Below are 127,899 nucleotides of genomic sequence, written 5' to 3' on the forward strand. Positions count from 1 at the left end.
TTTCATCGATCCAATTGTATGGTTGTTAATAGATATATATATATATATATTAAAGATATAACCAAAATTTCAGATCAAAATAATTTTATTTGGTTTGTCATTTTAAAAGTCAAACATCAATTTAACAAGTACAACTAGTCCTGAATTGGTGTTTCGAGTTTTTTAAAAATATATTTTATTGATCCAATTGTATGAATGTCAATATATATATATATATATTAGTAATATAACCAAAGTTTTAGTTCAAAATAAATTTATTTGAATTGCCGTTTTACCGGTCAAACATTAGTTTGACTCGTACAGATTACTAATGTTCAGTCCTAAACTGGTGTTTTGAATTTTTTAAAAATATTTTTCATCGATCCAAACATATGGATGTCAATCGATATATATATTAGTGATAAGACCAAATTTTCATATCAAAATAATTTTATTTGGTTGCCATTTTAACAGCTAGGCATCAGTTTGAGTAGTACAACTAACTAGTGTTTATTCCTGAAGTGGTGTTTCGATTTATTTAAAAATATTTTTTCATTGATCCAACCGTATGGATATTAATAGATTTATTGATTAGTGATATAACTAAAGTTTTAGATCAAAATAAGTTTATTTGGATTGCCATTTTACCAGTCAAACATCATTTTGACTAGTACATATAACTAGTGTTCGGTCCTAAATCGGTGTTTCGAATTTTTGGAAAATATTTTTCATCGATCCAACCGTATGGATGTCAATAAATATATATATTAGTGATATAATCAAAGTTTCAGATCAAAATAAATTTATTTTGATTGCCATTTTACCAGTCAAACATCATTTTAACTAGTACATATAACTAGTGTTCGGTCCTAAATTGGTATTTTGAATTTTTAAAAAATATTTTTTATCGATCCAATCATATGGATGTCAACAGATATATATATATATATATATATATATATATATATATTGGTGATATAACCAAATTTTCAGATCAAAATAATTTTATTTGGTTGCCATTTTAACAGTTAGGCATCAGTTTAACTCGTACAACTAACTAGTGTTTAGTCCCGAATTGGCGTTTTGATTTATTTAAAAATATTTTTCAATGATCCAACCGTATGGATCTTAATAAATTTATAAATTAGTGATATAACCAAAGTTTTAGATCAAAATAAATTTATTTGGATTGCCATTTTACTAGTCAAACATCATTTTGACTAGTACATATAACTAGTGTTGTGTCCTAAATCAAGCATCAATTTTATTTTTTATCAAATAAAGAAATTAGAAAATTCTTTTAACGCACAATTTATTTTTTCAAGAATTACATTTTTTTATTTGGATAACGTTTATTCTCTCCCATATTCATAATTTCAAAATATTCACTAACATTTAAATAAGTTTTTTTAATAAAAAAAATAAATTTTAAAAAATCCTAAATACAACCGAATTCCATTGAAATATATTTTCAAAACGGGCGGGAAATTTTCCTCACTTTTTTCGAAAATTTAAAAAGTCTGTGTAAATTTCCCGCCATTTTTAAATATAAAATTTGACTGAAATCGGTTGAATTTAGGAGGGCCAAATAAATTACTTTGTTGGAAAATTCCCTCCACTTTTTTATTAGGGCTAAATTCGACCGAAAAAAAATTCGGTCGAATTTAGGGGTTAAATTCGACCGATATAGTTTCGACCGTTTTAATTTCAACCGTTTTCGGTTAAAATTGGTTGTAAATACGACCGTTTAAATACGACCGTTCGAATTCGACCGAGGCCGGTCGAATTTAGCCGTGTCTAAGGGATTTGACCGCCAGCAGTCGAATTTAACCCCGGTCGAATTTAAATCAGTTGTATTTAACCTTGTTTTCTTGTAGTGGACCGCCCCTAAAACTCGGTCGAAACTAACCATCAAATTACGATCGATGGTCAACCGCGGCCTGTATATGTATTATATATTTTACCAACCGATTATTTCAACAGCGGTCAACATTGTAAGATCACGTGTATCTGGGTCTCATGGCCACATGACACTTATTATCATTAGGCGGGCGACGATATGTCAATAGGGTCCTAATACGTGTCATGCATACGTAAAAATAGTCTGAATTAATTAACGTAAAATTCAATCAAAAATGTAAAATAATGACCAACAATAATCTAATTGATCACGGTCCGATCAATATTTGTGAATATCGATCAATTTTAATCTTATAACGATCGAAACGACAATCATTAAAGACCTTATCTCTTATAGTGTACTCCCTCCGTCGAAGACCATCTGTTTTTAGGAAATTAATTAAATCTTGATTCTTATGGTGGGAACTAGTCAACGTGAAATTTGACCAAATATATAAAACAATGACCCGGAACAATCCAACTAATATCAGTCTGATCGATTTTTATAAATACCGATCAATTTTGATCTTATAACAATCGAATGACGATCATTGAAGTCCATATTTCTTGTAGTGCACTCCCTTGATCATAGACCATCAATTTTTAGGAAACTAATTATATCGCACATGTTAACATATATAGTTTGTTTGTTCTCTACCTAGGCGTGCATTTCTGTTGCACCCATGTGATCACACTCACAAGGGCTTGCTTTTGTAGTGCCAATAAAGTTTTCTATTGTGCAGGTCACTGGTTCAAATTTTGAATGAATATAGCAGTGTCAGGTTTTCTTAATTTACATTTCTGTAAATATATTAATATATAAATTATTTTTGTTTAAAATTACTTGTCAGCTATATATAATAAATAATTACAAATATATATATCTCACTCTTAATTAAATTAATAATTACTCCCTCCGTCCCTTTTTCGATTGTTTACATTTTTTAGAGAGTGTCCGACACGCATTTTAAGGTGCATAAAAAATATAGTTTTGTAAATTTTTTTTTACAAATTTATTTTTCTGAATAAAAATTAAAGCATTCAACTTTTATTCAGATAAAAAAAATTGTAAAAATAAGTTACATAACTTGTTCAGAAATGTAAACAATTGAAAGGGACCGGGGACTATCAAATTAGTATAATTTTCCTGAAATACTGGAGAATATATAAGATGTATGCATATTGAACAATTTGATAAGAAGAATTAGGAAAGTCTATTATTTCTTCTCTAAATGCTTAGAGTTTTGATAACAACAAAACAGAAATAAGAACACATGTGAAATATGAAACAAATAAATTAAAACCTAACTATAAGATAAGATATCACCATCTGATGATCGTTGATATCAGCCACTGAATGGCAGAAAGCATTTAACAAGAATGCATTGCAATAATAACAATTTAATGCGTTTTTAAAAGCAAGTAATTAGTACAAAAAAGTATAGTACTGAATTAACTTGAAATAATAAATCTTTTCCTACTAGCTAGCTAGCACGCAATTTAGACCATAATGTAGCGGGAGAAGCGCTAGAGTCCCAAGTCAAAACAGTTCCCAAACCAGTTCTTAAATACTGATATGAAAGGTGCATATTTGATGATTTTTTCCATGAGATGAGACCACACGTGTGTGTATATATATGTGTGTATAAATTAAAACACTATATATTATTTGGGAAATATAAGCGTAGAATAAGCAAACGCTAATCCTGGCAAGAACTTTTACACCAGAAATCTTTTAAGGATTTGTCTAGTGTGTGTCCATGGGCACATGCTAAGCATTAAAACTTATAAATTTTGGAGTGTTTTGATTGGTGTATTTGTTGTAAATGCAGGGGACCATCATTATTAAGAACTAAAAGGTATTGGTCAATTAAAACAAGTTAAAATTATAGAAGTTTGTGCTTAGTGTGCGCCCATGAGACACACAAGAGAAAAACCAATCCTTTGATACCTTGAATCCACCTGCATCACAGTCTCAATTATATTCAAAAAATCCTCCTACATCAGTCTACTACTATTATTATACGTATCTATCAGGCAATATTATCATAAACTTATCATGGCTCCCCAGGCAAGCAAGCCGCAAGCGTGACGAGAAGTTGATAGAATTTTGACTATTACAATCATCGAATTTAACCAATTATATTATGCTTAATCTTGCAACGTGGCACTGTATATGCCACTGCTTTACTTTCCTTTACAATGGTCGGTTGTATTCCGGCATCTATGCATATCTCTCATACCAATCCCACCATTTCCTCATTAAGTAAATATTTCTCTCTCTTTTGCTCTCTCTGCAGCTAGCTGCTTCTGCAACGAAAGAGAATAAGTCATTTCTATCTCATCTACAGAACTTGTCAGATTTCAATATTTCATTATTCAATTCAGTTAACAAAATTCAGTAACTATAATCTGTACTGTACGTCTACTTGAAGCGTAAACTCCAGAGATTCGTTTACCTGCAGTAAGTTTTTGCTGCTTCTTTATATATGTACTAATTAGGTAGGGTTTGTGTGTGTTTGTACAACCATACCTTCCTATTTCCTTTTTTCTCGTTAACGGTTCATCAGTGCGTGAGTATTTAAATTTCTATAATTGATCGGTATTTGTAGAAGTTGTGGTTATAATCATTTATATGTTTAGATTTCTAGTTTCATGACCTTTTTTCTCGTCGATTTGAAAATAATTATTGTTTGATGGCAGAAATTAGGTAGCAGTTTCGGAATAAAAACTCTATCAAGTAGCTAGCTAGCTAGGTTAATTCTGCTTCATATAACTCTGGATCTTGAAAGTGTTGTATATGTAATTATTATATGCATTTCAGAGAAATTGAAGCGCTTAATTAACTGATGAATTCTTGTACTTTCTTTATCTTCGAGTATCATATAATTTGCTGTAGTAAATAACGGATTGTTCAAATATTTGTTGTAGGTTAAAAGTTATCATTATTGTGAAGAAGATAAGGGATGAATGGAAGAAATTGAGCTACATTTGCTGTTAGTACGTCGCGGTGTTTTGAGATAATTACAATAATGATTTCGAGTTCAAAAGAAGCAGACAATACACTAAAGCAAGAAGACAAGTCAAGTGAAGGTAAGATCTCTAAAGCATCATCCACCTCAACTTCATGGTCAAGATTAAAGGATCCGCGGATTGTACGAGTTTCGCGAGCTTTTGGAGGAAAAGACAGACATAGCAAAGTGTGCACAGTTAGAGGACTGAGAGACAGACGTGTACGATTATCAGTACCCACTGCCATTCAACTCTACGATCTTCAAGACAGGTTAGGCCTGAATCAGCCTAGTAAAGTTGTCGATTGGTTGCTTAATGTAGCTAAGAATGACATCGACGAACTTCCTCCACTTCAAGTGCCTCCTGGAACCTTCTCACAATTTCATCAAGCAATGTTACATGGAGTTAATGCTTCTCAGACAGCTGAAAAATCGCAAAGCCAGGTCAACTGGAATGATCACTTAGAATTAACAACATCGAATTATTGGAGTAATTCGGATGGTACTACTAATTTGAGGGATCGTCTGAAATCTAAGGAAATTGTTGAAGAAACAGATGGAAACAATGAAGAAAACTGGACAAAAGGAACACAAAAGAGTGACCTTGATCAAGGGCATAATGATGCATTCACTTCATCCAATTTCTTCGAAAGAGCTAATCAATCAAATTCCCACTCAGGTACGCTAAATAATATGAATATTCCTCTACAAGATCCTTCATTTCTGAGATGGGATTCTTCCAACTTATCACGGTCACATACAGAAAATCTGATATCACAATCAACTTCCTTGTCTACACCATCTGGACCTCAATTTGTTGTTTATCCTCATGCGCGAGAGTATGATCCAAAAGAGATGTTCAACTTCCAAATGTTAAGCTCGAGTATTAATACTACTTCACAAACTTCTTCCTTTCCAAATCCACCTTTTCATACTATAAACCAAGCCATGAGACCGTTCAATTTGAGCAGGGATCCTTATAGCGGAACTGCACCAAACAAAGATGAATGATGACTTAATTGACGAGATAACATCTTTTTTATGCTAAATAAAAAGATTGCTTTTTAGGTCCAAAAACCTGCAACCATATTGATGCTACTGCATGAACTAATTGCAGCAAGTTTAAGGGCAACACGAAGATTGACGGGTTCAATTTTTCAAGTTCATCGGATTTTTTTAGCAACTATATGTAGTAGTTGTTGCATGGGGATGATCTTGTTTCTAATTAAGCTGTTGGGTATGAATTGGACAGCTACGTACTTGTGACTGAGATCAGTTTAATTTTAAGTATAGGAGCAGCTTAACTGATATGCTGGTAATTAGTTGATGTGTGATTTGCTTGCTGTAGCATTTTATGTTCATACCTCACTGGACGTACACTCGTATATAATCCAGGATTTTTACGTTTCATGTGTGTATATTGGTTGAAGTGTTTTGTATGTTACGACTCTTAAAAAGTATAAGATTTTGCACAGCCTTTCTCTGTACTTTAAGGTTTTAAATGACATGTTACAGAACTCGGTTCAGGAGGGTTTGAGTTCTTTTCTTTAGATTCTATGGACATGTTACAGAGCTAGGTTTAGGAAAGAGAGTTCAAATTCTCCCCAACGAATATTTAAATATATTAATGTTGTTTTCTTATTCGATAATTTATGTTATTGGTTTATTCAATCATGAGATCGAGTGAGCGTTAAAAAATACAAAATTGTTGATCAGTTATTACTAAAACTTAGGGTGTGTTTGGTATTGCTGTTGCAGACACTAACAACAGTTTTTCGCTGAAAAGCAGGAGTTTGTTAAATTTAAAAGCTGCTTTCGGAAAAGTGCTTTTGACCTAAAAACTGTTGTTACAGAAAGTAAGGGGTTGTTGCGGGAAGCAGATGCTGATTTAACCATCAAACCTTATCATAAGCATTATTATTTTTAATTTTTTTCATCAAAACATATACTTATCCAAAAATTTACCAAACAGTCATCTGATTTTTACAACAGCACTTTTTTCAGCAACACTTTTTTAACAGCATAGTAATTTTTAACAACAATACCAAATAGAACCTTAAAGTTTTAGATCGAGGGTGTTAGTTAACAACTAAAATGATCATCAATTAAGGACAATTGAATTTCCTATTTGTTGTGGAAAACATGTTTATGGTTAAATGAATTTATGTGTATTAATGTAAGATGAACGTTTACTTCTTAATACACGTAAACGAATATAAATCGCAGGAATTTATAAAATCTATACTATAATAATCGGAATCGGAATGTGGTATATTTTCACTCTTTTTTTGGTTGGTTTGAGTATTCCTATTTATGATCGTCAAATCTTTTTACTCAAATAATCAGGACCATTAGATCTAAATACTAAAATAATATACACTATTCAAGTTTTTTTTAATCAGGTGATAGGACCGTTAAATCTAAATACTAAAATAATATACACTACTCAAGTTTTTAGGTTCGAATTCCGCCAACAAAAAATATTTATATTATTATTTTACAGTACTCAAACTCACATGTTCGAACTCCGCCAACAACAAATTTCTATATTATTATTTATATTCTATCCAAATTTCAGTTCGAATCTCGCTAAAAACAAATATTAATATTATTATTTATAAATATAATAATAAGGTTGATGGTCCAAATCTCATCAATTATATATACTACTTTTTTTATCGTAGTTAAATCCGCAGCTACTATTTAATATTAATTAAAAGAAACTTATTATAATTTTCAAATAATATTTGAAAATTATAGCTAGGGTTTATCAAGGACCGGTCATTTTCTTCCATTTTGCATAGCGAGATTTTGACTATACAAACTTTTATAATTAAATCATAATGATATGATGGTCACATCGGTAGATCAAAATGATTATTGGCGGTACACTCTTTAGTAAGATAACTTGCTTTTAAAAAATGTTGCGGCTCTTTTTCGCAAGTATATACTTATAATAATAAATAATAATTGTGTAGTTATTCTGGGGTTTCTCGCAATTATTTCATCCGATTTTCACAATAATTGAAGATGCATAAATATGTGAATTTACATGTTTGTAATTTAAGGTTATAACGACCGATTTGACGGGTAATAATTATGTTTATGGTCGTTTAATCATTATTTTATATTATTTTAATCAACTATTTTAACTAATTGTATTGGAGATATTTTTAGTATTGTCATTATACTTTTTATTTGAAGAATAATATATATAATTTAATAACAAAAATTTATATAATATCTGCACAAATGATCGAGTCAAATAAATATAAAATTGGATCAAATTTTCATGCAAGTTTTCGCGTATTAACATTCCATTAATCATATATTAGTCAGATGCTATAAATTTAGATATAATAATAGTTTAAAGGATATTAACGTACAAAGTTAATTGTAAAACGGAATCATTAGAAATATCCCTTAAATAAGTTACAAGTTTATATTTTTTAAATATATATAAACGTAAAATTGTTCAGTTTTTTTTACGCTTTTACATGTTTAATTATCGGTTAATGTTTTGAGACAGTAATAAAAGTTCGTTATGATTGAAAAATTGACTATCACAAGAGAAAGTTCAGGTAAATTAAAAAAAATCCGAGAAAATTAAAAAAAAAATAGGGATAAATGGCACCTTGTAAAATTCAAGAATATTGAATAATATTTAATAAAAAGAGTCAATTATACAATAATGTCATTAAAACTAGAGTAGTGCTAGGTTCCCAAAAATTTAAATTTATAAATGTCTTAACACTTTCTCATCTAATTACAAAAATTATAAAAAATCCCAAAATGAAACACATTTCCTTGTTCATAATTATAAAGTTTTCAGCTAGTGGTACTGGTAATATGGTAATGGGCCAGATCCATGTCTTGCGTAAATGCATTGGGCTCAGGAGTATGTTAGCACTTTAATTTATTGGGCCTCAACGTCAAATATCGTTTCCTTCGCAACTTCAACTATTGGATCAAAATTGGATCAACTTTACAACTTCAACTATGGGATTAAAATTGTATACAAAATCATGCACGTCATTTTCTTTCCCTTTTTTTTTTTGAAAAAAATCAATAATGAAAAGTTATATTACATCTACAAATATAATTAAAATTAAAAAAATGCTTGAATATATCTTTGTTGAATTATTCTTTCTTAAAGAGATAATTAAGCGATATTTTAAAAGATGATAAGAATACATATACTTGTTGTGACTTTCCTGTTTTTTTATCAACCGATAATAGATGCAGAGCTATAATCCGGGACACGAAGAACATCAAAACACATTAAAATAAGTCAAATTCTCAAAATTAAGAAAATACTAAATAAAACCCAACAAAATTGAGAAATTATGAAAAAAATATAAAAACTCAATTTAAAAAATCAAACAAACAAGAAAAGGAAATAGTACTCTTCTTTGATGCTCGAAATTTTTTGAGACGGCTATTTAATTGAGAGAGCATGTCGGATTCACCTCTAATTTATTATACATATAATATAGCAAATAGGGGGTTACATGAGATATTTTATTTCACTATAAATTATTAAACTACTCTTCATCAATAAATACAAATAATTGACAAATTTAATAACATATATTAATTACACCCAACTCATTAGTACTCCTCATCAATAAATACAAATAATTTTCATATTTAATAACATATATAAATTACATCTAACTCATTATTATTATTATTATTATTATTATTAATTTTACATTTGTTACCATTTTATTATTGAATATTAACAACCTATAATTAGATATCTAAATTTAATCATATTTGTCTATATAGATTAAATTCAAATTTTTTTAAAGACTTCGTATATAATAAACTTATTTTAAAAATATAAATTTAATATGTTTGTTAATCTGAATTCAACATTGTTAGTTTATCAAGTATTAAACCCAAAAAGATACAAGAGATATTCTATTTGTATGCCTCTAAAAGAGCGGGTTACAAGTAATTTTTATAATAAAGTTGAGATTCTTATTATACGGCTAAATCGAATATAAACTAATATTGCGTTAAAGATTTTGAATACATATGATAAAATGTTAAAATGTTAAAATATTAAGTTTATTGCGGTCACAACAAAGTTTTACAACAGAAAGGTAAATCATATTTCTTACATTAACTAGTTTAAAGATTTTTTCAGAGGTAGTATAAGTAAAAGATTTATAAGATTACTGCAGTGTTACAGAAATCGGCGATTTCGCCGACAAATCGCCAAAGGCAACCAAACGATATAATACATCAAAATCGGAGTATAAAACGTTTTTTGTCATTTTTGGTCGAAATCGGCAATTTTCCGATCAAATTGACAACTTTCTGGTCAAAATTTGACGAATCAAACACGTGATTTAAGGCTCGGCAGAGAAAATCTGATTATAAGAAGAAGAAATATACTCAGACTTGAGTTAATGAAGAGCCGCATTTTTAAAGGAAGAAACAAGATGGTCGTCGAACGGAAACTGAAAAGATAGAGGAAGAATACATGAAAAATGAAGAAAGAGGCATAAAGAGTATTATGACTCTTTATTTTAGTGAATAATGCACACAAAACACTGTTACAACTTGGTATGACTGTATAAATGACAACATGACAATTTTCTCAAGTATCATTATTTTACATATATATTTTTAAAATAATATAAAATATGTTTGATTTTGTTCCGATTTAATATTCCGGTAATCGAATTTTCAATTTTTATAACCATGGATTACTTACCTAATTATTAATACATTTATTATGAAAAACGAAATATACTGGAAAATGTATTCATATTATCAACTATACAAATATTATATTCAATATGTCAACAGTCATATTTAATTATTACATTTTTTGCTAAGAAAAGTATTCATTGTATCAATAATTGTACCGTGTAAATAACTGTAGTAACCCTTTGAATAACTCCCTAATATTTTATTTGGTTGTCGTTATCGTTCATATGAGTTGTAATTATTTTCACGAGAAATGTGTATTTTCATTTGCATTATATTTTGGCCGTACATTTCAATTGTATTGTCGCACATACAATTCATTTGGAAACAAAACTGTTGTGCAAGACATGCCTGTATCATAACAAGACTAAGTCATATTGACAACCCTAAGATTAGTTGTATTGTAACCTTAATCTGTAATTTATACTTGTAACACTTAATGTCTGTAAAATGTAAATGGAGCAGACTGGAGCATTTTTCCCTAAACAGTGTCAAACCTAAGAATTCTATCTCGAAGAAGATCAAGAAGGTCATGCCTCAGAAGAATTATGAAGAAGTTTGGAGTTGAATAACTATGTTTGGTGAAAAACATTCTAAGTCAAGATCTCTACCAGTCACAGAATTAGTGTTATAGAGAAGTCATTCGAGAACTCGAGAAGTCATTCGAGAACTCAGAAAGACCTATCGAGAACTCAGAAAGACCTATCGAGAACTCAGGAATTGTCTATCGAGAACTCAGGAAATGCTATTGGAGATATCGATAAGTCAGATACCCATTCGAGAACTCAGAGATATCGACAAGTGTACATTCATTAGAGAACTCTGAGTTATCGATAAGCCAAAGTCCATTAGAGAACTCTGAGTTATCGATAAACCAAAATTCACTAGAGAACTCAGAGTTGTCGATAAGTCAAGTCAACAATGAAGTTTCAGAGATATCGACTAGCCAACATGCCTATCGAGATGTCGAGTTCTCTACAGCTTAATTGGAGATCTCAAAGTAAAGAAATTTATCTAAGTACAGAATTGCAGAACAGTTCAATATCCAAGGTTGCAAATCAACAAACAATTCACACAGCTGGATTGACAAGTCTACAAAAAGCAGCTTGAGAGATGTGCAAGATCAATGGTAAAGATTAACTGACAAAGGAAGATTAAAGTGAACACGGGATGCTAAAGATATGCTATGCCAAAAATGGAAGATTTGCTTTTCTATAAATAGAAATGACAAGTGACAGTTTAGAAAAGCTAATAGCATGTTTATTACACATTGTATAAACCAGCAGTTAACTGAGTTATAAAGTTAACATTGGTCCTTAGTCAGAAGTAACAATCAAGATAGAAAATCTAGTATTCTCTCTCAAGAAAGAAGCTAAGTTCTAAAACAAGAACTTAGAGATTTTGTAGCAAAACACTGCTTGATTTTTTACTTAAAATTTAGTGAGTTTTGAAGATCTTTATCTACATATTTGCATTGTTATTTATGTTTAACATCTACTCCACAAAATCATTGATAACAATCAACTGCTAAACTCAGAGCAAAACCAAAAAGTAAACATTTAAGCTAAAACACATTCACCCCCCCCCCCCTCTGTGTTGTATTCATATCTAACAAGTGGTATCAGAGCAAAATCTGAAAGTAAACAGATTAGATCCTGGAAAAATGAATACACAGAAAATCAGTAGTATCAAGATTCCTCCCTTTGATAAGGTCAATTATACTTTATGGAAAAAGAAAATGTTGTTATTTATAAGAATGGTCAATCATCTTTACATTGGTATCCTCAAGAATGGGCCCTTCATCCTGTAGTTAGAGTTGAGGAAACCACAGATGGAGATATGGTTATTCCAGCTCATTATGCTCCCAAGGATCCTTCTGAGTATACTGAACCTGAAAGAGAGAAAGTTTCCCTAGACAGTGCTTTGCAACTGATACTAATTGAGTCACTTGACAATGTAATGTATAATAACATTGTCAATTGTGACACTGCTAAACAGATCTGGGAAAAGATTGAAATACTTTGTGAAGGAACTGAGGAGGTTAGGTCAAATCAAAGAAGGATATTGATTTCTCAGTATGATGGTTTTATGGCTACACCAAAGGAGGGTATTACTGATGTGTTTGAAAGGTTTAATAAGCTAATAAATGACTTGCAGCTTCATGATAAAATTTATGATGTCGAAGAAGTGAATTTGAAGTTCTTGCTTACTCTCCCTGATCACTTGGAACAGAAAATCTCTGCAATCAGATAAGGAAGGGATCTGAGTAGAATCACACTGGAAGTGCTCTATGGGGTTCTGAAAACTTATGAACTTGAAATGATTCAAAAGAAGTCATTAAGGGTTGGTCAAGGATATGTAATGGATGCTCAAGTGCACTGATTGTGAATGATGGCCAGACTTCTAATGATGAGCAAAGATCCCCAACTCCAGCAATTTCTACAAGTGAGAAAAGAGTCAATGGCACTGAAGAGCAAGTCATACTGGAATTGGATGAAGAAGATGAGTTCTACACTCTTGATGAGCTTGATGAGCTAGACAAATCAATGGCTTACTTGGCTAGAAAATTCTCTAATATTAGAGTAAAGAAACCAAGATTTTTCAAGAGCAAAGGACAGTCCTTCAACAAAGACAGCAGCTGGAAAGGAAAAGGGAAGTACACTCCTGATAGCAAAACTGGCTACAAAAATGGATCTGTTGATAGATCAAAAATAAGGTGCTTTAACTGTGATGAGTTGAGCCATTTTGCTACAGAATGTAGGAAACCCAAGAAGGCAAAGAAAGATAAAGCCTATCTTGAATTGGAAGTAAAGTATGATGCTCTTCTAAAGAAGCAACAAGGGAAAGTTTATATTGCTGAGGGCAAGAGCTGGGATGATTCAGATAATGATGAAGATGAAGAAGTTGGAAACTATGCATTCATGGCCTTGGAGCAAGGAGATTCTTCATCATCTAAATCACAGGTACCAACTCTTACCACAATTGATTTAAATGTGAGTCAATATAAGGAAACTGTTGAAAAGATGAGCACAGAAATGTTCCACATTCATACAAGCATGGTTGCTGCAAATGAGGAAGTTAGCAGATTGAAGAAGATCAATGAAAAACTTGAGAGTGAAAAACAAGAGGCTGAATTGTTGTTGGTTGAGCTTGATGTTGTTAAACAAGAAATTGCATACTTAAAGAATAAATTAAAGTGTGCAAGTGAAATTGAAGCAGTGTTGAGAGAAAGGCTGGTGAAGAATGAAGTGAAGCTGAAATCCTTTAAAAATACTTCTGAGTTGATTGGCCAATATCATGAAAAGAACAAGCCTTGTGCAAACATTGCCATTAGTCTTGACTATGAGGGTTTGAACAGCAAAAAGAAGTCTGTCAGTGACAAAGGAAAATCAACTAAAGCTGAGAATGTTCCAATAATGTTGAAGAAAGTTGAATCACCTTTGTTCAAGGCATGTGAGGTGAACTTCAGTGAAGAAGAGTTGATCATCAAACAGGAGATAGCTGATGAGGACAAGCAAAAGAAAAATGATGAGACAACTCAGTCTTCCATCCCTGTTGAAACACCAAAATCCAATCAAGAAACTAAGGAGCTTGTGAAGGAGATTAAAGCTGAAGAGGTCAAAAAGAAAAAGAAGAATAGAAATGGAAAGATTGGGATAAATAAAAGCAATAACTTTGCTTATGTTGCAGATGCTCCTAGAAAGAGGTGTGAGAAATGTGGATCAATGAATCACCTAACTCTTCTTTGTAAAAAGGTTGTTAGCAATTCACCCGAAGGAGTCTGCAAGTACAATGAAGCCAAGGCTAATGATCCATATTCATTATGTGACAAGTTTGACTGCATTCCCTGCAACATGAAAGTGATGAAGAGTTGTCACAAATTGAGAACTGATCTCATGGAATCAAAAATTGGTTCTATATCTGAAAGGGAAAAGGCTCAACAGTCTATGAATTCCATTTTATCTGAAAATTTTCATTCTACTTCTGCAAAATCAGTTAACAAGAAGAAAGTACTCAACACAACTTGGGTAGCTAAACACACTTAATCCTCATTGTGTGCAGGGCAAAGGAAAGAAGGTCATATGGATCATTAATAGCGGATGTTCCAGGCATATGACAGGTGATAAGGCCCTGCTATCACAATTTGAGGAGATGGCTGGTCCTTTGATGACCTTTGGAGACAACAATAAAGGATTCACAATGGGATGTGGCAAGATTGTTTCTGGAAATGTTGTCATTGAAGATGTAGCACTAGTTGCTGGATTAGAAGTAGATCTTCTAAGTGTTAGTCAATTTGCAGACAGAGGTTTTCAAGTTGTTTTCAACAAAGAAGATTGTGCTTTTATTAGCAAAAAGACTGGTGAAATTGCTCTTAAAGGAGTAAGAAAGGGAAGCTTGTTTATTGCAGACTTAGACTCAACAAATAAGGAAGGAGTGTGTTGTTTCTACACCAAGGCATCAGAAGAGCAAAGCAAACTGTGGCATAAAAAGCTATCTCACTTGAATTTCAAAGCAATCAACACCCTAGTCAAGAAGGAGCTTGTGAGAGACATGCCCAATCTGGAATTTGCTCAACTGGAAGTTTGTGAAGCTTGTCAGAAAGGAAAAATGAAAAGATCAAGTCACAAGTCAAAATCTGTGAATTCCATAAGTGCACCTCTACAACTTATTCACATGGACTAGTTTGGGCAAGTAAATGTCTTGTCCATTTCAAGGAACAAATATGCCCTTGTCATGGTTGATGATTTTTTAAGATACACTTGGGTTGAGTTCATGTACTCTAAAGATGAAACTCCAAACATTATAATTGAGCACATCAAGAAAATTGAGAAGCAGGCTGAAGGAAAAGTTAGTGTGAAAAGATTGAGGAGTGATAATGGAACAGAATTCAGAAACTCAACATTAAGTGAATTCTGCAAAAGCAAAGGTATTGTTCAAAAATTTTCAGCAGCTAGAACACCTCAACAGAATAGAGTAGTTGAGAGGAAAAATAGAACATTAATTGAAGCTGCTAGAACTTTGCTACAAGATGCTCAGTTACCAACTAGTTTTTGGGAAGAGGCTGTTAATACTGCATGCTACACTCAAAACAGATATCTCATCAACAAAGCTCATGGAAAATCACCTTACTCAATCATGTCTAACAGAAAGCCTACAGTGAAACATCTACATGTGTTTGGAAGCAAGTGTTATATTCTAAAAGACAACTCTGAATATGTGGGAAAATTTGACTCTAAAGCTTTTGAAGCAATTTTTCTGGGATATTCATTGGAAAGAACAACCTACAAAGTTTATGTGATTGATCAAAAGAAAATTATGGAAAGCACAGATGTGACTTTTGATGATGACAAGTGTCCAGGCTTAAAATGCCTTGATGTAAATGATGCTGAAGCCCTTGCATTTGAGAATCTAACCATTGATAGTGATTCTGATGAGGAAGATGAAGCTGTAGCACAGCAAATGACAAATGAAGAGACCTCTGAACAAAATTCTAAGAATGAAAGCTCTCTTCAGACACCTGAATTTAATGACACAAACTCAGGGGGAGAAGGAGAGAATGGCAATGACAGTCATGGTAATACTGAAGAAAATGATGAAGGCACTAGTCAACAGATACACACCAGAAAGTGGGATAGGAGTCATACAGTAGAAGCTATTATTGGTGATCCCTCAGCTGGTGTGAGAACTAGAAGTGCAACTGCTAATGAATGCCTACATGCATGTTTTCTATCTCAAGTAGAGCCCAAGAAAACTGAAGAAGCCCTATTGGATCCTGACTGGATATGTGTCATGCAGGAGGAGCTGGATCAGTTTGAAAGAAATAAAGTTTGGAAATTAGTCCCTGCACCAAAGAACAGAAGTATAATTGGAACTAAGTGGGTGTACAGGAACAAAATGGATAAAAATGGAATTGTTACTAGAAACAAAGCAAGGCTGGTTGCTAAAGGCTACTCACAAGAAGAGGGAATTGACTATGATGAGACTTTTGCTCCTGTTGTAAGACTAGAAGCAATAAGAATTTTTTTGGCATTTGTTGCACACTCAAATTTCAAGATGTATCAAATGGATATCAAGAGTGTTTTTCTCAATGGTGAACTAGAAGAAGAAGTTTATGTGCAACAGCCACCTGGATTTGAAGATCCAGAATTTCCTAACTTTGTTTACAAATTACTTAAGGCTCTATATGGATTGAAACAGGCACCTAGAGCCTGGTATGACACACTGTCAGAATTTCTACTCAAACATGGTTTTACCAGAGGTACTATTGATAAGACTCTCTTCTACAAGAAGCATGGTAAAGATATGATCCTAGTTCAAATCTATGTGGATGACATCATCTTTGGATCTACAAATGAAAAGCTTTGTCAAAGATTCTCTAGGCTAATGCAGAGTGAGTATGAAATGAGCATGATGGGAGAATTGAGTTACTTCCTTGGCCTTCAAGTTAGTCAAAGAAGTGATGGTATTTTCATCAGCCAAACCAAATATGTGAATGACTTCTTGAAGAAATTTGGTATGGTGGATAGCTCACCAGCATCTACACCAATGTCTACTGCAACCAAGTTGGGTGAAGACAAGAAAGGCAAGAGTGTGGATATTTCAAGCTATAGAGGGATGATTGGATCATTGTTGTATTTGACTGCTAGTAGTCCAGACATCATGTTTGCTACTTGTCTATGTGCCAGATTTCAAGCCAATCCAAAGGAATCATATTTGATGGCTGTCAAAAGGATTTTCAGATACTTAAAGGGAACTCCAAACTTAGGATTATGGTATCCTAAGGGAACTAGTTTTGAAGCTGTTGGATACACAGATGCAGATTTTGCTGGATGCAGGGTTGATAGGAAAAGTACTAGTGGAAGCGGTCAATTTCTTGGTCAAAGACTTGTATCCTGGTATAGTAAGAAACAATAATTTGTGTCAACTTCCACAGCCGAGGCTGAATATATAGTTGCTGGAAGTTGTTGTGCTCAGGTGCTTTGGATTAGAAATCAGCTAATGGACTATGGTCTAGTGTTACACAAAATTCCTATTATGTGTGATAATACTAGTGCCATATCTATAGTAGCTAATTCAGTTAATCATTCTAGAACAAAGCACATTGATGTTAGGTACCATTTTATCAGGGAACATGCTGCAAATGGTACCATTGAGCTCATTTTTGTTCCAACAGAGAAATAATTAGCTGATATTTTTACTAAACCTTTGGATGAAGCAACCTTCACTATACTTGTGAGTGAAATTGGGATGCTCAATTCCTCATCCTAAGGCAAGAACTCAGCTAATGTATTGCAGCAGATTAATTTCTAATAAATCAACCTAGTTTGATTTAATTGAAAATTAACTGAAATATGAATAATAAATATTTCAGAATCTCTGTATATTTATTTTTCTTAAAAATTCAAAAATTTATTTAGAATATTTCAAAATTATAAGTAAACTGCTTAGTTGTTAATTTACATCTTAAATGTGTAAATTTAACACAAGGCAGAATAACAGTACTCAAAGGTATAGAGACCTGAGTTCTCGATAAGTCAAAATGACTTATCGACAAGTCATTTTAGAGTTCTCGAGTGAGTCCTCGATAAGTCTATTTACAGACTTCTCGAATGACTTCTCGATAAGCTTTATTATGACTTATCGATAAGACCATGTAGAGTTCTCTAATAGTGTTAATTCACAGAGTTCTCGACAATGATATTTTGAGACTTATCAATGACTCAGAACTAAAATAATTTAATTCAATGAATTATTTTAGATAAATACTTTTGGAAAATTTATTCTGATTTCGATTTGATTCAATTCAAATAAATTAGAATTATTTCGGTCCTTTTTGGACAAACTGGGCATTTATGAGAGTTCTTGATAAATCATTTCTTAGTTCTCGAAAAGAATTAATAAAATAACTTATCGAATGTACCTCTTTCAAATTCAAAATTACTTCTCGATAATTTTAAAATCAAACGTTTATTTGACTTCTCGATAAGTATTTTACTTTTTCTATAAATACCCAGACTTCTCGATACATACACTGTACTTACACTTTTTCGAGATCTCAAGTGACCTAGCTTTCAGACAAAAGGCGATTTCTCTCTCATTTTTGCTCCTTTCTCAAAACCTTTTCTTACCCACTACTTCTAAACACTAAAATGGCACAAAACATTGTTAGAGCTATCATTCCAGAGAAGGGAACCAATTTTATTATTTTTCTTGATGCTAACCAAGCCCCTGATAGTTTCAAGGGGTTTGTGAAGTTTCTTTCTGAATCTTATATTGCAGGCGCTTTAACTGCAAGTCCTGTGCTGTATTTGGATGTTCTTCATGAATTTTGGACATCGGCTATAACTAGGATAGTTGTTTTAGAGAGTGTCACTTCTATTGCGGTCACATGCACAATTGGAGGCCAAGAAATTGAGTTTCCAGCTGCTGATGTGAATACAGCCCTAGGATTACCAACTGAGAACTATGGAGAGATGCCAACTGCAGATGAGCTGAGTGAATTCATGGATTTCATCAACTACAGTGGTTCAATCAACTTAGCAAGCCTGAACAGGACAAACCTTAGGAAGGAATCGTCATTTGTGTTTGATTCTATAATGAGGGCATTTACCTGCACAAAAACTGGCTTTGACAATATCTCAAGTGTGGTGCAAAAGCTGGTGTTCTCAATAACTCACAACAGGCAGCTGAATGTTGGGGCTCTAATTCTGGAGGAGCTGGCTACCAGGCTTACTATGCCTTTGAAGAATAAAGGTAAAGAAATCTTTTTACCAAGGTTTATTATGTCTACTTTAGCTCATAAGGTAAATGACATACATTTGTTAGCTGGTATTGATAGTAGTAGAATTGGCAATTGTAAGCAAGTGTCCAAAATAATATTTGGCTCACTTACTACAAAGAATAAGGTAAGTGTAAGTCTTAGAATCACTCCATTCATGTTGGAGAGATTCAGCACTTATCCTTACCCTATGCCAGACATGAGGGCTCCTCAAATTGCTAATTCAGCTATGGTTCCCGAGCCTGTGGAAGTACAAACATAGGCGCACCAACAGGGACTTTCCAAAGCTGCAGCCCCTTCTTCTAAACCAATAGATGTTAGCAAACCAACTACTTTAGTCTCTCAAAAGGCTGAAGTGAGTAAAAAGAAGAGAAAGGAACCAACCCTTGTTGTTGTAAATGAGAGTGAAATAATTATTATTGAACTAGAGTCACCCTTGGTCAAGAGACCAAAGAAGAGTAAAATACCTGAGCTGACCACTCAAAACACTTCTGTGTCCTCCCAAAAGAGCATAGTTGAACAAATGGGGAGTAAACAGTTACTAGATGCATCCTCTCAACAGAGTGTATCTATTGAAAAGAGCATTCACTCCAATGCATCCTGTACTGAGTCAGCACAACCTGCACCTAGAGTATATGGTAGAAGAAATAAGGATGTCACACACATTGAGAGCACATCATTTGAAGCTCCCTCATCCATTCAGGGGGAGCTGCCAACACTCACAACTGAGCAAATTTCTCTAATTTTTCAAATTTCTTCATCATATAGAGCACTTGAATCTGATTCTCAAGTGCACTAACACTCAAGTGACATGGTTCATGAAGCTGTGCTCACCACCCAGAACCAACATTCAGATGGTGAGAGGCTACTAGCTGGGGTAGACCTTGATGACACCATCAAAAACATGGGGGTTTCATCAGTTTTTATTGAAGACCCCATGGTCACTCTTGCACCTTCATGTGCACAATCATCTTCATAGATGAATAGGTTTGAGGGTAGTACTCTTGAGGGAGAGCTATCTAAATCCTCTCCAAATCAATTAGAGGTTCCTCTAGAAGGGACAACTCCCCTCACAACCCTAGCTGAAATTGCCTTGGCAGTTGATGCTAGGAGTACAACTGCCAATGACCCTGATATGGGAGAGGCAAGTCCATCACATTTATGTGACAGTGCTCTGCAAGGTGCACAAAGGTTTGAGGCTGATGTACATGACAGTAACCCAGCCAAATCCTCTCCAATTCCAATGGAGGTTCCTACTACATATGGTGAACAACAAACTGTCAAAACCACAGATCTATCCATGAGTCAAACTGTGACAGGTGGCAATGTGAACATTTCTCAACAGCCTTCCACATCTCAGTCCAACCAACCACATGTCATGGCTCAGTGGCTACAAGATATGGAAGCTCAGCCTTCTACAATTGATGACATGTTGGTAGATCAAATCTCAGGCTTGGCCAATCTTTCTTAGCTACTGCTTACTTCAGACATGGGGAACCAGGACTATCAAGCTATACTGCTATGCTTCAATGAAGAGGTTGAACAACAGAAGGAGAAGATAGTAGATGAAGCTGAAGAGGATGGAAATGTAGATGTCTGGTTGTCTGATGACCATGTGGCAGAAATGGATGAAGTTTTGGCTAGATTCAGGAGGGAGTACATAACTATCATGGGAAGCAATGCTAAATCTCTCACTCCTCCTGAAGTGAGAAGTCTATGATGTCATCATGGATGTGCACAAAGCTCAACTCAAGGCCTTCCATCTCTTTGGAAAGGCCCTTGAAGTAAAATTGACTGGACATGAAGATAAAATCAGGAAACTGGTCAAGGTAAAGATGGATGACATTGTGCCTTCTCAAAAGGACATCAAGAATCAATTCCAGTCTTTCACTGAGCAAATATCAAGGATGAATCTGGCCTCCATAGAGAAGGAAGTGTCAAATATGAAGAGTTCTTTCAAGGCCCTGTTTGATCAAGTTTAAGCTCATATCACAAATTCAAATGATACCAGGGTCAAGCTAAATCAAATGCATACTGCTAGGTATGAGCCTTCATTTCTTCTCATGGAGGGTGCCAGAAAAGCTGTTGATGAACACTTTGGGTCCTTCTCCGCTAGAACAGTCTCCACTACCTCTACTCCTCAAATAAAAGAACTTCAAGATCAAATTTCTTCACTTCAAGCTTCCAACTCAGATTTATCTTCACAAGTCAGAGCTCTAACCACATTGGTTGAGAGTCAACAACATGATATTCAGGCCCTAGTGGAGTCCCATAAGCATTTACAAATGCAGAATACAGTTGCTTTGGGAGCCATTATGGGAAAACTCAACATACCACTGCCAGCATTGCCTGAAGCTGTAAGACCTGAGATTCCTACTCCCCTACTCATGCCTGTCACCAAGACTAAGGGGGAGATAGATGCAAGGCTAGCACAATCAAAACTCAAAAGTCAAGTACAAGGTCTAGAACAAGGTCTAGAACAAGAGAGGCTCCTTATGGCTGCCCAAGGTCCAGGAATGACACAAGAGTTTGACAATTTGCTCACTGGACTAAGGAACTCTCTCAACAACAACTGCTTCACTTACAGAAAGAACTTGGAAAAGACTATCAATTATACCAGGGTGCTGCAGATCTCAGAAAAGGACCAGTTTTTGGAGAAAAGAATATTGATCAATCTTAATGATTCTGGTGTAGATAGATGTATGCAAATCAACTTCAATTATCTAGTTTCTAGAAGAGCATCTGAGATAGACATTTTGATTAACAAGGTCAGAATGATCAACAATGAAGAGAAAATACTACTAGCAGAGTTGAAGAAGGCTCAAGAAACTGCATTCCCAGAAGCCTACCTACATTCAAGCAAAGGGGTGCACTATATATTCTCTACAACCAAGCAACTGAAATATTTCCAAGTACCTAAAAACTGTGCCATGGCCAAAAGAAGACTGATAATGGTGCTTGAGTCTGGGCTGAAAAGTAAGAAATTGAAGACTAGTGAAGATGAAGCTATGATCAAGATTCTGAGGAGATACATTAATAACTCTGAAGCCAATTTGTCTAAAACTAAAATCAACACAGATGACTTGGGTGATGATGAGCAGAAGAAAGATGGTCAAAATCCTTCTGGCCCAAACTCAAGTCAATCTAGTAAGGCAATTGGTGGAAAAAGTGATAGTGAGAAAGAGAAGGAGAAGAAAAGTGGATCTGCGACTCAAAGGAGGGATGGAAGGAGGCAAAGACAAAAGAATGATACCTCACAATCTCTCCAAACCCTAAATATCCAAATACCAACTGCTAAAACTTCACAATCAACCTCAACAGAAACTGCTCAACCTCAAATCTCTAAACCCAAATACTTCTACAAGCTCACTGCAAACTCTCTTCTCAAAACTCAAATCACTCACAACCATACTTCTCTGAAAAAACTCAAAACCTTACCTTCATTTCAGCCACCCCTTAAAACACACTTCAAAACAGTTGAAATAGGTCCAAAAGAAGCCAAGGTCAAAAGGAGATTAAGAAGACAAAGAAGAGAACAACTGATAGCTGAATCTCCCAATGATCATGGATTTGGTGAAAAGGCCATCTGGAACAGATATAATCAAGATGATTTCCAACCTCTAAATGTTGTTGATTCAGATGAAGACTACTTCCAACAGGTAGCTGAAAGAATGGTCAGAGTTTGGGTTGTTAACATCAAAGAAGTTAGAATCTACTACAGTGATGGGTCCTTTGAACAGCTTGGAAATAGACTAATGGATTCTCTCTCAATTGTTGAACTGAAAAGGGTGCTAAGCTTGATGAATGGTAAGGATACAACCACTAAGGCATGGAGAACAGTATTGGCAGTGTTTGTGGTTAACAGAGAGGAGATGAGAGATGAGCATAGAGCTTTGCTAGCTGAAAAGAGGAGAAAGTATGAGCATGCCATTGATGAGTATATTAGAAGATCAGAAGAGTTGAAGGCAGCAGGCAAGAGCAGAATATCAAAGGATGGAAGATTTCTGAATGTAAAAGCTGGCTCTTTGTCAAGATACAGGATAGGGATGTTAGCTAGTTATCCTAAGCCAGATTTGCTGAAACTAATGGAGGCTCTAACTGACACCCCCATCTTAGAAGAATTGGAAATACTTGTACAGATTAAGAACACAATTGAGAAAGGATCAGAAAGCTCAGTCTTTACTTAATTATTGTAAACTGTCAAATGTTCAATGTACAAGTGTTGTATCAGCTTTTGTATAGTTTTATTTTCATTCTTTAACTTGGGGTTAGTCTTGTTAACATGCATGAATTTGTGATAAGCAATCTTCTCACAAATTGGGGGAGATTGTTGTGCAAGACATGCCTGTATCATAACAAGACTAAGTCATATTGACAACCCTAAGATTAGTTGTATTGTAACCTTAATCTGTAATTTATACTTGTAACACTTAATGTCTGTAAAATGTAAATGGAGCAGACTGGAGAATTTTTCCCTAAATAGTGTCAAGCCTAAGAATTCTATCTGGAAGAAGATCAAGAAGGCCATGCCTCAGAAGAATTATGAAGAAGCTTGGAGTTGAATAATTCTGTTTGGTGAAAAACATTCTAAGTCAAGATCTCTATAAGTCACAGAATTAGTGTTATAGAGAAGTCATTCGAGAACTCAGAAAGACCTATCGAGAACTCAGAAAGACCTATCGAGAACTCAGGAATTGTCTATCGAGAACTCAGGAAATGCTATTGGAGATATCGATAAGTCAGATACCCATTCGAGAACTCAGAGATATCGAAAAGTATACATTCATTAGAGAACTCTGAATTATCGATAAGCCAAAGTCCATTAGAGAACTCTGAGTTATCGATAAACCAAAATTCACTAGAGAACTCAGAGTTGTGGATAAGTCAAGTCAACAATGAAGTTTCGGAGATATCGACAAGCCAACATGCCTATCGAGATGTCGAGTTCTCTACAGCTTAAGTGGAGATCTCAAAGTAAAGAAATTTATCTAAGTACAGAATTGCAGAACAGTTCAATATCCAAGGTTGAAAATCAACAAACAATTCACACAGCTGGATTGACAAGTCTACAAAAAGCAGCTTGAGAGATGTGCAAGATCAATGGTAAAGATTAACTGACAAAAGAAGATTAAAGTGAACACGGGATGCTAAAGATATGCTAAGTCAGAAATGGAAGATTTGCTTTTCTATAAATAGAAACGACAAGTGACAGTTTAGAAAATCTAATAGCATGTTTATTACACACTGTGTAAACCAGCAGTTAACTGAGTTATAAAGTTAACAATGGTCCTTAGTCAGAAGTAACAATCAAGATAGAAAATCTAGTATTCTCTCTCAAGAAAGAAACTAAGTTCTAAAACAAGAACTTAGAGATTTTGTAGCAAAACACTGCTTGATTTTTAATATAAAATTAAGTGAGTTTTGAAGATCTTTTTTCTACGTATTTGCATTGTTATTTATGTTTAACATCTACTCCACAAAATTATTGATAACAATCAACTGCTAAACTCAGAGCAAAACCAAAAAGTAAATATTTAAGCTAAAACACATTCACCCCCCTCTGTGTTGTATTCATATCTAACAAAAACACGTTAATTTTGTCACCGATTTATAAAGGGAGATATTTGATCAATCGATCCATCAGAGAGTAACATGAATATATTGTCAATAACTATAATTAAAATAATACTAATTCACGTAATATAGAGTATGACCGTGTATTGTACAGTGCCACAGAGATAGTTAAAATAAACTAATAAATCATGTTAGTCTTTTTTCAATACAAATATATCCCCCATCATTCTTAGACATAATTTTATAATTTCTGAAAAAAAAAAATATTTAGACATTATTTAGTAATTTACAGCATAAGTTATTTGTTCTAAAATTTTCAATTTTAAAAATTTTGTACACGTTATCTTCAATCTAATTGGTAAGTAGCATTTATTTAGAGATTTTAAATTATATGGACAAAAAGTATACTCCCTCTATCCCATTTTAATTGTCATATTTGACTTTGACCCGGTTAAATTGACTAAAATTTGACCGAATTTTATTAATATTCTATAATTGAACAAAATAAAAAAAATCACATCATCAGAAAGTATAATCAACTTTAATATATAATTTTTAGTTTTTTGAAATAATATAAGAGTAATGTTTAATCTTTGTACAAAAATTGGTCAATTTGACTTATATAAAAGAAAATGTGACAAATAAAATGGGATGCCGATATATTGAAACCTAAATGAAAAAGTGTAATTGAAATTAACAAAATCTAAGGGGGATGTATTGAACTAGGATTTTAATATATTATATATAATTCCATGGATTTTAATGGATTATATTAGATTTTGATTTTACGCGAATTCTAGATAAAATGTAGAGTCTTTAGAATTTAAACACAATCCTTCAAAATCTCATGAATTATGGTGGGATTTCAAAAATTATAAAATATATTGAACAATGCCAAAAAATCCATCATTTTATGAAGTTCAAAAAAATCTGTCAGCATGTGAATACCATCAGATTTTAATGGATTTTAAATAATTATGGTTGAATACCTTTTGATTTTTAAGCATAATTTAAAATCCCGATTGAATATCACAAAATTTTGTAGCATAATTTAAAATCCTAGTTAAATACCATAAAATTCTGATACATTTTTTAAAATTTCAGTTGAATACGCTTGGATTTTATGATTTTATGAATGAAAAAAAATCCTTTAGAATCCTAATTCAATACACCTCCTAAATATTTACAAGTATCAATGTTAGATACTTTTGGTAAGGTAAAACAATATCACATAATCACACAAAATAAAACACTTATGTAATACTAAAAAATTATATTATTTCATTCATAGTTTATCATATAATTATAAAAAATTAGATTAAATACTAGTGTTATTAATGGATAATATTGCACCCATTAGAAAAAGAACAAGTGGAGAGCTCAGAGCAGCAGGTATTTACACTAAAACGACACCGTAGAGCTTGGGTCAAAGTCTTTAAATAGCCATTTACCCCCTCTCTTCATCACATCTCGATCTCTCTCGCACTTTCTCGCCGAGATTTTGTCTTCTATCTTTCCCAATAGTACAGTCTCTCTCTCTCTCTCTCTCTCGCTCTCTCTCTCTCCCTCTCTCTCTTAACATATACACACCAAACTTGTGGTTTTTTCTAGGGTTTAATTGAATTGTTCCCCAAATTAAACCTCTTCTTTTTAATTAGGGCTTTACTCTGTTCCTAATTTATCAAAGGTAAGAGCTTTTTGAATCTTTAACCTTCTTTTCATTCACAATTGGATTTATTACATCATATTTGTTTGTATTAAATCAAGAATACATTATATTATGCTAGTATTTAGATCAAGATTTGATTTTTAAGCAAAAATTGCGCTTAAAAATGCTGTTTTAAGTTGAATATGATGAGTTTTTGATTATTAAGTGTTGAATATGAGCAATGGTGGTGGCTGAGAATGGAAAAGAGGTAGTAGAAAGGAGTAATCGATTAAATAGGTTTTCGAGAAATGAGGAATTTGTAGAGGCTATTGCTAAGATGGCTGTAGCTCAAGTGTGTGAGAGTTCGGGGTTTCAGGGGTTTCAACAGTCTGCGTTGGATACGCTTTCGGATATTGCTATTAGGTATATGAATCAGATAGGAAAGATTGCAGTTTCTAATGCAAATTTGTCGGGTAGGAATGAGTGTAATGTGTTTGATGTATTGCAAGGGTTGGAGGATTTGGGTATGTCCCAGGGTTTTTCTGGTGCTTCGGAGATCGATCGTGGTGTTGAGGGGTCGGGGATTGTTAGGGAGATTTCTGAGTATGTTGAATTTTCTGAGAGGGTCCCATTTGCATATTCAATTCCTAGTTTTCCGGTTGTTAAAGAGATGAAGGTGACAGAGAGTTTTTTTAAAAGTGGAGGATCGCCTCCAGATGAACATATACCCACATGGTTGCCTGTGTTTCCTGATTCTGAAACATATAGGTCTTTGCCTGTGGAGAGTAAGGGAGTAGGGGACGGAGAGATGGATAAATCTGGGCATATTGAAAATTCGAAAAAGGTTGAAGCTTCTGTGTCATATACGCATCGGCTATTGAATTGTAATGGAACTGATATGCCTGCAGACAAGGGTAATGATTCTTCTTCGAAACGAGCAACGGATAGTAATCCTTTCCTTGCAGCGCCTCGACGTTCTAGTGAGAAGCAAGTCTCTTCAGTCGTTCTTCCTGCAAAATTTGCTGAGGAAGACACGGCGCTAAATAACCCAGCTGCAACAAATCAGGTAGCTGTGCTTGAGGCATTTGCCTCAGCTACTGATTTAGTTAAAGATTGTGCATTTGACTCAGAAGAGACGAGGAAAAAGGCTTTACCTGATAATAGACCTGCTGTTCAATTTAAGCTGCGTACTAGCAAGAACCTTGTTGGGACATCGATAAGCATACACAAGGAACAAGTTCCAAATAGCCCCTCGTCCATTAAAAATGAGAACATGAAGGATGACAGGAAAAGAAGAGCAGAACAAATCCTGAAAGAGTCTTTGGAAAATCAGCATGAGCTGGCTCAGTTGTAAACTAGATTTGTTTAATTAGAATTTGTACCATACTTGGATGAGAAATGACAGCAGATGCTGTTTTCAGGATATTGAGAGTTATTGTATATGGAAGTTAGATATTGTAGACGGGTATGTTCCTGCTGTTAACAATTTTTGAGGTATGCCACTATTAGGAATGGACTCACGACGATCTTTTCAATTGAAATTCCATTTGTTTCCCTTCTGCTTTTATTATTGGGCAATTTCTTAAAATAGGCATTAATGGGTGTCAGAAGACAACTCTTAACTTTTACATTTTTGCTTAGTAATGCCATGTCCAGTGGATTTTACTAGATGATTTGGTAACTTCTCTTCCAGCCGGCAAGGCTGAATCTGGTTTGGCTGAATATTGTTTGGCTGACTATGTGGCTTTCTCATACGCAATACATGTTTAATAGACTAATATGACCTTGGGTATGTTTGTCTCTCTTGTTTATGAAGAAGTGCAATAAGTAGACCAAGAAATAATTTCAATTTAGCACGTTACGTTTACACTAAATAATTTACCAGATTGTTGTGCATAATTTTTTTTTAAACCACGGCCCTTTTGCATAACCTATTCACATTATTGAACTTTCAATCGAGTGAGTAGCAGGCTTGTAGTTGAATAGTAAAACTTTGAAAGCTTAAAGTAATTTGTTAATTTACTTGCAAACCATGAGATATACCAACGGTCAGCAAACATGCCGACCCTGACTTCATATATTGCAAGGAGAATCCATAATACAGTGGAGAAGTACTGTGCTAATTTTAATTATGGAGGATGTCATGTCTGTGCATTTATATTCAGTCATATATAATCAGGCCTTGTTTTTGTTGTATTTCTCTTTAAAACTTTGTTACAGAATAGTGAAGTATTTTGACCTTGTAAGAAAATTATTTTAGATGATCAAAGTTCAGGTTTTAGCCTAGTTAAAGCGATAGCAAACTTGAAAAGTGTTTTAGCATTGGAGATGGGAGAAACAGAGATTGGGTCCTTGGGAGATTGGCAGAATGGAATACTACATGCACGGCTCTTATTGGGTTCATTATCTGAGCAGTGTCTTGTCTGACTCCTCAAGTCTCCAAAGCCTCTGAGTCTCTGAAGCAGTACAACAGGGTAAATGGGGTTTTTCTTGAGTCAGTTCTGATGAAACCAAGATAGTTTGAAGTTAAATACCTAATCAGGTTTGTCCCATTTCACTTATGTTACATGGTTAAATACTTGAACTATGTTTATCCTTGGTATTGTTGTGAACATTTGTGTTATTTTTTTCATAATTGGAATATTCTAGGAGCTTATACTTATTTTTGCAAACATGTGTTCTATGAAGACCTGTTTGAGAAAAAAGCGAATGATATATCGATCTGGTTATAAAGGGACATAACTTTATTAATCTTATAAATTGTAATATATGAAGTGTAACTGGCCTTAATTTCGGTAACTCAGCTAAACTGTGCACCGAGTTGTTGGAATATAGGATATTTTTTTTTTCCTTTTTAACAAGCAGTCAATGCCATTGACTTTAAAAAAAGAAAGCCACTTACAGTCTAAAATGGGCCAAACTAAATGAAAAAAGGAGAGCACAATGCTGTTGTTTGAAAAGTAAAAAGAACTCATTAACGTGATTGGACCTCCAGATAGTAATGACTTTAATGAGTTCCAATTGAACTTCACAATATAAGAGATGGGTCAGCATACCAGAAAAGTATGAGTGCGTGGTACAACAGGGTAAATACAAAATTTTCTTGGGTTAGTTCTGATGAAATCAAGATAGTTTGAAGTTTAATACCTAATCAGGTTTGTCCCATTTCACTTATATTACATGGTTAAATACCTAAAATGTGTTTATCCTTGGTTTTTTGTGAACATTTGTGTTATTTTTTTCCATAATTGGAACACTGTAGGAGCTTATATTTATTTTTGCAAACATGTGTTCTGTGAAAACCTGTTTGAGAAAAAATGAACGATATATTAAAACGGCTATGAAGGGACATACATTTATTAATTTTATATGTAATGAAAAAAATATGAAGTGCAAGTGGCCTCAATTTCCATAACTGAGCTAAACTCTGCACCGTGGAGTTGTTGGAATATAGGAGATTCTTTTCTTTCTTTTTTTTCTCTTAACACGTAGTCAATGCATTGCCTTTTATATAAAGAAGTCTAAAATGAGCTGAATTAAATAAAAATGGAGAGCAGAATGCTGTTGTTTGAAAATAATAAAGAACTCGCCAACTTCGTAGGACCTCTAGATAGTAAAGACTTTAATGAGTTTTAATTGAACTTCACAAAATAAGAGTTAGGTCAGCATAAAGAAAATTTGAGTGCTAATATAGGATGGCTGGAGTTATTGTGCCACTGTTTACGAAGTTCAGGCAAGAGTAACTGAATGAGGTTTCACTCCACTTCTTTTTCTAGTAAACTACTTCTTTAATTTCTTAATTAAGTGAGCGATGCCAGCTTGATCTGGAATCCTCATACTTATTCACAGATATTTAAATATGTTTTCGTTATTCTTATATCTATATAAATTTCTATGTTTTTATATTTTTACTTTAAAATCTGTTCATATATATGTATTAGTAAATTATGTTTTGTTTGTATATTAATAAATATATTATTATGTTATTTTTTGCAGGTGTTGAGTATCAATTATTAAATATTAGGTCTATTGTAGACCTTTCTTTGTATTACTTTAATTTTTTTTGTAGTTTCCGAGCCCTGAAAATAAGATTTTAAGTAGCACGGTACAAATAAATAAATATTACTCCGTATACCTTAATTTGTTGTTGTCAAGTATCGGACCCCAGACCTACTCTAGACCTTTCTAGTATTGAATAACAAATATTGCATTATTTGTTTGCAGTAGTCATTGAACCCTAAACCTTTCTTACCACTATACTAAGAAATAAATTTTATGACCCCCCCCCCCCCCACTGATAACCAATAAAGATCGCTTTTAAGCTTATAATATATACTATATAGGACAAAAGTATATGTAGCTTTAACTGCAAGTAAAGTAGATCGCTGTAAGTAGTTTCTAAAAACTTCAACAGTTGTAACACTTCCACTATAAGGTGGCTCAAATTGCAACAGCTGCGGTGCTGGTAGTATTGACAAGGCGTGGAGAGGGATGAATTTCATTTTCAGAAGTCATGCAGGTGAATCATACCTTCTTTCATTTTTTATATGCTTCTCTTTTACTTTATTTCTGTTGGTATGTTCTTGACACTTCTCCTTTATATTTCCCTTTGTTTTTTCACTGTTGGTCATGTAATTGGGAGTTGGGACACATATAAGGGTGAAAGTGGCACGGTAAGTGTAAGATATTGTGATCATCAGCCCTATGATTGCTTTGTTTGTGGCATAAAAGAAAAGGAACTATTGTTGCTTTAGTCTCTTAAAAAATTGCTTTAGCTATAATTCTTCCTCACATTTTTTGTCCGGTATAATAAGATTAATTTGGCTTTATGTTCTCTGAGAGTTGGGCTACTTTTTTTTTGGTTTGAAGTTTGTTTTCGAAGAGTTCTGATGAAACAAAGCATGATGAAGTGACATTCCTGGAGTTTGTTTTCCTTCTTCACGCATTTTAAGTCTGATCTGTTGAAATTTGCCTCATTTTCTCTACAATTTGGGATGTCTTAGTTTAAAGTATGTTTTTAGGGAGTTTTGATGAAACGATAAAATGACATTCCTGGGGATTTCTTCTTCTTCCTGTTCTTCTAGGAGAATTGTTCACACAGTTTTTGTTTAATCTGATGAAATTTGCCTCATTTTCTCCACCATTTGGGCTAGTAGCTTAGTTTGCTTTCAGGGAATTCTGATATAACAAAGTGTGATGAAGTGACATTCCTGGAGATTTTTGCCTACAGTTTTTAAGAATATCTATTACTACTTCATGTAGTCTACTTGTATTAGCCTCTTTAATAATGCTGAAGTTTAGTCTTAATAACTTCATTAAATGTTTAATATTAGCCCATTTGATAAAGCTTGGTTCTAATTTTAAATACTTTGTTGCTTAAATTTTTTATCATCTGTAAGTACAGATGAGACAAAAATGGTTGCATGTTTATGAAAATTCATACTTGCACGCCATTCGACGTGATCATATGGAATGTTTAAATTCCAGAATCTGTGTTATGAATTTTGGAACATCATGTTTTATATTAGTTTTGGTATGTTCTCAGGGAATTCTGATATAACAAAGCATGATGACATTCCTGAAGATTTATGCCTACAGTTTTCAAGAAAATCTATCACTACTTGTATTTGCCTCTTTAATATTGCTGAAGTGTAGTTTTAATAAGTTTATTAAATGTTTAATATTAGCCCATTTGATAAAGCTTGGTTTTACTTTTAAATACTTCATTAATAGCTTATAATGTTCTATCATCTTTAAGTACAGATAGAACAGAAAATGGTTGCATGTTTATGAAATTCACACCAAGATATAAGTTCATACTTGGATGCCATTCTACGTGATCCTACTGAATGTATCTGTGTTTTTAATTTGGAACATCATTCTTTATATCATCCCCCCCCCACCTTAAGTATATATAGTCTTATAGTGATAGAAGAAGGTATTCTGTAAATAGAGGTTCCTAGTTTCATTTCTTTCTACTTTACTTTTTACCAATGTCACTGACAAAAAAAAATAATATTCAGAGGCCAGAAATGTTTTTTTTTACGTTTGTTTTTTGTCTTAAAATAAAATGATCAACTCGTTTTCCTAATCATGATTAACCATGCGCAGGCTGCAGGCATTTTATGATGAAACCAAATCTCAAGAAAATATTTTAATGTAAATACGTTGATGGCAGCAATAAAAACAAAATATATTAGGTAAATTTTATTCTCACCGTGTTCTTTTTTTATTTTTTATGATAAAATATACCATTATGACAGAGTGTATCTGTAGTTATACAGTCAGGATTCTTTAACATTAAATATTTCAGTTATTTCACCCTATAGTTGAATGTATTCGGATTTATGAATAGGGCTATATTTCTAGTTACAATGTGCATACTTTTTCGAATGATTGCAACTAGTTTCAACTACCAAAATATTTGTGCAAGTCATATCTTGTTTCTGAAATATAGCTCTAAAGTTTGAAATGAACATGCTCCTAATGGAAATTTAATCACATGTTAAATTTAATTTATTAGTAAGTTACTGTGTTATAAAATGGATTTACCATCTCTGTGATATGTTTTATACCAATTTGACTTTAAATTTCCAATGAAAGAAAACTACATGGTATGCATATATTATTGTCTTTATCGCTGTGGCTTTTTACTTCCTTTCCCAATAATTTTTTGCCCTATGATATTGTGCTAAAAGGGAACTCAGTTAAATACATATTTAATTGACCAAGAAATTTTATAATGGACAATTGAGTAATCCCTCAAGTTTTTTCTACAGCAATATATTGTGACTTGAAGAAGTTCTTGGTGTGTTTCTGTCTTTCTAGCTTGATTTGTTATATATAAGTTTCCTAGATGTTTAGTGTTACTCTTTTAAAATCTTTTGCATGTTTTGCCCTCGCATCTTCAGCAGAAGCCAGCAGATTATATTATATTGTTTATCATGACTAATAAATATTTTATGTATTAATTAATTTCCCAACAGTTGATTTGCTTGTTGGTCATCTTTCGTTTAGTTGAGTTTCAATATAAACGATATTCGTTTGTTGATTATAGGCATTAGTGATGCCACTATATTGGCTGCCGACATGATATTACTAATGTAAGAAGTGACTTTATTGTCCTTTATAGTGAAGATATGTTAATTTTGGGTTCTACTTTTCATCCTTATTGATTAAGAGTTTGTTTAGAATGGACAGTTGGACATAATAAGTAGAAAATTTAATCTTAGTTACCTAAACTCTTCATTTTGCTTCGAGTACCCATGTCGGACACTCGACACTCGGACATGGGTCTGGACACTTGGACACTTATTTTAGGCCAAAGACATGTAAATTTTTCAGAATATTGCTGAGTCCGAAACTTGGATATGAACCCATGTCCGACACCCATACCCGAGTCCGGGTAACATAGAATTTAATTAAGATAAATCGTTCCGTATAGAACCACATTATCTTGTAATATGTGATTTTGGATGTGGTGTCACTGGCTGGGTGCAATACAACCAATTACCCAAATCAAATATTAAAGGTGAACATAATTAAATTAAGAAGATTATATATAATATAAAAATTATAGAAGATTACATTTTTCTCATTTAGGAGTATATATGTATCCTTCTAATGATGTTAAGCCTATTAAACAATTTATTACAAATCCACCATACAGCAACTTATCTCTAACTAGTTAATATGCTGTTGTTTCTTAGATAAATCTTATTTAGTTTTGCCTATTTCTTTTAAAACCATCAGAATGGTCTAGGATTGATGATTTCTCACATTCCGTAAACACATAACAAGTAAGAAACAAAATCTATTATATATATGCATGTATATTAGGTTGGAAAACTGTCTTGTTGACACTACACAAGGTTCTATCGGTAGCTAGCGAAGCTGGGACATAACATATAGGTCTCTGTGCTACTGGACTGAGCAGGCTGAGGTGGAAATATAGAAAAGGTAGAAACGTTAGTTGAAAATGAAAAACACTGAGCAGATTTTATAATGCTACTTGGAAAATAGTTTCCTGCAATGTGTTCCTGACTGCAGTCGCAGACCAGTTGTCCCACCAGATACAACCTCGCCAATTAAGTCTTTGAATATCATCCGCTCTATATCTAACACAATTCCTGGTAGCTCAGGACTGTAAGCTGCCCAATCTGAATCATTTTTCATGTCCACACTTAAGACTGTTGTCATGCTGTCATAGTCACCAACCACTCTGGAGTATGTACCAGGTTGTTCGTCAGTAATTTTAGAGCACAGTTCTTTGAAAAGCTCATCTCCTCTCATGCTATTTTCTTCCAGATTATTCTGGTGAATCCATGGTTTAAGTGAACCTGCCAAAGCTGATTTGTGAGCAAGAATCTCATTGACAACATCAAACAGTAGTTTCCTCTGAATTGCTTTACTGAATTTTGATTGTGCATCCTTTTCATGGTTTCCTTTTATGAGCTTGGTGCTCCCCGCCACTTTCTCTAGCACGTGAAACAATTTGGGATTCAGGGGTAGTTCTGATGGATGGAGCTGAATGGCTGTCAAGTTGGAGCCATGATCCTTAAGTACTCCCGCTGCTACTAAAATCTCAGCAATGTATCTGTGTTCGGAATTGTTATCATCACAAACAGATATAATGCAATTTTTGGTAGCTTCGTCTTGAGTTTTCAGTAGTCGAAGTTTATGAACTAAGTGATTGATGTTTTCAAGTTTTCCCTGATCAAACCTGTTGGTGCAACTAGATCTGTCGTTCTTTATGTGATCTATATACACTGCTCCTGCCTCGTTACTATTCCAAGTATTATAACCTGAGCAGATAGAATCAGTGTCAGGCATTGTATTTTATGATTAACCAAATGGTATATACAACCCGCTTTTGAGTAAGTGCTCATATTTAAAAGTGCATTTGAACATCTGACAAAAAAGAAGTGCATTTGAACAATTATTAGGTTTATGATCTTTTGTATTACTCATCGTTTAACAGGGCCGAACAGGCATGCCATGTAAACAAGTTGGTCCGGTGGTGTGTTATTGGTTGACCTACAGTCAGGTAAGAAGTCTTGGCTGTATATTTGTTTGTTGAGTGGATGAACTAATAAGAGAAATAACATCAACAATTAGGCTACAAATTGTTGCAGTCTAATTGAAGCTGTTTTTACCGTAGATCTATTTCTTTCATGCATCATGAGGTCTGTTTTATAGCTGATTCATGCTCATGATTACTCTTTTTTCTGTTACTACAACTCTAATAGCAAATAAATCATTGTGTAGTAGTTATTTTCACTATGTACTATGAATATTGCAAGTCAAATGTGGAGATGCGCATGTGTTTCGTTCTAAATAGGAAACTAACCCTGAAAAGCACTTAGTCTCTTCTTGATAGGAGAGGGGAAGTCTTCTTCATAGAAACTAATATCGAGAACTGAGACAGGACTCGGTTGTTCCACTGTAACTGTCGCAAGTTCAGCAATTAACACGTCTTCAGGCAACCTAGTTGCAAAATCCTGGACAGGAAATATGAAATCAATTAGTATGTTATATTGTATATATAATATTAATATATGACACGGAAGATAGAATCGCGTACTTCTCTATTGGGGTCCTTAGGTCGGAAAGGACCAGTAATCTGCTCGTTATGATTTTTGCCTGTTGTTTCTGTCCTCATTTGTGAATCTAGGCTAATGCCACTTTCTGATTGCATAGAATCTGCATGACCTTGATGACTCAAGTTTCCTGCTTCATTACTTGACCAGTTCATTTGGTCAATAAATTTTTTTGTTGGCAAGCCTGATTTTATTGGGTGCATAATTGATTGCTTCCTGGATGTTCGCGGATCTGTTGATTGGGTGTTCAAACAGGCAAGGTTATCAATCTCTTTCTTCTGCAATCTTTGGTCCAGATTCCTTGAGCTCCTGACATTACTGGCATGATTATCTCCCCCAATGTGCTGAAGCACTTTTGGATGTTGCGATGATCTAAGGATTCCAACCTTTGTCTTTATCTCGTTGGGAGGTTGGGGCCAACTAGAAGCATCTCTAGGATGATTTCTTTTCATAGTAATATCTGTAGCTTTACGCTTATCAACTAATTCCAGTATGTTGTGTGCATTATCGCTGGACCATTTATTATGAACTGGCTTGCAGTCAATTTTAGTTGCAGGTTTCTCAGTCTGTTTATTTGGTTTCATGATCACAATCTGAGATCCATGTCGTTTTGGAGAACTAGACCCCTTGACGACGGGTGAGGTAGGATTGTTACTTTTCTTCTGCTGTGTGGACGCCTGATCAAGGCTGCTGGATGGGCTGCTCTCGCTTCTGTGAGACTCAAAGTATGGAACTTGCTCTTCTTTCTTGTTCTCCAACTTCTCTCTTTTGTTTTCCATTGCCTCGAGTATCTGTTTAAGTGCTCTGAGATCCTTTCCAGACTTTTTAAATTCAAGTTCAGTCAACCTTTTCTGAATCTCACCATAAACAGAAGGTGATGTTTGAGGAGACTGTTTGAGGGCTTCTTGAATTTTAGAGGTTTGTTTCTGGGAGAAGCATTTGCTCTCTGTCTGTTTCCATGGAGCTTGCTCTAGCGAGGATTTTGAACTTGAGGTTGACTTCTTGAGTGAGTTATCATGTTTCAATCCAGAAATCCGTGACAATGTTGGAGATCCAGTAACTTGATTCTGCTTGCTTTTGTCGTATATTCTTGATGTTCTTGAAATTGCATCAGAATCTTCCTTTGGTAAATTTTGACTCTCATCTGTTGGAATGAAATCTGGGGTTGGTTCCAAACCCATCAGCCTGGCCACAATGGCAGATGGCCGCTTATTACTTCCAGGCTCCTGGTTTGGGCAGATAGTTTGCCTAGAAATCCCAGTTTCGGCATCTGTTTCACTAGGCAGATAATTTGATCTTGATTGAGAGGCAGAACTTCTAATGGTACGCTCTCTACTGTCCAGTGATAGCCTTGGAAGTTCTTTGAACTTTGCGGATGATTTCAGTTTATTTTGTGAAATCCTTTCATCATAAGAGTACCGAGGAGCATCCCTTGGTGTCAGGGTTGGAGAACCATACTTTTGTTCCTTGGCAGTGCGGGGTGCACCTCGAGACTTCCCAACAGTGCGCAATGATCCATCATTTCTGGTTATTTTTTGATTAACGGATTTATGCTGCTGAATAGGCCTTGGGGAATCTATGTGCTTCATGACTTGCATCCCGACTTTCTCTTTTGTGGTTTTAACAGATAAACGGTTTGTTTCTCTGTACATGGAGTCCTTCACTATATCCCGAATATCAAGGGATTGTGGCAACAAGTGAGGGGAAGAACTTGGTTGTCTAGTGAGCAATGGTGGAGACGTAATTTTACTAAAACTACTTTGGCAGGATGTTGAAGGTTCTGATTGAACTTTTTTATTCCAATCAGCTGATGAAAAGGTTGATGAAGAACAAGAGGATGAAAAGGATGTACGTGATGGTTCAACAGGGGCCATTAGCTTCTCTTTTCCTACCTGTTTTAAATATGTTTTCTGCATCGGTAAGTTAAATATCCCAGAAACATTGCTTCTACTAAGAAATTTATGTTGAATTTTAGTATTTACCAGTGTTCCCTGCCTTGTCCCACTCTTCTCTGTTCCATGGCTGACATATTGACCTGTGCATATAAAATACAAACATCAGATTTCTTGCGATGAAGACATTTTGGTGCTCAGGCGTGGGATATCCAGTCTCCACACATTTACAAGGAGCTGTAAGAGATGCACGTATAAGAGTAAGTATACATGCATATTAATGTAATAACTCTCTTTTAATCTAGGCATTTGATCAGAAACTATCAACATGTCTATGCATGTTAAGTCTTTATGTATTGCAGTATTCGTCATATCTCGTATTGATCGTAGAATAACTTGCAAACATTTTACTGAGGATACATATAAATTGTGTAATTCCTAACTAAATTTAACTGCAGAAACAGAATAAGCAAAAGTATGAGCAAAATAGATGTACTCAAAATTCTAATGCATCTTTTACAAATAGGTAACTCGCATATTTATGAACTCGCGTTTTTTAGGATATAGGAGGACAGAACAACAAAAATACATTAAGTTGAAGCATCTTTGGTTTAATTTTTTTCATTCACAGTTCTATATTCAAAAGCACCTACAATTGATACTAGGCATTGTAGAAAAATATAACCTGATGGGGGTCTTTTGTGGTTGTGTCCATTGACTCTTCGGCCAGTAAGAAAATATTGGCGGCCGAAGAGCTGAAATATTCCACTCATGCATCCAAGATGATTCTGCATATCTGTTTCTTTATCTGTTAATGAATGTAAAACCTTTGTAGACATTGTTAACGTCAACTTCTCCTATAGAATGCTTAGTATCATCTACCAGCTTAACCGGCTTTTTCTGTTTACAATCTTCTTTTACCAAACACACGTAGAATGAGCTTTCCGCTACCTGATCACAAGAATTTATGGCATATGCAGTCACTGTATCATCTGATTTGATTAACAAGACCCTTATGCGCAAGTGAAATGATATATTATGTGACTTTAGAAAAGATAGAATGGACTTGAAGAGGTATAGGATATTGAATGAAATAATGTATTAGGCGCGATACGACTTGTGACTAGGAGCACCAGCAAAAAATAAAAAAGTTTCCGGAACTGGTAGCCAACTGTCGTCTGAAAACCAAAAGAGATTGTTATAAAGAAATGGAATGGAGCCAGCTCTTTACAGTTTCTAGTATCTCCCCCACCTTATACGCTTCTAAATGATCATAACTGCTAACTGTGTAGAGACTCTGCAGATTGCTCTCTAGATTTCTTCTCACAGGAGTAATAGAAATAAGTTTGTTATAGCTTTCACAAGAAAGGGTTAATAGAAGGGAGATTTATGTGACATTTAGAGTACTGTGCAATCTGTTTTGGAAGGGTGGGGAAGGGTTGAACTGAGGGTTTTTATTCTAACTTTAGAGGAAGATTGGAGTATTATTTTATAAAGTAAATTTGTTATATAAAAAAAGGATGTGTGGGTCTGATCTGGTGTGAATTTGTGGGTCAGATCTACACTGTCATTTTCTTCTCACTTCCATGTGGACAAAATAATGGGGGTGGGACTGAATTCTGAGACTCTCTACATGGGCATGTGGAGATTGTCAGAGGGTGCAAGAAATGGGTTAAGTGGATTATGTACTGGCAAGGCACCAGAGTCTAAACTCTAAAGCCCTTTTTCAACCATTCCCCTCCTCCATTTCACCAAACTACCCTTGATGCAGAGCTTCATGTTTTCACCTGTTTGCATAAAACACAAGGGGAGGTCGGGAGGGACTGAATGCCGCAATGTTTCGTGTTATTTTTTTCGCTATACATGTGTTTCATAGAATGCATAACTAACAGAATTTACGTAATCTTCCAACAGAGTGGTGTGCTGTTAATTTGGTTCAAATTTAGTTTTTACGCGTGATACATCAGCTAAATGTTATTTATGTATGTTATACTAGGCATCTGCTTGTTCCTCTTTATGCATTATACTTTGTATTAATGCCTCTGTATTCTGGGAGCAGGAGGTAGGTGACTGAAGCTACCCAAATACATCTCTCTCCTACTACGAGGACTGTAAATCTTGAGAATTCTAACAGTAGTTCAAATTTTAGCAACATATAGAAGAAAACGGTCATAGAATATCTTACTACCAATGTTAAAGGTTCACATTGATGTTACACTGCTGAAATGCGACAACATTATGTAACACTGATGAGCTTATGAGTTATGAACATTTGCAGCAGACGCCTGGAATTTGTATGAGCAAGTTTTGTGCCTGGTAATTTTGCCAAGAAGTAAAAAGTAATTATGAATAACCTCGAGTTTTTTACGTTACCATTTTAACATCATTCCTGAACTTGGTAGACCAGTGATTTTGCTAATACTTGTTTTTATGTCTAAATATCATATTGCTAGCGTTTAGCCATGCCCTTACTTCCCGCAACCATCAGTGTCTTCAGAAAATCTTTTTTATTGCGACATGTCATTCTCAATGACAATGTGATTAGTTATTTGCCTGAAATATATGTATTAAATTAGGATGTACATCACAGGAAAGACTCAATAATTTTGTATAAAAATATAAAGTAGTCTATTTCTGGAGATTAAAACTGTAGCATTCCCCTTTTAACTTGGCATCTTTTCTAACAAGATCTTTGTGCTGAAATAGCATCATATGATCTGAAATAACTGTGGTCCAGAATCTAGTCTATTGGTCCTGGAATTAAATGCAAGAGGGTATATCATCTTCTATAGCATAGAATATCTAGCTTGTACTGCTAGGGTTTAACACAGTTGTAATATGTAAAATTGTCTATTATACTTATAAGAGCGGTTAAAAAAAGAACAACGATAGAAAGCCAGTAAGGTCATGGAGCTTGTCTGAATAATAGTCGGGAAATTTAGTTTCCGGTAGGTAGCTGTAGTATAGCTATAGTAAATTGCATGAGATGTTAATAATTCGGTTCTTGGTAGAGCGCTAATCAGAGGATATCTATCTCACATATGGAATAATTCTATTGAAACTGTGACATGACATTTTCTTGCACATTTTCATTACAGGTATTTACAGGAATGCAGAATTAAACACCTCCTTTTTTTTGAATCTGTACCTCTATTGAATGTCAATTGATGCTCACAGCTGTTGCAATGTTGTAGTTCCTAGAAGTGAAACATGAAGGAACAACTTTTGGCTTACAGCTAGCATCGGCTACAGTAATCTGTAAGAGCTTTCAAGTTTCGACATCTTTTCTTTTTGCCTGTTTTAAGTTTCTGTACATTTTGTAGCATTATGAAATAAACATTTATTTGCTACTTTCTTTCTGTTCTTTTGTGAATATACTAAAAAAAATGTGTACAAATTAAAATGAATAGCTGTTAGAGCTTGTGACTCTGCGATATCTCCAGCGAATGGTTCCCACCACCTAACGCAATGTCAAGAACTGTCTGCTTCTAACCCATCAGCAGTCCATTCTTTGTGGGTACTTGCTCTTATCCTCCTCTCGTACGCGATAGTTCTAAGTCTATCATGCGAGCTTGGGTTAGTCTCGTCGATTGATAATGACACTGTTAATACACATATTCAGTACTGTTCTTGATTCTGGAATGTCTTCTTAACTATATATTCCAGAGTAACATGCTAAAGCCATGTGATCAGTTTGTTAGCTTGAGAAATGGAACTTCTGTAGTCAGTACTTCTTGTCATATAATTTTATACATGCACTGCTAATTGTATATTATAAGCTTGCGTACATATGAAGAATTGAAGAAGCTCATATTAAGTAGGGGTCATGGCGGTGGGATGTTGTGCTGGCCCTTTTCAGGATTAGTCGAGGTGCGTGTAAGCTGTCCCGAACACTTGGTTATTGAAAAAAAAAAGAATCAAAGTCATGTAGATAGTATTTTAGCTAACAAATGCAGAGCCTAGCTACAGGAGGGTAAATAGCTTAATTGGCTAATTATAAATAGGGTTGATAAGCTGACACTTGAATGTGATGGTTTAGGTTTGAGGTTAAGAATATGCAGAGAAGAAAGGATACATGAGCACGTGGAGAAGTTAAGAGATCACGTGAGGGGGATGGCTGTAGGCTGTAGCTGCAGCTGGCTAAACCAGAAACTGTTGATATCTATCAACCACATCCTTATACTATGTTCAAGCACACCAGCAGGCAGCAGCCCACAATTATAGCTATACAATTGTAGGCACATGATCCCCAACCCCAACCTTAGGGCATCTATTATATCTCTTTCAGCTTTTTAGTTAATTATCATAGAAAGGTCCGTTGCAACCGATTGTTATAGCATACCGTATATAGCAGAAACTTATGGGGTATGTAAAAAATATGGACTCTCATGCATTCACACCAAAATTATAATGTGGTACGGTATGCTGCAACAACCACCGATTGTTACCTGACCGGATCCCATTATATATTAGATAGCTTGTCATTGCAAGTTAGTTATATAAAGGCTTCTAATAATTAAAGGGTTCCAAAAAGGTGCTCAGAGATTGTGTAACTACTAATTAAACTAGTTTATAGGAGTAGTTATCCTATTATACCAAGCCATGAGATGTCATCTCTTGTATCACATGGTACAAGTATAAAATTAAGCATATATTAATTGGAAGTTTCATATCTAAATGGTTTGTTCCTGCAGAATTCAGCAACAAACATGCATGGTGGGAAAGACTTGGCAACCAAGACACAGCCCTCTTTTATGGTCTGTTAATTGCTTCACTTTAACTAACTAATACTTCATTTACTTAATTAAGTTACATATAAATTATAGCAAATGGGGAATTGAATTTTAGCAAAAAGTTAGTTATAGTAATACTTGTTGGCAAATTATCCACGGTCAACTTAGCTAGACCGCAATAAAACATTACGGAAGGTGAGAGTTACCGTAATGAAACATTACGACTGATGTATTGCATCCAACAATGGTTGTGGATAAGTTCCCATGTTTATTTATCTATGACAAGTTTAACACTAAAAATTTGATAAATTCAAGAGCCTACATCGTCTATATGCACTGTTTTTGACAAATATGACTTATAATACAAATGTGTATCTGTTCTAAGAAATTCAGAAGCCTAAATCGTCTATCAGGACTTAATTCATAGGATTATAAGCGCCACCCCCCTAAGGCTTTTGCCTATCCTCGTAATGGACGGATAATTAGCAAAAATCGCTTGACGGGGACCAGATTCCCATTTTAATTTGTTAAATTGAGTGTTTATATAATGTTTGAGAATGACAATACAGAGTTTCTACTTTATAGCATGCATTGCATAAATTGTTCTATACAATGAATTGTTTTTAAAGGAAATAATGAATTTGTAACGTGGTGCTCTTAAAAATATTCCTTGAATCAGAAGAATGAATTAGGATGAATGTAAAAAGTCAGAGACTGACAATTCATAAATCATAATAATTTTGTATATTTAACCCAATTACATGGACAGATCACTAATTTTAAATCATCCACTTCACATGCAAATTCTCATTCAATTCCACCGCATGATCAACAAATCTATAGGATTATGATCTGGGATCATTAGGCTAAACACGTTCTGGTTTTAGGATCTTACCAATAATTAATTAAGCGTGTGATTAACAGATGTATTATGTATGGATTTGGATTTTAGAAAACAACTCAACGAACTTTCGACGTACACTCGTCGTTAATCTGTTGTTTGAATTTTAAGTTCATTTTTCGCCGCCGCATTGTTTGAAAAACGAATAAATTTAACCACTTTGTCATAAAAAAACAAACCAAACCAAAACAAAACAAATATACTCAATTTATACTATGCGGTTTACCTTGGTTCGGTGATTTGCTGGCTATTGCGTGAGTTCGTATGGTTTACCCGTACGCACCCGAAGGTAGCGGTTGCGGGTTATCTACGATTAAAAAAAAAAGTAAGATACTAAGATGTATGCAACCCTGGTCACCCTACCTATACTCTAAAAGCAAACCAAACCAAATATACCAGTGTGAGCAGTTAAGATGTACGTAGATCATGTCCAACGAATAAGGAGACTGTTTTCGTGAAGATATCGACTTAGTTCACGATAAAATATTGTGTTTAGGATTATATATATATATATATATATTCGAGAAATAAGATTTATCAAACACCTTGCAAATATATAATTTAACTATTTCATAGGTCGGAATGGGTTCCAAATAACGAGAGATATGTAAAAAGGAGGTCCGATTCCTACGCATGACCAAAAATATATAGTATAAGATAAATATGTCGCCGTGCATCTCAACAGAAATCGAAACTTTTACATTCTTATATACAGTCAAACCTCGATCAATTAATATGTTCGGGACCAGAAAATTATATTCATTTACTGAAATAAAAAACACATTATCTCTCTGAACCAGAAAATATTATTCATTTTACGAGATCTTTCGTTTATCGAATATCGAGGTGCTCATGTATAACACATGATGAGATGGTGCAGTGCATGGGTTGTAGACACACACACAAAGATGATTGGAGAAACCAAAGAGATATAACAAGCAAAGATGGAGAGGCAAAAGGAGTGATGATCAGAAGGAAGATGTAATCCCCGGCAAGCAGTAGGGTAAAGCAATAAATTGGTAGCAATGATTCGAAATTTAATCAAGTACATTGTACTATTCATGAAAAATGGCCTGCATCTTTGCATTATTCAACAGTTGGGTATCTATATTTATCATGATAATGATATCCTCATGTCATGTTTCCATTATAGTTAACTTGTCTCTACTTTTGCCCTGCCCCTCTTGGATAAAATTTTGATTCATTTCTAACTTTAGTTTTTTGGTTTTTTGCACTTCTTGCAAGTTGTAATGTAACTACTTTGTATCGTAAATGTAATTAGCTTATTGTTTCTATCTCTTCATTGAAATTACCTTACTATACACACAGTACGGTATATTACAATAATCGTTTGTTGCTGACCAACTCATATCTTAAAAGTCGATAATTGTATATTATAATTTATCAAAACACGAACGACATATTTATCAGACACTAGCTTACGAGTCTACTAAATACAAGGCCAAACAATTTTAACCCTATTTTACCCGGGTACACACACTTACACACCCTTCTTATCTTTGATAAAGTTCAAACACGTGATACGTTATACTGTAACAATCATTCGACCCTGACCAGCCTATCTTAGAAGTCGACAATCGTATGTTATAAATTATCGAAACACGAACAACATATCGATTAGACACTAGCTTACGAGTCTACTAAATACAAGGCCAAACAATTTTAACACTATTTTTCCCGGGTATACACTTACACACATTTCTTATCTTATTTTTGACAAAGTTCAAACACGTGATATGTTAGACTGCAACAATCATTCGACCCTGACCAAGTCGACAATCGTATATTATAATTTATCGAAACACAAACGGCATATCTATTAAACACTAGCTTACGAGTCTACTAAATACAAGGTCAAACAATTTCAATACTATTTCCCGCGAACAATATTACACACCCTTCTTATCTTTGAAAAAGTTCAAACACCCTTCTTATTTTTTACAAGATCCGAACTTTCAACATCCTGTAAAGTAGGCGAGGGTGATACAACTACAACAAGACGAATGAACATTACTCCTACAACTACTACTTACCACGATCGAGTTTAACGGGCTTAACATGTGCCAATGCTACTAGTATGTGGATCAGTTTGACTAAGAGCCAGAGCATTCATCATTCAATCAATGTACAAGCTTAAAAACGTTACTTGTATGAAATAAACGTACCACTGGCATAATGATTCAAATTTCCATGCATTTACTCAATAAATATTGCATCGTTCTTCGTGCAACACGACTCCCTAGGAATGATTGGACTCCATTTAACTACAGAACAGATTTAAGGTATCCGTTGAGTTTGAGTTGCAGTACAATTTGAGCTTCATATGCATATTGTACGGCAAAATTTTTTATCAAACCAAGACAAATTCTATTTGAGTCAATAATAATTTTATATTATTTCAAAATTATAATAAATTTCTTTTAATTAATATTAAATAGTACTCCCTCCGTCCCTTTCAATTGTTTACATTTTTTAGAGAGTGTCCGACACACATTTTAAGGTGCATATAAAGTATAGTTCTGTAATTTTTTTTACAATTTTGTTTTTCTGAATAAAAATTAAAACATTCAACTTTTATTCAGAAAAAAAAATTGTAAAAATAAGTTACATAACTATACTTTTTAGGCACCTTAAAATGTGTGCCAGACACTTACTCAAAAATGTAAACAATTGGAAGGGACTGAGGGAGTGTATAATTGATGAGATCGAGACCATTAATCTTATTAGTATATTTAAAAATAATAATATTAATATTTGTTGTTTGCGGGATTCGAACCTGAAATTTGGATAGCATATAAATAATAATATAAATATTTGTTGTTGGCGAGGTTCGAACGTGGGAGTTTGAGTAGTGTAAAATAATGGTATAAATATTTATTTTCGGCGGGATTCGAACCTAGAAACTTGACTAGTGTATATTACTTTAGTATTTAGATCAATAGTTTTGATCACTTGATTAAAAAATCCGACGGTCATAAATGGGGATAACCAAACAAAACCAACAAAAAAATAGCATACATTGATTTCAAATTATGGAAAATCGTTAGGGTTTGACTGTTTTAAGATTACATTCCGCCGCAAGACCGTTACTTAAGTAAATTTGGCTTATTTCTTATCGTCCAGATTCGGGTTCGATATTCGTTCATCCCGAAATTTTTTTTAATACCGGATAGTCAGATAAAGGTATATGAGCCTAATTATCATTAAAAAAGAGAGTAAATTTGTCCTCCATGTGCTATTTTGTTTCTAGGGATTTTACTGAGTAAAATTTGAAGTCGGTACATGTCTCTTTCTTTACTTTCAACTTTTGCTTCTTGTATTATTCTAATTTCTGAGTATAGTCTCTTCCTGGTACATGTACTTTTGAAACCATGCTATACTGATCTTCAATAATATCTTTTTCTTTCAACATCTGCACTTTCAAATTAAACATTTTTTCAATTTTTGTTTGATAAACATGCATAAAAACAATAATTAATATTGTGTGTGTCCTAGTTTATCACATACTTAAAATATACTCCCTTCAGACCATTGAATTCTTAATATTTGAAATATAGTGTTCGACACACATTTTAAGATTTTTATCTACTATAATTACATAAATAATTTTAAAAACTTTTTTCGTTGGAATAAAAATTAAATGTTCAAATTATTATTTAGAAAAAAAGAAATTTTAAAATAAGTTATGAAACTACACCGTATAAGAGTCCTTAAAATATGTGTCGAACTCTTCATTTCAGATGTTAAGAACTTACCGAGTCGGAGGAAAGTATCAAATACTGAAAAATTCAGTACATGGGATGGGGCAGAGTAATATGAAATCATTATCAAATAAGTATGGCCATTAGGCCCAAACTATGGAAAAAGTGGTCAAAAACAATCAACTCGGCCTCTTTTTCAACAGTCCATGATTCAGTGATGGACCAATCTGACACTTTGTGAAGGACCACTCTTTAGCAAAGCTTTGTTCACAAAGTTCAGTTGTAGAATCCAATAATGCAGTTTTCAAGGTTGCTACCAAAGAATATCATCTGGAAAACGTTTAAACACTCTTCTTCTGAAGGTCCAGAAACAACTTTCATGTTCAAGAAATGACCAACTAAAAGAGACAAATTAAAAGCAGGAAGATAACGAGATAGAGGAGGTAAACACGTTCATAACATTTATGTATCGCGTATTCATAGCAAACCAAGAGATGAGCTTAGGAATACAGTTATGGCAGTTGTCCAATAAAACCGACTGCACTAGGATTAATAAACACCAGGATATTAGTAAGACTAGGGAAATGTAACCTATGGCATTAACTAAATCTATAAACTCAGTAAAACTGCATTCATCTGAGACTAAGCGTAAACTAGGACTATAACTCCAAGAATTCACCAAGTTCAATTCATTCTGCAGATTCAATAGCACATCAAGCAGCAGAGATTGTATACATACTACATGTGACAATAGTTATAGTTATAAATTTGATAACGATAAGTTTTCATTTCAAGAGCCAGTGACACAGTAACCCACGGAAAAAATAGTTTACATCCTAGATGTGAGGTTATTAGCTGTAAACTTAATAGCGATTAATTTGTTATATTTCGCTAGATTTTTCAGCTTGAGAGTCAATGCTATTAAAACCAGAAACTTGTCATCTTGAAATAATAATTGTTGCCAGCAGGCCGCTTCTATAAGCATCACCAAAAGCATATAACACATGAAGTAACAGTAAACTTTTTCTCTTTTCATTTCTCTCTGGGGAATAGGGGTAACCAAGACAAAAAACATAAGTACATAGGCTTGCTATGGTTTGAAGAGGCTATCTTTTGCTTATGACAGAGATTTATTGCCTGGGTAGGTGTCAAAATAATGAATTGGTAGTGGACCTTATAGTGCGTAAGCAGAGATTGGAAAGACCTTGTACCATCTATCAGGTGTCCTCCACTAATATATGAGAGGAACACTATTGGACATGTTATTTCCGAGGCACGAAGTGGTTGATACAGTAGACTGCATGCAAAGAACTTTAGAATAGAAATCCCAGCACGAGCTTGTCTCATCTATGTGACTTTGTCCAAATGGATGTTTCTTTACATATTTCCTCGTGTTACTGGTGGTAGCCAACTTTTCCATGTAAAGACGAAGATCACCTCCCGGGCCTGTAGTGAGTATACATTTTCCTTACATTAAATTATCGGCCTATGCAATAATAATAGAGCATATTCAACAGAGGTAGCATTAAAGTGATTTAATAAGTCTCTGGTGCACGTCACATATTAGATGAGTAGAGCTAATCAATCTCAAATTTCATCTAACTAATCAATCTCAAGTTTCAGCTCAGGCATGGAGCTGATCATTTTGATTGTCAATTTAAATAACTAAAAATTTAAGTATCAACTCAAACAAGAAAATGTTGTTCAAAAAGGTATTGAGTTCTGCCACAAGAACGCTCACCTAACGAAGTATCATGCTTGTCCTTGTAAGTGAAGGAGTAAGGGAATACGGCAGTGTGCATCTAGAATGTCAAGGTAAAACAAATCATGAAATAAGTAAATTTCTAAATTATAAAGATAAATATATATATATAGACAAGAGAGCTCAAGGCTAAAAAACAGAACACTACTTACAGGATTAAGCAACGCCTTATGTGGAGAGTCATCTAACAACAATGTATTTGATTCATCATAAACACCCTTTTTCCAAGGTAGATTATCGTCATATACTTCCCATATCTTCCTCAGATCCTTGCAAACTAAGGGTTTGTGCCTGTTTTCTAGAGTATAGAGCCCTGTTTTTGTACACTGGGACAAATCCTGAAAAAAGTACAAAAAAAGAATTATCTTACACCATATCAAGATTGTGAGAAAATTTAGAAAATTAATTATATTAAAAATTGTAACCTATTAAATTTAAACATTGATGTGGAACCAGTACAAGATTGGGAGTATTTATTAGTAATTAATGAAGATAGATAGCTTTTTATTAATGTGGAACCAGTACAATTAAAGTCTGCATCAAAAATGTTTCCTCAAATACACTGCACAGCCCAAGAAAGAGAACGTGAGCAATCTAGTGCTGCTTTGTAAATAACTAAGACCCAATCAAAGGTGTGACCCAAATGTTAAGCCAAAATTATTGGTTGTTTCCTTAATAAAATGCGCCTCACCATTCCACATGATGACAGGAAAATTACATTCCACAGTTAAATCTTAAATCCGTATCAGTTATCACTGAACTCACAAGAATCAAAATTTGCCACAAGTACATATCAAGAGAAGAGGCTTGCGAGGCTCAAGGTTGTGCACAGTTTCCCACGAACATTATGTTCTCCAAACTTTTGTTCTATAGTTATGGCAGGTTTCATTACGAATTAGAACTTGAAAGTGTTTATGATGATGGTTAAGGGGGGTGAATGATTTTTACATAAGTTAATAATTAGTTTAAGTAAATTCCTAATAATACCATTGTGGTTTTGACTTTTTCGATTGGTACCAGTTTCCCATTGTATTGGCTTCAAATGATACCAGTGGTATCATTGTCAATCATATAAATGCAAATTAAGATTAGTAAAAAATGGTGAAAGGTTAGGGATTAGGTATTGAAACTTGGACGATTGAAGATGAATATACTAAATTGCTTGTTGCTTAAGAGGAAGAAAATTGAATTGCATTTATCTATATCCTCATTTAAAATATGCAATGACATTTAGGTAGTTTCTTATTTTGACAAACAAGTCAAAAGTTTGGTGCACCAGAGTAAGTAAAAAATACAAGATAGTACCACCGAGAAAAGTCAATACCACGATGGTACCATTGAGAATATCCAATTAGTTTATCTATATATTTGGTGTACGAGAAAATAATGTATTTATTTATATGTTTATATGTGGCACTAGGAGTTAACTAAATAAGTAGTTTGTTTAAGATTTTTTATGGGTCATACTCCATCAGGTTATGTTTTAGGATTTGTATTCACTACGTGATCATATAACCCTGTATATATTTATAGACTTGATGATGTAGGACATGAGTGAAAAGAGATTAAAAAACAAATCTCTGCAGAGAATCGGTGGGGTCATAAATAAATCTTCGAATTTATCCAATAAAAATCAATTTAAATTCATTTATATTCAGTAAAAAAATATTATAGAGAAGGAAAGAAGAAGAAGCCTGAATATAGATGAGAGGATGAGCAAGATTCTAACGATTCAGTTATGTTGAGGAGGAGATGGTGTTTGAGAAGAGAAGAAGAAGACAGATTGTTGAAAAGCTTGAGGTGTGAGTGGCGACTTTTACGTGTTTAATTTAGAGTTTGTATTATTGTCCAGCAAGTATTAAGATTGTTACTGGGCCGTTTGGCTTTACTAATTGGGCTTACTTCACACGCTCTTTTATTAATTTGTTATTAATTTGTTAAACACATTACATATTTGCAAAGTTCAATATGTTTAAAATAATTCATTTAATGAAGTCATGATTGTTAAAAATAGTACCTTTTCATTAAAAAATATATTTTTATTTATTAATTTCTTTTCATTAAAAAATATATTTTTATTTATTAATTTCTTTAAAAAATAATTATTTTTAGTATATTTCAATGGAAAATATACATGCATTAATTAAAATAATTGAAAAAATATCCACCGTACCCAACCGTTCCAACATACCCAACCGTACCACCGAACCGGATTCACTCTAAGTAACGTTCCACGTATCCGTTTTCTTACCCGTTTCGAATCGAATCCCTTTCCTTGTAACATTGTATCCAACTATCATAGATTAATTTATTAGAAATTCCTAACTAGACATTATAATTACTAATTTAAAACATGACTATGTCTAAATAATAATATAACTTAATCAACAACTAATTTGATTGATTATTGGAATATAATGAAATATTGAATTGGGTCTCTTTCATGGGCTCGATCTATAACTTTTCTCCCTTCGTAGTTAGGAAACCCCTGGGGTAGTGGATTTTCTGCAATTAATCCACCAAAGGTTATTTTTTTATTGCTTTGTTGTCATAAATCGTATTCACAATGCTGTCATGCATCAGTTTTACAATATAAGATAATTCACATTGTCCAACATCTCTAGACCTTAGATAAAATCAGTGGTTTTAAAACCAACTGTTAAACAGTCACCCCAAAATCTTTTAAGTGCTAGGCCATTTACCTAACTATAGCCCGGAAAGTGATTGAAGTTGGCTTTGCTAAAGTGTTTTAGACTCTTTAATTATATATAGACAGGTATGAAAAAGAAAAGTAGAGGCAACTATAGCTAGAAAAGGGACTGAAGTTGGGCTTGCTAAAGCGCCTCCGACTTTTCAATTATATTAAAAAAAGATGAAAAAAACTAGCGGCACATACCCAAGAGAACACCAAGTTGTGCTTCATATCTCCCAACAAATAATCAATCACCCGATCAGCTATCTTCCTGGACATATGAAAGCAAAATAGTAAGCAGTAGAAGCCCCAAGCCAGGTAAAAATATAGCAGGACAACAAAACAAAAGATAGCCAATATAAGCTTAGCAAGTACTTAGATCTTGAAGACCAAATCCCCACATCGAAATTGTCAAAGCAAAACCTTAAAAATTCTTGATAGAAGGGTCGCTTGAAAACTGTGACATGAAGCAACAAAATGATTTAAAAATTGACTGTTTTATGCTTATAGTCAACATATTTTGAGTAGCAAAGTTTATAAAACATGGAGCATTTAGTTCTCACTGGCTCGTCTTAAGATATTTATGTCTCCTTTGCGGTCCTTTGGTGGAGGAGAAACTACATCTGCAAGAACCCCATTTACATCAAGAATTAGCAGCTTTCTTGTTGAAAATGCTCTTGGGACAATTTCAGGAGGAGGACGTGAAACAAGTAATCTGTCCGCTTTGTCAACGGTTGTTGAAGATATATGTTTTGTCATCACTCTACTCAACGATGGATATGTTTTGTGAACCATGTTTTTAGCCGGGCTTCTTTTGGAACAAGTAGAAGAGCAACGAAATGCATTGTCACATATAAGAGTAACACAGTTTCCTATACCCTCTGATTTTAAGTGAGGGTCACAAAGGAGTGCACCGTGATCATATTGAGATTCATGAGAAAATGACTTCATTATGCCATCGGAGTCCCTCTCCACAAGTATGCTCTCGTCTGAGAAGTAAAAACACATTTCATAGTAAGTACGATCTGGTGTGAGAAGTAAAAACATATTTAATAGTAAGAATGCATGGTGCCAAGTCTGATGTAAATGTATGACATAGCAATGGAACGGTGCACACTTTTGCCCATACTGTATTTGTTTAATTCTAACATGGAGGCGTACATAGGTGTGAAGTGTGAACACTTGATTTAAAGAAATAATTTTATTCAGTTACCATGAAAAAGCTTGGAACATTTTCTTGAAGATTTAGATTCTTGAACTTGAGGCTGATTTGTCCTTAGTTCATCATTATTTTCCTTTCTATAGTAGTCATCTGCTAGCTTCAGACTACACTCGGTTCCTAATTCATAATTGCTTCGAATGTAATATCTTTCACTAAACTTCTGCTTCATCAGTGCTCTTGGAAGTTCCTTACCTGTTTGCTCTGCACTCCCTTTGACAATATTTTTTGCTGTATTTACTTCCATTTTGAGATTTCCGTAAACGGAAGATTGCACGATTAACTCTATTTTGTTTTGTGGGAGACTCCTGACTAATTTTTTGTGTCCAGTTGTCGAAGAACTCCGAATATTTATACAATGGTGGACCAACATATCCTACAGCATCCTTGATCATTCATTGATTGTACCAAATTTATCAAGTGGAAGTAACAGCCACTGGAAAAAAATATATTCACAACAATAAGTTAAATTTAAACATGTGACTGATAATAAACCACATACAACAAGCCAGTGAAGGCATAATATATCAAGGAAAATACTCAAGTGCCAATTAACAAAAAAAATGATTATATAGATTAACTTAACCCTGAAAATTCCTTTGACACTTTTTTTAAAGGTTTAATTTGGTTCACTTGTAAAAATTAACAAGGGTGCCTCGTATTCCTGTATAAAAAGTTAAAAATAAGTAAAATGCAATGGAACATGTGGAAGCTCAGTTCAAAAAAGCAAGAGGCTGCCCCAAGGCATTGAGGTCTTAGAAAGCAAAGGCGTGGAGAGATAAAATAAAAGTGAGCGCTTGAAATCAATGAAATCGTTAGACCCTTAGATATTTATAACGTACTCATAGATATATATTGTAATAAATGAAACATACGAGTAATAATGTGTTTCAAGTCATAGATAAACATGAAACAAAATAAAAACATAAGCACTGTACTTTAGGCATATAATCATCCAAGTATGTTTTGGTCTTAACATATCATCAAAAATTTCCTTAAATTAAATAATTAAATATATTCCACTAGCATTTGTCATGTGTTTTTTTGTATTTTATACATGATTTTTTCATTAATCTGATAGAATCAAATTTGTTGGAATTAATTATAAAAATAATTTTGTTAGCTCGGTAGCTCCTAATTACTATACATTGAATTTTATCCAAAATATAGCAAATTTATATCTCTATGATACTAAATATATAACTTTATTTATTCAAATTAGCAATATGTCATAGTTGTCGATAATTACAACTTTGGTTTAAAAAGGGACAAACTCAAAATGTATTAGTCACGTGTAAAATATATTTTACTAAAAAATGAATCAAGTAAAAATCCACAAAAAACAGTAAGTTTTATAACTAAACAGCTCATAAGACCAAGGTGCACGTTTCTAGCCTCAAACCTTCACCAATTCGCCTAGGCTGAAGCACGCTATCTGTCACCTCTGGCCTTTTCAGACAAGTATCTAAAACATATCCGTAATTATAATCCAACAAAAAAAAACCACAAAACCACTTCTCTTCTCGAATACAACCACCTCTTACTACAATTTTATTGTATTTTCTTCTTATAAACATTTATCCAATTCAAGTACATTACAACAATCCACCAGTAACTTGTTCAATTTCACAACCAAGCTCATATACATTAGAAAACACTAAAAAACCTAATGATAAGCCTCCTAAACTGTTTCCCGAGAAAGTGGAGTAGACTAATCAAAAGCCCGAACCGGTCACAATTTTCACATTTAATAATAAAAAAATTCATCTATGGTCTATATCGATGAAATATATGAAAGCAATAGCTGCCAGTAAATCATTATCCATAATCTAAAAATAAACATGCAATTGAAATAAAATTAAGGATTAAAATTAAAAAAAAAACTAATAAAACAGGTTGAATTGTTGTACATCTAAATAATACAAAATTCAAATAAACAGATAGAAAGAGTTTGAGATTGAATTAAGGTTGTAACAACTAACAACTACATACGAACAGACATATAAACCTTGTTATCTATGTTTACATTAGATAGAAATAGATGTAAGAATAGACAGAAGGTGAAAGAGAAGTACCTGGATTAAGGATGTAAGGAAAATATAGGCGTCAAGACGTGGATTGTGTTTTTGAGGAAGAGCGAGCGTGCGAGCGACATAAACTATATAGGAGGATTCCCAAGTACACAATTTTACACTACCTACCTGTTCAATCCATGCGACATCAGGTTCACTTAATATTTAAAATTTTTATTTACCCTTCATATTATAATTTTAACATATTTATAAATTTATAAAAAAATAATATGACAACATGTGATCATAATTTAGTAGTATAAGTAGAATATTTCTAGTATTTTATGAATCTAGTAATTTAGCAGTCATATAATACTATTTATTTATTTTTTAATAATGGGATAAATTGTGGTCGTAGTTTATTAGAATAAGTAGACTATATCTAGCAGTTTAACAATTTTGTACTTTAGGGGATACTAGCTTACGGCCAGTGCGATTCACGGGTCTTGGTTAATATTTATATATTTTTAAATTTATTTCATATAATTTTATTAAAATTCTATATAAATAATTAAATACTAAATAATGATTATATAATTATAATTTCAAGTTAGGTTCAAATAGTATAAATAGTATATGACTGATAAGATCTTATTCATAAATAATAATGTAAATGTTTGTTGTTGGTGAGTGAGATTCGAATCATAAAACTTATATGTATCTTTATAAATAATATACATGTTTGTTGTTAACGGGATTCGAACCTGAGAACTTATATGTATTTTTATAAACAATAATATAAATGTTTGTTGTTGACGGGATTCGAACCTGAGAACTTGTGGATTGTATTTTTTTAGTATATGGATCTAACGGCTCGGATTATTTGATGAAAAATATCCGGCGGTCGTGATATAAAGGGATAATCAAAATGAGGGGTCAACCAAACTACAAATTATACCACATTCTGGTTATTATAGTATAGTATAGTATAAATATAACACTATTTATTTATTTATCTAATAATCAAATTAGGGGATAAGCGTCGAACCAGATTATACATCATTCCGGTTATTATAATATATAATAATAATATAGATATGAGGAGTAATAATATCTATACTTGAAATAATACTAGTTTAAAATCAGTGCGATTCACGGATTATTTTTAATATTATATAATTTTTTGAATTTAATTTGAATTGAAAATTTTAAGTTATGAAATTTATTTATTTTAACTTTTAATGATATGATATGATAATAATTATAAATATACACATAGCCGCATGGATGTATAAGTTGGTGATATTTCAGTTTAAAATAATAATGTAATGACTCAAATGTGTAGCTTTATTGATATTAATAGATGTGTTTACAATGATAATTATGTTAGCTATATCAATATTTTTTTGCACAAAAAGCCTAGGCTTTATCTGGGCCTTAGAAATTCATTTTTTTTAAATGATCGGATCGAACTTTTTTAAAAATTGGATCGGGTTAGTCTTACTCTAAAATACGAGATTGTTAGGAGTTGTCTCATATCGTTTGTGAAGGGGGGGAATTTGCTAGTATATAAGCACTCCGATAACTCAATTAATATGAGGCCTTTTGGATATGTCCAAAAATAAATCAGTGCAGACTCGGCCCAAAACAAACAATATAATACTAATGTGGAGTTAGGTCTGCTTGGTAAGCCCAACAAGTGGTATCAGGACTTCAGGTTGTATCGATTAATAACAAACTCGATGCGCTTCCAAATTGGAAATTGGAGGAGGCAGTTGGATTACCCTACTATGGGCTGAAGGGGTTGGTAAATGGGTCCTTTCAATATGGGTGTAGGGGAGCCACTTAGCAAGATGGACTTTCAGTATGGGTCGAGGGGGCTGCTCACACTGAAAGAGACAGAATCGACAAGTGTTGAGCCCAATAAGTGAAGGGGAAGATTGTTAACAGTTGTCCCACGGGAGGGGGCAGTTTGCCGGTATATAAACACCAGATAACTCAACTAGTATGAGACATTTTGGATATGTTCAAAAACAAATTTGTGCGGGCTCGATCTAGAGCGAACATCTATATCCACCACACGTGGCACCTCTCAAACATGTTAAAACTATTTTTTCAAAATTCTACGTACTCATCTGTTTGTCACTTTCTCTCATCCCCTCTTTGTAACTGCGAGACAATTAGTGTAAAGAAAATCAAAAGGGCCGATTTTTCAACCTTCCAAATCCAATCAGTTTTAGCATGTCCGCCTACCTCATTTGTTCATGTGTGAACCTATATGCACTTGTGTGTATAGCGAAGCAACTGCAAAAGTTATGGGTCGGAAGAGAAAAAATTTAGGATAATTCGCTTCTTATGAGGAACCTTTTCGTTCAATCAGGTTTATCACTACTCATTTCGATCAATTAGAAATGTTTATACTTAGAAATGTTTTTCACTGCTCATAAGTATAAGGTCACATTAAGTTTATTCGTTTCACTTTTGTTAGCAAACTCCTCAAATTTTGGTGCTGGTGTATTGTACAAATGACTTAACGAGATGATTTGGGGAGGACTGAATTACAATACCCTTTGCACCTACAAAGGTAAAAAATATTTTGGATTATTTGTATGTCTTTTTTGCTACAGCTTTATGAAGTAAATTGGTTGTAAACTGTGTTGGTAACATGTTTGATATAAGTTCAGTTTGAATTATAATTTCTTATGTTTCGATTTTCAAACATTGATGAATTTGTTCCATCTTCCCTTTTTGAATATGACCTATTGTTATGTTTGCACCTATTAGTTTTAAATATATGTTAATTGTCGATGTTTGATTTTTTAATCTATGCTAAATTCTTAATTTTATAATTGTTGCACGACAGAGTTTTGCTTAACAAAAGATGTGGGTTCTTAGGGGTTAGTTGCTTAATCCTTTATTTTTGTTGAAGGTACTGCCATGTATGTTAAAAGGGGAAACAATTTTGCCTCTTCAGAACACCCTATCTTGAAAAGGTGCTCACAAATGAGTTTCCCTTCATTTTAATCTACTACTTGTAATTCAAATGAGTTTTGTTTTCTTTGTGTTCTCTGAGTTTAGTGTTCGTTATTATCACATTTTTTCTTTTTTGGAAATGTGTTCTTCCCACCAATGTGATGCGTTTTACAATATTTGCCCTATGTTGTATTGATAAGGACCGTTTCTTATTCTGTCGCATTTTGCTTCATAATTATACCTCTTTTTAGTCAACAAATTTCTTTTTAAACTTGTAATGCAAGTCTTTCACAATCTTCATGCGCCAAAAAATAGAAAATATATTATTGTGCTTAAACTACATATTGTAAGATCATAAATACAGCCTCAATATTGGCCATACAAGTAAGACTTTATAATTTAAGACCAAAGATATATTTATATTATTGATATATAGTTATAGTGTATAAATTTATTATTGTTTCTAACATGCAAAATATGTCTATTTTTAACGCAAAATTTAGTGCAGGGGTTGTTGAATCTTATTTACACGGTGGCCTCTCTTATTGATATCTTTGTGGTGCCGAGTTCAGTTAAAAAAATATTTTGTGGACTACTACACAGTTCCTCTCTTATTGCTATCTTTGTGGTGTCGAGTTCACTTAAAAAATATTTTGTGGACTATCACATCTTAATTATGCGTGTTTATGTGTTTCTAGGAGTTAAAAATCTGCTTAGCAAAAAAAATCGTGATGGGACATATATGTGCTTCTAAGAGTTGAAAACACGAAGAGGTTCACCTGCTGTCATATAAGTCAGAGATGCTCCACAAGACTGGAATAGTAGCACTCGATGCAATTCCATGTCTAACGTATCTCCATGGACATTTAAGTTTTCGCCTCATACACGGCTTCAAGTCTTGCAACATATTATTGGAACATGATTTTTACACCAAATGTTTTTGTCATGGAAATTTTTGTGTATTATATTTCCTCTTTAACAATCAGTTTACCTCTTTCGAACTGTGTAGAGTAAATTCGCCAAAAGTCAAGGTAATGATTTTCCCTGTTTATCCAAGCCAATATAATCATGCTTATTTTTATGTAAGCTTATTAAAATAAATAGGGGGTGCTAGCTTCTTTTTAAACTAATCATTTTAAAAGTATTTGCAGAATTTTGTTTATCTAAATCTATTGAATAAAATTATGATGTGTTTTATTTAGAAAGCGTTGTTTTTCTCTGGAAAGTTTTTATTAACGTAAAATTGAAATTGAAGAGATGATGATAGAAAAATTACACAAACGTAGAATGAACTAATTAATTTGTCAAATGAAAAAAGAATAACTAATTATAGCAAATCACTAAATTTGAAGATATAAACGGTTAACCAACCATTTCCAAAATTTTAAATAAACACTTTTCATGTAATATTCTCTGCATATTAATTATATTATTATATTATTTTTATTTGAACCGTACGAATCACGGTTTTTTCACCTAGTTATCATAATATGTGGAGTTAGGCATGCTTGTTAAGCTCAACAAAGGTTTTTTTTTGAGTCCGCGAGTTCAGATCGAGTAGGGCAGGGCTTTATTGAACTTTTTTAAAATATATATTTAATTTTATTTAAAAAAATTGCCTATAAGTAGTTTCGGTATAGAATCAAAATATATCTTAAATTATGAGAGAGGGTAGTTTTGATATTGAAACAAAAAAGGATTATTTCTCAAGAGTAAAGAAAAAATTTATTCACGATTTGTCATTCCCAAGTATTGTCCAGGAGATATTACAGGACCAAGCATTTTACCGATCCTATTCATGATATGTTATTCTCCGGGATTCTCTAAAGAGTAATATTGTGTATCCCGAAAAAATTCTCAAATGACATGTGGCATATTTTTATTTGTAAATTAATATTTATATACCAGTTGCCTATATCATTAATGAGAAAATAACCAATAATAAATCGATAACTAAGCATCTGGGAACGATTTTGAAAATTTTAATATTTTTCAAAAATATAATATAGAATCACACATTCTGGTAATCTCGTTAAATTACATATTACAATATTATACAGCCATATAACAATTATTAACCTAAAACTCCAACCGCTAGTTATTTTATAATATTAAATTGACAAAACTACCAAACCGAAATGTACCTTGTTCTACATTTAATAGTGTCATATAAATTTTCATTAAAATTTAAAATATAAAATTAAAACAACTCGTAAAAAAAATCATTTCTTGCGATCATTCGATTTTTTTGTCAAAAAGGTACATTCTGGTCGAGAAAAGAAATATAATATAAAATAAAAGAATTTTTTTTTATAAAATAAAACTTATCATCTAACCGAAAGTTATGCACTACAGCACGACTAATCGTATCCTAATTATTTCTATTTTTTGAAAGTGAAAAAGTAAGTAACCGTTAAAACATTTGAAAATTGGTAATCCCCAAATCCTAAACATCCCTAAAACAGGCAGGCACATCATTCAATTCACACCCTGCCAGCGTGTCATACAAATAAATACACACACAAAACGCACCTCCTCACATTCTGTTTCATCTCCCGATCTGAATCATCTCTCACTTGGATCGGGTTAACAAAAGGTCCGATAATCATTTGTAATTCTATTGTTTATATGCAATTCGTTTGAAATTATATTAGATCCTTTTGTTTTGTTTGATTATTCGTTTGTAGATTGTTTCAATTGGGGCTAATTAGATTATAGTCTGTTTTGTTTCGAAAAATTTAGTACATTGTGGATACAATTTTATTACTATTGGATTGTGTAGTGTTTTTTACTCTATGAAGAAACTAAAATGATGATTGTTGTGGGGGTGAATGAATGAAATTTAAGGAATGATGCATTTTCGAGGAATTGGATTAGAGGAAGGGGATAGTATTACGGAATGTTTTGTTTTTTTATCGTATTTTTATCGTTGAGGATTGGTACGATGAATTTAAGTTATGGATTGTATTTTTGTCATCCTTTTTTCGGAATTGTGGTGGCCTAATGTGAATTGCGCGTGTGTGATACCTATTACGTATATCGCTTATTGTTAATTAAATTTGTATAATGTGTGATAGGACAAATACTAAATGGTATTGTTAATTAAATTTGTATAATGTGTGATAGGACAAATACTAAAGGAATGTGGGAATGATGCACGGAGTGAATACTGTAGTTAGCTTCTTGATCTACGTGGTGAATGTGCAATTAGCGAATTACATTTGTTACTTTTTAGATAATTAGGACAGACATTTGAGGTTTTGGAACAAAAATGTGGGAATGATGCATGAAGTGAATTAGTTAGTTTCTTGCTCTATTTGGTGAATGTGCGATTAGCCAATTACATTGGCTGAAAATCGTTCGTGCTCTTGATTGTGTTTGGCGGGTTTTGATTATTATGGTTTGTTGCTTACTGTTGACGACTTTCGTTTTACTAGATATAATTGGCAAAATGGGACGTGGGGTTAGTGCTGGTGGAGGCAAGAGTTCGTTGAACTATCTGTTTGGAAGTGGAGAAAATTCAGACAGCTCTCCACCAACTCAGAGCCAGGGATCAGATTCAAAGAATGTTGCACCGCCAAAGCCTGAAGAACCTTCCAAGCCTGTTGAAACTGAGCTCAAGCCTGTTGAAACCAAGCAGGGAGACGCAGCCTCTGTTCATGATAGTAAGACGAACAATTACCTCAGGTCCGAAGGACAGAACTGTGGCAACTTTATCACGGTATGTCATCATCATGAACGTTAACATGTTTCATACTTTGGCATCTGTATAGACGTACACGCAGTTGCATGAGACTTGAGCATTATTATGACCTGAAGTTTGTACCTGATTACTTGCAGAGTGTCCTTTCTTTGGTAAAATAGCATTTGCGAGTGAAGTTTCTTTGTCTTCTAACATATACTTAATCTTTCCTACTTCATTATGTCCTCAATATATGATGACACTAGAAGTTCTGTTGTAGGTTAAAATATACAGTACTACATACACCTTTAAAGCAACAATGTTTTCATTAACACGATTAATGAAGTTGGTTATGTCTTATGAGAAGTTTGTGATTGGTATGTAGGATACAAGAATATACATGTCTTTCTTGGTATAATAGTTTGTGCTTTGTTTGAATATTGTTGCTCCATATTACAGCCATTAATCTTTCCGTTATCTTTGGGGAAGTACAAACTCAGAGCTTCAGTAAAGTTGCCTCTGTTTCAGCTGATTCACGTAGTAATTACAATTCATTATAAAAAGGCATTTGTCTTTTGGTAGTAAGTACTAGTAAGTAGTTACTAGTTGCATTTGATAAATTGCTGGATTGTTAATTTTAAATTACACAGCTACTATATTTCATGTAACCTGAGTTTCCTCCAGTTTTTTGTTTTGCATTTTGATTTTTTCTGGATTGTTAATTTTGGATTACACATCTGCTATCTCATGTAACCTAAGTTTCCACCAGTTTTTTGTATGGCATTTTATAGAGTAAACTGACTAGTTACTAATTTTCCAAATTCTGCGTATATATGGAATTAAACTTTTAACACAACTAACTTGAGTTTTACTTGATTGTAGGATCGCCCTTCAACTAAGGTACATGCTGCCCCTGGTGGTGGTTCGTCCCTTGGGTATCTCTTCGGTGGTGATGGGAAGTGATGAAAAGTAGTTGTGGCTGCTCTAGTACTTTCTTCTAGCGTGGACAAACTACACAATTTCTAGACATATTTTATCACCAAGTTAATTCTGCAGTGATTGCAATTGACTTTATTAATTGCTTCTTGGTTTTGAATTTAAATTGACACCCTGTCATATAAGTCCATCAGCGCAGTTTCTTGATGACTATACAAGACTATATTTGCTACAAGCAAGCTACCCTTTTGAATTTTTTGCTGCTTGCATTTACTAGTAAATATATGATTAGAAAAAGAAGCAAGTTTTGTGTAGGTCTTGGTTATCGATGATATTGATTATTACAGGCATAGATACTGACTGTAACTTCGACAAAATAGCAAAAGCACCATTTCATATTACATGATTCCTATCCCAAAGGGCCCAAATCACCACTTTTACTGCCCTGAGAGCTTTCCACAGTTGATCGTATTGGCCCTTCTACTTGGTGCCTCTGAGAAAGGTGTCCCTGTACTCGTCTGTCTGTTGAAGAGCATTATATATTAAGACCAAGGTTCTGTTTGTAGAGTACTCAAAGTATTGTACAGATCATAGATAATGTTAAACGTCATTGATAAACTAGAAAAATAGATTGATTCATTAGATTAACACAGAGAGTCTTTAAGCAAGTAAAAATGTAAAATGAATCATGCCACTTCAAAATTGTTTATTTGTGAATGCACCCCACCCCGAATGGCCGAATGTTTCAACTTATGACCCTAAAATTCTTGTCACAAACATAAGCATTGTCTTACTCAGAATCAAAACCGTATAGTGATACTTATATCTAAATATAAGACTCCAGAGGTCAAGCGATATGCATCTCACAACACAATTGCATATGAAAATCCGCACAAGGAACAGAGTAACCAGTTAACTGGTGTTCGGTTCAAAGTAATTTGGACTCTCAAACAGCTTCTAAATTTGAGTAGTGCAGTGTCAACTAGTACATTCAACGCACCGTAAAACAATACTCCCCGTTCCATTAAATTCTATACATTACTTTTTGACTTTTCAATGCTCATTTAAAATATAAATTTACATCATTTTTTTATAAAAAAAAATCCTGAATAAAAATTTTATGTTTAAATTTTCATTCAAATTTTTTTTTAAAAAAATATTATGAAATATACTTTATAGAAGTCTCGAAATACGTGCAAATAGTGAACGAATGTTATTCAACGTGATGTAAAAATACTGGTACGGAGAAATTATACTATCTTAAACATTTGATAGCTGGCATCTTGCACACTGCAGAAACAAACACAATACTGGTACGGAGAAATTATGAATTTTTTCAACCTGAACCAAATTGTAGGCCAAACTGAATCATATTGGCTATTTTTTCCAATCTCGTGGTAATAAAATGAGACATTGAATCTCAACAGGGACAGAATATACAATTTTTTGTAAAAATGGCCGAGGAAGACAATGAAGGCAGTCTGTTTGGTGTCACCAATACAAATGGGTTAATAGTCATTTTCCCAGGCTTGATTATGAACACCAACCCATACTAGCTTATAAAATGTAGAAAAAAGTGGCATGCTTTTGACAAATTACCTGAGTTTAGGACATTTTATACTGTAATATTTTAAGGGCAAATTTATAAATATAAACACAATCCCCATATTTACAAAAATATCCATATCCTATACTTGTTTTCCATTTCATGAGACCATTTAATCATTTGACAGATAAATATCATAAATTTTATTTTTTTAATACATATTCACATAATATTGCTGTTTAAATTACGAAATTTCAATCCAATTAATAAAAATGATATCTAAATTACATTGAAATCTTGTTATATGAAAAATGATAGAGGTTCTAAAAACTTGTATCGAATTAAATCCCAACTAACACATATGATAATAGTTAATTGGCAACAATTTTAATAAAAATAACGGACACATCCTATATACTTATACGTCCACAAATTCGTCACGTGTCATTTGAGAAAACTTTTGGGACAATTTTTTTTTGATATCTCTACAATCACACCTTCGTTATATATTCATTCTAAAAAAATATTAAAAACCCAAAATTTGTCCGAAATTTGAGAAAATACTTATGTGTTTATTACATATATCATTGCTAATTTTTCTCATAAAATATGAGATTCTCGTGTACATATACGTACGTACTCACAAATCAAAATATGTAAACTCAAATTATTTTTTTTAAAAAAAATAGGTAGTAAAATTTCGAGTACCCCAACACTATTCCTTTTATAAATGCTAATTTTTAAAACCTAATTGGCCGCCACCTCAGAAAAGTTTTTTTTTTTTTAAATTTAACTGAAAATAAAGTCATTTTACCTTATTTTTGTCCACTAGATCTTCGTCCATACCATAAGATTTCCACATGCAAGTAGGGTAATGACAAAACTACGAGCACTGAGTAAAGGTAAAGCAGCAGCAGCTTATCTTCTAGTAGGGTAATGGAATCACTAATACAAACATTGAGCCATTCGTTTCTTATCAAATACTATCCCTCTAAAAGAGTCTCTAGAGACTAGGTTACTAGATAATAAGCCTAATAAATAGTGGTGCAGCATATACAATCTTCAAAATACATACTGAGAGTTATTAAATCCAGACCAAGAAGGAAAAAAGATGAACTTCAAAAATATCTCTAGTGAGGTGTGTTTACTCCTAGTAGTAACAATAATATTTGTGATGAGCAGCACAAAAGTTGCAGGAGATAGCAGCAGCAGCAGCAGCAGCAGTATAGTAGTAACAGAAAGGAGTTCTTATTCAGTGTGCAATGGCAGCGTGGGTGAGTGTGGCACCGGCGATGAAGTTGAAATGTTGCTTATGGATAGCCCAAGAAGACAGCTTGGCAGAAACTCCAAAGCTGGCGTGTCCTATGATACTTTTAAACCTGACCAGCATACTTGTTCCAATAGATGCTTTCTAGATTTAGCCCCTAAGAAGATCACTTCCAGACCTTGCCCCCCTGAGATGGTATGTTTTTAATCTCATTACAATGTAGCAGTATATTATTGTGAATAAATTTCATGAGATAATGTGGGGAAATTTATACACAACACAATTGTTTTATTTTTGATAATTGTCTTTACATTTTTAGTTAAAACATTATTCATTTTTTTAAAAAATATACATCTAATTATCCTACTTTTATAGTATACTAGCTTTACAACCCGTGCAATGCACGGGTCTTCATTATATTTTTATATTATTTAAATTTATAATAAATTTCTTTTTGTATCGTTACATTATTAGTATATTTATAAATAATAATATAAATATTTGTTGTTGGTAGGATTCGAACTTGAATCTTGGATAGTGTATAAATAATAATATAAATATTTGATGTTGGTGAGGTTCGAACCCAAGAGTTTTAGTAATGTATAAATAATAATATAAATATTTGCTGTTAACGGGGTTCGAACCTAGTAGTGCATACTCTTTTAGTATTTGAATCTAACGATCCTGATCATTTAATTTAAAAGATCTGACGCTTATAAATGAGGATAACCAAACCAACCAAAAAAAAGACATACCAACCAAAAAAAAGGTATACCAAATTATAGCTCATTCCGGTTATTATAATATAGTATAGATGTCATGTTTATATTGTTTTTTTAAAAAAATTATCCTGGGTAGATTTTTCTGAAAACCTAGCTGAAGTAATCTCATAAACTTTATTTTCCGTATTAATAATCAAAATTTTGATACAGGCTGTCATTGTTTTGAGTCTTTGTATAACTCATTAGTCATTAATTATGATTTGCAGCTCAGATGCAAGAGTGATATTGGTGGAGGCAGAAGGAACTAGGAAAAGTAAAATTGGGGGCGGAAGGCAGACGAAAGGGTTTAGAGACAGAACGACTTTCATGTGATTATTTAAGTGTAAACGGTTATATTATTATTTTTGTCTCGTTTGTTGCAATGTAATTCAGTTGTGTAATTTGAATTTTTTTTAAATTTAAAATTAGATATAGTGTTTGGTTTGTTATATTTTAAATTAAATAAGAAACTCTAAGTTTTCAAGATTTTTTTCAAGATTAGTTTTCCTCTCTTTAACCAACTGAGCCAACCCTTGCGGACAGATTTTTTTAATTAGCACGAAATATGTCTTCCATGATAGCCACAAGTTAACTTTTAACTTTCGCTATATTAACTACTTATTAAAAGTAGCAAAGTAACCTCCAGTTGGCGTTGCAATAAACCAAATAATACTTTTTTTTCGAAATGAAGACAAAATTATTGATGAACCGAGTTGTTAATCAATACTTCAATGAACTCCAATTAGGTCTGTCAATTGATCGGATTTGGATCGGATCGGTCTAATTCCATATTTATATTCATTTATTTTTTCGGATTCGGATCGGATCGGCTCCATTTATGAATATTTATTTATTTTTTAACTTCAATTATTACAAAATCTTTTTAAAATTGACAATTTCAAAAAATATTAAAATACAAGTAGAATATAACGAAGTCCAAAGATAAATTACGAACTAAAATTCGCTTTTTGAAACAAACATACTATTGGGTTGTACATTATTTTAATTCTAACAATGAAAAAAATTGATGTTGCAAAATGAAAGTGTTATATAAATTAAGTATTGGGTCATGCGGCTCTAAAAGATAAAAGAACTAGGGTTATTGAAATGGACTATATTATAGAGATCGAACCGAACGAAACTTGACTCGAGGATAATGGGACTTGACTCGAGGATAACGGGACTTGACTTGGAAATAAAAGTGTTATATGAATTAAGACTTGGGTTATGCGGTTTTAAAAGGTAAAAGAACCAGGGTTATAGAAATTGACTAGACTATAGAGACTAAACCGAACAAAATATAGATAATGGGACTTCACTCGAGGATAATACGTTTAAAATTAGAATTATTAAAATATATTTTTATTTTATTATATATATATATATAAACCAGATCGGGTTATTAACGGATCAAATCGACCTAAATCCATATCCGCTCCATTTATAATCGGATTTTTCTTATCGGATCGGATTTTTAATAGGTCGATCCATATCCACTAAAATGGCATCGGATCGGATCGGGTCGGATCGGATTTTCGCTACATTGACATGCCTAACCCCAATCACCCGTTAAACATATAACAGGCAGAACTAGTTAGGGCTATCTTATTCGCACACCGTTTAACAAAATTAACAAATATAATTTTATCTTTTAATTTATATATTGTGCAAAATTTGACTCTATATAATAAGATTAAGTCATTTTGACAATCCTAAAATTTAGTTGTATGATAATTATTTTATTTTGTGTAATTTTTTTTTGAAGTCTTTTATATTGTGTAATTTGTATTTTTTGAGTCTATAAAAATATTAAGGAGATTAGACTGAGAGATTTTTTTTTAAACAACCATCAAGCTAGTTAATAAGTTAAAAATACATGCAAAGAAGTGTAAATATCGACAAGTCAAAACTGCATATAAAGAAGTGGAGATATCGACAAGTCAAAACTGTATGTAAAGAAGTGGAGATATCGACAAGCCAAACTGCATATAGAGAACTGGATATATCGATAAGTCAACAGTAATGTAGATATCGATAACAGCTCAAATTACAGAATGCAACCAACATGAAGATTCCAGATTATCAGTCAACAAACTGTCTTATCACTGAAATGAAAAGTCTAAAAATGCAGTTTAATGAGTGCAAGATCAATGGTCAAGATGAACTGGACAAAGGAGGGTCACAGACCTAGAAGATTATATGTAGATTTTCTGCACTTAAAATGGATATAGACAAAAGAACATTAAAAAATGTGTTTGCAAGTTCTGTAAACTGTCCATGTTGATCTATAAACCATGTCACGACACTACGCCATAGATGGTCTAACTGAACATTTGAGTAGGGTTGTTACCTTAGATTATTTTACTATAGATTTGAAATTTTCACCCAATCACAATACCTACACTATACGGGTTACTAAATATATAGGATTGTGTTGCTATAGGCCACCGATGTGTTAAGTAGAGCTAACATGATATAATGTGTTGTTATAGACTAAGAACAAAAGAAAATTTAAATTTAAACCAAAAATAAAATTTATTTTTATAGATATTTGATTTGGACAAATAATTCATGGATTCGTCTTGGAAGGTAATATTATATCAAATAAATGAGTTATGAATATTTTGTACCAACTAAAAGAGTTTCTTTAAATATAAAATTATTTATTAATTATTATGATAAATTTAAATAATTTTGATTATAAAATTACTTCTTTAATTATTTATTCTCCACTAATTAAAGCCTCTAATAGTTTTATATTTTTACTAACTAATTAGCAGTTTTATTGTAATAATTATAATGTGCAGAATTAAATAGATTAAAAATATTTGAATAAAGAAAAAGAAAATAATGACAAGTTAAATGGGGTAGGCTGGGTGGCAAATATATAATTTTGATAAAATAATTTAATGATTTGACTTTGAATGTAAAAGTATATGAAATAATTGATTTCTTTACATTTTATAACCATTAAAATAATTTAATTTAAATATAAAATTAAAAAAAATAATTAGCTTAACTAATTTTATAAATTTCGATTAAAATGTCTAAATCTGTAAATTAAAGCATGTAGTAGCTTTATATTTTCTGCAAATTATTGATTTATAATTATTATAACAATTATAATGTTCATAATTGAAAATGATTAGAATATTTGGAAACAAATAATAATGAAAAATTAAGTGGGTCGGGCTAGTTACATTTAGATTGGGTTTGGGCGGCCAAATTTTCAACAAAGTGGGAAATAATTTTTTCGGATAAAAACGAAAGGGGGAATTGTTTAGGCTCAATTATGTTTTCTCTCTCTTCCTCTGCCTGTCTCTCCCCTCTCTCTCAGTCACACATTCGAGTTTTTTGCACCCCATATCAGGTTTTTGTTGAAGCGCCGCATAAACTAATATAATCATCGTCATTGGGGCCTCGACGGAGCCGCTTCAAAGTGGGGCGAGTATCCGGGTTAGGACCCGGATACTCTATTATTTTTCTCCCCTTAAGGCTTCTACTAGCTTGAGTCATTCATCCAATGTGTAACCATTGAGGTAACCAACTCTAAATCTTGAAAATCTGTCAACTTGAATGTTCAGGAAATGTCCATATTTTGATATTCTACTCAACCCCCTAATCTGGAGTTCATCTGATCTCTGCTCAAATATTTCTATCTCCCTTGCATATTTCCTATTCCTTTCTTTCTTTTCAGCTTTAATTCTTACATGTCTTTCATTTCTTTCTCTCAATCTCTCAGACATCATAGCCTTCCACATCCTTGTACTTTATCATTTATCAAGCTAATCACTCTCTTCAGTTCTGTAGTTGAAAAAGTTTCCATTACCTCCCTGCTAAGCAAAATAAAGGAGCCATCTAAATAGTAGATTCTGACTTCTGCTAAAGAGACAACATGACAATTTCTTCAGATAATTGTTGGAAATAGTCATCATCTGTTATACTCATGTTTAGAGGAAGAAAGTCATCTTGATTGAAGAAATTCCAAATGATACCAGCATCAGCTTGCATTTTCTTGGGTTTTCTTCCAACAGACTTGAAGTGAGTTTTGGTTGGAGGCTTGAATGAAGGTATGTTTGTGATTATTTTTTTAGTGTGACATGGCTGGATCTGATTGGTATATTGAGTAAGGTGTTTGCAGTTTGTTTATACAAGAAATTTGGCTTTTTAGGGACACTTGTTTCCCATAAAATTAAATTTTATATTTTTTATCATTATTTTTTTGGGATTTGTCTAGTGTGTGCCCATGGACACATGCTACACTAAAATTTATAATTTTTGTGCATTTCGATTGTTGTGGTTGTTGTGAATGCAGACAGATTCACCATTATAAAGAAGTGTAAGCCAATCAAAACAAACTAAATTTATAGAATTTTGTGTTTAACATATGCCCATGAATACACCACAGGAAAACCGTTTTTTTTAAATATTAAATGAAAGTAGCCCTTCAAAATTTATATGTTATCTCCCTAAATTTCTGAATCCGCCCTGAACCAGTCAAGAAATTAGGGACATCTACGATGACATTGACACCCCATAACTGAAGCCAACAATCCCGAGAAAAAAGAAAATGTTGATTGTTTCTCACATGTTTAGACTGTAATTGAAATTTAGCGGATAAATCGTTAACAAGAAGAGGAATTTTTAATGCCCATATCCTTTTCCAGCATCGATCGCTAGCAATATTGCACTAACATTAGCTTAGATTCTTCTGCCAAACATAGACATCTTTTTTTTCGGAGAGATATAAAATCTTTAACAAAGATTGTACCGAGATACAAAAAATAATGAAAAGGAGTTTTTTTAATACAATAAAGTTTATCATCTAACCAAATGTAATTCATGATGGCCCCAGAAACTTAGATAATAACGCCTTAAGGTCTGAAGAGAGAACACTTAAATAAATAAAGAAAATATGATCACTTAACTGAAGTATATGCTCGAGCGGACTACTTGTACATTAATCCAAATCTTCGACTTTCGAATCTAGTTCAACAAGCATCCTATTCAAAGACCACACCTAAATAAAATAACAAAGAATCTAATCACTTCAATATTTTCAGTCAGAGATTTAGATTCAATTAATACAGAAATTCAATTTAATAACATATTTATATGATAGGTAGAAATATTAACATTTATGTAAAAATCTAACTAAAGAGAATTCCTTTAGCTAGACACAAATAAGCCAAAATAATTGGCACTCAATATACTCTAAAAGAGCCAAATATTTTGCCACTAAAATATCACCCAAAAATAAATGAGACAAAGAGAAATATTAAAAAATAATAAAAGAGAATATTATATAAGATTATAAAATTTATTATAAAGTAAATATACGTATAATACATAAAAATAAAATCTAACCAAAGACAACTTTAGCTAGACACAAACAAACCCAATAAATTGGCACACAATTTACTCTAAAAGGCCAAGACAACCCAAATAAATTAACACATTATTTTCTCTAAAAGGCCAAGACAACCCAAATAAATTAACACATTATTTTCTCTAAAAGGCCAAGACAACCCAAATAAATTGGCACATTATTTCCTCTAAAAGGCCAAAATATATCCTCAAATAGGCCACCCATAAAAGGTACACATAAAAATCCTTCAATCAAGGCACTCAATAAAATTATCTATCAAATCAAATAATTAATCGGTTAACTATCAAATCAATTAACAATTGACTATCTTGCCCCCCATCCTACTCCACCTCCTTCCTCGTCCCCACCCAACCACTCACCAACTTTTGCCCCCCATCCTACTCCACCTCCTTCCTCATCCCCACCCAACCACTCACCAACTTTCATGGCAGCAACCAACCGTCACTGCCGGCCGGTGAAACTCCGGCTCGGTTGCTACGTCACACAAAACAACACCACCAACGCCACCACCGCAGCGGAGGTAGCTTCGATGCCGGAAAACACACACAGACCACGCCGTACACCCATGATCGCATTGTCGCCGCTGAACATATTATTAGATATTTCCGATTCGATTTCTTTGAGTAGAGGATGTTTTTGTTTGACAAACCCGACTGCCTCCTTGGATTTCAGTTTGTGACAAAGTTTTGATTATGCTATTTGTGGACATTCTTGGACAAAGTTTTATAAGTACAAGAATTTCAAATTTGCCAAACATAAATATCTTAATTAGCTTGAAACATATAACTATAACGATCGAATATAATCAATTAATAGAATATTAATGAAATCATTATTTTAAAACTGATAATCAATTATCAGTGAAAACACGCTCAAATATAACCAATTCTATAGTTGAAACTGATAAATTTTTTTTTGGAAAGTTGAAATTTTAAATTTGATAAATTGGTGATTTTGTGCATAACAAAAATATTAAATTTAATATAATCACCAATTTTAACTACAAAAATCACCGATTTTCACCATCCTCGGTTTATAAAATTTTAATTTTAGGAAAAGCCTAACATTAATAACACCAGTAAATTGACATACTAGTCAATGGATACTAGTTGAAGTGGATTGAAGGACTCGGAGGAGACTTCAACTCTTTCCATGATCTTTCTTCTGATTTTCCCGCCCTTGGATTGGTTTAGACATTTAATTTTCTTTTGAATAAAGCAATCTATATATATGCTCTAAAGCTTTTTAACTAGCCAGCCAAGATTTGATAAAAGGCACAACAAGAAAGATGCTTAGTTTTTCTTTGTATCTCTTCCTTTTGCTCCCAATGTTCAAAATTACCTCAGCTGAGTTGCTGCCCTATACTCCTACCGATAATATCCTCCTCAACTGTGGCGCAATTTCCCAGCCTTCTGCTTTCCATGGACGAGAATGGGACACAGATACACCATACATCTCAAACATTTCAGCGACAAACTCCACACAATCTGAACCAACTCCTTCCGTCGACCAAATCCCTTACTCAACTGCCCGCATATTTCCTTCTAAATTCACTTACACATTCAATGTTTCGGAAGCTGGTCAGAAATTTCTACGCCTCTACTTTTATCCTACAAACTACTCAAATGGCTTTGACAGTGCTACATCATTCTTCTCCGTCCATGCAGCAGACCATATTCTTCTATCCAACTTCAGTGCCTTTCTCAACCTCCAGCCTGGTTCATTAACCCTCGTCAAAGAATATGTCATCACAGTCGATCAGAGTCGTTTACTTGAGTTAACCTTTACACCGTCTCCAAAGTCCTATGCCTTTGTCAATGCCATTGAAGTTGTTTCCATTCCCAAAATGTTCTACATCAAAGGAAATGGTGACATCAAAAATGCAATTAAAATGGTGGGTCGAGATTCCAACAGCTTTTATATTGATGATTCTATGGCACTCGAAAATCTTTACCGGTTAAACGTAGGTGGCAATGACATTTCTTCGGCATCTGATAGTGGAATGTTTCGCTCATGGAATAAAGACGAGCCAAATCTGTTGGGGGCTGATACTGGGCTTATACCAACGCTCAAAATTCCAATCAGGTACACAAATACCACTCCACCCTACACAGCCCCTGAAGATGTCTACTCCACTGCACGAACTATGGAAAACTATAAATACATCTCCAACATGACTTGGTTCTTTCAAGTCGATTCTGGGTTTTATTACCTGCTTAGACTTTATTTTTGCGAGATTAGGACGCAAGTCAACAACTCCGGTCAGGTGGCATTCGATATACTCATCAACAATCAGACAGCCCAGCAAGAAGCAAATATTTTTGGATGGACTGGAGGAATAGGAGTTCCAATCTATAAAGACTATGCTACTTTTGTTAGTCCCAATCCAGATGGTAGCAAGTCTAAGCCATATTTGTGGCTCGCCTTGCAATCCAAAAGTACATATCAATATAGAAACACAATTTTGAATGGCTTGGAGATTTTCAGGGTGAGCAGTGCTAGCCTTGCTGCACCCAATCCTGAATTTGTGCCATCACCACCCCTGGAAACAAATAAATCCAGCGGCAACCAAAAGAATGGCGTCTCTCACTCTCTGCTTGTGGGAGCTTGTATTGGAGGTTCACTCGGTGGGATGATTTTGTTCTTGTTGATTATAGGTTTTCTATTATTCCGCAGGAGAAAAGCGAAATCTCAGGATGTTGGCGCCAAGTCGATGTGGAATTCACTACGGTACGACAAGTCAAAATCGACTAACACGAACATTTCATCATTGCCGTCTGTTAGAAGCCGGAAATTTTCTTTGGAGGAGATTAAATTGGCTACTAGCAACTTTGATGATAATTTTGTTATTGGAGCAGGAGGTTTTGGTAACGTGTATAAAGGGTATTTGGAGAATGGTACATGCACTGTAGCAATCAAGCGGTTGAATCAGTCATCAGGCCAGGGGGAACTTGAGTTTCAAACGGAGATCAAGATGCTATCAAATTTGCGCCACCTCCATCTTGTACCACTGATCGGATACTGTGATGATGGCGATGAGATGATACTGGTTTATGAGTATATGGTCAATGGGACCCTCCGTAGTCATCTGTACAGGGGGGATAATCCCTCGTTGTCCTGGAAGCAAAGGCTACAAATTTGCATCGGTGCAGCAAGAGGGCTGCATTATCTCCATGAAGGTGCAGAGCGCATGATAATCCATCGTGACGTCAAGTCAACTAATATTTTGTTGGATGAAAAAATGGTTGCCAAGGTGTCAGATTTCGGTTTGTCTAAATTGGGTCCCAGTGACACATCAGTCACACACGTCAGCACAATAGTGAAGGGAACTTTTGGATACTTGGATCCTGAATACTATCGACGTCACCAGTTAACAATCAAATCAGACGTTTTTTCATTTGGAGTGGTGTTGTTCGAAGTGTTGTGTGCCAGGCCAGTGATCATGCAGCAGGTACCAAAGGAGCAAGTGAATTTAGCAGAATGGGCGCGAAATTGTTACAAGAAAGGTAGCCTCGCTGAAATAGTGGATAAAAATTTAATGGGCGAGATTGCAGTAGAGAGTCTGAACAAGTTTGGAGAGATAGGATGCAGTTGTCTAAGTAACCACGGGATTGATAGGCCTAGCATGAGTGATGTTGTCTGGAGCCTTGAATTTGCATTGCAGCTTCAGGAAACCTACGAAAAGTTGGACCAACAGATGCACCTAAGTTCGGATGATCCAACTGTCAGTCCTCTCACTGGAGCCAAAGACGACTCAGCCAAGAACTACGACGACTTAGCCAAGAACTACGACGACTTATTCACAGCCACAACTGTCGCCAAAGCTAGTGAAACCTCAGCTACGACAAGTGATAGTGATGGAATGAAGTCGGGAAGTGTCTTTTCTGAAATCCTGAACCCGAATGCACGATAAGGTTGGTACATATGGACAAAGGACAACTGGTGAAAGAAATAAGAGGTGACTAATTGGTGGGCACTAAGATATGACTAGAGAGAATTATCTTTCCCTGGGAAGAAGGTTGAGCAGAAGACTACAAATGTGACAATGAAAAAGATGCAAGAAACAAAAAGACTTGGAAATATAAGGCATTGGTTTTAAATCAGTCTTGTTTCTTGCAGCTGATAATTAGAGACAGTTGCTTAGACAAGCTAAAACCTTGCATCTTTTCATGGGTCCTAGATCAATAGCACTACTTAATAATTGAATAAATTACTAGACTTTTCTATTCAAGCCATCAAGTATTACTTTTCCGTTCTTATTAAATATCTCTACACTGGTTTTCTATTTTTTTCTCTTTTATGAATTGTAAATTGCCCACGATGTTTCAATATTTTGTCTCTATGTCATTGTTCAAATCAATATCTCCTTTCTATTTACGTTTAGCAAAAAGAAAAGACTTTATACTATTTATTTAATTTTGTGTTTCCGGTTATGTTATATAGATTTTGGAACAATATTCAACTATTAATCAACCAATAGAAGGGAACATATATTTCCAGTTATATATTGTCAAGATTATTTTAAATGTTTACCTCTTATAATAATAACTTTTATGATTAAATGGTTCTAGTATAACCGTGGATTATAATTGCTAATATATATTATTTTTATTTTAATATTTTATTAATAGAATCTTTTAAAAAGGGTAAACTATGTTACTCGGACTCTTCATTTTACCTTCGAGTACCCGTGTCGGACACTCGGTACTTAGGACATGGAAAATCGGATATGAACAATTATTTTAGGCAAAAAAACATGTATATTTTTCAAAATCTTCCTGAGTCTGATACTTGGACTAATGTCCATGTCAGACAGTTCTAGCCAAATCCGAGTAACATAGAGGGTAAGCATGACTCAATATAAGTATAATCAAATATATCTTTCATTAAAATAGTTGTTTACATTAATTAGGTACGTGCAAATAGGTAAATAATCTTTTAAACAATTAGAACCATTAAATTATGTTTTAAAAAAAGAAAGCTCATAAATTGGCCCCAGGTTCTAAAAAATATATAGACCCGGTTCAACTAAATGGGTCATGTGTTTCAATTAAAATATTTTAATTTAAAATGACTTTGTTGTTAGTGGAATTTGAACCTTGGACCACTATATATACTAACTTTTCGTATTATATTTAACGGTTATCATCATTTTGATTCAAAAAAAATCAACGGTTAGGAATTGAGTTACCAAACTACAGGCGAGGCGACTACTAGACGAAATTTTTGATATTTCGTCTTTTATACAAGTTTCGTCTTTAATAATAGTATAGATAAATGTACACACAAGTAGTAACAATATTACATTAAACTACGGTTAGGAAATTGAGTTACCAAACTCCAGGCGACTACTAGACGAAATTTTTGATATTTCGTCTTTCATACAAGTTTCGTCTTTAATAATAGTATAGATAAATGTACACACAAGTAGTAACAATATTACATTAAAGCAAGTTTAATACTACCAACAAAGCATTGATACAGTGATTAAACTCTAGTCCTCCTAGGGGTGTGCGTGATAGATGTTATATAAAAAAAATGGTATTGAAATGCATTGAGACTCCAATATAAATTGCATCTCCAACGCTAATGGTAAAATAATTAGCTATAACGATGATTGGATATCATAATTATATGAAAATTTAGCTAAAGGTTTTGATATACACTCTAATTAAATTATGTATAATTATGATTTTGTAAAATTATAACCAAGAGGTTTCTTGGTCGGACAAATATAGCTGACAGAAAATAGTTGTCTTGTCTATATTTTGTCAAGAGGATAAAATGTTAGAGTGATTTTTACATGTTCTCTAAAAGTGTTATCTCCATTACAACTAGTGTCATCTACATTACACTTAATGCGACCTATATTATTTAGCTAAGGGTATTCTACTCTTCGAGATTCTGTTAGACAACACTAGATTTAATAAATATTTAAACACGAACTAATTGTAATGGTCAGTGTGTTTTACCATTATGGGTAAGAACAGTCGGGGTCGGGCCGGGGAAGGGGGGCATTTAATATATTTCAACGACAATTAGTTGTACAAATCAAGGCAAGTACTCTTTGAATCAAAAGGTGACGAACTGTATATAATTTAGAAGGCAATTAGTTCCTCAATGGCTAATACTGTTTAAATCAAAAGACGAGACAGTAAATTCAGCTACAAAAGAATGATTCGAGGATACCTGCAAAAACTAATAACCGACCTAGTATATCTCACCGATGAAATTGGTCCTTCGTGAATAAACTGGAACGCATCGTTGCTTGTGCAGATTTTCTAGAGAAATAACATACTCCAATATAGGGGAAAAAATGTTCAACCATCTCAATTATTCTATTCATTTTACTTCGCAAATGTTGGATTATGTAGGTCATTTGCATGAGCACTAAGAAACTGTATAGCTGTTCAATAATGATGAGTTGATGTGCATGAGCGTTCTGCAAAAAGAGAATGCAAAGTTCAGAGATAAAAGCATTTAGTGATGAAAAAAATGAATATAACCAATAAGCAATCAACTTTTTGATGAAATTCACATACAAGGACTAAACAGTCAAAAAGTGGAAAATGATAACCAGAATGAGCAGTATATATGATTTTCAGGCACTGCATGAGTAAACAGTTTGATAGTTGCAAGGGGTAGCTTGAAGGATGAGAGATTCAAATTCTGGTTAGCTCAACCAGTGCTTTGGAGTAAGAGAGCTATGGATATGATTGAATGGAGAGGCATGATAAGTATGTATATATTCATGTCAGCAGTCAGCACTAAGAATAAGTAATATCTACCATGACATATACAACATTGGTAAATGCAAACCCTCAAGGCAGAAGAGAAAAAAGTGGTCATACTTAAAAATTCATAGGCTAGTATCATCGACGTTCCCCATAATGACATGCTGAAAAACCTTGGACCTAGTCCTCTGTAAAGTCCTCGCCAACCATCATCTGCAATCAACTGTTTTACTACTTGTTTTGTAGTTGGTCTCTTTTTGTTACCCATTACCTAAAATATGTGCATAAAAAAAATTCAAACAAGGATCTACATAAGGACTTACAAATGTCAGTAAAAACGAAATCAGAAAAAACGATATACTGGGTTTGGTGGGAAAATGAGGTTCTGCCACACTTGGTGACATGTTTTGAAATTTTAAAAGGATGCAAATATACTGCCAAGGGTTAGCAAGATATTGCTCACTGTAAAAATATATGGCATCAGGACAAACCTGAACCAATATTTATTATACAATCAACAACATTTCCCTAAAGTTTGTTGTAGCTACCACTGATATACTTGAGACTCCGGTACATGACACAAAGACAAAAGGAAAACATGACACCGAACTACTGAAGTACACACATCCAGTTCGTGTTGTGAGTTTCACATTTAAGTACACGAAACACTAATGTACATGACGCGATTTCCAAGTCTAGATATACTTCATACAAACATCTGCTGCTATGAAAGTTAAAACATCATAACCATCCCCGTTAAATCACCGACTATTACATATTATTGCCCATTACACTCAAAGAGACAAACTAGAAACAAATCAGCACCTCAGTAAAAATAGAATATAGACTTGTTAGCACCCAAGTTTTTTACTACAACAGCTCATGAATTTTCAGACGGAGAAGTCAAATCTACCTGCAAGCGAGTCTTGATAGTATCAAGTGGAGTTGTAATGCATGATGCTGTAGCCCCGGCAATAATCCCTCCGCCAGTTTGGACTAACATTATTTCCCACTGGCTAGGTGGTGTCCCATCACTCTCACTGCCATGGCCTAAAAACCTGCTAGGAATATTTCAGATAATTTTGCTGTCCAAAAACAAATAGCAGAGAAAAGAGATTGAGGTTTTAATTACATCAAGAGAAGATGAAGCCTGCACTACCGTTAAACTACTTACAAAAATGACGAAAAGTAAACAACAGCAAATTCTGTCTAAGAATACTTACTTATGCTTTTGACTCTTTAAGGAAACATTTGCAGAAGCTGAAGTCAATAAACTATGCAATCCTGACTGAATTAATGCCACCATTACATCAAATCTGAAAATTGTACTGAGCCAGAAAATACTACCTTCCTCCCAGTTTTACAAGCTTGCGGTTTGGGGTTATTCTCACAGATTTTGATTTTTTAGAACATGCAAGTTATTGACATTGTAATCTTTAAGCTTTAGATACACTAAGCGATCAGCGGATAATATCTTCGAAGACCACAGTATGACCTACACAAGTACATATATGGTTTTGGTATTTTTTACACACCGCCCTTTTCATACTTTTGTATAATGAGCAAAGGGTAGTGCAAAGATCTAGCCCTGCTTCAGGCAACCTGATAATCTTGCTTTCGAGCTGGTTTAGCAGCCAGCGGCATAAATGAATTTATTACAGAGCCAGAGCATCAACACCAAATGACCAAATTTTACATTTTGGTTCTTTCTTTTGGGCCTTATGGCTCCCCACAGTAGGGGAAAATAAAAGGAGGGAGAGTTCTCTTCTACCATACTTGAATATGTGATAATAACTAATAAGTACAAAGAAGCTCGCTTAACACATTATAGTTTAAACAAAACTAGATCTCACCTCCATATGGCACGTTGACTTGAACCATAGGTTGCCCACCATACAGCACTAGATGGGGAATAAGTCATAACAGAGAGGCCAAACCCTCTATACAATCCTCGAATGCCATCTGATCTAAGAACTTTACGAGCAACATCCAGGCCACCATTATAGCTTGCATGGCCCGAGTATCCTTGGACCATCAACTTTTGGCTAATCTGTTTAAAAATATGAATATTTAGCATTTATAAATCTAAAACTGCACCAGGAAATTGCTTAAGGAACTAAGTATATATAATACTACTATGGGTACCTCCATCTCACTTCAGTTTCCAGATTACTATTTTTGTCAGTTATAATTATAAGGAGATAATATTTTCCAGTGGAGAAATATTTATCCTGCTGTACCTTGTGCAGCAATTTTTTCCCTCATAACTAAATCTCCTTCCGTTAATAGTGTTCTGCCACAGACCTACTCTTATGCCACCCAAAATTCTAATTTGGAACACAGTAAGTTGTGATTTTGGGAAATTAGTTTTACTATTTATACAAATAACTTGAAAAACCTTATTTACCCCAATGACATTGCTCTCACGCATTGCTACATTAAAAAGTGTGTAAAATGCTATATCTAATTATCAGATTTCTATTTTCCTTGCATTTTTATACTTAAACACTTTTAGATGCTTACTCTAGCTAATTTTGTATTGTTATGGTGTAGGTTGATGGAATGGATTATAAGAAGATAAATCTTAATTTAGCATGGTCAGATTATTAAAAGGGCGCATATGCGAGATGCAATGCTAAAGCGCTTCGCTTTGAATGCGGTGCAACTTCACTGAAGCGTGCGCTTAAGCGATTTGCAAGAAGCGCAGAAAAAGCGCGCTTTTTATTTTTTTTGTTCACTGTGCTGTTGGCTGGACTGTTAAACGAATAGTTTTCAAGGAAACAAATCATAACAAAGCCCTAAAACCTAAGTCAGCCAACAGATACACATTACACGAACAATACGATACAGACATATGAACACATATATAAACACACGAACGATACACAGCAACAAATTGAACGAGAACGATGCCAGGATAGTCAGGATAAAAATTTCGAAAATCTTCATAAAGAGCCTGGAGATTATTTTAGTTATGTCAAGTTGTCAACTGTTGAGAAGACCAGAACCAACCTATAGGGCTTGTAGTTGATTTTCTATCATTATTTTGTTACCATGACCTCGCATTTGTGCCTTGAGTTTGAATCTAGTTATCATTAACATGTCATATGACAATTGAATTTGCCAATAACATGTTAAATTTGTTGTTATGCTTTTTTTCCAACTGTTGCGCTCTGTTTAGGAAGTGTGTTTATTGCGTTGCGTTTATGGTCCAGGAGGCCTTTGCACTTTAGTGCGCATATCACGTTTAATAACACTAAGCATGGTCACACCTTATAATTTTGAGATAATTTAGAAGTAGTTTCGCAGTAAAGAGTGGTCTCACCTTATTGTTTAAATACATATTTAGGTTGTTTAAATTCACAGGTTGCTTAAAGAGGACTATTTAGGTTCCACCAAAACATCTAATCTATCCAGGTTCGACCCAGTTATTTAGGTTCATCTAAAATTATAAGTTGCTAAAATTAAAATACAAAATAATAATTTAGCAAAAATAAATAATACAAAAAAAATACTAATAAGATGTTGTGGATGGGAATCCAACACTTAGCATTGGGTGTGCAAAACACGTTCTCCAGTACCATATAATTTGTCGCATATTTACCACAATAAAAAAACTCAATCATGTGAATGGTGAACCTGTCACAATCGTTCAAGGAAAACTAATATTTTCCTAGAGATAAACAGAAAAAATCAACTGTACAAAATTAATAAAGTCATACCACGTCAATGGGAACAACCACAGCCTGCGACAAAAGAGATGCTGTCAAACCGGCCAGCCCATTTGCAATGGCTGCCTGGGTAGGTTCCGATACTTTCAGTGGTTCAACCACATTGAATGCCGCCACTTTTGTGGTCTCCAATGCAGTAAGAAATATAATCCTGGCAGGAATTGCTCCAGTAATGACTGTGCTAAAACCTCTGTATAAACCAGGAATACCTTCCGCTTTCAAAAGGCCTCTGATAACAGAGAATGCATTCCTCTCCGTAGAATTTTTTGAAACAACCTGCAGCCTGGTCTTTATAACAGAAATAGGGTATAGTGCAACTGTAATTCCAGAAAATATTCCCGCTCCTACGGCATAAAACTTGGTTTTATTAAGCCTGCAGGATTGGTACAAGAACTTAGCGACTATCACTTACAAAAGAAAATACAAGATGGGTAGATCAAAAAATTTAAAACACAAGATTGGGAAGTGTGGAAAATGTAGGAGGGGTATAGACAACAACAAAAGATATAAAATGAACACAGTTAAAAGTTGCATTTTCATCATAGTAGTTCAATTGCTTACTAATTATCCCATTTAAAATATAGGAACAGGTACAGGTATCCAAAATAATATTTATATCATTTTCACACGATTATATATAGAGGATTACAATCATAAAATCATTTTACTTTAATTTTCTAACTTCTATTAATGGAATTATTCATGAAGGAATTATAACTGACCTCAAAATTCATATATTAAGGAAATTGTACGAGTTTTGCTTCCATGTGCAATAAAAATGCATCGATCCTCGAGTCTTTTAATCATATCAAAATATGTGTTTCACAAGGTCCAGTTGATTTAATACAAACAATCATCAAAAAAATATTCAAGCAAGATAAAGTTTTCCTAATTAAATTACTAAAGCTTTAGCGGTTAGCCATTCACATATGAGTTTCATAACAAGTAATGACAGTACAAAGAATGCATTCAATCTCTAAAAGTTATAAAAAAAAAAATTAAATTCCTTTCCCATTATTATGAATTTTGCTTTTCCCAAAAGCCCTCTAACCCTTATAATTATTTAATGTTATAAGATATTGGTAATTATGTCTATAACTTCACTCGGAATATGGTGTCTGAGGTGGGGTGGGGGTCTTGCACTGCGTGCCTATCTCATGCTCGTCCTCTACAAAAATACTTGAAAGAGTTAGTTACAAGGATTTGGCCTATCATTCCTACGTGAAGATCTTTCAATCACAGTACTAAAAGTACCCTCAACCTAAAAAAATCATGATAGTTTACATACACTCGAAATCACATTTAGCTCTTACAGACAAATGCCGCAAACTCAATTAGGGAAAACCTTTACAATCACAGTACCAAAACCAAAAAAATCCTCAACCTAAAAAAGTCATGATAGTTTACGTCCACTCGAAATCACATTTAGCTCTTATAGACAAATGCCACAAACTCAATTAGGAAAAACCATTTCAATCACAGTACCAAAAGAATCCCCAACCTAACAGTCTAAGTACACTCGAAAGTCGAAACCACATTTAGCTCTTATATATGAACGCCACAAACTCAATTATCTCCTACAGTCTTCCAATTACTAATTCGAACTCAACAACTACGACGATTAGCATATTTCCGAACATTTGGTTCACACACAAAAACAACAGTTCAATTCAAACAACCACGAATAACTTCAACCACACAGCACACAAAACTTCTTAATCAAACAATCAAATGCCGAAATAAACGTACAGTTAGAACTACTACATTTCGCGATTAAACAAGTGTAAAATTAACAAAACACACAATAAAAAAAGGTGTATAAGAGAGAATAGAAGGAATGAATTGATTGATTACTTGTCCCAATTAATCTCGGTGCGATCGAAAGGCTTTGTTTGAGAAGGAGCTGCAACAGTTGTCATTTTTGAGTGATTTTACTAAAACCCTAAACCCTAATAAATATTTATTAGTTTGTTTGTTTTCTCCTGTTAAGTGGTTTTTGTTGGTGCAGGTGTGAAAAATGTGTTTGTAGCTGAGCTGACTCGTTGTGTTTATATTGGGTTAAAAATCTTTAATTGGAGGGTAAAAAAATATAGTACCTCCCGGGGGTGTCAATTTGTACCGAACCGATTGATACCTGATCCGTACCGATTCGATCGAGATTTACCGAACCCGAATATTTCGGGTTGTATTCTGGTTCGGGTTTGATTTTTAAACCCGAACCATTTTTGGGTCGGGTTTGGGTTGAAGGCATACCGTTTCGAACCCGACCCAAAAGCCCGAAACTCATTCCGTTCTGACCCGAATCCGATCCGAAACCCGTGTTAATCTATTTTTGTGACGACTGAGAAATTTTGCGTCGTAATTAAGTAAATAAAGAGTGTGTTATGTGATGTGATTGTAATTATGTGATTAAGTGATGATTATTTGTCTTATCTGTATACTAGAGTTTAGAAGCGTGAATAAAAACGTTCCAATTTAAAGAGTCAACTTAAAAGATAAGCTGTGGTGTCGGGCCGTCAGGTAGAACGGAACCCTAACTAATATGGAGTTAAAGAATATAAAATATGAATTATGTGATTGAATGAATGAATGAGTAAATAAAGTATTTCGTCCTAAGTGACGTGTTGATTGGTAAAGATATTGAGAAGCGTAATCAAAACGCTGAGCGTCGGGCCGTCAGGCTGAACGTGACCCGGTACGCGTAAAAGAGGATAAAGAATAAAGAATGATGAATTTTATGATCAGACCCGAGTCGTTATGTGACTGTATATGTGTGATTGCTTGACTGTATGCATGACTATGTGTTCTGTGTCAATTTTGTGAATTTTAAAGGAATTACGTGATTTAAGTAAAGGTTTAATTAACCTTCGTGTATTTTTATAAAATCATTCGAGTAAGATAAAAATATGAGATTTGTTTTGTTATTTCCGTAAAGGTCCTAGAGGCTTTTTAAAAATGATGAGTGAATTTAATTGTTGATCTTTACATTTTTAAATTGATTTTATGAGAAAAATATATTTATTAAAGCAAGGTTGCGAAATTCATATAAAATTCAACCGTTCGCTCAAAAATTCATTATGGGTAATGGATAAAAAGCTAATTTCGAGACCTACGTGTTAAAATTATCATTTTCAATAATTCTCGACTTTCCGAGAGAGATATATTTTATATTTGAATTTTGTTGCATTTGAGTAAAAAGAAAAGGAATGAGTGAGTTAAAAAGAGTTAGTAAATTACCAGATTGCCCTTATTTCTAAGTGGTATATATAACCCACTTTCTTTCTTTTTTCTTTCTTTTGTGCACTCACTTTCTCTTCTCTCTTTTCTCTCTTTCTCTCCCGAACTCTCTCTCTCTCTCTCTCTCGGCAACTCTCTCTCTCTTTGATTTCTCTCGGTATATTGCCTCTCCCTCTCTAATTCCTTCAAACACTCCATGAATCTTCATCCTTATTCCATACAAGAGCTTTAATTCGTGTGCATGTGTGTGATTAAGCTTGCATGTCGATGTGTGTGTGTTGTGTGTGCTCGGTGTGTGTGTTCACCCGAGAACCACATGGTCCTTCTTGTTGTTGATTGATGTCATCTTGTTAAGCTTGATTCTTTGCAAACCAATGATAGAAAAGATGTGCATGTTAGTTTATCTTGCGTAATTGACGAAATCGGGGGCTTCGTGGTTGGACACCCTCGAATGAGGGCACCACCGAGATGCCACCGCCACCGGTGATGAACTCCGGTGAACCGGTGGTGAGCTATGATGTTAAAAACTGAGCTCTAGAACCTTAAAATCATATATTTGTGTTTGTATGTGATGTTTTGATTAAAAGGCCGAATGGCCCTTACTATTTTAGGAAATCAAGTTGATTGTATTGAAATGCATGAGTTATTGATTTGATGTTGAAATATAGGTTGATTTGTGATTTAAAGATTAAGGATATCAAGTTGCATATTTTGTTTTTTTTGAAAAACCCGAATGGTGTTAATCTTTAAAAGTTGTGGGTTTGAGTTAACTTGTTTAAAATGATGATGGATTGTTATTAGATTAAAAAGGAATGAAATTGTTGTTGCATGCTAAGTTTAGGTTCGAATTTTGTGTTAATAAGAAAGGAAATTGATTTTTGTGAGATAATCTTGGTAAACACTAAGTTTGTATGGCCTAAAAGTGATTGCATGCTAGTTTTAAAGAGGATCAAGATATGCATGTCATTGATTTGTCCTTTAGAGGAAAATTTGAGTTTTGCCGAATGGGAATTGAGTTAAAAGGGACTAATTTGATGAATAAATGGATGCATGTTGTGATTTAGGATTGTGTTAAGAAACTTAGTTGGCTTACTTGATGAAAATGAAGTGTTTGATATAATGATAAGTTGAAATTGAATTGCATGCGAGCATGTATGTATAATTTGGTTCGAATTTTTATGATTAAAGGAAAAGAGGATGATTCTTTAATAGTTTTGAATGAGTTGTGTGCGTATGTGAATTAAAGTGAGTATTTGGTTGATTTTGTGTGATAAGGCCGAATAGGCCATAGGGATTAAAAGTCGAAAACTTGGTTTTTATGATCGAAAGGATGATTAAAGATGTATAAGTGAATATCTATGAATTTGTTTGCTTGATTATAATATGTGGTTCGAATTAAGGAACAAAAGAAAAGGGAACTAAGTTGATTGATTTTAAAGAATATAAGTGATAGTTGTGAACGTAATTGTTTGGTTGTGAATAGGTCTTGTACTCGTAAAAGAGTTGTGTTAGTGTGATTTGAGAAATAGCCAAGGTCAAGCGAGTGCGCTTTGATGGTTAAGTATATAAGGATATAAAAACTACGAGAAAGGGATATGCTATGTACTTTGTGCTATGAGCTTATATGTATAAGCTATATTCGTATGCTCGAGTCAAAGATATAATCGAGTTATCGTATAGAGTGATCGTTCCGGAAATGAGAGTTGGGAATCTAATTAAGATTTTTGGTTTTATTGTAGATTCGGAGCGTGAGGGCATTCAGGCTAGGAAAGGAAAGGATTTACTAGGTGGTAGTAGTTCAACTTTCAGGAAAGCAAATCCAGGCAAGTAACTCTGATTACTTGTGTAAACGGTTATAAAGAGAATGTTGTTCATACCATGTAGAGTATTGAACTGTTAAAATATGAAACCCTTGCTTTATGAAACCCTGATATTGATTTGAAGTACCCTTGTTCTTGATAACCTGTTATTGATAATCCTATTGATTTCACCCTTTGATAATCTGTCTTTCTGTTCAAGTACCTATTAAGCCATGGATTATATTGAGCCTTTTGATTATCCTTGTTAACCCTGTTTAATGATACCATGTTTCTCTTGATCACCCTATTGATCCCTAAACCAATGTTGATCCTTCTAATTTAGTGCCTTGTTATCCTTGATATAGTATTCTTGTGAAATATTTCTTGCGTACTTTTGAATCACTCCCTGAACTTTGTTTCCTTAAAATCTGATTTAAGAATGAGTTTCGACTTGAAAGAGTCCGGATGATTTCAAATGCTTGGTAATGATAAAATGGATTTTAGAAAACCTATTTGTTTTTCCAACTCAAGGTTTTCCAAATGAATTCCTGATGGATTGGATTGGGACGTAAGAGGCTAGTGGGACTAGTCCAGTCATGGTAAGAGGTTAGTGGGACTAGTCCAACTTAAGGCTGAAATTATGCTGATTGGTACCTTAAAGACCGGAATGGAGGTCGATACGGGCTGATCACCCGTATATAATGAAATGGAAAGATAAAGTGATCCAATCAAAGGTTCTAAGTGATTATTTAAAAGGGAACTGAAACTTTTTGTTCAGTAAATTGATTTTTGAAATTGAAAATGGTTTATATTGCTTTGAAAAGAGTTGATATGTCATTGTGGAGCTTAAAGCTCGAGAACCCTGATTCTTGAAATTGTTGATCATATGATTGATTCTATATCTTGAAATACTGTTGTTTTCCTCTATCGAAAGATCTACTTTGATCCTAAAATGATTTGTGATGAATGTCGGCTTTCGTCCTGTTTCGAGCCTTGTTCCTTGAAAGCCCCTACTATTCTTCAGAAACTTTTCCTTATCCCAGAAAAAAAAAGATGGAAATCTACCACCTAGACTAATTAAAGTCGAATGCCCTAGTTTGTTCAAGTATATTGTGATTTGATATTGTAGAACTGCTATATAGTTACTTGCTGAGTTTTATACTCATTTGTTTTGTCTTAATCTAACCATGGCAGTTAAGCAAGAAGATGGTCAGGCTTAGGCGCACTGCTCGTAAGAGCGTACCTGATGGTCCCTACCGTGTTGAGGGCTTCCGGTTGCCAGAGCAGGTAGTGGTGTTAATGAGTGAGCTCGCGCCTAGAAAGAGGTGTTTAAAGATACAATGGGTTATCTGTCGGATCCCAGCCAGAATCGACATTGTTTATTTAATAATATTTTGGGTTTGTAAGTTATATTTTGTGATTGGTAGTTGTGATCTTGTCTCATACTTTATCCTGTTGATCCTGTTAGTAGTTAATCGGGGTTTATGCGTATTTAATTATTAGATTAGAGGTGTGTGATTCCTCATTTCCTAACCCCGAGATTGAGGGCGTCACAATTTTACTTATATAATATTTTACATTATATAAGTAATAATATAATATATAATATATAATATATAATATAATATGCCACTAATATTAGTATTAAAAACTTATACTTTTACAAACTATTGCATTAAAGTCGTTTAAATATATTTTTAGCAGCATGTTCAATATAAGTATACTAAAATTCAAGATTGTTACATTATTTTAACAACAATTTTATTTATGGATATATGATCCATTGTCTTCTCTATGCCCTCTAATTCAAGCCAAAAAATTTCAATATCGTGATATTTATGAGCACGCTCAAATCTGATCCTAATAATTTTTCACTAGAGTTTGTGCAAATAAAGGTGCAATTTAATAGTGATTTACAAGCCCGAACCCGAACCCGAATTCGGCAAAAATAATCAGGTTCGAGTTTAGTTTTTGTTAAATCCGTTTCGACGCCCAGATGTCCTAGACAGTATTTAATTGATTGATTGGTATAGCACCACTCCCTTTTTAAAGTTTTTTTTTGCGACTGTATTATCTTTTAAAAATACTAGAAAATAGCTTAAAACTATAAACTAAATTAACTAGATATATACTTTTTTTACATTTTTTTCAAGATAACTTAAATTAAATCACGTAGTTTGCAGGCTATTGCGTGAGCCCGTAGGGTTTACCCAGTGCACACTCGAAGGGTAGCGGTTGCGGGTTACCTACTAAGAAAAAGTAAAGGTGAACAAACTGTATTTTTGTAGACACGAAATTTTTCAAAACGTAACTTTTACAAAAAGGAAATTAAAAAAAGAATCGTATTTCATTTCTGTTTTGTGGTTTCTGACTCTTACAATGATTCTGAACACAAGTATATCATCACATCAAAGAGTTCTTATTCTAACAATATCATCCGCGGTGAAGGACAAATTTTGGAGTAATGCTAGAGGGTCAAAAGAAAGTTACAAAAAATTGTCATAAAATGACATGGCATGGGTGATATGTAATAATGAAAAAATTGAATTAGCCCTATTAATGTAACTGTAGGGGGATCCATTTATATTTAGACAATCAACATATGACATGTGTCATTTGTAACTATTTTAGTAAATCATTTTCAGGGCCGGCCCTGATATTCGAGGGGCCCTATTCGAAATCAGTTCATGGAGCCCTAATATATATATATCATGAAAATTCATATATATTTACTTGAAGAAGTTAGAAATTTTCGGGGCCCTTGAGTGTCGGGGCCCTAAACGCAAGTCTAACTCGCTTATAGTCAGGGCCACCCATGCTAATTTTGTACCTCTAGCATTTTTCCAAATTTTGACTATTTTAACATAAAATTAATAAAAATGACAAATTTTTGAAAAGTTGATCAACTTTAGAATAACCAACTATAGTATCTTATACAAACTGACACGTAGTATTCAGTCGGTCAAAATTTATCACTTTTTTCATAATGACTATTTTGGTTAAAAAATTTCAAAAATTGCTATTTTTGTGATTTTTTCAATTTTTGAATTTTTTTCTCATTTAAAGAGTTCATAACTCATAAGTTCAAGTTTACATAGTTCTAACAATTGTCAGTAATCTGTTGACTTGGCCGTGAAATAAAAGAAAATGCACTGTCAACAGAGTTCAGAGAAAAGAAATGTTATTCGAAATTCAAAATTATTCTAGCAAAATATAATAATGAATCAAGAAATGTCAACTGATACAAGCAAGTAGCCTGTTATTCTTCATTTGTACATAAACTATGTATTTAAATGCACTCCTCCTGAAGGGGTGCATTCGGTTCGATTAACCGAAAACCGAACTGAATAACCGAAATAAATTCGGTTTCGGTTTAAAACCGAATACAATTCGGTTCGGTTTTCGTAGCGATTTTTCCTTAATTTCGGTTTCGGTTAACCGGAAAAAAATTCTGTTTCAGTTTTGGTTAACCGAATGCACACCACTGCTCTCCACATTTTCTATTCAAACCAGTATTTAAAAATTAAAAGTCCACTTAAAACTGAAACACCAGAGCTCTAGCCAGGCAAGCTTGCTCAAATTCCAGCCACCAGGCCTACCACTTGACACCACCATCAACCATAGTCTTCATAATCCATCTACATATTTTTACGCGTTTTGCTTTAGTTGATGATCATGAGCAAGAACTGATCAAGAAGATGATGGAACTTTGTCTGAGATCTCTTCCTCATTTTTCAGCTAATGTCATTCTACTTGTGTTTTTCCTCCCTACCCTCATTTTCACCTCGACAGGTTAGCACATTTCTAGATTTTTTTTACTTATAATTTTCTTGTTAAAATGTTGTTTTAAGTGATTTAGTATCATTCTTTCTTTGTCCATCCATCTGACATGGAAGGTCTGACACAAGTTTCAGTGAAAACAAAATGTGCGCGAGTACAGGGATTAGTACTCCATAGATGCAAAATAAATTGTTATGTACTGTATAGATGCAAAATGTGCGCGAGTACAGGGATTACTACATTGAATATGTCAATGTAGTAATTTTAGAAATTTATTATTTCAGTTATGATTGTTCTTTTTATTATAAGAGTTGCAATAACAAGAGATTCAGTAGAAGCTTTAACAGCTGCTTTCAAGATGCAATCCAGCAGCTGCTTGATTCTTCTACTTCTAGTTGCTGTTTATATTAACTTGCGAGAATACTTTTATCTTCTTCTGCAGAAGCATATGACCCGCTTGATCCAAACGGGAATATTACGATTAAATGGGATGTAATGACCTGGACACCTGATGGATATGTGGTATGAAACAGTCGACAATTTACAGTAAAGGCTTTATATAAGGGCATATTTTAAGAACCTTAATACCGCTTACTCTTGTACTATTTTAATCTAATCAGCTGCGTATGTGCATTGGCTAGGCTGTTGTTACAATGTTCAACTTCCAGAAATTTCGTCATATTCAAGAACCGGGATGGAAACTGGGATGGACGTGGGCGAAAAAAGAGGTAATATGGAGTATATTTGGTGCTCAAACATCAGAGCAAGGAAATTGCTCCAAGTATAAGGAGAATGGTCCACATAGTTGTCAGAAAAATCCGAGAGTTGTTGATTTACTACCAGGAACTCCGTACAACCAGCAGGTTGCAAATTGCTGCAAGGGAGGACTTCTTAGCTCATTGCTGCAAGACCCATCCAATTCTGCAAGCTCATTCCAGCTTAGTGTTGGTGAAGCTGGAAACGACGAAAGAACTGTTAAGGTGCCTAAAAACTTCACATTGGAGGCACCAGGGCCTGGCTATACGTGTGGACCTGTCAGAATCGTCAAGCCAACTATATTTATTACAGCAGATGGAAGGAGAATGACTCGAGCTATGAGTAAGTATTGGTAGACAACATTTTACTTCTTAGGCTATGTTCTATAAGATTAATAAACTACCCATGGACTATTTGTCATGTATGTTCTATTTATTACACCGCAAATTGAAGCCTATATGATATTTGGCTTAATATTGTTTTTCTTATCACTGGCTTAACATTTTATTTGAACATTATGGCAGTGACATGGAATGTTACCTGCACATATTCACAGTTCCTGGCTCAGAAAACTCCAGCTTGCTGTGTTTCTCTATCATCTTTCTACGATAAAACTATAGTCCCTTGCCCTTCATGTGCCTGTGGCTGCCAAAACAATAGTACCCTTTCTGGGAGTTGCGTAAAGTATGTTTTCACCTATTTCTTCATCATTTCTCCTATTAGATTCTGCACATCCAAAAGTCTCCTAGATTAGATTCTGTTTCATGTCCTACCAGGAACAACACTGCACCTCAGGTTCAATGCACAAGTCATATGTGTCCAGTCCAAGTCCACTGGCATTTAAAGCTCAATGACAGGGGCTACTGGAGGGTGAATGTTTCAGTTACGAACTTTAATTTCAGGATGAACTATACACAGTGGAACATGGTAGTCCAACATCCTAACTTTGACAACCGGACTCAGATATTCAGCTTCAATTACAAACTGTTAGAACCGCTTGCACACATTAGTAAGCATTCTGTTATCCACTCATTTGCACAATGCATCACAATTCATTTCACGGAGTTTTTGGAACTGCAATTAGATCTAAATGCTTTTTTCATTCATCTAATTAACCAGATGAGACAGCCATGTTATGGGGTGTCAAGGGCCTTAACGACAATCTCTTGCAAGCTGGCCGACTAGGGAATGTTCAGTCAGATATACTCTTCCAAAAGGATTCATTAACTTTCACTCTCGATAAGGGCTGGGCTTTCCCTCGAAGAATCTACTTCAATGGTGATAGTTGTGTCATGCCTCCTCCTGATGCTTATCCATATTTGCCACATACCAGTTTAGTAAATGCCAGTTCACCAAATATTTCACCAAGTACCAGTCCACGAAATACCATTTCTCCAACTACAAGTTCACCAAATACTAGTTCGGGACAACAAATCTTGGTACTCACTCTGATGATTACGCTAGTCTCATCACTGGCTTTCTGCTTTGCATAAGTTTGAGGATCTTTTAGTAGATTAATCACATTTGTCACTCTATAAACCGTTGTACAATTTTTTTTATCTTCTTGTGTTGTAGTGTTCAAAAGTATTGTCAGTAGTATGCCTCTGCTTTCTCTTCTGATGTTTTCTAAATAAAAACCTTGTCAAAGTGAACCTCCATATTGAGATTGTAGATTGTAGATTTGAATAATCAACACTATCCTCCATATCATTTCTATTTTCTAGTGTTCACTGTTTATCTACTTACACTTCCTCGGCTCCATTGGATTGTTAACATTGCTCAAATTCTTCCTCGTATAATTTGAATAATGTTAACAACATAAAGGGACGGAGGGAGTATCTACATATCCATCTATAAATATATACATGTTTCACTCTAGTTGAAGATCATTAGCAAGAACTGATCAAGAAGATAATGGGACTTTGTTTGAGATCTCCTCCCCAGGCTAATGTCATTTTACTTGTGTTTTACTCTAGTCAAATGTGTCCAATCCAAGTCCACTGGCATATAAAGCTCAATGATAAGGCCTACTGGAGGGTGAATATTTCAGTTACAAACTTTAATTACAGGATGAACTATACACAGTGGAACGTGGTTGTCCAAGACCCTAACTTTGTCAACCTGACTCGGATATTCAGCTTCAATTATAAATTTGTCAAGAAACCAGTTACTCTAAAAACTCAAGGTGTTACAGAATGGCCCTTTTCAGGATCTTATATTCTAACATTCCCCCTCACTCGAGAGCCCATTAATGGGTCGAAGAGTGGATTACAGACGCTCATCTTTGGAGCATTAATTTGTCATTCGTGCCACGATAAACGATAAATTGTGAGAATATTGGGGGTGACAGGGATCGAACCTGAGTTCTCTGTCAGCCTGAACTCTGATACCATGTCAAGTAACTAGCTCACATACCGATATCAGTCTACAACGACAAACTTTGGTGCCTTTCTGGTTTGCATGTGTCTGAGGATCTCATAGTAGATGTAGTCATTTTTGTCTACTGTGAAGTGTTTATTGCCTCAATTCAACCCAAGCAATTCTCATAAGCTTCTGCATAATTGTGTTACTTGGTAAAGGAGATCTAAAATTTGACTTGGATTCAGGTGCACACACTTAGTAAGAACATCTGCATCTGCATTCTATTTGTGTTTAATTAATCCTTATTTTGCTACTTTAAACTGTTAAACAACTTCTTTTTTCTATTATTTTAGTTTTAAAAAGTTTAGTTGGTAGGATATCATGTTTACAGTGTTAGTACTTAAGTTGTACTAACCATGATAACTACTACAAACCGATAAATAACCTTAAAATGGTTCACAGTTTTGTTCTTATTAATCTTTATCAGCTTGTCTACCTCAAATACCTAACTAATTTCTTCTAATTATTCTACAAAAACCTTGTCAAAGTGCAGTTAAGTTAAGATAAATGATCTTTTTAAGAAGAACATGGGACTGTACTGTGTACATGTCCAGAGGGTCATGTTTCCATTAGTAAATCATTGTAGAACTGGTGCTATGGAAAAATAACAGTGCCATGTCTGTATCTTTCTTATTTATTAGTACATTATTGCTTCTTCGCCTTCTCAACGTTTATAATCAGAGCTGAAAACTTCAGGTCCGTTGTTGACATATGGATGCTGAGCTACACATAATCCGAACAGGGCAGGAGGGCCGGAGCAAAAAATTTGGGAGTCCTGTGCGAAATCTGAAAATTAAACCCTTAATTTAATTTTTAATATAAATTTAAAAGAGTTATATTTCTACTAATATTAGGAAATATTAAAATAAATTGTAAACAAAAAATATATTTTGACCATTCATTTAAATGAGAAGTTCTTTTAGTATATTTTATAACAAAATATTCTAAAACTTTCAATGTTCACTTAATTCAAATCAAAAACACACATTCGATCAAGTCTACTTAGTTTTTATTGCGACATTGTTGTTTGTAAATATATATAAACATAAATATTTTCGGAGACCCTGTGCGATAGCTCATCCCGCGCTCCACCAGCGCCCCCTCTGAATCCGAACTATAGATGAACTTTGTTATAGCGGAATTGTTGAAAAATAGTGGGAATATATCATTGTATAAGTAGATTTTACACCCAAAAGGACCAAAACAAATGTTCTAATAGAAAGTTTTGTTCCTTGTTAGTATGTGTTTTTTTAATCATAGCAGGTCCTTAGGTGAAGCCGCTTAGGCAGCTTATGCTAATGAAGGGACTAACGAAAAATGATGCATGAAGGGCACAATTTTATATGTCATGTTTGCAAATTGCAATGCATGTTTAAATATGGAATACCATTAGAAGATGAATGAGAACTGTTTGGGAAGGCACTCTTCAAAAATGGAAAAAGTTGGTTTCAACTTACTTCAACTCCAGCTTAGTTTACACTTCAACTGGATTCTGTATATAGACCTTTTAAAAGGGTGGGTGTTGTATGATTGCAACCTTTAAGATGGTACTCCCTCAGTTACCTGTACTGTTTGACTTTTTGCGGTCAAATTAATCAATTTTTGACAAAAAATTTTATATAATATATAATTGAAAAAAATTATAAAAATTATATCATTACAAAGTACATGTAATATACTTTAATACGTATTATTCGGTTTTTCAAAATAATGAAAGATTAATATTTAATAAACGGTCAAAGTTGAGTAAATTTAACCACAAAAAGTCAAACATGACAAATAAATTGGGACGAAAGGAGTAATATTTTGGTTCTCTTTCAAAGTGGGCCTGAAATGTAATTTACCAACACAAGGATTTGGTCCTTTGGAGTTTGATTCGTTTTTTTAATTTAGTATAAGTCTAGATTGCACATAATTTTCAACTTAAAAGAATTTGAAGAATCGTATTTCGAAATAAAGAATATACTAAATAACAATGCTATTCATTTAATTTTGGTTATAAATTCAACTAAATAATATTAATTATCAAAATTATATAATAGTTCAGCACACCCAAATTCATTTATCCCTTTTTAATTTATGACTATATATATTTAGACGCGGTCTTAACCACCGATGAAAGAATCAAATATAGGGTCCGCAAGAATTGACTCAGTTGGTTAAAGAGTGGATAACTATTCTCTTGGTCACAAGTTCGAATCCCACGGGAGGAGAATTTATGATTATACCTCCTGAGTCAGAGTCTGTCGCTTAAATGCGGTTTACCTTGATTCACGTGTTTTGCAGGTAGCGGTTGCGGGTTAACTACGATAAAAAAATAAATATAGGTAATCAACGTTTTTTTCTCAAATAATAAATTAAAACGCACATACGATTTGATCAAATTTCCAAACCGCACCCGCACCGTATAATCTCAAAAATCGCATAAACTACACCATGAAAATACGGCGTGGTATGGTTTATTTATCCAAAAAAATTTATATTTATATATAAATATAATAAAAATTTAGCTAATAAGAAAGATAAAAATATTAAATTTTTGATTAAAAATAAAAACATGTCGGTAATTTGTAATATATAGACTAATATTTATAATACAAAATTATAGTAAACAGGAAATGAATTTATAATATATAAATATATCTATATATACATTATATATCTATATATATTATATACAAAATTAATTAATATATATATATATATAAAATTATAATGCGATGTGATTTGAATCACAATGTAAAAATGTCAAATCGTAAATTGTACCGTACCACGGTTTGTCAAAATTTCAAAATGCAACTATATTAAAAAAATTAAAAATCATATTTTATAGTGCAATGTGGGAGCAATTTCTGCGGGAAGAAACAAATGAACTGAGCAATCGAACAATAGCTGTCTTTATTGTTAAGAAGCCATGACTTTCCACAGTGCACCGACACAAACTAATTATACAAATTAAAAAAACACCTTTAAAAGAGAAAAAAATATATCATATGGGGCTAAGAATTGCCAACTGAAGCCTAGCTGGCAGCTGCTTTGCTTATTTGTCACCTGCTGTCGGCAACAATCGCAGAATATCGGTTCCATTTATACTAATTAAACCTGCTTCATAAATAAATAATACTCCCTCCGTCCTCTCAATTATTATCGTATTGTACGTATTTTAAGATGAATATAAAATATAGTTTTATAATTTATTTTTTATTTTTTTTCCTTTTTGTAAATAAAAGTTTGAACATTCTGCATTTATTCAGGAAAATAATTTTTTTTAAAAAAACTTATATTAAAATGCATGTCAAACGTCCTCTTAGAAACGATAAGAATTGGCCGGGATCGAGCGAGTATATAATTAACGATTTGATTGGATGTATTATTGTATTGTATTGGTGTGGTAACATATCTCAATCACAGGCACAAGACTTGACTGGGTACAATCCAAGGAGCGTAAACAAAACATTGTAATACTGATACATCATTTTGGTTAGTATTGCTGATTGTATTTTATTTTGGGATAAAATTAGAAATATTTTTGGTTCCAACCACCAACTCGAATATAACAAGTAATGTTAATTAATAAAATAAATAATTGATAAGATAGATGTCGTAGATTTTTAAGAGTTAAAACATCCCCGGTGCTAACAAACCTTTAACTAAAAATATAGGTAACATTTCATAAATATTAATTATAAAGATTTTGTATAAAAGTATGTACTTCAATGTTACATTATTGTTAGCTAACAATTAGGGATGGACATTTCCCCCGCCCGACCCGACCCGACCCCGATCCGATCCCCGCCCCGAACGGGTGGGGAATCGGGGATTTTTCGGGTACGAGATGGGGATCGGGGAGATATGTGTAAAAAATTCGGGGATCGGACCCCGACCCCGAATCGTATTTTAAATAAAAATAATATAATAAATATATAAATATCTCAAATAAATATTAAAAAATATATATAATATATTATTTTCAATTTCTCATCTCCTAAATGGTTTAAATTTACTCATCGTGATATTATTTCATTATAATAATATTGTTTTTGTTTAGTATTATACTAGAAATAAATATTAATTTAAATTAAGGTTAAACATTAATATTAAATTTTAACGAAAATCTATATATTATGATAAACTATGTGAATTTTTATTGGAAAATATTATTTTAAATTTATTTTTTATTAAACGAAAAAAATAAAGAAATTCCGCGAATTCCCGCGGGGATCTCCGTTCCCCGTTTGGGGCGGGGAACGGGGAGTAAAATAATCCCCGTTCGAGGAATGGGGCGGTTCGGGGATCGATTTTGGGTTCGGGGATCGGGGGCGGGGATAGCACTCCCCGACCCCGAAGTCACCCGATGGCCATCCCTACTAAAAATATAGTCAACCTCCTGACGTTGACCATATTTGTTGAACCTCTACATGTAACCGAATGACACATCATATGTTACCATGTCAAAATAAAATATTTTATTTATAACAACTTGAAATAATGATAATATACTATTTTCAAAATATAGTTATTCATTATAGCCAACTCCATTAAAGAGAAATTTATTACAGATTCAGTAAATTTTAGATAATCAGTATTTTAGACTATTTAGCCAATCATTTTAGCTAATAAACATTGGAGATTCTCTTACTGGTCATCGTAAATTCTGTGTTCGATTCTCTTTTATTCCGATATTTATTTTTTTTTTATTATTATTTTTTTTTGAAGAATTATTCCGATATTTATTAGAACTCGAAACTCCATAATCCTTAAAAATGAGATGAACGGTGTAAAAGCAGAAAAATGCTATAGATCCTAATTTTTTAATTCAAAATTTTTCCAAATCTTGTATGTCATTTGAATAGTTACACAACTTTCATAATAATAATATGAACCAACGTTTATTTATATTCACTCACAAATTAAAATCAGACATATGTCGGTCACGGTAAAAATTTTGGGAAAAATATTTGGACTATTTAGCACTACTCGTAAAAGCAAGTCTCATTTATACGTAAGCTATAATTTGTCATTTTAAATTCAGTATTCGATTCTCTTTTACTCTAATACTTATTAAACCACGAAATTCTGAAGCCTCAGAAATAAGATGAACGAAGTAAAATTAAGTTCAATTAATTGTGTTTAGCAAGTAATAGTCGGATACGTGAAATTTTATACCTATTTTGATATTTAATTGGAAAGTTCCACGATTTATGCTAAATAAATAAATTTGATCGAAAAACTTCAGCATACTTTCTATATTCAATCTATATATAATATCATACATGCAGCACAAAGTTAAAAACTATGTCATGTCCAAAAAAAGGGTAAAAGGCTTTCAAAAATGAATTATTTTTCCATCTTTAAATAATTAGACCCCAAGCATCAAACATGCAAAAAAACAAAAAACACTAAACTAGTTAAGAGTTTATGTTTTTATTCGATATCGCTCACCCCGAAAATTATGAGAATAAATACTCATTTACGAGTATTTGTAAAAAGAAAACAAATTATTGCTTTAATGGTGGCAGAAGAAGAGTAACATCTACAGACAGAATTTAACAGCTGTGATAGTGTTGAAAAATCTTTAAAAAAGATCCAGTTAAATAAGGAACACAAAGCTAGTCTTGCTCAAAAGCAAGCCACTACTCACCACTCTCCCACCGTCATCATCCTTTTACCACCATTTTCCATATATATACTTACACATATACACACACACATTTTTATCTCTCCAACACTTTATTTGCAGATCTTGAACCAATCAGATCAAGAACCTAATGGGGTTTTTCTTGAGATCTCATGCCATTTTGCTTGTTCTTTTTATCTCAGCTTTCACTTTTACTTCAACAGGTTTATATACTTATTTAGTTTTGTATGTTTTATTATGTTTTCTTGATGATGGGTGTGTAAAGATTGGATCTTTATGGGTTAATTGGTTGATTAGTTTGTGCATTTGATAGATTTTGAATCTTTTTTAAGTGGGTTGTTGAGTAAATTTGAAATTTTGATGTTGTGATGAAATTTTTTGATGTTATTCTGCTTGTGCTTTTTCTCTGTGTGTTCACTTTTACTTCAACAGGTTCATACATTTCTTTAGTTTTTTTTTATGTTTTTCTTGATGATGGGTCTGTAAAGATTGGATCTTTATGGTTAATTGATTGATTAGTGTGTGCATTTGATAAATTTTGGATCTTTTTTAAGTGGGTTGTTGAGAAAATTGAAATTTCGATGTAGTGATTAAAAAGTTTGTTGCTTTTTGATGATTTGTAGATTGTAGTATTGTTTTGAGTTTGATGATTGATTGGTGTGTTTAATTTGAGGTTGTTGTTATTGTTTGGTGGCGAATTGTGAAGATAAAGATCTCTTAAGTGGACAAGTTATGTTTATGATTTGTCAGAATATGTGTTCTTGATTGCTAATGAATTGGATCTGTTTATGGGATTTTAGTTTTAGCTGATCTTTGTGAATTGGTGAACTTGTTAAATTTTGGAAAACATGTTGATTTTATTGTACTTCTTCTTGCAGAAGCGTATGATCCGCTTGATCCAAATGGGAATCTTACGATCAAGTGGGATGTAATAAGCTGGACCCCTGATGGATATGTGGTAAGTATTACAATTGAGTAATGATGATTGGCAAAAGTGTTTTTCTGTACTCCTTACAACCCCTGAGATGTCACGATCTTCAAGGCTCGTGCTTTGTAGTTCATTAAGCTCAACCAGATCTTTCAATTTATATTAGAGCAACTGCGGATTGCATTCTCTGTTGAATTTTGTTTTGTATCTTGGAAAGGGCTGGTAATCAACATGATCACACCTTGTAATGTAGGAGATGAACTTTTAGGGACACTATGTGAAGAGTACCTTGGTTTTACGACTTGAAATACACAGTGCATACTTTGGAATATGTAAATTCATTTGAATTATAAGCTAATGGAAATAGAGAACTTTATGGTTTCTTAAATTTTTGTATGACTGTGTCTTAAAATGTATTAATTATAGGACATTATATGTTTTTGATTTAAGTAGGCTAACACACTCCAGTAACAACTTATCTAAGGCAGCAAGTTAAGAAATCCTGATACCACATATCCTCTTACTTTTGTAACTAATTTTTAAGCTTATGTGCATTGGTTAGGCTGTTGTTACAATGTTCAACTTCCAGCAATACCGTCATATACAAGCACCGGGATGGACTTTGGGATGGACATGGGCGAAAAAGGAGGTAATATGGAGCATGGTGGGTGCTCAAACAACAGAACAGGGAGATTGCTCTAAATATAAAGGGAATGTTCCACATTGTTGTAAGAAGGATCCAACGGTTGTCGATTTGCTTCCTGGAACTCCTTACAACCAGCAGATTGCAAATTGCTGCAAGGGTGGAGTACTTAACTCATGGGTGCAAGACCCAACCAATGCTGCGAGCTCATTCCAGGTTAGTGTTGGTGGAGCTGGAACAACCAACAAAACAGTTAGGGTGCCTAAGAACTTCACATTGAAAGCACCAGGCCCTGGCTATACATGTGGACCAGCCAAGATTGTCAAGCCAACTAAATATGTTACAGCAGATGGAAGGAGAGTGACTCAAGTTATGAGTAAGTATTGCTCTGCATTGTTATAGTTCTCAGGCTATGACCGTTGTATATAATTAATAATCCTCAGATTGTTGACCCATTTGTTCTAATCTCATCTAATTTTTAGCCCTTTTGATATCCCACAAAGTAAATTATAATCATTCTTGAGATTATTTTTATAGGATAAATAACAACTAGGACAGGAAGAGAGTGAGATTAATACCCCACCACAAGTAAATTAGAAAGTGATGAGCCTATTTGTGCAGAAGAACTTCCAAGTGCAGAAGAACTTGTCAAATAAAATCATAAGCTTAAACAAGTATGACAAAATGACCAATTTAAATCCATCAATCATAATTCTTTCAAACAAACACAGCCTTACACTTATCTGTGGGTCATATCTAAACCTATGAAGACTAATATAGTACTACGAGCATGCTAATAAGTAATAACAGCACAAAATTAATGGTTTGGGCCTTGAAACTGTGGTGTGCTTAACTGATTTAGTAACGAGACATAATTCCTTAATGTATTGTGAGGCTTCGTGTTTTCTTATAGTTAACCGTCACCAATAAAAACCATGTTGTTGAAATTGGCATTTGCAATAATATATCTAGTTTGGAGGATATTTGGGTTAACATAGTATTTGTATGCTTAAACTACGCAGTGACATGGAATGTTACATGCACATACTCACAGTTCCTGGCTCAGAAAACTCCCACTTGCTGTGTTTCTCTGTCATCTTTCTACAATGAGACCATTGTCCCTTGCCCTACATGTACCTGTGGCTGCCAAAACAACATTACTCATCCAGGGAGCTGTGTAGAGTATGTCTTTGCTTTCTTCTTCATCATTTTCCTGTTAGTTCTTCTGTAATTACTAATTAGAACAGTTGTAGTACTAAAACTTGTAAAATCTGTGAATGTTATACAGCAAAAAGTCTCCGTATCTGGCCTCTGTTGTTTCAAGCCCTAGCAAGAACAACTATGCACCTCTAGTTCAATGCACCAGTCATATGTGTCCAATCAGAGTCCATTGGCATGTAAAACTCAACTACAAGGACTACTGGAGGGTGAAGGTTACAGTGACAAACTTTAATTACAGGATGAACTATACACAGTGGAACATGGTAGTTCAACATCCTAACTTCGACAACCTTACTCAGATATTCAGCTTCAATTACAAACCGCTAACACCTTATGCAGCTATAAGTAAGCAATCTGTTATCCACTCGTTTGAAATGTATCATGTTCATATTCCTAAGTTTCCACAACTACTATTTGATCTAAAAGTTCTTATTCATCTATTTACTTGAGCAGATGATACAGCTATGTTATGGGGTGTTAAGTTCTATAACGACTTTCTCTCGCAAGCTGGCCCGCTAGGGAACGTTCAGTCAGAACTACTCTTCAGGAAAGAGTCAGCAACTTTCACTTTCGAAAAGGGCTGGGCTTTTCCTCGAAGAATCTACTTTAATGGTGACAATTGTGTCATGCCACCACCTGATTCTTATCCATATTTGCCAAATACCAGTTCAAGACAACAGATCTCGTTACTCACTCTGATGATTACACTATTTTCATCACTGGCTTTCTACTTCGCATATGTTTGAGAATCTGAGATGTAATCTAAATTTGGATTGTTTATTGCATCAATTAAGCTCATAAAATTCCAGAGACCTATCAACTATGCTGCATGATTTGTGTTACTTGGTGATGGAGGTCTAGAATTTGACTTGGATTCAGGTGCGCACCCTTGGAACGAACATCTGCATCTGTTTTCTTTTGTGGGTGCATGATTCCTTGTTTTGTTACTTGTAACTGTTGTATCATGTCTTTATTATAGTGTTAAATTAGTATCTTTGGTAGGATTTCATGTTTATATTGTTACAAAAGTTGTAATAAGCTAAAAAAACCTCTCAAGATGGACAAATTTAGTGCTGATTTACAGTTTTGTTATATTTAAGTATTTATAATTTTCTATAGTAGTATGCTTCAATAGCACCACCGTAAATTCTTCTACTGTATATTATTCAATCTTTATAAAAGAGCATTTCCAAGAACTAGATACTAGATAGGTTCAAGTATATTTATGAAGATAAATATATGTTGACAAAAAGAACACAATCTAGCTTGCTATACCTCCAAAATGTTATGTGTTTTTATACTGGTATTGTTTTATACATGATTATCTAGTTCCCCCACACCCTCAGCTTCAAAACTTTCAGTATATTAAACACAAGTAAAGGTCAATGCATAAGAAGCACTAAGAGAACTGCAGAAACGATATGTGTTGAGTAACGAATTAGATTTCCATTTGCAGAATTTGGTAAGAATGGGTACGTATCTGGCGGTGGCAGCATGCATTCTTCACCGTTGAAATAGACTTTCCTTGGGAACGCCCATCCCTGTTTAAAGGTGAACGTGTTCTGGTCTTTTTGAAGTAGAACCTCCGACTGTACGTTTCCAAAGGGTCCTGCTTCCATTAGTAGATCATTGTAGAACTTCGTCCCGTAGAACATACCTGTGTCATCTGTGCATCACGTAAACACTCATACTTATTAGTGTATTTTTACTTCTAGGATACGTTAACTATTCTCAGAGTTTTAGTACTTACTGACAGACTCGTAGGGCACTATAGGTTTATAATCAAAGCTGAAGACTTGAGTTACGTTGTTGAGATTGGGATGTTGAACAACGAGAGTCCACAATGTGTAGTTCATCCGATAATTGAAGTTTGTTAACGCGAGCTTTACCCGCCAATAGTCCTTGTAGTTGGCCTTGACATGCCAGTGTACACGGACCGGGCACATGTGATGCGTACACTGTAGTAGTGGAGAGTTGTCTTTTCTTGGAGTGTTTACCCCAACCACACTTAGTAATTTGGAATCACTCCTGCAACATATTGCATCATCAGATAGATTTATAAGGTTCATTTGTATGTTTATATAACTTTGAAATGTTGGTTTAAAAACTGGAAAGCCAGTGCAAACCTACTTGACACATTTGTTTCTATTTTTGTTTTCACAACCACACGCACACGTAGGGCAAGGAGTTATCGTCTCATTGTAGAAAGATGAGAAGGAAACACAGCAGGCCGGGTGTTTTCTCGCTAGGAATTGTGAATATGTGCATGTCACGTTCCAAGTCACTGCATATAATTTATCAGAGGTTAGTGAACTGTTCAAATTTAGCAACCAATAAACCGCACATTAGGTAGAATATATGTAAAGAGTTTACATGCTAAGCTGATACATATCAAACTGGAAATAAACTTACTGAGCGCCTGAGTTTTCCTACGTCGATCAGAAGTGAGAAAAGCGGTGGGAGGGACAATCTTAGCAGGGCCACAAGTGTAACCTGGTCCTGGACCGAGTAATGTGAAATTCTTAGGTAGTTTTACCGTCTTGTTTGAAGTACCCCCCTGACCAACACTCACCTGGAAGGCTGAGACAGCAGATGCTGGATCTTGACCCCATGCGGCCAAGACCCCGCCTTTGCAGCAGTTATTGATCTGTTGGTTGTAAGGGACACCAGGTAGCAGGTCTACAACAGTGGGTGTTTTCTTGCAGCAATGTGGAATGTTTCCTTTAAACTTAGAACAGTCTCCTTGTTCTGTAGTCTGAGACCCTACCATTGACCATATTACTTCCTTCTTGGCCCATGTCCACCCTAGGGTCCAACCCGGGCTCATAATGTGCCTGTACATCTGGAAGTTGTTCATAGACACCATTGCCTGAGAGTTATTCCATCACACGCTTTCTTGTCAGCTGCCAGTCATACTAATACATATGCAGCTGGATGTTATGAACAAAAAACAAATGTTACTTACAACATAGCCATCTGGAGTCCAAGACATTACATCCCATTTGATTGTTATGTTACCAGTTGGGTCCAGGGGATCATAGGCAGCTGCATATATGAAAAAATCGTTATAAATGTGTATAGAGTTCTTCACATTCTTTTGCATCGAATCTAGTCAGATATGTAAAATAGATAGTCTTTTACCTGCACAGGCAAAGAGAACGACAAGGGAGAGAGTCGAGAAGATGGTTGTCATCGTTCTTTTACTAGTAGCTTCACGCGATAGTGGAACTGCAAATATTGGTTGGCGATTTTGTATTTATCTCAAGTTCATCGATCTGCAACCTTCACAATGTCTGTAATGACAAGAGATGTGTGTATATAAGATAGAAAGAAATCAACTGAGGAAGTTGCTGGAACATCTAGATGGCTTACCTACTAGTAGTTAGACACATATATAAAACCACATTGTATTCATTTCTTGTTCCTGTATCTTGAAGCAAAGTATTGGTTAGAAGAGAATTGGTTAAGCAGGATTACTTAGATAGTGATCATAACATCACAGCTGTTATTAGAAATCTCTGTCCTGCTAGATTACGACACTTATTTGTTCCTCCAGATTACGAAAACCAAATCAAACTACATATATCCGGTATGTGTCACTCACAAGGAAGATCTTGTGTTTGCAGACAGACTTCGATATCACTCATGGAAGTAGAGAGACTGGTCCTGGGGACCTTCGAGTATCTGAAACAAGTGGCGATTGATTGGAAGTAGAGTTCTATGAAAGTAAACAACATGTGAACAGACTGTATTCTGCTATAAGATTTAGGGCTTTCTGCTTTACTTCTAGTTCTTCAACTTACATAAAACCAGCTTTCTTCATCCCATGATTACTGAAATTAAGTATGACTAGATGTATATGGAAGACTTAGAAATGAAACACAGAAACACCCCACATCTAATTCAGTTTGAGTCATAATCTTGAAATACGTCGGTCGGTATGTATTTGTCTTTTTAGTACATCAACACAAAAGTACACGAATCCTAAATATGCCGGTTTCGTGTTTCGCATTCATACGAAACACGAACGTACACGACACAAATGAATTGACAGGTCTAGTTTAGTGATTACTATTTTCATAAATTATACCCCAGATCAACTAATCTTTTACAATGTAACATGCTTTAATCTTTTTATTTTTGCCTCAGAAATCACCTAAAAGTTACTTGTATATAATATAATTAGAAAAGTTTAAAGTCTTGAATAATTTAAACATAGAGAATAACTCAGCCAGTCTGAGATTATGATTAAAGCATGTTTATCACCAATACAATCAAGACCATGTCAAATTAGCATTTGTGATCTCAAACACCCTGGATATTTAAGTCAAATGCATCCACTCAAAATGTACTAGTCTCTTCTCCATACTTGTGAATGTTGTGAATATAAGATTTCACATTGTGATTGCCTCTATGAGCTCTTTCCTAATCAACGTTGGATGAGATAAGCTGCCTTAATAATTATCTTAATGAGAGCTCTTCCCCAGTCAATGGGATACAACTGATATAATGTTTCAAATGTGCTGGAGTTACAAAAAAAATACTAAAAAAATTGTCCAAAATGACTTGACATGACTGATATGATAATATTCAATAATATATTGACGTTGTTGACGTGAATGAGAAGGGGTTTATTTTTATTTAACAAATAAAAAACTGACACGTAACATTTTTTAATTATAACGGAAACTAATTTTGTACTTTTAATATTTTTTAATTTAATTTTCCTAAAGATTATTAGTATCATCAGATTCAAAGTAGTAGTGTTAAACACATGTATCCAAATCCAATAGATGGGCGTATTAATTAAAATTAAAATAATATTCCGCCCACACATTTGAAATTTTCAGGCTCATACGCACTATGTCTTGTGTTTTGTTGTATAATGCTCAATAAATTTTCATTTTCTGGGTAAACATGCAACTAAAATTATTGAGCGCGATGAGATAGTTGAAGTGATTAAGGGTTTATCTCTTGTTGTTCCAGGTTCTCGGTTTGATTCTCGCTCACCCTCAAGATTTGTCGTCTATAAGCCAAATTAGTCAAAAAGAAAAAATACTAAAATTATTCAATTGTAAGGCATATAATCATCAATAGATTTCATCAATGGACTTCAATTACTATTCAGACCAAAATAACCAATTTTTGATTTATTTTAAGATTTTGTCCATTTTTTTCCTTCCATTCTCTCTTCTGAAAATCTTTTTTAGGTAAATTTAATCTTTACTCATGAATTGATCGAGAGTTGTATGCCTGCATAAAAGATGATTTATTATAAACCGTAATTGACTGTATTAATTTAATTAATGAATTGATGAATTAAACGAATAGTTCTTTAAGAAAGGTGAAAGTTGAGACTAGTTCCAAGACATAGGTCACAACACGGACTTTACTACATGTATATATTTAATATTGACCCCTACTTTTGAATATATCTGCCTGTATTTTTTTATATAAAAATCTTAAGTAAATATAATTTGTGTTATTTTTCAAATAATAATATGTGGTTTCAGGATTTTTATTCAGACTTTAAAATATTAGTATGGAGTATATCTTAGTACTGGTATGTACGCCCTGAAAAAAAGCTTTCTATTAAAATATTACTCCCTCCGTCCCCCTCAATTCTTTATATTGGGGAACGGGGGCTCGACACACACTTTAATACTGTTCTTATTAAATGTAGTTGTATAATTTTTTTTGAAAAAAATTGTAAAAAAATGAGGGAACGGAGTTAGGAGTTAGTATTATGGAGTATATCTTAGTAAAGTATGTACGCCCTGAAAAAAAATTTCTATAATTTATTAGCTTATGTGAACATAAGTGTTAGATGTGAAAAGCTATTATAATATGATGCACAACAGAGAAAAAGAAAAAGAGACATTGTCTACGTTGGATAACCAACTCCATACGTACAATTTTGTAGGTTTACAAGTCACAACATTTATACAGCCGTGTTATGTTTTTCTTTAAATAACTACTACTCCTAAAACACTTGTACATGGCTGTAATTCGAGCCGAGTTCGAGTTTTTTGCAGTCGAGTTCGAGCTTTTTTTTATCGAATCGAGTCGAGCCTGAAAATAATCAAGTCTGAATTGTGTATTCGAGCACGGCTCGGGTAATACAAGTTGTACTCATTCTTGAGCTTGAGATTCTTCTTCTCCTATGGGTTTTGTGAAAGCTCTATGTTTGGTTGTACTTTCACTTTCCTTGTCATTAAACATTGCCACATGCAGCAAGGTCTCTTTTCTCAACTTTTCTACTCTATTAACTTCATATCTACCTCTCTTTATGAGTCTGTGTTTTGTGACTAACTAAACATCTTGATTCATTGTTAACACTAGCTGCTTGAGAACTGCTCAGAAGATAGTGATTGTGATGCTGGACTGTATTGTTTCTCTTGCCCTCAAGGTTACATTGGCAAGAAATGTGTCAGATCATCTCCTACTAACCCCTTCAAACTCCTGGTACACTTTCGAGTTTGTTATATAAGTCTCTCTTCTATCGTACTATCGTAACTGAGAACAAGTTTCATTATAATAATAGTTTTTTTTTTACTGTTTATACTTATCAGGTTAAGATAATAAATTTGGTTGTTTTAGCTCATTTAAATGAGTAGTTAGCTAATTTGTTATGTCTACTGTTTTTTTGCAACTTTACTAAAAAAATTGCTGTTGCATACAAATTGGATAGAACTATGTATGGCTGAGCTAGTTTGAGGCAATCTCCAGTTTGTTGCATTTTCTCTTTTGTATCTTTTTCTTTTGGGTCATGTTCCCCGACAATCATGTCTGGAAACTTTTATCCAACACATCACTTCCTGGCCGTTTGATCCGGGATTTTAAAAGAAAAATAACCGTTCCGCGCATAATATCCGCGGAAAGGAGAGGTTCCGCGCGCGGAACAACAAACATTTTATCAAGTGATGTGTTGGATAAAAGTTTCCTGACACAGGATTGTTAGGGAAAAAGACCTTTTTCTTTTCTACAAGTTAATGGGAAGTACAATTGTTTGTTTCTAAGCTCACTTTTGGTGAACTCTTTGCCACTGTAAGACCTCAGAAGTCAAAGTTCATCAAGCCTGTGCTTGTGTGAACTGTTAGCTAACACAAAGGGAAAACACAACACAGAAATTTGAATAACAAAATGTGAACTGGAATCTAAAGATTGACTTGTGAAAGCCCATAATGTCATTTTCTAGAAGACAAAGCAGATTAAGAGTCTCATTTTAGCTGTTTTATTTAATTACCATTCTCTGCTGCAAGACGCGACATTGAGTCGCTGAACTCTGAACCAACCTACAAAAGCTAAGCCAGCCAATCTTCACACTATTATGGTTTTCAATCATACTAGTCTGTCTAAGTGTTTTTACAACTTATGCTACTTAATTGGGTAAAATTTTGATGTGTCTTAATGTATGTCAAATACTAAGTTAGCGCTCTGCATTGTGTCTGCAGAACAATTCTCTGCCTTTCAACAAATACGCGTTTTTGACTAGTCATAATGCCTTTGCTATTGATAATGAGCCATCTCATACTGGAGTTCCGAGAATTACTACAACAAATCAAGAGGATACTATTACTCAGCAGCTTAAGGTATATATGTAGTTGAATTTCTACAAAAAAGGCTTTATGTTTCCCTACTTGATGTGAACTAGTGTTTCTTGCTAATCTGCAGAATGGTGTTCGAGCATTAATGCTAGACACATACGATTTTGAAGGAGCTGTGTGGCTTTGCCATTCGTTTGGAGGGAAATGTCGCGATTTCACTGCATTTGTATGTTCTTCCCATACTCATTCTGTGCAGTTGTAACTTGAAAAAGATATTTATCATGCAACGTCTTCTACTAATAGAACACGTTATTCAATTTATTAGGAACCGGCCATAGACACTTTAAAGGAAATTGAAGCTTTTTTAACTTCAAATCCATCAGAAATTGTCACACTGATTCTAGAAGACTATGTCACCACCCCAAAAGGATTGACAAAGGTGTTCACAGACGCGGGGTTGATGAAGTACTGGTTTCCCGTGGCAAAGATGCCACAAAATGGTCAAGACTGGCCTCTAGTCAGTGACATAGTTGCTCAAAACCATAGGCTAATAGTGTTTACTTCAATCAAATCGAAGCAACAAAGTGAAGGGATTGCTTATCATTGGAACTTCATGGTTGAAAATAAATGTAATAGGAAGTGAACTCCAGCTTGAAAACTACTGAAATTGTAAATTAATTTTCTTTATTAATATCTTCTGTAATAATTTTCAGATGGAGATGATGGAATGAAAAAAGGAAGCTGCTCAAATCGAGGGGAGTCCTCGCCACTTAATGACAAAAGCAAGTCACTGGTTTTGGTTAATTACTTTAGGACTGTATCAGTCAAACTATTAGCATGTGGACAGAACTCGCAAAACTTGATTGACATGCTTCAAACCTGTTATGGTGCTGCTGGAAATCGATGGGCTAACTTTGTTACAGTTGATTATTACAAGGTACCAGTTCAGACATTCTCTTAATTCTACGCTTGAAGCCAAGATAGTTGAACACACACACACACACACCACATGTAGATGAATTTACTGAAGGAAATGCATGTATACAGAGAAGTGAAGGAGGAGGAGCATTTCAAGCTGTAGACAGACTGAATGGAGAGCTATTGTGTAGCTGCAATGATGTACAGGCTTGTAAGGCAAGTCAAACAATTACGGACTTAATCATAATCACTACATTTGAGTACATATGTGCATGTGTAAATATTACAAAGAGCTGAACTTGAATGATTAATTTGCAGCATGGATCAAGTACATGTACCCGCAGAGGAAGGTGATGAACACAACAGTTTTGAAGAAAGCAAAAGGTATAACCTGGATCATCCGATCTTCAAAGTATTACTCCTGCAGAGAGTTTAATGGCACTCTTTTTGTCTATTTTCTTGAATTTAAGGAACGGCATTATTATAATTAACCGACCTATCACATCTGGGATCATTTGTATCAGATTAAAATAACAAAAAGAAAAATGTCTTACTTAGAAATATATTTATACTGAAACACTTGTAAAAATGGTAGATCATCCATGAAAATGAGGGAGCATGCAAATTTAAATGATGAAAGAAACGATAACAAATTGTTGCTTCAGCCAAATTGTTTACACAACTAAGAGCAGAGTCTGTTGCCAAGACTAGATGTGCAACAGCAAAACCAACATGAAAAGGGTTCAGAAATCAACCTTAATTCAAAAACCAAATGTCATGGACTTTTTTAGTTCAAGACAGAACATAACTTAGAATAAAACTCATGCAACAATGTCTGTAAAACAGCAAGATGAGTTTAATAGATTTGGGATCCTCAAATGTCTACTCCTGTCGCTCCCAAAATAGTTTCACCAGCTCCTTAGTGGTGTACAATTTGCCAGTTCTGTTAGGAACTAAGCCTGTCTTCCACTTGCATCTACGACCTTCTTGAATCCTCCGTATCCCTATCGATTCTGGATAATCTATGCCTTCACTCATCATAAAGAAACAAGACTTAAGCTGCAGTCTTCGAAGTTTTTTGCATCTTGACAGAAATATTTGCAGCCCGTATTTTGAAATATCGACATTAATCAGGCATAATAGCCGTAAAGACTGGACATTCCGCACAAAACAACTCAGATAGAGAAACTTAAGATTCTTACAGTTTATTCCAAATTCTTCAATAATCCGGGGAAGATGTCGATCAGAAAAACCTGGTATGTTGGCTGTTGGTCCAAAATATATTGTTTCCAAGTCCCTCCAGAACCACAATGTCCTCGACATCCCTTTACCTGTAATGTTTTCCCCGCAGGGGAGGCAAAGCCATTTGAGCTGGGGACACCTGCAAATATATTTAGGTGACCATTACAAACTTCACTTTCTACAAATCAAGAGGCAATTTTTCTTATAATACTTGAAGTAGCAACATATAAGTAGTTCCAGAAAATAACATGAAGGTATGTACATATGTTTATATTCTTCAAACCCAGGCAAGAGTTGCAAAGTACACTACAAACATTTGAGTTCTACTACTAAAACAATAAGAGCAAGGTTGTTGTTCAATGTGCAGTATAAGATCCTCCTGTTGGGCATGCATCTACCACCTTGGTTTTGGATGTGCCAGTTACTTAACGTGATATCAAAACTCGATGGATGGACTCAGTTTCAAATACTTCCACCCCCTTTTATTTTTTTGAAAACTCTCATGCAACCTCCAAATTCAACATTAAGACCATATGTTTTATCTTGTTTTTCTACTGTGAAATTCAAACCTGTGATCAAGATGATAATTATCCTCTTTTTAACCAACCGAACCAAACCTTGCTGGCACATATCCATTAACTTCTACTCTACTAAATTCTATTCCTTATCTTTGTAAATCTTCTTGTATAAAATACTTGTATCAACACAATGAATAAATCAAGTTACATATAATTATACTCTCTAGTTTTACAAACACCTCTGGTATATGATTTTGCTTATTCAGTTGTTCAATCACTTCATTTCTTCATCTAATCAGAACTTTTATGTTAAAGAGTCAATCGAAGAAAAAGAGATGCAACATTGATTATATAAGATAGATTTGAAACCATAATTTTGTGTTTGTTCAATTATCTGGATACCAATATAAATACTTGCTGTTTATATGAATACAAGCATATCTTAAAATATATGTATGATGAAATATATATATACAAAGAATTGGCCTAAAAAAAATCTATTCTCCCATTTTATAAAACTAATATATGCGGAAGTATGGTAATAATTTTTGGTACAAGATAACAACAATATGCGGATATACTAAAGTTTTTAACCCTACCCGACCCGATATATTTACAAGTGTTTTTCGATAATTTGTATTTTTCATATATGTTATATATATTTTTTCGAATATAATATAATAAATTTTAGCTTGTAGATCTATGATTACATTTCGTGAGTGTGCATATAATTTACAATAAATATGCATTACTAAAATTATAATGTTATTCAAATTTGAATATTAGTACTATGTTTATAAGTTACATATGTCTATCTATACTATCTATATAATTATAAGAATTTTATTTTTGACAAATATGAATTATAATCTTACAAATGAGTATATATTCTAGAAAATTCTAGGGATGAGCGAGGATCTTGAGTTATCCAACCTTGCTAAAAAATTGTCTATAAATAGTTGGTATTTGTACAATCTATACTATACTATAATAATCGGAATGAGGTATAATTTGTTTCAACGGTTATCCCTGATTTTGGTTATTATAAAAATAAATAAATAGTGTTATATATCCGTTAAACTACTAAATTGTTAAACTACTAGATATAGTCTACTTATCCTACTAAACTACAACTATAACGTATCCTATTATTAAAAATTGAATAAATAGTGTTATATATCCGCTAAACTACTAAATTGTTAAACCACTAGACAAAGTCGACTTATTCTACCAACTTTATTCCATTATTTTTATTATAAATTTATAATTATTATATATTTACAAAATTATTTTAAAATTTAGAATATGACGGGATAAATAAAAATTTAAAATATTAACGGAAACTCGTGCATCGCACGAGATTTAAGCTAGTTACATTAAAGACAAAATAGCAGAGGTTTTGTCTGTCGGTTTGTATGGCTGCCGGTTTGTATGATTTATCGATTGGATACCCGAGAAACATAACATTTCCTAGAAACAGCTTCTAGGATGCTCCATCTCATACTCTAGCATTCACTCAATAACTTAACTCGAGCTACCATTCTTCTAGTGTGCTCTTCTCTCCTCGTGATCGAATCTGACCCCAGAAGTGGGGTATTCCTTCATAAGATGGCACTAAACCTTCAGATCTTACTAGCCATCGTGATTCTCCTTCCTCTACGGATACCTGGACTTGATCATAATCACTATATTTTGAATATTATGTGTGTGTGTGTGTGAATATTACAATGAGCTGAACTTGAATGATAAATTTGCAGCATGGATCAAGTACATGTATCTGTAGAGGAAGGTGAAGAATACAACAGTCTTTTGTTATAAAGACTCGAAGAAAGCAAAAGGTTTAACAAATTATCATAAGGCAAGTAAAAATATTTAGTATTACTCCTACAGAGAGTTTAGTGGCACTATTTTTGTCTATTTTCTTGAATTTCAGGAACGGAACTATTATTAACCAAACATCACATCTGGGGATTATTCGTATCAAGTTTAAAAAATGGGAAATTAAATTATAGGTCCTGAATTATTGAAGTTTTATTTTCTAGATCCATAAACTAAAGATTTCGTATTGCGGGTCAATTAACTTTTGAAATTTCTGATATAAGTCTTTCCGTTAAAAAGATTGTAACGGCGTTAGAATCAGAAAACTAGGGTTCTTGATGTTCATATGGATCAAAACAATTTTGAAGGTGTTAGTGATATTAAAATTTAAATTTCAAGTAGTCAAATTGAAGCTTAAATTACCGAAAACATGCATATGATACCAATTTTCATAAATTAGGTATGATTCAAAATCTCATAAATTTAGGATTTTTTAAATTAGATCTAGTTTGGGAAAATTAGTGTCATATAAGTGTTGATGGTGATTCAAACTTCGTTTTGATTACTTGAACTTTAAATTTGGATATCACAAACACTTTCAAAATTACTTTGATCTGTATGGAATCAAGAACCTTGATTTTCTGATTCTAATATCGTTAGATTCTTTTAAACGGAAGGACTTATACCAGAAATTTCAAAAGTTAGGTGACCTTAAATGCGGAATCTTTAGTTCAGGGACCTAGAAAATAAAACGATAATAGTTCAGGGACCTATAATTTAATTTTTCCTTTAAAAAACAAAAAAGAAGGATGCCCCAGTAATTATTGTACGTAAAGTTAGATCAATAATAATAGAGAAAATTAAATTATAGGTCCATGAACTATTGACGTTTTATTGTCTGGGTCCCTAAACTAAAGATTTTGTATTGAAGGTCACTTAACTTTTGAAATTTATGATATAAGTCCTTCCGTTAAAAAGATCTAACGACGTTACAGAAAACTATGGTTCTTGATGTTTATATGGATCAAAATAATTTTGAAGTTGTTAGTGATAATCAAATTTAAAGCTCAAGTAGTCAAATTGGAGCTTAAATCACCAGCAACACGCATATGACACCAGTTTTCACAAACTATATCTGATTTAAAATTTCATAAATTTAGGTCCCTAAATTTGATGAAGAACAAAAAATTTAGGGTCCAGTTTAAGATTTTTATTTTAATTTAACCTAGTTTGGAAAAAAATGGTGTCATATAAGTGTTGATGGCGATTCAAGCTTCATTTTGACTAATTGAACTTTAAATTTGGATATCACTAACACTTTCAAAATTGCTTTGATCCGTATGAACATCAAGAACCCTAGTATTTTGATTCTAACACCGTTAGAATCTTTTTAACGGAAGAACTTATATCATAAATTTCAAAAGTTAGGTTATCTGAAATACATAATTTTTTAGTTCAGGGACCTAGACAATAAAATGCTAATAGTTTAGGACCTATAATTTAATATTCCCATAATAATAACGATTTATAAAAACACAATCATGGATTATAGTATGAATGTCTTAGAAAGGTTTAATGTATATTAGTATCCAGGCTTGTGTTATGCAAAGTCTCTGTTATTCCAAGTATATAACAAATATATAAGAATTAGTTTGAAATATATTCACTGAATCACTTGTAAAAAAGGATGGATCATCCATGAAAATGAGGGAGCTTGCGAATTTACACAACTAAGTGCATTCTTTGTTGCCAAAACTAGATATGCAACAGCAAAACCAACACAAAAAGGATTCAGAAATTAAACTTAATTCAAAATCCAAATGACATGGTCTTTTCTAGTACAAGACATAAAACATAAACTTAAAATGAAACTCATGCAACCATGTCTACAGGGACGGAACCAATGTGAGACCAAGGGTGGCCTTGTCCCCCCCCCATTTTTTTAGCACCACAGTAGTAGTATTAGGTGTGTTGTTTACATATGGGCTCAGAGACTAAGTCATACTGACAACCCTAATATTAGTTGTATTGTAACCTTAATCTGTAATTCATACTTGTAACACTTAATGTCTGTAAAATATAAATGGAGCAGACTGGAGCATTTTTCTCTAAACAGTGTCAAGCCTAAGAATTCTATCTGGAAGAAGATCAAGAAGATCATGCCTCAGAAGAATTATGAAGAAGTTTGGAGTTGAATAAATCTGTTTGGTGTAAAACATTCTAAGTCAAGATCTCTATAAGTCACAGAATTAGTGTTATAGAGAAATCATTCGAGAAATCCAGAATGACTTATCGAGAAGTCATTTAAACTCCAGAGAGTACCGACGGATGAATTACATCTACCCGACGGATGAGCAATATCTACTCGATGGATGAGCAATGTCTACCCGACGGATGAGCAATATCTACTCGAAGGATGAACAATGTCTACCTGACGGATAAGCAACATCCACCGGGTGTAGAGAACTCAGGTATTACTATTGGAGATATCGATAAGTCAGATACCCATTCGAGAACTCAGAGATATCGACAAGTATACATTTATTAGAGAACTCTGAGTTATCGATAAGCCAAAGTCCATTAGAGAACTCTGAGTTATCGATAAATCAAAATTCACTAGAGAACTCAGAGTTGTCGATAAGTCAAGTTAACAATGAAGTTTCAGAGATATCAACAAACCAACATGCCTATCGAGATGTCGAGTTTTCTACAGCTTAATTGGAGATCTCGAAGTGAAGAAATTTCTCTAAGTACAGAATTGCAGAACAGTTCAATATCCAAGGTTGCAAATCAACAAACAATTCACATAGCTGGATTGACAAGTCTACAAAAAGTAGCTTGAGAGATGTGCAAGATCAATGGCAAAGATTAACTGACAGAGGAGATTAAAGTAATCACGGGATGCTAAAGATATGCTAAGCCAGAAATAGAAGATTTGATTTTCTATAAATAGAAATGACAAGTGACAGTTTAGAAAAGCTAATAGTATGTTTATTATCCACCGTGTAAACCAGCAGTTAACTGAGTTATAAAGTTAACACTGGTCCTCTAGTTAAGTAGAACAATCAGAATAGAAAAATTGTGTGTTCTCTCTCAAGAAAGAAGCTAAGTTCTAAAACAAGAACTTAGAGATTTTGTAGCAAAATACTGCTTGATTTTTAATATAAAATTAAGTGAGTTTTGAAGATCTTTGTTTTACATATTTGCACAGCTATTTCTGTTTAACATCCATTCTACTAAATCATTAACAACTACCAACTGCTAAAGCCTAAGTCGATCGAAAATCAAACATTTAAGCCAAAACACAGTCACCCCCCGTGTTGTATTCATACCTAACAAGTGGTATCAGAGCAAAATCTGAAAGTAAACAGATTAGATCTTGGAAAAATGAATACACAGAAAATTAGTAGTATCAAGATTCCTCCCTTTGATAAGGCCAATTACACTTTATGGAAAAAGAAAATGTTGTTGTTTATAAGAATGACCAATCATCTTTACATTGGTATCCTCAAGAATGGGCCCTTCACTCCTGTAGTTAGAGTTGAGGAAACCACAGATGGAGATATGGTTATTCCAGCTCATTATACTCCCAAGGATCCTTCTGAGTATACTGAACCTGAAAGAGAGAAAGTTTCCCTAGACAGTGCTTTGCAACTGATACTAATTGAGTCACTTGATAATGTAATGTATAATAACATTGTCAACTGTGACACTGCTAAACAGATCTGGGAAAAGATTGAAATACTTTGTGAAGGAACTGAGGAGGTTAGGTCAAATCAAAGAAGGATATTGATTTCTCAGTATGAGGGTTTTATGGCTAAACCAAAGGAGGGTATTACTGATGTGTTTGAAAGGTTTAATAAGCTGATAAATGACTTACAGCTTCATGATAAATTTTATGATGTCGAAGAAGTGAATTTGAAGTTCTTGCTTACTCTCCCTGATCACTTGGAACAGAAAATCTCTGCAATTAGAGAAGGAAGGGATCTGAGTAGAATCACACTGGAAGTGCTCTATGGGGTTCTGAAAATTTATGTACTTGAAATGATTCAAAAAAAATCATTAAGGGCTGGTCAAGGATATGTAGTGGATGGCTCAAGTGCACTGATTGTGAATGATGGCCAGACTTCTGATGATGAGCAAAGATCCCCAACTCCGGCAATTTCTACAAGTGAGAAAAGAGTCAATGACTCTGAAGAGCAAGTCATACTGGAATTGGATGAAGAAGATGAGTTCTACACTCTTGATGAGCTTGATGAGCTAGACAAATCAATGGCTTACTTGGCTAGAAAATTCTCTAATATTAGAGTAAAGAAACCAAGATTTTTCAAGAGTAAAGGACAGTCCTTCAATAAAGACAGCAGTTGGAAAGGAAAAGGGAAGTACACTCCTGATAGCAAAACTGGCTACAAAACTGGATATGTTGATAGATCAAAAATAAGGTGCTTTAAATGTGATGAGTTAGGCCATTTTGCTACAGAATATAGGAAACCCAAGAAGGCAAAGAAAGACAAAGCTTATCTTGAATTGGAAGCAAAGTATGATGCTCTTCTAAAGAAGCAACAAGGGAAATCTTATATTACTGAGGGCAAGAGCTGGGATGATTCAGATAATGATGAAGATGAAGAAGTTGGAAACTATGCATTCATGGCCTTGGAGCAAGGAGATTCTTCATCATCTAAATCACAGGTACCAACTCTTACCACAATTGATTTAAATGTGAGTCAATATACGGAAACAGTTGAAAAGATGAGCACAAAAATGTTCCACATTCATACACGCATGGTTGCTGCAAATGAGGAAGTTAGCAGATTGAAAAAGATCAATGAAAAACTTGAGAGTGAAGAACAAGAGACTGAATTATTGTTGGTTGAGCTTGATACTTCTAAGCAAGAAAATGCATACTTAAAGAACAAATAAAAGTGTGCAAGTAAAATTGAAGCAGTATTGAGAGAAAAGCTGGAGAAGAATGAAGTGAAGCTGAAATCCTTTAGAAATGCTTCTGATTTGATTGGCCAATATCATGAAAAGAACAAGCCATGTGCAAACATTGCCATTGGTCTTGATTATGAGGATTTGAACAACAAGATGAAGTCTGTCAGTGACAAAGGGAAATCAACTGAAACTGAAGATGTTCCAATTATTTTGAAGAAAGTTGAATCACCTTTGTTTAAGGCATGTGAAGTGAACTTCAGTGAAGAAGAGTTGATCATCAAACAGGAGATAGCTGATGAGGACAAGGAAAAGAAAAATGATGAGACAACCCAGTCTTCCATCTCTGTTGAAACACCAAAAGCCAATCAAGAAACTAAGGAGCCTGTGAATGAGATTAAAGCTAAACATGTCAAAAAGAAAAAGAAGAATAGAAATGGAAAGATTGGGATAAACAAAAGCAATAATTTTTCTTATGTTACAGATACTCCTAGAAAGAGGTGTGAGAATTGTGGATTGATGAATCACCTAACTCATCTTTGTAAAAAGACTGTTAGCAATTCACCTTAAGGAGTCTGCAAGTACAATGAAGCTAAGGCAAATGATCCCTATTTATTCTGTGACAAGTTTGACTGCATTCCCTGCAACATGAAAGTGATGAAGAGTTGCTACAAATTTAGAATTGATCTCATAGAATCAAAAGTTGGTTCTATATCTGAAAGGGAAAATGCTCAACAGTCTATGAATTCCATTTTATCTCAAAATTCTCATTCTACTTCTGCAAAATCAGTTAACAAGAAGAAAGTGCCCAACACAGCTTGGGTAGCTAAACACACTTAATCCTCATTGTATGCAGGGCAAAGGGAAGAAGGTCATATGGATCATTGATAGTGGATGTTCCAGGCATATGACAGGTGATAAGGCTCTGCTATCACAATTTGAGGAGATGGCCGGCCCTTTGGTGACCTTTGGAGACAACAACAAAGGATTCACAATAGGATATAGCAAGATTGTTTATGGAAATGTTTTCATTGAAGATGTAGCACTAGTTGCTGGATTAGAAGTAAATCTCCTAAGTGTTAGTCAATTTGCAGACAGAGGTTTTCAAGTTGTTTTCAACAAAGAAGATTGTGCTTTTATTAGCAAAAAGACTGGTGAAATTGCTCTTAGGGAGTAAGAAAGGGAAGCTTGTTTGTTACAGACTTAGACTCAACAAATAAGGAAGGAGAGTGTTGTTTCTATACCAAGGCATCAGAAGAGCAAAGCAAACTATGGCATAAAAAGCTATCTCACTTGAATTTCAAAGCAATCAACACATTAGTCAAGAAGGAGCTTGTGAGAGACATGCCCAGTCTGGAATTTACTCAACTGGAAGTTTGTGAAGCTTATCAGAAAGGAAAGATGAAAAGATCAAGTCACAAGTCAAAATCTGTGAATTCCATAAGTGCACATCTGCAACTTATTCACATGGACTTGTTTGGGCCAGTAAATGTCTTGTTCATTTCAAGGAACAAATATGCCCTTGTCATGATTGATGATTTTTCAAGATACACTTGGGTTGAGTTCATGTACTCTAAAGATGAAACTCCAAACATTATAATTGAGCACATCAAGAAAATTGAGAAGCAAGCTGAAGGAAAGGTTAGTGTGAAAAGATTGAGAAGTGATAATGGAACAGAATTCAGAAACTCAACATTAAGTGAATTCTGCAAAAGCAAAGGCATTGTTCAAGAATTTTCAGCAGCTAGAACACCTCAACATAATGGAGTAGTTGAGAGGAAAAATAGAACATTGGTTGAAGCTGCTAGAACTTTGCTACAAGATGCTCAGTTGCCAACTAGTTTTTGGGAAGAGGCTGTTAATACTGCATGTCTCAATGGTTATGCCTAGTCAATATGCTTGCAACTGCATGTCTCAATGGTTATGCCTAATCAATATGCTTGCAACTGCATGTATCAATGGTTATGCCTAATCAATACAGATAAATATGTTCAATGCATTACAGGTTCAACACAATCCACTCAGACAATAACAGGAGATTCAAGTTTCAATCAACAGGTATTTGTGTTAAATTGCAGCTAAAACATTTCAAAATCAAACTGCGGTTTACCCAGGCACAACAACATAAACACAAACTCAAACACAATCCCACTCAGGTAACTCTCAAAAGGAACCTGTTTTACAAAAGGACAAAATTTCCAAAATGTTCTTCAGTTGTTCTGATTGTTTGAGAAAAAGAAACTGGTATCACAAACATGGAAATTTATCAGCTTTTCATGAATATCACTAATGCACCTTCATGTGCAAAACAGTCTTAACAGACTGATAGGTTTGAGGGTAGTACTCCTGAGAGGGAGCTATCTAAATCCTCTCCAATTCAATTGGAGGTTCCTCAAAAAGGAACAACTTCCCTCATAACTCTAGCAGAAGCTGTCTTAGCAGTCAAAGCTAGAAGAACAATTGTCTATGACAATGTCATAAGAAGGGCAATCTTATCACATTTATGTGACAGTGCTCTGCAAGGTGCACAAAGGTTTGAGGCTGGTGTACATGACAGTAACCCAGTCAAATCCCCTCCAATTCCATTGGAGGTTCTCACTACAAGTGGAGGACAACACACTGTCACAACCACAGAGCAATCTGTGAGTCAAACTGTGACCCCAGTCATAGATGCTTATGCACTCATTTTTCTGGTGAAATGAGTATGATTAGCCCTACAAGGTCTTCCTCTAATCATATGATCACAGATTACCTCTTCTCAGCCACCTCTTATTTCTGTACGTCAAACAACATTTGAGCCTTTCATGTGAGGATAAGAGAAAAGATTGAGTAAAAAAAAATTAAGAGAGGCAGGATCCTTTCTGGCAAAAGGAGGGGTAGATGAATGTATGGATTTAGAAATCCTTGTGAGGGAACTCTGACTCTCAAAAGTCATGAGACTAGTGCAGTGAGAATTGGTGAGACTACTTATTCAAAAGAACAGAGAGCTTAGGACTTTTATCACTAATAGATTTTTCGGCAGATCTAAGTGAAACTTCTATTATTTAAAACTTATCACCATGAATCTCAATGAAGCTTGAAGCTGCAGACAGTGTTCCAAATGGACAATAACAGCAGCTTGAACAATGTGCATTTAGCTGGATTTTTCTTTCTTGAGATAATGTAAAAAAGGGGGAGAATATATCTAAATTCCAAAATAGCTAATGGATGTTGAATAAATCTAAATGCAACTCAACAAAAGAAGACCTGATGGGAAGACTGGTTTTGGTTTCTGCATTTAGTTAAAGTTTTGACATCATCAATCAGAACTTGTGCATAATTTCATAATGAACAAGTTGGGGGAGATTGTAATATATAATAGATGATGTCAAAGAATTATGCCTCAGAAGAATGTCAAAGATTACTGGAGCAAATAATATCATCAACATCTATGATCTGAGTATATCAGAAGATCAGAAGAGTTGAAGGCAGCAGGCAATAGCAGAATATCAAAGGATGGAAGATTTCTGAATATAAAAGCTGGCTCTTTGTCAAGTTATAGGATAGGGATGTTAGCTAGATATCCTAATCCAGATTTGCTGAAACTAATAGAGGCTCTAACTGACACCCCCATCCTAGAAGAATTGGAAATACTTGTGCAAATTAAGAACATAATTGAGAAAGAATCAGACAGCTCAGTCTTTACTTAATTATTGTAAACTGTCAAATATTCATTGTACAAGTGTTGTATCAGCTTTTGTATTATTTTATTTTCATTCTTTAACTTGGGGTTAGTCTTGTTAACAAGCATGAATTTGTGATAAACAATCTTCTCACAAATTGGGGGAGATTGTTGTGCAAGACATGCCTGTATTATAACAAGACTAAGTCATACTGACAACCCTAAGATTAGTTGTATTGTAACCTTAATCTGTAATTCATACTTGTAACACTTAATGTCTGTAAAATGTAAATGGAGCAGATTGGAGCATTTTTCTCTAAACAGTGTCAAGCCTAAGATTTCTATTTGGAAGAAGATCAAGAAGATCATGCCTCAGAAGAATTATGAAGAAGCTTGGAGTTGAATAAATCTGTTTGGTGTAAAAAATTCTAAGTCAAGATCTCTACAAGTCACGGAATTAGTGTTATAGAGAAATCATTCAAGAACTCCAGAATGACTTATCGAGAAATCATTTAAACTCCAGAGAGTACTGACGGATGAATAACATCTACCCGACGGATGAGCAATATCTACTCGACGGATGAGCAATGTCTACCCGACGGATGAGCAATATCTACTCAACGGATGAGCAATGTCTACCCGATGGATAAGCAACATCCACCGGGTATAGAGAACTCAGGAATTGCTATTGGAGATATTGATAAGTCAGATACCCATTTGAGAACTCAGAGATATCGACAAGTATACATTCATTAGAGAACTCTGAGTTATCGATAAGCCAAAGTCCATTAGAGAACTCTGAGTTATCGATAAACCAAAATTCACTAGAGAACTTAGAGTTGTCGATAAGTCAAGTTAACAATGAAGTTTCAGAGATATCGACAAGCCAATATGCCTGTCGAAGATGTCGAGTTCTCTACAGCTTAATTGGAGATCTCGAAGTGAAGAAATTTCTCTAAGTACAGAATTGCAAAACAGTTCAATATCCAAGGTTGCAAATCAACAAACAATTCACACAGCTAGATTGACAAGTCTACAAAAAGCAACTTGAGAGATGTGCAAGATCAATGGCAAAGATTAACTGACAGAGGAGATTAAAGTAATCACGGGATGCTAAAGATATGCTAAGCCAGAAATGGAAGATTTGCTTTTCTATAAATAGAAATGACAAGTGACAGTTTAGAAAAGCTAATAGCATGTGTAAGTCATATGTCATAGGCCTATTTGTATATTCGAGGATTCAACTCAACTCAAATAAGAATGTAATAAGTAAATAGTGGATCGACCGTCAGAGAGATCTCGCAAAGTAATATCTGTCAAAGGATTCAGAAACAAGGTTCATCTACAGACTTGAGGAGTTAATTCACTGGAAGAAGTTCAAGAAGTTGATCATGCCTCAGTGATATAAATCAAGATCGTGGATTTAATCAAGTGACAGAGATCTCGTCAGGGTATCGATTAATTACAAGGATTTAATCTGAAGAAAATCAAAGCGTCAAAGTCAAGACATGAAGAAACGTCACGGAAGTTAGTCACTCATGAACCAGACAGTACATCGAGTGTCAACGTTGAAGTGGTGGAATTGATTCATAATTCTCAGTGATTTTCAGAAGATATTCAGAAGAATGGATGCTGCTCAGGGTTAGTATTAATTCTCTATTAATTAATTAAGTCATATAATTTAATTAAGTAAATAATTATATCTGCAAAGATTAATTTATTGATTAATTAAATTAATTGATTAATTAATTCAGAATTAATTTTAGGAATTTTCAGAAGTTTAATTGGTTTAAAAACAGTCTTAAATCAGCAAGACAATTGAAAATGAACTAGCATGACAATCTGGATTGTCATACCGATTATCATGCCAAGTCATTTCAATTGTCATACCGAAAGTTACACTAGGAAGGAGATTGTCTTGCTAGTTCAACTGATTGTCATACCGATAGTCATTGTAGTTCAATCAGATTGTCTTGCTAGTACAATTGAAAGTCCTACTGAAAGTCTTGCTGAGCCAAAGAGATTGTCCTACCGATTGTCATTGCAGTTCAAGTAATTTTGTTGGATTGCATACAAAAAGAAAAAGAAGCAGAAGACATTCACACACTGAAAAATACAAGAACACAGCAGCCGCCTAAGAAATATTTCATTGTTCTCTGCTGAAATTCAAAGATCAATTTCTAGATTGCAAAGTTAAATCCAATCAACTAGAAATCTTTATCTTGTTCTTGTGTAACAATCTAGCGGATCAAAATCCCTAGAACTTAATCTCAAATCGCGTTTAGCATTTGATTCTAATTATTGCAAAAATAGAAAAAGTTCATGTCGAATTTATTCTAGATTTGTGATAATTGATTTGAGATTAATACCTTGTAATCGATACAGTTGTTGTAACACCTTTCAAGTTTAATAATATTTTTATTTAACTTGAATTTTGTTTCACATTTTTTATTCCGCATTTATTCGATTATTTGGTACTGTTTGTATTCAACCCCCCCCCCCTTCTACAAACACATTGGGACCTAACAATTGGTATCAGAGCCTTCTGATTAACGAACAAATCAAGATCCTAGACTTTTGTAATTTTTCAACTCCTTGAATTTTTATTTATTCAAAAATTCATAATGACTTCTGTTAGGAATATATGTGCATTAGTTTGATGATATGTTTAACAAAACACTTAAGTAGAAATTTAGTGTCTGTAGCCTCAACGGATAAGACCACTTTGGCTATCCGTTGATGGTGTAGCTTTACTTAGAAATAAGTCTAGTATTGTAGCATATTTCAGTCTCTGTATTTAAAATTGTAATTCTTAGAAGTTGAGAGAAACTATGAGTCATGTTGACTACTAGATGATATGCAGATAGGAAGGCCAATTGTAAATATTTCATGCCTTGTAATTTTGTATAAATGAAGTGGTATCAACGGATGACTTAAAAGACCTTCAACGGATGAGAAGCTAAGCTTCAACGGATGTCTCTAAAGCTTCAACGGATAACATCCTTCAACGGATGAGAGCATCAACGGATGAAAGCTTCAACGGATAACATCCTTCAACGGATGAAGTCATCAACGGATGAAAGCTTCAACGGATGTTCTGCTAATCAGCCGTTGATAAGTGGTAGTTGTACCTACAAGCAGAGGCACGTGGGTTGACAGAGAAAACTGAGATGTGGTAGCCGAATTTCAGGATCAACAGAAAAAGCAGCCGTTCTTCTTTTGTACAAAGTTGCAATAGTCAACAAAGTACTTGAGTGAACAGGAAAAGAAGCAAGTGAAGAACTTATTTTACTATTGTAATTTTTATATTGTTTTTCACTTGTACACTTGGTAATATATATGAACCAAGAAGAAGCTAGTAATTAGATAGATTTTTCCAGAGCTGTTAAGAAATATCTGAGAGAAAATTCATCTAGTTTGTACTAGGATGCAGCTGTGATCAACATTGTTGAACACAGATTTTCTAATATAACCATCTCTGGTGGAACAACAAATCCACCAGAAAAGTTTTTAAGGTCTGTTGTGTTCTTTACATGTGTGCTTGAATATATATCTGTCTGTATTAGCTTAAAGCAATTCACACACTTGTTCTCTTGAACACACAACTTTATAAACTGCTCAAAACTTGAAAAGTTTGAAGATTTACATTCAACCCCCCTTCTGTAAATCTCATTGTTAGTCTTCTAGGAATAACAATTGGTATCAGAGCAGGCTCTTGACACACAAAGAGTTTAAAGATCTTGGAATCTAACAAAGATGAGTAAGAAGGATATTGGAGTAAAGATCCCAGTTCTTGACAAAGACAGTTATCACCACTGGAAGGTGAAAATGCACCTTCATCTACTCTCCCAAGATGAAGGTTATGTAAACTGCATTGAGAATGGTCCTCACATTCCCCACAAAGTAGCCACAGTTGCTACGGCCACAATTGCTGTTGGTCAATCCATTCCAAAACCCAGAGCAGAATGGACAATGGAAGACACAGAAGAAGTCCACAAGGATAAGAAGGCTATGAACATTTTGTTTAATGGTCTTGACAAGGATATGTTTGATAATGTGATAAATTGTTCAACTGCCAAAGAGGTTTGGGACACAGTTCAGCTGCTGTGTGAAGGTACAGAACAAGTAAGAGAGAACAAAAATGCAGCTTCTCATTCACAGTATGAGCACTTTCATTTTGAAGAAAATGAATCTTTAAATGACACATTCAATAGATTCCAAAAACTGTTGAATGGACTGAAGCTGTATGGTAGAGTGTACCAGGGAAGGATTCAAATCTTAAATTTTTGAGATCCTTACCAAGGAATGGAAACCCATGACTGTTTCCTTAAGAAAACTCTCAAGATTATAAGGACTTTACTCTTGAAAGAATTATATGGAATCCTGAAGACTTATGAACTAGAGTTGGAACAGGATGAGGTATTGGAGAGGGGGAGAAAGAAAGGAGGTTCAGTTGCATTGGTAGCTGAAAATGAGAAAGAATGCAGAAAAGAAACTGTGAGATCTACATCAAGCTCCAAAGATGGTGTAAGAAATCCAGAATCAGACAAGGGTAAAGGGCAAGTTGCTGAAAATGAAGACAACTCCAGTCAAGATGACTCTGATGGTATTGATGAGCATCTTGCATTTCTGTCCAGGAGATTTGCAAAGATGAAGTTCAGGAAAAACACTAGAG

General features: G+C 33.9%; 11 protein-coding genes and 3 long non-coding RNA genes across 21 annotated transcripts; 10 read left to right on the top strand and 4 right to left on the bottom strand.

The window, feature by feature from the left end:
* The first annotated feature begins 3,903 nt into the window (after nucleotides 1-3,903).
* On the top strand, nucleotides 3,904-6,453 carry LOC141723672 (uncharacterized). Of its 2 annotated transcripts, XM_074525530.1 has the most exons (3): nucleotides 3,904-4,342; nucleotides 4,810-5,568; nucleotides 5,653-6,453. In XM_074525530.1, exons 2-3 carry the CDS (start codon nucleotides 4,911-4,913, stop codon nucleotides 5,898-5,900), a joined length of 906 nt encoding a protein of 301 aa, XP_074381631.1. In that variant the 5' UTR covers nucleotides 3,904-4,342; nucleotides 4,810-4,910; the 3' UTR covers nucleotides 5,901-6,453. The 2 variants fall into 2 exon arrangements, with proteins under 2 accessions (XP_074381631.1, XP_074381630.1); XM_074525529.1 differs by having other exon boundaries at nucleotides 3,908-4,342; nucleotides 4,810-6,450.
* Nucleotides 6,454-26,439: 19,986 nt separating this feature from the next.
* LOC141661752 (transcription initiation factor TFIID subunit 8-like) lies at nucleotides 26,440-28,076 on the top strand. The gene has a single exon (XM_074468744.1). The coding sequence runs from the start codon at nucleotides 26,856-26,858 to the stop codon at nucleotides 27,966-27,968; it is 1,113 nt and encodes a 370-aa protein (XP_074324845.1). The 5' UTR covers nucleotides 26,440-26,855; the 3' UTR covers nucleotides 27,969-28,076.
* A 6,338-nt stretch (nucleotides 28,077-34,414) lies between these two features.
* On the bottom strand, nucleotides 34,415-39,574 carry LOC141661753 (protein LONGIFOLIA 1-like). The gene is made up of 5 exons (XM_074468745.1): nucleotides 38,791-39,574; nucleotides 38,196-38,248; nucleotides 36,198-38,105; nucleotides 35,964-36,114; nucleotides 34,415-35,418 (listed from the first exon to the last, which is right to left on the bottom strand). Exons 1-5 carry the CDS (start codon nucleotides 38,942-38,944, stop codon nucleotides 34,622-34,624), a joined length of 3,063 nt encoding a protein of 1,020 aa, XP_074324846.1. The 5' UTR covers nucleotides 38,945-39,574; the 3' UTR covers nucleotides 34,415-34,621.
* LOC141661754 (uncharacterized) lies at nucleotides 37,992-42,580 on the top strand. Of its 3 annotated transcripts, none has more exons than XR_012550130.1 (5): nucleotides 37,992-38,131; nucleotides 38,275-38,365; nucleotides 40,165-41,203; nucleotides 41,300-41,975; nucleotides 42,145-42,580. It is a non-coding gene; the product is annotated as an uncharacterized LOC141661754 (long non-coding RNA). The 3 variants fall into 3 exon arrangements; XR_012550129.1 differs by having other exon boundaries at nucleotides 40,165-41,053; nucleotides 41,204-41,975; XR_012550128.1 differs by having other exon boundaries at nucleotides 40,165-41,975.
* Nucleotides 42,581-48,471: 5,891 nt separating this feature from the next.
* On the bottom strand, nucleotides 48,472-55,349 carry LOC141661756 (uncharacterized). Of its 2 annotated transcripts, none has more exons than XM_074468747.1 (8): nucleotides 55,210-55,349; nucleotides 53,330-53,570; nucleotides 52,479-52,904; nucleotides 52,291-52,372; nucleotides 52,120-52,186; nucleotides 49,376-49,561; nucleotides 49,203-49,263; nucleotides 48,472-48,907 (listed from the first exon to the last, which is right to left on the bottom strand). In XM_074468747.1, the coding sequence occupies exons 2-8, from the start codon at nucleotides 53,505-53,507 to the stop codon at nucleotides 48,693-48,695; spliced, it is 1,215 nt and encodes a 404-aa protein (XP_074324848.1). In that variant the 5' UTR covers nucleotides 53,508-53,570; nucleotides 55,210-55,349; the 3' UTR covers nucleotides 48,472-48,692. The 2 variants fall into 2 exon arrangements, with proteins under 2 accessions (XP_074324848.1, XP_074324847.1); XM_074468746.1 differs by having other exon boundaries at nucleotides 53,129-53,570.
* A 1,858-nt stretch (nucleotides 55,350-57,207) lies between these two features.
* On the top strand, nucleotides 57,208-59,207 carry LOC141659669 (uncharacterized). Its single transcript, XR_012549858.1, has 3 exons — nucleotides 57,208-57,730; nucleotides 58,076-58,139; nucleotides 58,818-59,207. It is a non-coding gene; the product is annotated as an uncharacterized LOC141659669 (long non-coding RNA).
* A 1,350-nt stretch (nucleotides 59,208-60,557) lies between these two features.
* Nucleotides 60,558-62,992, top strand: LOC141723892 (protein SPIRAL1-like 3). Its single transcript, XM_074525835.1, has 3 exons — nucleotides 60,558-60,715; nucleotides 61,557-61,840; nucleotides 62,684-62,992. Exons 2-3 carry the CDS (start codon nucleotides 61,571-61,573, stop codon nucleotides 62,762-62,764), a joined length of 351 nt encoding a protein of 116 aa, XP_074381936.1. The 5' UTR covers nucleotides 60,558-60,715; nucleotides 61,557-61,570; the 3' UTR covers nucleotides 62,765-62,992.
* Nucleotides 62,993-65,366: 2,374 nt separating this feature from the next.
* On the top strand, nucleotides 65,367-66,797 carry LOC141723766 (uncharacterized). The gene is made up of 2 exons (XR_012576360.1): nucleotides 65,367-65,745; nucleotides 66,539-66,797. It is a non-coding gene; the product is annotated as an uncharacterized LOC141723766 (long non-coding RNA).
* A 4,336-nt stretch (nucleotides 66,798-71,133) lies between these two features.
* On the bottom strand, nucleotides 71,134-84,168 carry LOC141723333 (uncharacterized). Of its 2 annotated transcripts, XR_012576239.1 has the most exons (7): nucleotides 84,020-84,168; nucleotides 82,157-82,538; nucleotides 80,288-80,484; nucleotides 79,348-79,492; nucleotides 78,552-78,705; nucleotides 77,890-78,142; nucleotides 71,134-71,331 (listed from the first exon to the last, which is right to left on the bottom strand). XR_012576239.1 is itself a non-coding variant. In XM_074525128.1 (6 exons), exons 1-6 carry the CDS (start codon nucleotides 84,082-84,084, stop codon nucleotides 78,111-78,113), a joined length of 975 nt encoding a protein of 324 aa, XP_074381229.1. In that variant the 5' UTR covers nucleotides 84,085-84,168; the 3' UTR covers nucleotides 77,686-78,110. The 2 variants fall into 2 exon arrangements, 1 of the variants encoding a protein (XP_074381229.1); XM_074525128.1 differs by lacking the exon at nucleotides 71,134-71,331 and having other exon boundaries at nucleotides 77,686-78,142.
* Nucleotides 72,870-76,042, top strand: LOC141661757 (receptor-like protein kinase FERONIA). Its single transcript, XM_074468748.1, has one exon. It carries the CDS (start codon nucleotides 72,989-72,991, stop codon nucleotides 75,611-75,613), a length of 2,625 nt encoding a protein of 874 aa, XP_074324849.1. The 5' UTR covers nucleotides 72,870-72,988; the 3' UTR covers nucleotides 75,614-76,042.
* Nucleotides 84,169-90,759: 6,591 nt separating the features above from the next.
* LOC141723332 (protein COBRA-like) lies at nucleotides 90,760-93,333 on the top strand. 2 transcript variants are annotated; one of them, XM_074525127.1, is made up of 6 exons: nucleotides 90,760-90,993; nucleotides 91,424-91,503; nucleotides 91,623-92,079; nucleotides 92,262-92,425; nucleotides 92,479-92,539; nucleotides 92,857-93,333. In XM_074525127.1, exons 1-6 carry the CDS (start codon nucleotides 90,900-90,902, stop codon nucleotides 93,228-93,230), a joined length of 1,230 nt encoding a protein of 409 aa, XP_074381228.1. In that variant the 5' UTR covers nucleotides 90,760-90,899; the 3' UTR covers nucleotides 93,231-93,333. The 2 variants fall into 2 exon arrangements, with proteins under 2 accessions (XP_074381228.1, XP_074381227.1); XM_074525126.1 differs by having other exon boundaries at nucleotides 92,262-92,421; nucleotides 92,514-92,746.
* Nucleotides 93,334-99,747: 6,414 nt separating this feature from the next.
* LOC141661758 (protein COBRA-like) lies at nucleotides 99,748-103,706 on the top strand. 2 transcript variants are annotated; one of them, XM_074468750.1, is made up of 6 exons: nucleotides 99,748-99,999; nucleotides 100,675-100,754; nucleotides 101,287-101,743; nucleotides 102,390-102,549; nucleotides 102,656-102,933; nucleotides 103,042-103,706. In XM_074468750.1, exons 1-6 carry the CDS (start codon nucleotides 99,927-99,929, stop codon nucleotides 103,332-103,334), a joined length of 1,341 nt encoding a protein of 446 aa, XP_074324851.1. In that variant the 5' UTR covers nucleotides 99,748-99,926; the 3' UTR covers nucleotides 103,335-103,706. The 2 variants fall into 2 exon arrangements, with proteins under 2 accessions (XP_074324851.1, XP_074324852.1); XM_074468751.1 differs by lacking the exon at nucleotides 99,748-99,999 and adding an exon at nucleotides 100,150-100,228.
* Nucleotides 103,707-103,824: 118 nt separating this feature from the next.
* Nucleotides 103,825-105,924, bottom strand: LOC141661759 (COBRA-like protein 4). The gene is made up of 6 exons (XM_074468752.1): nucleotides 105,730-105,924; nucleotides 105,554-105,633; nucleotides 105,001-105,457; nucleotides 104,719-104,872; nucleotides 104,339-104,616; nucleotides 103,825-104,254 (listed from the first exon to the last, which is right to left on the bottom strand). The coding sequence occupies exons 1-6, from the start codon at nucleotides 105,779-105,781 to the stop codon at nucleotides 103,971-103,973; spliced, it is 1,305 nt and encodes a 434-aa protein (XP_074324853.1). The 5' UTR covers nucleotides 105,782-105,924; the 3' UTR covers nucleotides 103,825-103,970.
* Nucleotides 105,925-108,489: 2,565 nt separating this feature from the next.
* LOC141661760 (PI-PLC X domain-containing protein At5g67130-like) lies at nucleotides 108,490-111,616 on the top strand. The gene is made up of 8 exons (XM_074468753.1): nucleotides 108,490-108,826; nucleotides 108,931-109,053; nucleotides 110,043-110,180; nucleotides 110,263-110,361; nucleotides 110,461-110,764; nucleotides 110,849-111,072; nucleotides 111,183-111,269; nucleotides 111,372-111,616. The coding sequence occupies exons 1-8, from the start codon at nucleotides 108,752-108,754 to the stop codon at nucleotides 111,405-111,407; spliced, it is 1,086 nt and encodes a 361-aa protein (XP_074324854.1). The 5' UTR covers nucleotides 108,490-108,751; the 3' UTR covers nucleotides 111,408-111,616.
* The last annotated feature ends 16,283 nt before the right edge of the window (nucleotides 111,617-127,899 follow it).

The sequence above is a fragment of the Apium graveolens genome, chromosome 5 (genome assembly GCF_009905375.1).
Source record: "Apium graveolens cultivar Ventura chromosome 5, ASM990537v1, whole genome shotgun sequence".
NCBI classification, from domain to species: Eukaryota; Viridiplantae; Streptophyta; class Magnoliopsida; order Apiales; family Apiaceae; genus Apium; species Apium graveolens.

Excerpts from the sequence above, each read along its gene's own strand:
- LOC141723333 (XM_074525128.1), bottom strand. The coding sequence starts at position 84,084 with ATGACAACTGTTGCAGCTCCTTCTCAAACAAAGCCTTTCGATCGCACC. Across the intron at positions 82,539-84,019 it reads ACCGAGATTAATTGGGACAA|GCTTAATAAAACCAAGTTTT; the intron begins GTAATCAATCAA and ends CCAATCCTGCAG. Across the intron at positions 78,143-78,551 it reads ACTAGCCTATGAATTTTTAA|AACGCTCATGCACATCAACT; the intron begins GTATGACCACTT and ends CTCTTTTTGCAG.
- LOC141723332 (XM_074525126.1), top strand. The coding sequence starts at position 90,900 with ATGATGGAACTTTGTCTGAGATCTCTTCCTCATTTTTCAGCTAATGTC. Across the intron at positions 91,504-91,622 it reads GGACACCTGATGGATATGTG|GCTGTTGTTACAATGTTCAA; the intron begins GTATGAAACAGT and ends TGCATTGGCTAG. Across the intron at positions 92,747-92,856 it reads AGAACCGCTTGCACACATTA|ATGAGACAGCCATGTTATGG; the intron begins GTAAGCATTCTG and ends CTAATTAACCAG.
- LOC141661758 (XM_074468750.1), top strand. The coding sequence starts at position 99,927 with ATGGGGTTTTTCTTGAGATCTCATGCCATTTTGCTTGTTCTTTTTATC. Across the intron at positions 100,000-100,674 it reads TTTCACTTTTACTTCAACAG|AAGCGTATGATCCGCTTGAT; the intron begins GTTTATATACTT and ends TTCTTCTTGCAG. Across the intron at positions 101,744-102,389 it reads GAGAGTGACTCAAGTTATGA|TGACATGGAATGTTACATGC; the intron begins GTAAGTATTGCT and ends TAAACTACGCAG.
- LOC141723892 (XM_074525835.1), top strand. The coding sequence starts at position 61,571 with ATGGGACGTGGGGTTAGTGCTGGTGGAGGCAAGAGTTCGTTGAACTAT. Across the intron at positions 61,841-62,683 it reads ACTGTGGCAACTTTATCACG|GATCGCCCTTCAACTAAGGT; the intron begins GTATGTCATCAT and ends ACTTGATTGTAG.
- LOC141661753 (XM_074468745.1), bottom strand. The coding sequence starts at position 38,944 with ATGTCTACAAAGGTTTTACATTCATTAACAGATAAAGAAACAGATATG. Across the intron at positions 38,249-38,790 it reads CCACAAAAGACCCCCATCAG|GTCAATATGTCAGCCATGGA; the intron begins GTTATATTTTTC and ends TTATATGCACAG. Across the intron at positions 36,115-36,197 it reads CTAAGGACCCCAATAGAGAA|GATTTTGCAACTAGGTTGCC; the intron begins GTACGCGATTCT and ends TTTCCTGTCCAG.
- LOC141661760 (XM_074468753.1), top strand. The coding sequence starts at position 108,752 with ATGGGTTTTGTGAAAGCTCTATGTTTGGTTGTACTTTCACTTTCCTTG. Across the intron at positions 111,073-111,182 it reads TTACAGTTGATTATTACAAG|AGAAGTGAAGGAGGAGGAGC; the intron begins GTACCAGTTCAG and ends GCATGTATACAG. Across the intron at positions 111,270-111,371 it reads ATGATGTACAGGCTTGTAAG|CATGGATCAAGTACATGTAC; the intron begins GCAAGTCAAACA and ends ATTAATTTGCAG.
- LOC141723672 (XM_074525529.1), top strand. The coding sequence starts at position 4,911 with ATGATTTCGAGTTCAAAAGAAGCAGACAATACACTAAAGCAAGAAGAC.
- LOC141661757 (XM_074468748.1), top strand. The coding sequence starts at position 72,989 with ATGCTTAGTTTTTCTTTGTATCTCTTCCTTTTGCTCCCAATGTTCAAA.
- LOC141661759 (XM_074468752.1), bottom strand. The coding sequence starts at position 105,781 with ATGACAACCATCTTCTCGACTCTCTCCCTTGTCGTTCTCTTTGCCTGT. Across the intron at positions 105,634-105,729 it reads CGTTCTCTTTGCCTGTGCAG|CTGCCTATGATCCCCTGGAC; the intron begins GTAAAAGACTAT and ends TCATATATGCAG. Across the intron at positions 105,458-105,553 it reads GGACTCCAGATGGCTATGTT|GCAATGGTGTCTATGAACAA; the intron begins GTAAGTAACATT and ends AATAACTCTCAG.
- LOC141661752 (XM_074468744.1), top strand. The coding sequence starts at position 26,856 with ATGGTGGTGGCTGAGAATGGAAAAGAGGTAGTAGAAAGGAGTAATCGA.
- LOC141661756 (XM_074468746.1), bottom strand. The coding sequence starts at position 53,507 with ATGTTGGTCCACCATTGTATAAATATTCGGAGTTCTTCGACAACTGGA. Across the intron at positions 52,187-52,290 it reads ATTTGGTCTTCAAGATCTAA|GAAGATAGCTGATCGGGTGA; the intron begins GTACTTGCTAAG and ends TCATATGTCCAG. Across the intron at positions 49,264-49,375 it reads ATAAGGCGTTGCTTAATCCT|ATGCACACTGCCGTATTCCC; the intron begins GTAAGTAGTGTT and ends TTGACATTCTAG.